A 144,179-nucleotide genomic window follows, 5' to 3' on the forward strand; every position below is an offset into this window, starting at 1 on the left:
ATACTGTAGAGCCAAGGATAATATGTGACTGTGATTAGGACACAGAAGCCTACGCAGCTGCCATGTCTGAGGTTACAGACCTGATAACCATCACACGTGAGCAGCTGCCCAGCCAAGATGAGACACGGCCCCCGGAGCCATTGCAAGGTCCTCAGCAACCACCTCACCATACACGGCACCATCCCAGAAATGGGGAACATCGGCTCCCTGATTCTATGGTCACACAGACTGGCCGCTGCAGTACTGATACTGGCCCGTGTTTCTCTACATACATGGTCACAGCTGATGGCAGAAACACACCCTGATAATGGCAAGGACTCTCCTGCCGCCACTTCCTGTTACCTCCCCCAAGCCGTCCCTTCCTGTCATTCACTCTCCGAGTTCTCACTGCGGCAGCATCACAGAGTTACCTTGGTGCGTGCGCAGTGTTCAACGATAATCGCTTAGCTGTGACCATCGGTATTGCATACATATCGGAATCAGACCCTCTGTTCTGTACTTAGTGATTATCACTCACCTGTGCTGATACCTGTAGGGATTTCCTCCTCCTTACACTGCTGGTCACCCGTCACATTCGTTTCTTCTTCTCCCTCTTTATTTTGTTCTTTAATATTGGTCAGTGCTTCACCCTAATTAAATCACAAAATAAAATACATTAATAATGTCTGAATATTACTGACGGGGGGCTGCTAAGAACATATATTACATGCATCTTCACATCTATGTTTATATGTGCTGGCAGTGTATTTGGGATAGGCAGCAGCACTGTGTATATCAACTGGCCAGCTTGTCCAGCATCAGGAGCCCTGTACCCAGCAGAGGTGTAAGCCAAGGTCTCAGGTGCTGATTACCTGGCTGTTCTTCCCAGCAGGCTGCAAAAGCTGCTTAAAATAGGAAATAAATTCCATAATATTCTGGGATTCGGTATGAAATCCCGACGGTCAAAATCCCGAATGGGTCATAATACCGACAAGGACAAAATCCCGACAAGGACAAAATCCCGACAAGGACAAAATCCCGACAAGGACAAAATCCCGACAAGGACAAAATCCCGACAAGGACAAAATCCCGACAAGGACAAAATCGAGACATGTAGAATGTATAGGTGAAAAAGTCAACATGACTTTCAGTTGACAGGTCGACATGGTTTTTTTTCTTGTTTCTTTTACCCGAATGTCGACACAGTCGACATGGACACAGTTAGAAGTGAACCGCAGCCCCTCGCATCGCTCGCAATGCTTCGGGCACGGTGCCTCGCTGCACTCGGCACACTATTTTATTCTCCCACCATGCCCCAGGGGATGGTAGAGCATGAAATACCGCCTGTCGGCACATGTCGGGTCAAAAAACAGTGAAAAAACCATGTCGACCATGCGACGGAAAGTCATGTTGACTGTTTTACCTGTACATTCTATATGTCGGTATTTTGACCCTGTCGGGATTTTGTCCTTGTCGGTTTTATGACCCATTCGGGATTTTGAACGCATCCCATATTCTGTTATAGTTTATAGTTTTTTGATTTAGTACAATCCATGAATGTATATGTGCTACAGGAGGGGTAGCAACAGGTACTGGAACAGACTGGAACCAGATAGATGACTGAACTGGAACCTTTTAGGTGTGCTGCTGCTGGTTTGTTACTTGTCCAAGTTTTCTGTTCAGGAGTACAGCTGCACTGAGTTTTCTCATTAGCTGATTATCTTTAATTAGGGATTCTGACCAGCTGCTCCCTGCCTATACTTCCTGTTTTGTTCCCCAGTGAGTGACAGAAGAGGCTTCTCACTGTGCAGTCTGTTGGTTAGTGTTCCAGCCTGAGTTCCCAGCCGTGGGTCTGCTGTCCAGACTCCACGTGCTGCTGCCTTGCATTAGTTTGCGGTTGGATTTGCTGTCTGCTGCTAGTCTGTTTCTGAATCCAGTAACAGTCCTGTGTCCTCTGCCCGGCTCTGCGGTACCCAGGAGGTTGAGATAAGTGCACCCCCTTTCCATCATTGTGCCTTACTAGCATTCTGTGAGAGATTCTGTTTAGAGTTATATTGTCTCTGTTCCAGGTCAAGTGTCTTCTAAAACACAGTGTGTCTTTGTACTTGTTAATTATTTTGTGTAACATCTTTATGCATTGTTGCATTTAAAAGCATATACAATATGAGTTACTTTTGTTTAACATCTTCATGCATAGTAGCATTCATTAACACTACTTGTGTGTATGTTGTTATTTCCTATACCTCCATGCAGGGTGGTTTTCTGTATTTTGTACGCAGAGCAGTGGGGTCATTAGTTCTGTGCTTTTACCTACTGACTAGGCCACTTTTGGGGTCATTCCTGGAATAACCCATTGGGAACAATTTTGTCACTGAGATACCCCTTATTCCTTCACACTAGCTGGAAAAATGGCTATGATTGTCCCCAGACCCATCGCATATTGATGCGGCCACTCTTCCTCAGACCCCCCATTTTAACATTGTTGTGTTATATTGATTTAGGTACTTGTGTACTTTCACGGCTCCCATCGCATGCCATCGCATGCCATATGTAGTGGCATGCGATGGGATGCGATTTTTGCCGGTTTTAAGCATTTTTTTTTTAAATCGCATGCGATTTGATCGCATGCAATTTTTAACAGAAATGCATCCAAATGCATTGAAATTAGTATCAAACATGTTCAATGGCCCCCAAATGTCATTTTTCAGGCTGTACCACCCCCACTATCAACACAAACCCGAAGCGTGGCGAGCCCGTGAGGGGCGGCAGTACACGTCCTACGACCTTTTCATACCCCCACTATCCACGTCGTCGTTGAGTTGTGAATAGAGAGTGTGGCGAGCGCAGCGAGCCACCGAGCCCGAAGCGTGGCGAGCGGACACCTGTGAAGCCTGCGAGGGGACACGTATACCTGTGAAGGTATCAGTGTCCCCTCGCCACGCTTCGGGCTCGGTGGCTCGCCACACTTTCTATTCTCAACTCCACGCCGACGTGGATAGTGGGGGTATGAAAAGGTCATAGGACGCGTACCGCTGTGCTCGCCACGCATCAGGTTCGCGTTGATAGTGGGGGTGGTACAGCCTGAAAAATGGCATTTGGGGGCCATTGAACATGTTTGATACTAATTTCAATGCATTTGGATGCATTTCTGTTAAAAATCGCATGCGACCGCATGCGATGCGATTTTTACTATGCGATGGACATCGTGGGAGCCGTGATTGTACACAAGTACCTTGATTTATATGAATTGTCTGTATTTTAAATTAAAAACAAGTGTTTAATTTTATAATTGTCCAGCGCTGCTTTCTATGCTTCTGGGTTTTTCCCATTAGCATATACTTTCTGTGTTTTACCCTGTGAGGACTGACTATCCTCAAATCAAAGCAGCTGCTAATAGTGAAAACACACATCATCAAGCACTCAGAAACATAGCCTTGGTTATTTTTTCTACAATTGTGCCACTGTCTGTTTGCTTGTTCACTGGGTTTTAGTTAGTTTTTCCTCTGGTCTACTTTAGAGGTATTAGGCACCTTGTTCCCTATAAGACCTGGTGGCACCGGCCTGGGGCCGAACCTAATTCGTCCCACAAACATGGCTATTATAGGTGAAGCCTTAGTACTGCAGGTGCCTATAGCCTGTGAGGGGATTAACAATCAGGTGTGGTGCTGTGGTCAGTCTCCTTCCGTATTTGTACACAGGTACTCCGCAGAGTCAAGACAGAACCATGTTCATTACTGGGCTGGAACTGGATGGTAACTAAACAGGAACTGGACTAATGATTGAAATAGAATGGGGATCGGTGAAAAGACTGGAACCGGATGTTTGCTGCTAGGAACAAGTCCCTGAGTATCTACATTGGAACTGAATGCTGAAGCAGAGCACTGATGTGAAGTAACCAGACTGGAACTGGATTGGACGGACTGGAACCGCACTGATACAAAGTACCGAGGAGCTCAGCATGAAGCTGTTACTTCTGCAGAAGCGACATTGTTCTGGCAAATTGGGTTGGTCAGGAAGTTCCCTTTATAGCGCTGAGTGTTCACCCATTGGAAGAGCTGGGTGCAGGGCCCATAGTGGCTGCTGAAAGTCAGGTGACTGATTTCAAAACAGCTGAACCCATACTGGTGTTTTGGAGGGAACTCTAGCATTCAATATACTCAGTATTACAAGCTCACCAAATGTATTATGTTTTACAGTTAGACAAGTATGAAATGTTTAGTATATATCTGCTTATTTCATCTTCTATTTTGCACCTGATAAGTGTTCCTTATCTCTAGCATTCAGCCTGTGTAACAGAATGCTGAGAGGAAGCGGAGCACTTAGGACAGACACACTTTGAATTAACCTCTGGGCACTGACAGCGCTGTGCAGGTGCAGGTACAGCATGATCAGCCTTCACTGCCAGCTGGGAGCAGATCTCAGCGCCAGCCAGGACGGACAACGCAAAGGTAACAATGATAAAACTCCAGAGTGTGACATCAGCTGCCTCACCAGCTCCAACCCCCTCACATCCCCAGTCAGGTCCTGTGTCAGTAATAGAGATAAGAGTGATGTCACTGTGACGCTCACAGAACCTATCACCTCCCCGGTCAGGTCCCTGTGTTAGTAATAGAGATAAGAGTGATGTCACTGTGACGCTCCCAGACCCCATCACCTCCCCAGTCAGGTCCCTGCTCCAACCCCCTCACCTCCCCAGTCAGGTCCCTGTGTCAGTAATAGAGATAAGAGTGACGTCACTGTGACGCTCCGAGACTCCCTCACCTCCCCAGTCAGGTCCCTGTGTCAGTAATAGAGATAAGAGTGACGTCACTGTGACGCTCCCAGACCCCCTCACCTCCCCAGTCAGGTCTCTGTGTCAGTAATAGAGATAAGAGTGACATCACTGTGACGCTCCGAGACTCCCTCACCTCCCCAGTCAGGTCCCTGTGTCAGTAATAGAGATACGAGTTATGTCACTGTGACGCTCCCAGACCCCCTCACCTCCCCAGTCACGTCCCTGTGTCAGTGACAGAGATAAGAGTGATGTCACTGTGATGCTCCCAGACCCCCTCACCTCCCCAGTCAGGTCCCTGTGTCAGTAATAGAGATAAGAGTGACGTCACTATGAAGCTCCCAGACTCCCTCACCTCCCCAGTCAGGTCCCTGTGTCAGTAATAGGGATGATGTCACTGTGACGCTCCCAGACCCCCTCACCTCACCGGTCAGGTCCCTGTGTCAGTAATAGAGATAAGAGTGATGTCACTGTGACGCCCCCAGACCCCCTCACCTCCCCAGTCAGGTCCTGTGTCAGTAATAGAGATAAGAGTAATGTCACTGTGACGCTCCCAGACCCCCTCATCTCCCCAGTGACGTCCCTGTGTTAGTAATAGAGATAAGAGTGATGTCACTGACGCTCCCTGACCCCCTCACCTCCCCAGTCAGGTCCCTGTGTCAGTAATAGAGATAAGAGTGATGTCACTGTGACGCTCCCAGACCCCCTCATCTCCCCAGTCAGGTACCTGTGTCAGTAATAGAGATAAGAGTGATGTCACTGTGACGCTCCCAGACCCCCTCATCTCCCCAGTCAGGTCCCTGTGTCGGTAATAGAGATAAGAGTGATGTCACTGTGACGCTCCCAGACCCCCTCACCTCCCCAGTCAGGTCCCTGTGTCAGTAATAGAGATAAGAGTGATGTCACTGTGATGCTCCCAGACCCCCTCACCTCCCCAGTCAGGTCCCTGTGTCAGTAATAGAGATAAGAGTGATGTCACTGTGACACTCCCAGACCCCCTCACCTCCCCAGTCACATCCCTGTGTCAGTGACAGAGATAAGAGTGATGTCACTGTGACGCTCCCAGACCCCCTCACCTCCCCGGTCAGGTCCCTGTGTCAGTAATAGAGATAAGAGTGATGTCACTGTGATGCTCCCAGACCCTCTCACCTCCCCGGTCAGGTCCCTGTGTCAGTAATAGAGATAAGAGTGATGTCACTGTGACGCTCTCAGACCCCCTCACCTCCCCGGTCAGGTCCCTGTGTCAGTAATAGAGATAAGAGTGACGTCACTGTGACGCTCCCAGACTCCCTCACCTCCCCAGTCAGGTCCCTGTGTCAGTAATAGAGATAAGAGTGATGTCACTGTGACGCTCCCAGACTCCCTCACCTCCCCAGTCAGGTCCCTGTGTCAGTAATAGAGATAAGAGTGATGTCACTGTGACGCTCCCAGACCCCCTCACCTCCCCAGTCACATCCCTGTGTCAGTGACAGAGATAAGAGTGATGTCACTGTGACGCTCCCAGACCCCCTCACCTCCCCGGTCAGGTCCCTGTGTCAGTAATAGAGATAAGAGTGATGTCACTGTGATGCTCCCAGACCCTCTCACCTCCCCGGTCAGGTCCCTGTGTCAGTAATAGAGATAAGAGTGATGTCACTGTGACGCTCTCAGACCCCCTCACCTCCCCGGTCAGGTCCCTGTGTCAGTAATAGAGATAAGAGTGACGTCACTGTGACGCTCCCAGACTCCCTCACCTCCCCAGTCAGGTCCCTGTGTCAGTAATAGAGATAAGAGTGATGTCACTGTGACGCTCCCAGACTCCCTCACCTCCCCAGTCAGGTCCCTGTGTCAGTAATAGAGATAAGAGTGATGTCACTGTGACGCTCCCAGACCCCCTCACCTCCCCAGTCAGGTCCCTGTGTCAGTAATAGAGATGATGTCACTGTGACGCTCCCAGACCCCCTCACCTCCCCAGTCAGGTCCCTGTGTCAGTGATAGAGATGATGTCACTGTGACGCTCCCAGACCTCATCACCTCCCTGGTCAGCTCCCTGTGTCAGTAATAGAGATAATAGTGATGTCACTGTGACGCTCCCAGACCCCCTCACCTCCCCGGTCAGGTCCCTGTGTCAGTAATAGAGATAAGAGTGATGTCACTGTGACGCTCCCAGACCCCTCACCTCCCCAGTCAGGTCCCTGTGCCAGTAATAGAGATATGAGTGATGTCACTGTGATGCTCCCAGACCCCCTCACCTCCCCAGTCAGGTCCCTGTGCCAGTAATAGAGATATGAGTGAGGTCACTGGGGCGCTGCCCGGTTCGGCAGCAGTAAGGGATGCTGTTTGAAGTCAGAGGGTTTTTAAAAGGGGCAATCACAAGCCAAAACCATGCGTTGTAAGTGATTGCCCCTTTGAAAAAAGTCTGAGTTCAGCTGGCATCCCGCCCTGCATTACATTCCGCGCTGTCACCCCTCTATACACCAGATGGATCATCTCTAAAGTGAACTTTAATAAATATTAATTGTTTTATATCTGACCTTGTCCTCGGTTACCGTTTCCATGATGGCGTCTCTACAGTCCTCCGTGCGCGTCTCTCAGATTAATCCCTCTGTGAGAAGAATCACACAGCAAACAGGAGAATAAGGGGAGCAGTCATTGTGATGTGTGTGTGCCCCAGTAAATACACTTGGAGGGTAAATACACTGACCCTGTGCGGAATCTTGGCTTTGGTCTGCACAGTTGTCTGACACTTATCATCAGGTATCAGCCACAATCACATCCTCTTTCCTTCATGAGGAACACAGCCAGGACCAAGCCCGTCATTCCCCCAGATCTGCCTAACGTCATACCTGCATATGTATCATCACACCTAGGCTACTGCAATGTCCTCTACCTTGGGCTCCCAGCAAAAGGACTGCACCGCTTGGAGATGGCACAAATGCCGCTGCCAGGCTGTTCCCCAACCAGCCCCCCATTCCCTACTCCCTTCACTGGCTGCCTGTAAGATGGTGAATTGCTATGGATTGGCTTAATGACTGTCACAGCCCTTCATGACCAGAGCTCAAGGTACATGAAACAGCTACTGATTCCTCACTGAGATCCGCAGATGATGGACTATTACCAGCACCTAGAATCTGCCTGAGCGCATCTGGGGGCGGAGCTTTCTGCTCTGTAGCTCCGACTGAGGGGGGGGGGGAGGAGTCCTTGTGCAGTTCTTTAACTGTGCTGCAAACTATTGGACAGCCACCTGACCCCGGATATGGGATGTCCCACCTCCTGGAGACGCTGAGCTGTCAGTCACAGCCCTTCCCCCCGAGTCTTCTACACAAGAATTACTAGCAACACGCATGTGCAGATACAGAGCAGGAAAAACCATCGGTGGCACCGTTAAGAATATGCATCTGCCATCGATAATCTGGCTAAAATCAGTGGTAACCGCACCGATGACCGTCCCTAGATAACCCAATCCCATCACCTGCCTATATATCACATACACAGCAATCACCATCACACAGATATATAGGGGCACAGACACACAGGTCTATAGGGGCACAAGTACATAGGGGCACAGTCACACGCAGGTCCATAGGGGCACAGTTACACAGAGGTATATAGGGACACAGCCACACACAGGTCTATTGGGGACTATGTAAAAACCGGACCCAGACTAAACTCCGGACCGCCGGACAGGACATCAAAATCTGCAGTCCGGAGCTTGTAGCGTCCGGTCCGGGGGGTGTCTTGTCCGAGGGGGTCCCTGTTATAGCTATCACCAAGGACATGGGGAAGGGGAGATTACAGCCTCCCCGGGTGGTCCGGACTGACCGGTTTTTGCTACATGCCCGGACCATACAGGGAGGCTTTATTCTCCCCCTCCCCCTGGTGAAAGGTGTCACAGGCAGCCCCCCGGACAAGACACCCAGGAAAGGACACCCCCCGGACCGGAGGTTACAAGCTCCAAAATTCAGAGTTTGATGTCTGGTCCGGCGGTTTTGTCCTGGTCCGGTTTTCACCCATACCCGGTCTATTGGGGCATAGTCACTCACAGGTCCATAGGGGCACAGTCACAGAGAGGTATATAGGGACACAGCTACACACAGGTCCATAGGGGCACAGTCACACACAGGTCCATAGGGGCACAGTCACACACAGGTCCATAGGGGCATAGTCACACACAGGTACATAGGGGCACAGTCACACACAGGTTTATTGGGGCACAGTCACACACAGGTTTATTGGGGCACAGCCAGGTGTAACCCTTTCCCCAGCACCGCTCACACCGACACTGCAGCACTTACACCCCGCCGGTCGCCTCTCCCGGAGCTCCGGACACCTCTCTGCGCCGCCGCCCGCTACTTTCCTCCTTTGAAGACTACGCGAAAATGGCCGCCGCGGCCCTGCAGTGGAGACACCGGAAGCGGCCGCATCATGCTCTTCTAGTGACTGTGACGCGTCCAATGGAACCGCCGCCTGCAGCGCCCTCTGCCGCTGGGGAGCTCTCTGTGCACGCCCCCGTCCGTTGCCTGACAGCAGCCAGGGAGGTGACAGTGCCCAGCCGTGCACGGAGCCGCCGTCACTGGGGAGACCCCGGACCCGCTGCTGCCGCCCCCGGACACACTAGCTGGCAGCTGCCTGTATATAGCCCGGCTCACACTGCTGTATACACAGGGAGGGGGCACACAGGGACACTAGGATGGGGGCAGATAGGGATTAGGGGGACAGATATTATCAGCAGGGGTGCCGAGAGAGGGGGGGAGCAGGTACAATTTAGCCGGGCCCGGGCCTGCCAGGGGGGCCCTGGTCTGGACACACAGGGTTTTTTTATTTGGTGGCAAGTACCCCCAACATGACCCATTCCATTAGGTACAAAATGCTCTGTTCCTGGACTTCCCTGCCAGTGGCAGTTACAGAGGTTGGACTCCAGCACAGTCCAAAATTCAAAGAGGGGTGTCACATCAACTGCCAGTGAGTCCAGGACAGTGATGCTTGGGGTGGCAGTATATGTGACCCCCCCTTCTTAAGGTCATGTGTAAATCCTTTGCAAAGAGCATGTAACCCCTGGCAGAGAGCATGTTAACCCCTGGCAGAGCATGTAACCCCTGGCAGAGCATGTAAATCAGGGCAGACAGGTTAATCCCTGGCAGAGAATGCTAACCCCTGGCAGAGCATGTTAACCCCTTAATATGCAATGAGCATTACGGTGTGTGGCATAACGTGTAATGAGCATTATGGCATGTGGTATAATATGTAATGGGTGTGTGACATGTGTAATAGGCATCACAGTATAAATTGTTGTACGTGTATCCACCTTGGAAGCAGTGGTGTAACAACGGGTCCGTAGAGTGTGCGGGAGCTCCGTCCGTGGGGGCCCCAGGAAGTTGTTGTACCGGGGCCCAGGATTTCTCTTGGCGGCCCTGATTATCAGAACACTGTATTAATACCTAACCCGCCCACTGGCTCCCTGGTAGTGTTGGGAGGTCAGGGGGCGGAACGCTGGGAATATCAGTGACCATCAGTTTATCGATTAATTAGAAAAAAAACATCACCTCCATCGTTTCCTGAGCAGGATGATCAGTTCTGTAACAGGGCGCAGATGGCCTTAATGAAAAACACTGGAAACCCTCCACGACATAAGTCTGCCGCTTACACTCCAAATCCGGATAAGAGTGAAGAAATGGGAACCAGATGAGAAAAGATACGACCGATACCATGTTAAGCCTCTTCTCCACGAACCAACATGTTTTGGGCTTGTAGCCCTTTCTCAAGGTGTGGAGATACGTCAGGCCTGGTTAGGTATTTATACCTGCACAGTGACAAATATAACCCGGTCCTGAACCAGAATATAAAACATCCTAAACACTTCCTGCTTCTACCTAATACAACAGATCAAAAGCCTCTCACAATGCCTAGAACAGGCATGTCCAAAGTCAGGCCCGGGGGCCAATTCCGGCCCGTGCTGTAATTTCAAGCGGCCCGCAGCCCCCAGCTGGAAGCTGGCAGAGCATCAGATGTGAGAAGCACAGCACAGGACACTAAAGGTGGGGCCCCGGCGAGCGCACCTTTACCTTGCTGTCTGCTGCAGTGAGGAAGTGCCGGCTGCCACAGTCAGATGTGTGTGGCGTCCTACCCCTGCTGCTGCAATCGTATATCACCCTACTCCACAATCACAGTGACAACAGTGTTTGGGGAGGGGGGCAGCAAGGGGGAAGCTGTAACATGCAGAGCTGAGGAAGGCAGCAGCGGGAGCCCAAGCATCTCCTGTCCTTGCAGTGCCTGCTTTGCCTCTCCTTCCTCTGGCTCACACAAGGGGCTGGGAAACATACAGAGAAGGGAGGGGGCAGAGTGGGGGACATACAGTGAAGGATGGTCAGACTGGGGGACATACAGTGAATGGAGGCAGTGATGGCCATTCAGAGAAGGGGGAGCAGGGGCAGGCTGGGGGACATACAGTGAATGGGGGCAGAGTGGGGTACATAGTGAATGGGGGTAATACAGTGAATGGGAGTCATACAGTAAATTAGGGTCAGGCTTGGGGACATACAATGAATGGAGGCACTGATGGACATTAAGAGAAGGGGGGGCAGGCTGGGGGACAGAGTGAATGGGTGCAGAGTGGGGAACATACAGTGAATGGGGGACATACAGTGAAGGAGGAGCAGGCTGGGGGACATACAGTGAATTGGGACAGGCTGCGGGAAATACAGTGAAGGGGCAGGCTGGGGGACATAGAGTGAATGGGGGCAGAGTGGGGGACCATTCTGATGTGATTAATGATTCAAAGAATGTCAGGCTGAATGGTCGGCCCCCACACATTTACACTTCACCAAATCTGGCCCTCATCGCAAAAAGTTTGGACACCCCTGGCCTAGAATATCCTGTAACTGAATTTCATAGCACATACACATATTTCAAACATGCACCAAAAATTCCATTCCGTATATTACATTTCAAGATCATTCAGCTGCATCTTATTAATCGCCCAATCTGGCTGCAACACCAGAAGCGTCCACGCTGACTTCTGCCCCACGCGTTGCTTCAGTACAGCCTCCGCTTGTTCCCCCCGCCGTGATGCCGAAAGTGCGTCATACGGACTTTCGCTGGTGACGCTTTGCCGTTCACTTCCTTCTATTTGGTCCGCATTGTGGAACGCATCTCCGGGTCCAATTGGGCCTCTGCATGGTGGAACGCATATCCGGATGTAGTTAGGTGTTTCCCCACTTTCTCCATCCTCTACTTTATGCCTCAATATAGAGTTTAACCCGGAAATGTGTCCTTCCCTTAATAACGTTCTTGTTATCGGATGCATTTATTGGCCAATATATAAATGGCTTAGAGATATCATGACATTTTCCAAAATCTCGCCATTGTGACACGGATCACGTGAAGGAAACATAGAAAAACCATATTTAGAATACAATATTGTGAAACCTAGATTTAAAAAAAAAAATCACATTAAAGCGAACAACCGCAGTTAAATAATAATATACAGTGGCAATCAATAAATCATATTAAATAACCACCTATTTAAGGAGACTCAGGCAAGTTGATTTTCAACGTTTTGGTTTTATTTGAAAAACCGTTATCAGGAAGTCAAATTTCAATTTTGATTTTCAAATAAAACCGAAACGTTGAAAATCAACTTAAGCCTGAGTCTCCTTAAATACTTTGTAGACCTTGAGTGCCGCCTATCTACCTCCCTTTATGATCTCTTCTGGGAAGGCCTTTACTTTCATAGCGTCATACAAATACCCATCAGTGAGATAGCTACAGAATAATATGACCCATCTCCCACAGCTCAATACATTCCACCCGAGCGATCTGTTTTTTTTTTCTTTGTGTAATTTTTTTATTGAAAGTTTACAAGTTATAAATGCAAAAGAAACAAACAAAACCAATTACAAAACAGAAAGAAAGACCTGTGTCTCTTAAAAAAAGTACAATAAATAATATGAATATGTCTCAGTGTTGTCATTTTTTATCTAAAAAAAAAATATGAGATTCAGAGTATGATACAGAATACACATTGTTATCTATATATGAAAAAATAACAATAATGAAGTAGCAAATAATATTACACTTGCAACGGGGCATTAGGGGATTGATGCAAATCCCGGCGGTCAAAATCTCGACGCCGAAATCCCAACAAGGGGGGGACGTGGATCCCCCCCCCTTTGCAGGCTTGCTGTGCTCGCCACGTGGTGGGCCCGGTGCCTCGCTACGCTCGGCACACTAATTTATTCTCCCGCTATGGGTGCCATAGAGGGACCAAGTGCCTGGATTTCGGTGGTCGAGATTCTGGCGTCTGGCTTTTGACCGTTGGGATTCCGACCGCCGGGATTTCAACTGCATCCCAATGCAATATATCAGATACTACAGGAAAACATGGGGGGAGGTGGGGGGGGGGGGGAGGAATACGCAGAATAATTATGGCAGCAATTGATCCCAGGCCAATCCTGAGGTATTCCATCTATCCCACTTAGCGTAGTATTGAACGAAAGACAAATCTTTCTAAACCTCGTTTACTAGAGCACGCCAATGGTAAATACTGGGAGAGGAAACAGCAAACCAGTTTCTTGCAATAATAAATGTAGCTAATATTCTCAAGCATATGACATAGTTATAAATCACAGAGGAGGTAAACTCCAGGTCTAAACCAAATCTGTTGCACTGCCTACCTTGTCACTGAGAGGGGCTCAGCTCTTCCTATTGGAGACAGGCTTCGCGGCCCGGTGGCGGCTGGCATCGGGAGGGTCAGAGTATCCCCCTTGCCCTGGAAGCTGTTGGCAAGGACTGAGGCTGGATCAGCCTGACTTCGGTAGTGGGTGAGTGATTGGCAGAAGCGGGCATACCTGGCTCCCGCTGGACCCTGAAATTTTTTGACAGGTGGGAGAGTTATGTAACATTGTTGCCATCGGAAATGAGGATCAAGCTCCAAAACTCGTTAAAACATAGTTCATGCATGTCAAAACTACGGCCCTCCTGCTGTGAAACTACAAGTGCCAGTATGCCTTGCCGCAGAATTACTCATCCTGGGATGTGTAGTTTCACAACAGATGGAGGCCCATAGTTTGGACTTGGCTGCCATATATTCTTTTAGGGCCATTTTATTAGGACACAAAAATGTTTTGGTAATAATAAAGTTTACATTGAAAATTTTAAATTTTTGTGCTTCTATTGTGCCCACAGTATACAATGTGCCCGCAAGACGAAGGCGCCCTAATCGCACAGAGCAGGCAGCAAAGGTGATGACGTCAGTCCTGGCTGAAAGGCTGGAAGCTATGGATGCTGCCATGGCAGCACGGGAGGACGCGCCTAGTAAAGTATTTGCAGGCTCAGCAGGACTTGAATCAGTCCTTTCTGGCCCAATTAAATGAGGACACTATCAATGCTCAATGCAGGAGCGAGGAATTTCAAATGCGTATGTTCAGAGAAATGCAGTCCTTTCAAGTTGCTATGTTTGAGCGATTTCTGCCTGCACCTGATCGCTCACACACAATGGCCCCTATACCAATCACCCAGTATGGCCATCCGTCCTTCCGTGACCAGATCCAGCCTCCTCCATTCCATTCTTATGCGCAATATAGCCATGTGCCACCATCCTACCCTCAACATCATCTACCCCAACCTGAGTGTGTTCCTCCAACACATTACCACCCCCCCCTACCCAACCCCCCCCCCCTCCACATGCTGGTGATCCTACGATGCCTGAGGAACCAAGTTACACTACATTAGGTTAAAAATCTTTCCGTTTCAAACCTATACAGTATTTACCTTTACGTAATGTTTCGTGAATTTGTTTAATGTTTTCCAAGACATGTTTTCTGCTTTATTATATACATTCCTAATTATAAAACAGTGAATGACCAAAAAACGTAACTGCTTTTTATTGAAATATAAAATATACATAACAAACATGGGAAAAAATTATTCAATGGAGCAAAGCGGGAAGGTTAGCCACTATAGCTGACCTCATCTGGTCTGCATTCAACGACCGTTCACCTCTGTAACTTTCAAAATCTGGCGCAGGGTAAATAAGCGTCATAAGACTCAATGCTTATGAGTAATTAATTAATGTGATTAAGGTTTAAATATCAGAGTTAGAGAAGGAGGGGGGAGGCAGTTGAGGAAGAACAAGCAAGCACGGGGGGGCTGGAGGTAACTATGAAGGAGGTTTAATCATGGCTGATCACTGTCCTTGAAAGGTGTCCATTTTGATTTGATTTAGAATTACTGTTTAAGTATTAGCTAATCAATTGTATGTTTCTTGTGTTAGTCTGCATTTACAAATACCTGTCATGAAGCTATTTTTCAAGTAAAGCATTGTCATACATTTTATAACAAGGTTGTGTTGGTGGGCAATCATTTCAGCGTTGCTGTTATATTTAAAGGTAATAAAGTAAATACATACAAGTTTGGGTTATCAATCATATCTAATCGTTATCAAACATATCTATTCGTTATCAACTCATGCTATCAATCGGGAACTTAGTCATAAGCTATATAGCCTCTTGTGCGAAGCATTCCTTTTATGAGTGTCAAAAATCACCAATAGCGGAGAGTGATGGGAAATACAATGTTGGAGATATTGGATTCTAGCACTACAGGGGCCAAGTCAGGAGACACTCATGCTAAATTAGTGTACACTACGGATTCGGCATGAAAAGCCGGCGGTCGGGATCCCGGCGTTCAAAATCCCTACGCTTGAATCCCGAACGCCAAAATCCCGCCACGGAAGGACGTGGATCGCCCCCCCCTTGCGGGCTCGCTGCGCTCGCGACGCAGCAGGCCTGGTGCCTCGCTACGCTCGGCACACTCATTTATTCTCCCTCCGAGGGTGTCGTGGACACCCACGGGGGGAGAAAGTGTCGGGATTTCGGCGTTCGGGATTTTGAACGCCGGGATCCCGACCACCGGGCTTTAAACTGCATCCCTACACTACAAAGTGACGTAATTAAACTGGAAATGTGGAAAATGCAGTTTAATGTTGATAAATGTAAAGTAATTCATTATGGAAACAAAAATGAACAAGCTATTATAGGCTAAATGGAGTTATTATAGGGAATTCTGCTGTAGAGAAGGACTTGGGGGTCATCATAGATGAAAAATTGTATAATAGTGCACTCTGCTCAAGTGCAGCAGCAAAAGCAAACCGGACACTGGCATGCATTAAAGGGGCATGGATTCAAGGGATGCCAATGTGATAGTGCCTCTTACAAGGCATTGGTGAGACCACACTTGGAATACTGTGTTCAGTTCTGAGCACCGCACCTTAGGAAGGGCATAAATGAATTGGAACAGGTACAGAGAAGGGCGACTAAGCTAGTAAAAGGTCTGGAATCACTAGAATACAAAGATAGGTTATACCAGGCTGAATATGTTTTCACTGGAGAAACGGAGTCTAAGAGGTGATATGATTGGTATGTTGAAATACAGGATTGGGAACCGTATGGAACTGGGAGAGGATTGGTCACTAACAGGCCTATACTTAGGACGGGTTGCAGTTAAAATCCCGGCGGTCGGGATCCCGGCGTTCAGAATCCCGACGCCGGAATCCCAACCGCCGAAATGCCGACACATTCTTCCTCCTGGGGTGTCCACGACACCCCTGGAGGGAGAATAAATTAGTGTGCCGAGCGTAGCGAGGCACCGGGCCCGCTGCGTGGCGAGCGCAGCGAGCCCGCAAGGGGGGGCGATCCACGTCCCCCCCCTTGTCGGCATTTCGGCTGTCGGGATTCCGGCGTCGGGATTCTGAACGCCGGGATTCAATACTGAATCCCTTAGGACACGCGGGCATGTACTGAGGCTCGAGGAAAAGAAATTCCGTACTGAAGTAAGAAGAGGATTCTTCACCATTAGAGCAGTACCATTCTGGAACTCATTGCCGGTGGGGTGATTACAGCAAATACTGTTAATGAGTTTAAATCAAAACTGGATACATTTTTGGCCACTAAGAGAATCCTATAGATATGACTTACTCACGTCAGTAGTTACAGGTTAGATAGGATGAACTCGATGGACTAACATCTTTTTTCCAGCCATAATTACCATGTTACTATGTAAATCAATTCTAGAGAATGCCCTAAAACTAGACGAATCCTAATTCAGCAACCAGTGCAGCAAGCGGAGTAGGACAGGGCGTTGGGGCAGAAGTCTTGCTCCATTTATCTAGGGTTCTATCTATATAGACATTGACGTCTCCCATACAGACAACAGGTGGATCTGGAGAGATAGATACATTAAGCACGTCATTACTATAGGTAGGGGGGACATACACGGCAAGGATATGAAGACGTTTAGGATATATATGGGCCCTAATTGCCATAATGGTCAATTTGACTAAATGGAAAGGATCCGATTTCTTCACTGAAATGGACACACCGCTGGCATTGTTAGATAAGGTAGAATGCTACAGAGAACCTACCCGTGGTTTTGTCCTACTACCTGTAAGATGGGTTTCTGAAAGGCAAGCTATACCTGCCTTACATTTACTAACGTGTCAGTATTAGTGCTGGTGTCACATGATCAGACCCCGAACATTCCAGCTGAGTATATGAAGCCCGTCACCCCTCACTGCCATGTCAAAAACATATTCGTATGTAATGCAAGAGGGACACAATGTAACCTGTGTACAGAAAGAATGGAAACCAGCATCTATTATAGAACCCGGATATACAGTATACAGCATTCCCACAACTCTTGTATAACAGCACCGCCAAAAAGAATTGTTAGCAAACGGTAAAACAGACACACATTGCGGAAACCATAGAACCGCTAGAAAAACCCAACCATCCCCCCCCCCCCCCACCCTGCACATCCATCAGAACCAGATACAACATAAAAGAAAAACAAGGGCAACAAGAACCCAGGGGGTGTAGGGATATTAACCCCTAAAACACTATATCCTAGTAATTGCTCCAGGAAAGAGCGGCTGTTTCTGGTGGACATAGGCATATTGCGGGTATTGAAACGTATAATATAATATAAGAACCAGGCGCATATTGTAACCATTTACATTTAGAAGATGGATCAACGTGTTGAACTGAGGAATAAAATACCAATGAAGAATTTCACCAACAACAGAACATTAAATGCTTTCCTCTATCAGACAGGAGCTCGAATTCCTCTGGCCAACCAAGCTTCCGCCTTGTGCGCAGAACTGAAGAAATGAGTGGAGTCCTCGTACACCACTGGCAGACAAGCTGGAGACAGCATGGGGGATTGTATTTGGCGGTCTCTTCGTTTCTTCTTAACCTGAAGAAACGGCCATTCATTTTTTTGTACATCCAGGGCAAAGTCAGGATAAGCGGAAATGCGTCACGGTCCTTGTAATGCAGAAAGCGGGCTATAAAAGCGGGCGGAGGATCACCTGGAATGGGAGCCCTGGATGGCATCCGGTGTACTCTCTCCACAGAGGAGTGGGGACCAAAGGCTGCTCGGCTAACGCTTGAGGAGCAAGGTCTCTAGAAGTTGTTCGGGGTATGACCCCTCCACTTTCTGTGGCCAACCAACCAGACGCACATTATTGCGTCTCAGCCTCCTTCGTTGTCAGATAGCTTTGACTTAACCGCCAGAATCTGTGTAGATCAATCAGCAACTGTATTGTCAGGGGAGTAGTGGTATCCCGTATATCTCATCCAAGTCAGAGGTACGGTGTTCTGCCTCACCAACCCGTTCCTGGATTCTCAATCTGTACCTGGCCAATTTTATCTGTAACGTGCTGCTCTGAGGCCGATATAACCAGTAACATCTGCTGTGTTGTTTGTATAGGGACCTCCAGAGGGGTGGCCTCCGAAGATGAAGGGGAATCACTCCCTTGGAGGGGGGGGGGGGGGGGTCAGAACATTGTGAGCTCTCCAGCCTGGAAGCTGCAGCATGGTGTCCAGATTTCCCCATGACACCAGATAAGATGTATATAAAGAGGTAGGTAGTGGACCACTGGAGAGATCCAGTAAGTAAATGTACCGGGGAGCACATTGGATTAGCAATCAGTCCCGGGCAGAGTACAGGAGAGAGCTATGCAGACCCCACAGCGTGGATGTCTCTGTCCCCACTTACTGATACAGGGCAGTGTAACAGCCGTCTGTAGGACACACTGCCAGATGGAAGAGGGTGCAGGAGGGATTGTCCCACCACTTACTGTAGTTTACAGGAGAGCCACCCCACTAAGAGCCCGGTGACGGGGGATGGTGAGACAGGAGAGCAGCCAGATGGTCTGATCACGCGTCAGGTCCCTCCAAGATGGCGCTCGGTCACAAGCGTGCTGAGGCCCGCGAGACAGCCCAGGGATCCTACCACTGACGCACCAAACGCCTGCTGCAGCCACAGGACACCTCACTACAAACGGGTGAGTATATACAGGTTAGGGGTGCCTATGTCCCCGTTCACAGGATTGTTAAATGGATGTATAACGGAGCGCTCTCACCCTGCAGCCTCCTACATGCTCCAGTGATCTGCTGGAGCCTTATTACACCTTTATTATATTATTACATGTTAAAATATTGTGTCCCCCCCCCCAATAATTCTCCTGTTTTAATATGAGTAGTGCCTGAGGATTGCAGCTAGCCTGTATTATGTCACTCATCTCCCGGATTTTCTCTTGTTCTCTTGTGGATTTTCTGGTGTCTTATAAGATGTGATCTCCGTGTAAAACATTTCCCACACTCCAGACATTGAAACGGTTTCTCCCCTGTGTGAGTTCTCTGATGTCTGACAAGTTCTCCTTTCATCACAAAACATTTTCCACACTCAGAACATGAAAATGGCTTCTCCCCTGTGTGAGTTCTCTGATGTACGACAAGTTTTGTTTTCTGTGTAAAACATTTCCCACATTCGGAGCATGTTAGCAGCTTCTCCCCTGTGTGACGTCTCTGATGTAGCACAAACTCTCCTCTAAAAGCAAAACATTTCTCGCACTCAGAACAGGAAAATGGCTTCTCTCCTGTGTGAATTCTCTGATGTCTGGTAAGTTTTGATTTCTGTGTAAAACATTTACCACATTCAGAGCATGTTAGCAGCTTGTCCCCTGTGTGAATTCTCTGATGTACAACAAGATCTCTTTTCACAGAAAAACATTTCTTGCACTCGGAACAGGAAAATGGCTTCTCCCCCGTGTGATGTCTCTGATGGTTTACAAGATCTCCTTTAACGGCAAAACATTTATCACACTCAGAACATGAAAATGGCTTCTCCCCTGTGTGAGTTCTTTGATGTAGGACAAGACCTGATTTGTATGTAAAACATTTCCCACACTCAGAGCATGCAAATGGCTTCTCACCCGTGTGATTTCTCTGATGTGTAACAAGATGTGCTTTCTGTGCAAAACATTTCCCACATTCAGAGCATGTAAACGGCTTCTCCCCTGTGTGAGTTCTCTGATGTCTGACAAGTTTTGCTTTCTGTATAAAACATTTCCCACATTCAGAGCATGTTAGCAGCCTCTCCCCTGTGTGAAGTCTCTGATGTAGTAAAAAATCTCCTCTAAAAGCAAAAGATTTCTCGCACTCAGAACAGGAAAATGGCTTCTCTCCTGTGTGAGCTTTCTGATGTCTGACAAGTGATGCTTTCGTTGTAAAACATTTCCCACATTCTGAACATGGAAACGGTCTGTGACTTCTCTGATGTTTAACTAACTTTGACTTCCACAGAAAATACTCATTACATTCACAACAGGCAAATATTTTGGGAGATGTACTAGGTGTACCAACATCACTGTCATCAGTGGAACATTCCTCACTATCGGCGGGAGCAGGCGATGTATCTGCACTGCGATGGACTGAATGTATAGTTAGAGGAATGCGATTTTCTCCTGGAGAACTTCCTGTGATGTCATCTTCTATTTTCAAATCTGAAAAACAAAATGGGGTTTATCCATCAGGGCGATTCCTTCTTTGGTGCCCTTGTGCTGGGAATACAATACACGCATGGAAATAGATTTCTTCTTTTTACACCAGGGAACATTTCCGAAGACCCCCTCCCACACTGACAATTGGACGCCCCTGCACTGAAGGGGTTAATCCCTGTGCTGCAGCGCCATCTTTACATGAAAGTGGGTACTACAGCTACCACTGTAGAGGACCTGGTCTGTGTTCAGTGACCAGTTGGTGACAGGGCAGCTGAAAGCCCCAGTAAATAAGGGTGTGTGGCCAGTGGGAGGGGCATGGCCAACTCGAGGGGGCGTGGTTATGCCCCTGTACAAAAACTGAGAGGCTGTGCTGCTGCATCAGCCTGTCATCTCTACTCCCACTGCCCAGCTCCCTGAAGCAGGGAGCGAGACCCAGACGCCACATGGGAGGAGTCTGGTGGTGGCAGCGATATACCCACCGCGCAGTGGGTGGAGTCAGAAACCGGTTCTGTTACTGACGTTAAGAGGGTGTTTGCAAGAAGCAAACCGAAAGACAAATGTGCCTTTTTGGGCGCACTCTTTATTCTGTAAATTTATTTGGTTTGGTTATTTCATTAAAACATAACTTTTAATTGACTTGTTGATCTAAAATATAATGAATGCTCCGTATATTTTAGATCAACAAGTCCATTAAAAGTTATGTTTTAATGAAATAACCAAACCAAGTAAATATACAGAATAAAGAGTGCGCCCAAAAAGGCACATTTGTCTTTCGGTTTGCTTCTTGCAAACACCCCCTTCTACTCAGTTACAAATACTGAATGTGTTGGCGCACCACCAATCCAAGACTACAATAATTTAACAAAGTAGTCCAACATATTGGTCACTCCGATGTTTATCGTAAAATGCAATAAATTCATGTTTTAAGTCTGTGCGGATCCACACCCCCTCTCTTTGTACCACGGAATCTCTTTTTTGCCAGGTCCGGTCAGACCACAATCCGCTATCTGTGGGTCCACCTGATTGCCTGAGAAAACTCGGTCTCCCGGTGTAGGCATCGTGTCAGGGCCCTGCCAGGGAGGGTTATGTAATAACAGCTGCCAGGTGCTGACAAGAGATGGAGGCGTGTCAGGTGGGCGTCGTGCTCTCCCGCCATTGTAATGTAAGGCTCCGGCTGTAAGTCCGGCACTGGGGGCCATTTGTACTGCAGCCGCCGGGTGCTGAGACATTAGTGGTTTATTGCTATTTGTCTGGCAGTGATCGGCTATTTGTGATCTCTTGTAAATGTGCCGGCAGCGTCTGCACCTGAGAAGAGGAAACGCCAAGTCTCTGACTTGTGATAAAGTGTTTTCTAGCTCCCAGGATAATACTTTCTGTGAGGAGTGTGAGGAACAGCCGGCAGCTGTATCTACTCAGCCTCACCTATTGCATGAGATACTGCAGGCCTGGCCAACCTGTGGCTCTCCAGCTGTTGTGACACTACACATCCCAGCATGCCCTCACACAATTCTAACATTCCCTAATAGCGATACTGTGGCAGGGCATGCTGGGAAGTGTAGTTGGAGAGCCACGGGGTAGCTAGGCCTGAGGTATTTGAATGAAGAAATCCTTTGTGTCCCAAGAGAAATGTTTGGAGCTGCAGGGCAATAAGAGGTCTGGTTTTAACTATGAAGGTGCGGTTTCTTCAGATGAATTATTGGAAGATGATTGAGAAGAAATCTCCAGTGATCATTCAGGAGAAATGAAGGAGGATAATAGAATGTGTCATATCAATATGGTTGAAAGTTATAAACCATGAATAATAAATATACGGTGGATCCTTCCGAGTCAAGAACTTTTATTTGCAGATAAAGGCAAAAGAGATGTTTTCCCAGAAAAAGGAGATGTTTTCCTATACATAAAGTGAAGAAGGAGTTACTCTCCAATAACTGGCAACACTTGGGTCAGAGACCAGCAAAATTAGCCACGGTCGAGCATATGTATCCTATTAGGGATGAACATTTCCTGAACTGGTATACTATACCGAAGGTAGGTGCTGCTGTTGCCTAACTAATGCTAAGAACTACTATACCTTTGTCCTGTAATGACACTATGGATAGAAGAATGGAGAATTCTTTCAATAAACGGAACTTGTCTTTTGCTGTGGCCCTTACATTGGGTGTACCTATAGCTTCAGTGTCTAGGGCTCTCAGGCTCTGGAGATCTGATAGGCAGAAGAGGTTCATTTGGAACATTACGACATTCCTTTCAGCAGTCATATAGGAAGAATCCAAGGCAATGACTACAGCAAGTCTCTCCTGGTAGGAGCCTGGCTTGTAGTCTTTGCAGAAGAGTGGGAGAATTCAATTCAAGGCAAGAGGGGTCATTGGAATCATTCCACAAGGCTACAGCATAAAATGTGTACAGTATCTGACAGGAAACAGGGTTGTGGAGTAAAAATGAACAACCAAAGAAGCATATAGGAGGTTTCAGAAATATCCCGGATCTGAGGCACCTGAATAACATTTCTCAGGGTAAGAAAATTTTTGATGAAGTTGTTAAAACCAAACTGTCAGGTCTCAAAAGAAAGGATTTCCTGGCGTCAATAGATCTGAAGGCTGCGTACAACCATATACCAGACAGGAAGTTCCTACGATTCTGTATCCAGGACAGACACTACCAGTTACCGGCCTATCCCCTGTCCTAGGGACATTGCCAAGAGAGCGGCGTATTCCGATGTGGCCATATCTAGATGATATCCTGACGGCAGCCGGCTCAGAAGAGGATAAGAAAGGACCTAAGTTATCTAATACAGTTCCTGCAGCTTCACGGATGGATCATAAACTGGGAAAGTCAGTTACATCCAACACAGAGCATCGATTCCTGGGTTTACAGACAGACACCAACATTTTAAAGGATAGGAAAACCGCTCCTTAGAGGGAAGTCTAATATGAGCAAACTTAGGAAAGGCAGAGGATGTCTGGGGGTAAATAGGTTACTTCAAAGAACAGAACAAAATCTCATCTCAGGGTCTTATCAGACAATGGGCCTTATTCTGGTCGGTGCGGTAATTTCCGCGTGCGTTCGTGCCGCCGATGTTTTGTGTCTGCGCATGTGCAGAGGCGTCTCTGCGCATGTGCGAGCGGGGCGTATGGCCAAATCCCGCATGATATGTGAACACTCCGAAAAGGGGGTGGAGAGGGGCGTGAAGGGCTATTTGGGCTCATTACCATATGCATACGCCCCGCGTTTCATGGGCGTTCCCATGCAAACGCTGGGCGTACGTATGGTAATGCAGTCGTGACGCACGTGTAGGGGGCGGACATATGACATCGCCGGATGTCAGCTGCCCGCCCAGATCCCTGCTTTTACACGGAAAAATGTCCGTGTGGTCTGAGGTTGCGGGAGCTGGTGGACCACTCGGTCCTGCATTTGATGGTCTGCGACCATCGAATGATGGGGGAGGTTCCCTGAGATGGAGGAGGCGTATTCTGTGTAAAATACACGTGCGGTCCGTTCGGCCAGCTTCTTACCGCGTACGGACGGAGTTGGCGATCCGTATGGAAGGCGGGGTTTAGGACGCACGGTCCTGGCCGCATATTCAGATCCGGCCGCACCAATCAGAATAAGGGCCAATGTTACGGTCATAGCATCAAGGGGGAACCAAAAGTAGGCCAATAATGGAGACAGCAGCAAATGTTATGTCCTGGGCAGAGGGAAAACGTGAGGTTCTTAGCAGCAGTTTATGTTCTCGGAGGGAAGAAGACATCGGGAGACTTCCTCAGTAGAAGCAGAGTCCTCCTGGAGAATGGGACTCGAGCTTCAGAGTTTTCTTACGTATAGTAAACAAGTTTGTGCAGCCTCACGTGGATCTGACGGCAACTCATGTCAACACTAATGTAGACATTCAGGCTCTCTCCCTAGAACGTCGGCAGTGGACACCTTTTCAGTTGAATGGAAGCATCACCCAGGGTACGTGTTTCCCACCTTTCTTCTAATGAGTCGCATCCTGAAGAAGATCAGAGAGGATCAAGGGAAAGTAATTGAGGTCCTCACCATTTGGTCACTAATTGGCAGTGCAGGAACCTTGGACATTACCCATCATTCCAGACCTTCTACATCAGGGTCCGGTCTACCATCCAGATCCAGCAGGATTATGGCCCTTATTCTGGTTCACTCGCAAAGGCAAATTCCTTCTCAAATGGACAAAATCATATGCACTGCAGGTGGGGCAGATGTAACATGTGCAGAGAGAATTATATGTGGGCGGAGTTTTACTTCAAAGTGAGATCTATATTGCAGTGTAAAAATAAAGCAGCCAGTATTTACCCTGCACAGAAACAAAATAACTACCCCAAATCTAATTCTCTCTGCACACGTTACATCTGCCCCACCTGCAGTGCACATGGTTTTGTACATTGGAGAAGGAATTTGCCTTTGTGAGTGAACCAGAATAAGGGCCTATGCCTGAAGGCGTTGAAATTGAAGAGAACTTGTTGAGACCAATCGAATTGGCTGGTACTATATCACGCCCCTTATATCACTCACCTGTGCTGATACCTGTAGGGATCTCCTCCTCCTTACACGGCTGATCTCCCCTCACATACGTCTCCTCTTCTCCTTCTAGGTACTCCTCTTTAATATTAGTCAGAGCTTCCTCCTATTACCCCACAATACAATGAGATACAGGAGTAATGGTCAGTAATGCAGAATACACAGAAGTCTATCAGTAAGACGCACACAGCCGCTGTACAGCAGGAAGTCACTGGTGTGTGATGGGAGCTAATCTCTATCTATGTGATACATGTGCAATGCCATGTATGATCTGTGCACATAACACGGGTCTATGTTACACATAATTACTATGTAAAGGCTTTAGTACAGGGGACATTGGTTTGCAGATTGGGGAAGAGATGGTATTTCCCTGTGTCTGGTTATTACTTAGGCCTAGGTCCTACCTGCTGCCACCCTCGGTCCTATCCCAGCTACAGCACTGGGGATCACATGCCTGTGTTCCCCTGTGGTAGGCACCTGCCCCGGGGAGCGCGGTCACCTCGGGGATTATATCCCCCCCGGAGTACGGCCATCGGCGTGGAGGACCTACATGACCACCATATATCCGTCAGGGAGATTCCTTGTAAGGGGACCAGTGGCGGTTTTACTACCGGACCTTCCATCATCCACCACCAACAGACCCCGGGGATCCTGACTCTCTGATATGTGATGTCGGGTGGAGTGGACAACGTGTAGCGTGACCTAGATCTAGTGCGTGACCTCCCAACATCGGACCAGGTTCCAGTGAGCCTTTCAATCAGCCATCTGGGAGGTCTCGTGGGTCCTCTGCTTGCCCCTGCTAACATGTCCCGTAGTGTTATCCTTGTCTCCCTGGTGCCTCCTGTCCCTCCTCATCATACAGCCTTCCCTTTACTTATGTTTTTTGCTTATCTCTAAGTGGGATATTGTATGATCCTTGATGCCGCTTCGGACAATAAAAACGGACTACCGCCACAAAACGGTTGCTGATCCTGAAGGACGCTGTATAGTCTTGGACTCTTAAGGTGTGTACACATGGTGCGATTCACTTTCTATCCCCATCGAATCAGGATATTATCACACGGAGCACTGTGCACCTTCGACTATATACAAAATCTCACCCTGTCTACACACCTTTACGCTAACACCTATGGACAGGATACTTCACCTCAGACCGGGCGAGAGGTTTTATAAGTATTGCTGAAGAGTCCATACAGTGCACCAGGAAAGTATTCACAGCGCTTCACTTTTTCCACATTTTGTTATGTTACAGACTTATTTCAAAATGGAATAAAGTCATTCCCCCCCCCCCCCCCTCAAATTTTACACACAATACCCCATAATGACAAACGTTTTTTGGAGATTTTTTGAAATTAATTTCAAATAAAAAAAAAAAAAAACTATGAAATAAGTGTTCAGAAGTATTCACAACCCTCGCCATGAAGCTCAAGACTGAGATCAGGACCATCCTATTTCCACTGAGATGTTCCTACAGCTTCATGGGAGTCCACCTGCGGTAAATTCAGTTGATTGGACATGATCTGGGAAGGCCCGCACCTGTCTATATAAGGCCCCACACGCAACAGTGCCAATGTCAGAGCACGAACGCAAAGGAACTGTCTGTAGACCTCCGACACAGGATAGCCTGCAGGCACAAATCTGGGGAAGGGTACAGAAAAATATCTTCTGCATTGAAGGTCCCAATGAGCACAGTGGCCTCCATCATCGGTAAATAGAAGAAGTTTGGAACCACCAAGACTCTTCCTCGAGCGATCGGGGGAGAAGGGCCCTAGTCAGGGAGGTGACCAAGCACCTGATGGTCACTCGGTCATAGCTACAGCATTCCTCTGTGGGGAACCTTCCAGAAGGACATCCATCTCTGCAGCAATCCACCAATCAGCCTGTATGGTGGAGCGGCCAGACGGAAGCCACTCATTAGTAAAAAGAACATGGCAGCCGCCTGGAGTTCGCCAAAATGCACCTGATGGACTCTCAGACCATGAGAAACTAAATGGAACTCTATGGTGTGAAAGCAAGGCAAGGCTTCATGTTTGGCGGAAACCAGGCACAGCTCATCACCATCCTTACAGTGAAGCATGGCGGTGGCAGCATCATGCAGTGGGGATGTTTGTCAGCGGCAGGAACTGGGAGACTCGTCAGGATAGAGGGAAAGATGAACGCAGCAATGTACAGAGACATCCTGGATGAAAACCTGCTACAGAGCGCTCCTGACCTCTGACTGGGGCGATGGTTCATCTTTTAGCAGGACAATGACCCTAAGCACACAGCCAAGATATCAGAGGAGTGGCTTCAGGACAACGACCCTAAGCACACAGCCAAGATATCAGAGGAGTGGCTTCAGGACAACGACCCTAAGCACACAGAGCCCAGATTTTTATCCAATTGAGCATCTCTGGAGAGATCTGATAATGGCTGTAAACTAACGCTTCCCATCCAACCTGATGGAGGTTCTGCAAAGAGGAATGGGCGAAACTGCCCAAAGATAGGTGTGCCAACATATTCACAAAGACCTGAGGCTGTAATTGCTGCCAAAGGTGCATCACATTATTGAGAAAAGGCTGTGAATACTTATATACCGTACATGTGATTTCTTAGTTTCTTATTTTTAATATATTTGCAAAAATCTTCCAAATCTTTTTTTCACATTGTCATTATGGGGTATTATGCGTATGAATGTATTCCATTTTAGAATAAGACTAACATAACAAAATGTGGAAAAATTGAAGCGCTGGGAATACTTTCTGGGTGCAGTTTTTCTATTTATGGGGTATTATGCGTATGAATGTATTCCATTTTAGAATAAGACTAACATAACAAAATGTGGAAAAATTGAAGCGCTGGGAATACTTTCTGGGTGCAGTTTTTCTATTGTGTCCTCCATGGGAATGTTGCATCTAATATCTCTACCAAGTCAGATAAGAGTGATGTCACTGTGACGCTCCCAGACACCCTCACCTCCCCAGTCAGGTCCATGTGTCAGTAATAGAGATAAGAGTGACGTCACTGTGACCTCACCTCCCCAGTCAGGTCCCTGTGTCAGTAATAGAGATAAGAGTGATGTCACTGTGATGCTCCCAGACTCCCTTACCTCCCCAGTCAGGTCCCTGTGTCAGTAATAGAGATAAGAGTGATGTCACTGTGACGCTCCCAGACCCCCTTACCTCCCCAGTCAGGTCCCTGTGTTAGTAATAGAGATAAGAGTGATGTCACATGTGACCTCTGACCTTGTATATTACCGTTTCCATGATGGCGTCTCTACAGTCCTCTGTGTAACGTCTCTGTGCGCGTCTCGCAGCGTAATCCCTCTGCCAATAGGGGAGAATAAACACACATGTAACCGGAAGCAAAAGAACAGAGCCGTAGCACAATGTGCATAAAGTGACAATAAGCAGCACAAAGTCCCCTAATACCGGGAACACGACCCCCCCACGCTGCATTCTGTAGTAGGGTAGAGGGAGGAAGATGCCATCAGATCAGCACTCATTAATTAGTAAGAAAAACCCAAAACATCGGTGGTACCATCGATGGTGGATAGTCATACGGTTTACTACCATCGATGGAGCAAGTCATTGGTACCAGGCATCATACCATCGATGATGGAGGGCCAGGCCCTACCTCCCCCCACACACACAGGTGTAACCTGTAATAGGGACTGTGCGGGCTCCTTCTTCCCATCCCCCGCACCCAGAAGTCACCATCCTCATCCTCACACCCCGCCATGCTCACCCCCAGTGCCGCCTCTCCCCCCGCCTCCCGGCAGCCGCTCCCCGGGGCTCTGACTCACACACACTGGGCACCGCCGCCGCTGCTGCCGGAGACTACAGGAGATGTAATGGGCGCCGCTGGTAGCATGGGGGAGGCGCTGTGTAGCTGGAAGTGACAGCGGAATGTTGGTAGCGTTTCAGTTACTAGAATAAAACCCCCCCAACAGTTAATAGTGTCCTCACTTTGGACTAGCGGCGGCCATTTTCCTGTAGTCTCCGGCAAAGGAAAGCAGCAGGCAGCGCCCCGGGGAGCGGCTGCCGGCGGGGGGAGAGGCGGCACTGGGGGTGAGCATGGCGGGGGGTGAGGATGAGGATGGTCTGGGTGCGGTGGATGGGAAGAAGGAGCCCGCACAGCCCCTATTACAGGTTACACCTGTGTGTGTGGGGGGAGGTAGGGCCTGGGCCTCCATCATCGATGGTATAATGCCTGGTGCCAATGACTTGCTCCATCGATGGTGGTGATTGGTGAACCCTTTGAATTTATTTTCCACCAGGGAAATGTAGCTCTAGGGGCCCACTGGAGGGGTGTGGCCAACCACTGGTAGGGGCTGCGGTGAGGTTAGGGTCAGGTGAGGCAGGCACTATTTGGGACATTGACAGCAGGGACAGTGACAGTGAGGGATGGGATGGGAGTGATACCGGGGAGAGTGACAGTGGGGGATGGGAGGGAAGTGATACCAGGGAGAGTGACAGTGGGGGATGGGAGGAGAGTGATACCGGGGAGAGTGACAGTGAGGGATGGGATGGGAGGGATTCAGTATTGAATCCCGGCGGTCGGGATCCCGGCGTTCAGAATCCCGACGCCGGAATCCCGACAGCCGAAATGCCGACAAGGGGGGGACGTGGATCGCCCCCCCTTGCGGGCTCGCTGCGCTCGCCACGCAGCGGGCCCGGTGCCTCGCTACGCTCGGCACACTAATTTATTCTCCCTCCAGGGGTGTCGTGGACACCCCAGGAGGGAGAAAGTGTCGGCATTTCGGCGGTCGGGATTCCGGCGTCGGGATTCTGAACGCCGGGATCCCGACCGCCGGGATCTTAACTGCATCCCGATGGGAGTGATACCGGGGAGAGTGACAGCGGGGGATGGGATGGGAGTGATACCAGGGAGAGTGACAGCGGGGGATGGGAGGGAAGTGATACCGGGGAGAGTGACAGTGGGGGATGGGAGGGGAGTGATACCGGGGAGAGTGACAGTGGGGGATGGGAGGAATGACATTTGGGAAAGTGACAGCAGGCATAAGGTGGTAGAGGGCGACTTACCGGCACCCCACTCTGGTCAACGAAATAACTGAAACCTGATGACACAGTTTTGTGGCAATTAAAATGGTCACAGCTTTATTTCACAAATCCATAATCATAACAGAACAATTTCACAGGGCAAGGGAAAGAAAGGGAAGCGGTGCGCTCTGTTCCTGCTAATGTGGTACCCCTGGGACGTGTCCGTTCCACCGCCGTGGGTAAGCGACCACGCCCCCTACCAACTTGGTACCGCCTGGGCCGTGCCAGCCACTGTCATGTGACTCACGTGAACACGTCCCTTACCATTTTGGGATCAGTTACCATCCGCACCTCACCCTACCTGGCACGCAACACGTATGGCCCTGCTGTATTAATGCTGGAACCAGGCGTGCGGCCACCTAATGGTGATTATGCGAGGCATTCTGTAACTCCCCTACATTTCCTGCCTTGTGCACCGCTCCCTCCCCGCCACACCAGGTACCGAAGCGCCACCCTGCCCTAGCAACACCACCTGCCTCCACAACCTATCACTTCACGGCTCCTTCCTGTGCTGTATGGGACTCTTCCAACCGACTGTGACCGCTCCCCAATGACTGCCCCCAGTGACCTGATGCCACCTGGATTGTGCAAATGAGATTGCTTTGGGCCCGCCCTGCCACTTGCGACAATCTACCCTACCCAACAAGCTTGTTACCTAGGGGTCATCCTGGACTCTGAACTGTCCTGTGTTCCCCATGTTCAAACAGTCTCCAAATCATGTTACCTGCATCTAAAACATATCCAAATTACGACCGTATCTCACACAAGACGCTACTAAATCTCATGTCCATGCACTCATTATATCCGGCATTTATTATCTCCATAGGCTCCTAACTGGTCTTCCCGAGAACAGGCTCTCACCACTGCAATCCATGTTAAATGCTGCTGCGAGGCTGATCTTCCTAGCAAGACGCTCATCGTCTGCTGATCCGCTCTGCCAGTCCCTCCATTGGTTGCCTGTATATTACCGTATTCAATATAAAACACTTCTACTAGCATATAAAGCTATTACCCATACTGCACCAGCTTATATCTCTGCACTTATCACCAAATATCCCCCATCCATCTTGTCCAGTCCGCCCTGAAAACTCAGCTCTCAGGCAAGTCTGTCATGAGGCAATGTATAATATACATATATGTGTGTATTATACAGTGTATAATATATGTATTATATAGCTTCCCTTCTGGACTTGTAACTTGGTGGGACTGCTATGCTATTACTGGTGCCTGTCCTTGTGTTTCCCTCCTATATCCCTATAGATTGTAAGCTTGCAGCAGGGCCCTCCTACCTCCAAGTCTGTCATTACCCAGTTTGTTTTATCACTGTCTACCAATGTAAAGCGCAACGGAATCTTCTGCGCTATATTAGACACTGTAACGGAATCTGCTGCTCTATATAAGACACTGTAACGGAATCTTCTGCGCTATATAAGACGCTGTAACGGAATCTGCTGCGCTATATAAGACACTGTAACGGAATCTGCTGCGCTATATAAGACACTGTAACGGAATCTTCTGCGCTATATAAGACGCTGTAACGGTATCTGCTGCGCTATATTAGACACTGTAACGGAATCTTCTGCGCTATATAAGACGCTGTAACGGTATCTGCTGCGCTATATTAGACGCTGTAACGGAATCTGCTGCGCTATATAAGACGCTGTAACGAAATCTGCTGCGCTATATAAGACGCTGTAACGGAATCTGCTGCGCTATATAAGACGCTGTAACGGAATCTGCTGCGCTATATAAGACGCTGTAACGGAATCTGCTGCGCTATATAAGACGCTGTAACGGAATCTGCTGCGCTATATAAGACGCTGTAACGGAATCTGCTGCGCTATATAAGACGCTGTAACGGAATCTGCTGCGCTATATAAGAAGCTGTAACGGAATCTGCTGCGCTATATAAGACGCTGTAACGGAATCTGCTGCGCTATATAAGACGCTGTAACGGAATCTGCTGCGCTATATAAGAAGCTGTAACGGAATCTGCTGCGCTATATAAGACGCTGTAACGGAATCTGCTGCGCTATATAAGACGCTGTAACGGAATCTGCTGCGCTATATAAGACGCTGTAACGGAATCTGCTGCGCTATATAAGACGCTGTAACGGAATCTGCTGCGCTATATAAGACGCTGTAATGGAATCTGCTGCGCTATATAAGACGCTGTAACGGAATCTGCTGCGCTATATGAGACGCTGTAACGGAATCTGCTGCGCTATATGAGACGCTGTAACGGAATCTGCTGCGCTATATAAGACGCTGTAACAGAATCTGCTGCGCTATATAAGACACTATAACGGAATTTGCTGCGCTATATAAGACGCTGTAACGGAATCTGCTGCGCTATATAAGACACTGTAACGGAATCTGCTGCGCTATATAAGACGCTGTAACGGAATCTGCTGCGCTGTATAAGACACTGTAACGGAATCTGCTGCGCTATATAAGACACTGTAACGGAATCTGCTGCGCTATATAACACGCTATAACGGAATCTCCTGCGCTATATAAGACGCTGTAACGGAACCTGCTGAGCTATATAAGACACTGTAACGGAATCTGCTGCGCTATATAAGACACTGTAACGGAATCTGCTGCGCTATATAAGACATTGTAACGGAATCTGCTGCGCTATATAAGACACTGTAACGGAATCTGCTGCGCTATATAACACGCTATAACGGAATCTGCTGCGCTATATAAGACATTGTAACGGAATCTGCTGCGCTATATAAGACACTGTAACGGAATCTGCTGCGCTATATAAGACGCTGTAAATAAACAAATAAGTAGTGAACAATGTGTAATACTGTTTGCCCCACTGTGACCCGGGTGCCGGACACGGTCCCGAAAGTTGGGATCCCAACAGACATTTACCCAACGTCAGGATCCCGACTGTCAAAACACCGGCCACCCGCTATTTTCCCTCGTGGGGGAGAATAGAATAGGTTGCGAGCCCACAAGGGGCTTTGTTGCACTCACCATGCTGTCTGAGTCCGGGTAGTCGGGATAATGACTGTTGGGATCCCGACTGTCAGAACCCTATACCACACCCTGTGACCCTGTTATCAACATTTGGCTTTTCTGTGTGCCTTCCTGCCATGAAAACCAACCTAATTCAGGTGGGGGAGCAGGCACTGCTCTTAATTGGTATCAATCTAGCAACAAGGGTGGGGGCTGCCCCTGGGGCTTGTGGAACTATCTCTCCCAGCATAGCTGCTGTTTGGGACATTCTAAAAAGGGGGCAAAATGCCATACTTGTGAAGTTTTGTTCCAGGGAAATTTCAACGCGCATCTGCTCGTACTGTATATACCGTGTACGCATGTCCAGTGTAAGCCTGTCTTTACCTTAAGCCCACATGCCGCTGACCATTGTATATACAGTGTAAGCCTGTCCAGTGTAAGCCTGTCTTTACCTTATCCCACATGCCGCTAACCATTGTATATACCGTGTACGCCTGTCCAGTGTAAGCCTGTCTTTACCTTAAGCCCACATGCCGCTGACCATTGTATATACCGTGTAAGCCTGTCCAGTGTAAGCCTGTCTTTACCTTAAGCCCACATGCCGCTAACCATTGTATATACCGTGTAAGCATGTCCAGTGTAAGCATGTCTTTACCTTATCCCACATGCCGCTAACCATTGTATATACAGTGTACGCATGTCCAGAGTAAGCCTGTCTTTACCTTAAGCCCACATGCCGCTAACCATTGTATATACAGTGTACGCATGTCCAGAGTAAGCATGTCTTTACCTTAAGCCCACATGCCGCTGACCATTGTATATACCGTGTAAGCCTGTCCAGTGTAAGCCTGTCTTTACCTTAAGCCCACATGCCGCTAACCATTGTATATACCGTGTAAGCATGTCCAGTGTAAGCATGTCTTTACCTTATCCCACATGCCGCTAACCATTGTATATACAGTGTACGCATGTCCAGAGTAAGCCTGTCTTTACCTTAAGCCCACATGCCGCTAACCATTGTATATACAGTGTACGCATGTCCAGAGTAAGCATGTCTTTACCTTAAGCCCACATGCCGCTGACCATTGTATATACAGTGTAAGCCTGTCCAGTGTAAGCCTGTCTTTACCTTATCCCACATGCCGCTAACCATTGTATATACAGTGTACGCATGTCCAGAGTAAGCCTGTCTTTACCTTAAGCCCACATGCCGCTAACCATTGTATATACAGTGTACGCATGTCCAGAGTAAGCATGTCTTTACCTTATCCCACATGCCGCTGACCATTGTATATACCGTGTACGCCTGTCCAGTGTAAGCATGTCTTTACCTTAAGCCCACATGCCGCTGACCATTGTATATACCGTGTAAGCCTGTCCAGTGTAAGCATGTCTTTACCTTATCCCACATGCCGCTAACCATTGTATATACAGTGTACGCATGTCCAGAGTAAGCATGTCTTTACCTTATCCCACATGCCGCTGACCATTGTATATACCGTGTACGCATGTCCAGTGTAAGCCTGTCTTTACCTTATCCCACATGCCGCTGACCATTGTATATACCGTGTAAGCCTGTCCAGTGTAAGCCTGTCTTTACCTTATCCCACATGCCGCTAACCATTGTATATACCGTGTAAGCCTGTCCAGAGTAAGCCTGTCTTTACCTTATCCCACATGCCGCTGACCATTGTATATACCGTGTACGCATGTCCAGTGTAAGCATGTCTTTACCTTAAGCCCACATGCCGCTGACCATTGTATATACCGTGTAAGCATGTCCAGTGTAAGCATGTCTTTACCTTAAGCCCACATGCCGCTAACCATTGTATATACAGTGTACGCATGTCCAGTGTAAGCCTGTCTTTACCTTAAGCCCACATGCCGCTAACCATTGTATATACCGTGTAAGCATGTCCAGTGTAAGCATGTCTTTACCTTAAGCCCACATGCCGCTAACCATTGTATATACCGTGTACGCATGTCCAGTGTAAGCCTGTCTTTACCTTAAGCCCACATGCCGCTAACAATTGTATATACCGTGTAAGCATGTCCAGTGTAAGCCTGTCTTTACCTTATCCCACATGCCGCTAACCATTGTATATACCGTGTAAGCCTGTCCAGTGTAAGCCTGTCTTTACCTTATCCCACATGCCGCTAACCATTGTATATACAGTGTACGCATGTCCAGTGTAAGCCTGTCTTTACCTTAAGCCCACATGCCGCTAACCATTGTATATACAGTGTACGCCTGTCCAGTGTAAGCCTGTCTTTACCTTATCCCACATGCCGCTAACCATTGTATATACAGTGTAAGCCTGTCCAGTGTAAGCCTGTCTTTACCTTAAGCCCACATGCCGCTGACCATTGTATATACCGTGTAAGCATGTCCAGAGTAAGCCTGTCTTTACCTTAAGCCCACATGCCGCTAACCATTGTATATACCGTGTAAGCCTGTCCAGTGTAAGCCTGTCTTTACCTTAAGCCCACATGCCGCTGACCATTGTATATACCGTGTAAGCCTGTCCAGTGTAAGCCTGTCTTTACCTTATCCCACATGCCGCTAACCATTGTATATACCGTGTAAGCCTGTCCAGTGTAAGCCTGTCTTTACCTTATCCCACATGCCGCTAACCATTGTATATACCGTGTACGCATTTCCAGTGTAAGCCTGTCTTTACCTTAAGCCCACATGCCGCTAACCATTGTATATACCGTGTACGCATGTCCAGTGTAAGCATGTCTTTACCTTATCCCACATGCCGCTGACCATTGTATATACCGTGTAAGCCTGTCCAGTGTAAGCCTGTCTTTACCTTAAGCCCACATGCCGCTGACCATTGTATATACCGTGTAAGCCTGTCCAGTGTAAGCCTGTCTTTACCTTAAGCCCACATGCCGCTGACCATTGTATATACCGTGTAAGCCTGTCCAGTGCAAGCCTGTCTTTACCTTATCCCACATGCCGCTAACCATTGTATATACCGTGTACGCATTTCCAGTGTAAGCCTGTCTTTACCTTAAGCCCACATGCCGCTAACCATTGTATATACCGTGTAAGCCTGTCCAGTGTAAGCCTGTCTTTACCTTATCCCACATGCCGCTAACCATTGTATATACCGTGTACGCCTGTCCAGTGTAAGCCTGTCTTTACCTTAAGCCCACATGCCGCTAACCATTGTATATACCGTGTACGCATTTCCAGTGTAAGCCTGTCTTTACCTTAAGCCCACATGCCGCTAACCATTGTATATATCGTGTACGCCTGTCCAGTGTAAGCCTGTCTTTACCTTATCCCACATGCCGCTAACCATTGTATATACCGTGTAAGCCTGTCCAGAGTAAGCATGTCTTTACCTTAAGCCCACATGCCGCTAACCATTGTATATACCGTGTACGCATGTCCAGTGTAAGCCTGTCTTTACCTTATCCCACATGCCGCTGACCATTGTATATACCGTGTACGCATGTCCAGTGTAAGCCTGTCTTTACCTTATCCCACATGCCGCTGACCATTGTATATACCGTGTAAGCCTGTCCAGTGTAAGCCTGTCTTTACCTTATCCCACATGCCGCTAACCATTGTATATACAGTGTACGCCTGTCCAGTGTAAGCCTGTCTTTACCTTATCCCACATGCCGCTGACCATTGTATATACCGTGTACGCATGTCCAGTGTAAGCATGTCTTTACCTTAAGCCCACATGCCGCTAACCATTGTATATACAGTGTACGCATGTCCAGTGTAAGCCTGTCTTTACCTTAAGCCCACATGCCGCTAACCATTGTATATACCGTGTAAGCCTGTCCAGTGTAAGCCTGTCTTTACCTTATCCCACATGCCGCTGACCATTGTATATACAGTGTAAGCCTGTCCAGTGTAAGCCTGTCTTTACCTTAAGCCCACATGCCGCTGACCATTGTATATACAGTGTAAGCCTGTCCAGTGTAAGCCTGTCTTTACCTTATCCCACATGCCGCTAACCATTGTATATACCGTGTACGCATGTCCAGTGTAAGCCTGTCTTTACCTTAAGCCCACATGCCGCTAACCATTGTATATACCGTGTACGCATGTCCAGTGTAAGCCTGTCTTTACCTTATCCCACATGCCGCTAACCATTGTTTATACAGTGTACGCATGTCCAGTGTAAGCCTGTCTTTACCTTAAGCCCACATGCTGCTAACCATTGTATATACAGTGTACGCATGTCCAGTGTAAGCCTGTCTTTACCTTATCCCACATGCCGCTAACCATTGTATATACCGTGTACGCCTGTCCAGTGTAAGCCTGTCTTTACCTTAAGCCCACATGCCGCTGACCATTGTATATACAGTGTACGCCTGTCCAGTGTAAGCCTGTCTTTACCTTATCCCACATGCCGCTAACCATTGTATATACCGTGTACGCCTGTCCAGTGTAAGCATGTCTTTACCTTAAGCCCACATGCCGCTAACCATTGTATATACCGTGTACGCATGTCCAGTGTAAGCATGTCTTTACCTTATCCCACATGCCACTAACCATTGTATATACCGTGTACGCCTGTCCAGTGTAAGCATGTCTTTACCTTAAGCCCACATGCCGCTAACCATTGTATATACAGTGTAAGCCTGTCCAGTGTAAGCCTGTCTTTACCTTATCCCACATGCCGCTGACCATTGTATATACCGTGTACGCATGTCCAGTGTAAGCCTGTCTTTACCTTATCCCACATGCCGCTGACCATTGTATATACAGTGTAAGCCTGTCCAGTGTAAGCCTGTCTTTACCTTATCCCACATGCCGCTAACCATTGTATATACCGTGTACGCATGTCCAGTGTAAGCCTGTCTTTACCTTATCCCACATGCCGCTGACCATTGTATATACAGTGTACGCCTGTCCAGTGTAAGCCTGTCTTTACCTTATCCCACATGCAGCTGACCATTGTATATACAGTGTAAGCCTGTCCAGTGTAAGCCTGTCTTTACCTTAAGCCCACATGCCGCTAACCATTGTATATACAGTGTACGCCTGTCCAGTGTAAGCATGTCTTTACCTTATCCCACATGCCGCTGACCATTGTATATACCGTGTACGCATGTCCAGTGTAAGCCTGTATTTACCTTAAGCCCACATGCCACTAACCATTGTATATACCGTGTAAGCATGTCCAGTGTAAGCCTGTCTTTACCTTATCCCACATGCCGCTGACCATTGTATATACAGTGTAAGCCTGTCCAGTGTAAGCCTGTCTTTACCTTATCCCACATGCCGCTGACCATTGTATATACCGTGTACGCATGTCCAGTGTAAGCCTGTCTTTACCTTAAGCCCACATGCCGCTAACCATTGTATATACCGTGTAAGCCTGTCTCCAGTGTAAGCCTGTCTTTACCTTAAGCCCACATGCCGCTAACCATTGTATATACCGTGTAAGCCTGTCCAGAGTAAGCATGTCTTTACCTTAAGCCCACATGCCGCTAACCATTGTATATACAGTGTACGCATGTCCAGTGTAAGCCTGTCTTTACCTTAAGCCCACATGCCGCTAACCATTGTATATACAGTGTAAGCCTGTCCAGTGTAAGCCTGTCTTTACCTTAAGCCCACATGCCGCTAACCATTGTATATACCGTGTAAGCATGTCCAGTGTAAGCCTGTCTTTACCTTAAGCCCACATGCCGCTAACCATTGTATATACAGTGTACGCCTGTCCAGTGTAAGCCTGTCTTTACCTTAAGCCCACATGCCGCTAACCATTGTATATACAGTGTAAGCATGTCCAGTGTAAGCCTGTCTTTACCTTAAGCCCACATGCCACTAACCATTGTATATACCGTGTAAGCATGTCCAGTGTAAGCCTGTCTTTACCTTATCCCACATGCCCAGTGGCGTAACTAAAACTTTTGCGCCCCCCCGCCGGGACAATTTCACCGCCCCCCCCCCGGGACAATTTTGCAGCTGCCCCCCCCCCCCCCCCCGTTAAAAGACCCCCCCGGGAGCTGGCAGGGGAGTCCGTGCGGTGCGGAGGTACCTGTATTAAAGGAGAGCCTGGAGGTCCCTGCGCCGCCTAGTATGATGCTGCCGGGGTCCCTGCGCCTGCGGCGCTGAGTATGATGCTGCCGGGGTCCCTGCAGTGAAGTGGAAATAACGCGCTATCTCCAGCGGAGATAGCGCGTTATTTCTACTTCACTGCAGGGACCCCGGCAGCATCATACTCAGCGCCGCAGGCGCAGGGACCTCCAGGCTCTCCCTTAAACAGGTACCTCCGCGCCGCACAGACCCCCCTGCCAGCTCCCGCTGCACCCACATGCAGTGGGGAGCTGGCGGAGATCCACCAGCGCCCGCAGCCCCCCGGCGCGTCCCCGCCACCGCGGGGGCTGCGGCCTAATTGTTACGCCACTGCACATGCCGCTGACCATTGTATATACAGTGTAAGCCTGTCCAGTGTAAGCCTGTCTTTACCTTATCCCACATGCCGCTGACCATTGTATATACCGTGTACGCATGTCCAGAGTAAGCCTGTCTTTACCTTAAGCCCACATGCCGCTAACCATTGTATATACAGTGTAAGCCTGTCCAGTGTAAGCATGTCTTTACCTTATCCCACATGCCGCTGACCATTGTATATACAGTGTACGCATGTCCAGTGTAAGCATGTCTTTACCTTAAGCCCACATGCCGCTGACCATTGTATATACAGTGTACGCATGTCCAGTGTAAGCCTGTCTTTACCTTAAGCCCACATGCCGCTAACCATTGTATATACAGTGTACGCATGTCCAGTGTAAGCCTGTCTTTACCTTATCCCACATGCCGCTAACCATTGTATATACCGTGTAAGCCTGTCCAGAGTAAGCCTGTCTTTACCTTATCCCACATGCCGCTAACCATTGTATATACCGTGTAAGCCTGTCCAGAGTAAGCCTGTCTTTACCTTAAGCCCACATGCCGCTAACCATTGTATATACCGTGTACGCATGTCCAGTGTAAGCCTGTCTTTACCTTAAGCCCACATGCCGCTAACCATTGTATATACCGTGTACGCATGTCCAGTGTAAGCCTGTCTTTACCTTATCCCACATGCCGCTAACCATTGTATATACCGTGTAAGCCTGTCCAGTGTAAGCCTGTCTTTACCTTAAGCCCACATGCCGCTAACCATTGTATATACCGTGTACGCATGTCCAGTGTAAGCCTGTCTTTACCTTAAGCCCACATGCCACTAACCATTGTATATACCGTGTAAGCATGTCCAGTGTAAGCCTGTCTTTACCTTAAGCCCACATGCCGCTAACCATTGTATATACAGTGTAAGCATGTCCAGTGTAAGCATGTCTTTACCTTATCCCACATGCCGCTAACCATTGTATATACAGTGTAAGCCTGTCCAGTGTAAGCCTGTCTTTACCTTAAGCCCACATGCCGCTAACCATTGTATATACCGTGTAAGCCTGTCCAGTGTAAGCCTGTCTTTACCTTAAGCCCACATGCCGCTAACCATTGTATATACAGTGTAAGCCTGTCCAGTGTAAGCCTGTCTTTACCTTAAGCCCACATGCCGCTAACCATTGTATATACAGTGTACGCCTGTCCAGTGTAAGCCTGTCTTTACCTTATCCCACATGCCGCTGACCATTGTATATACCGTGTAAGCCTGTCCAGTGTAAGCCTGTCTTTACCTTAAGCCCACATGCCGCTAACCATTGTATATACAGTGTACGCATGTCCAGTGTAAGCCTGTCTTTACCTTAAGCCCACATGCCGCTAACCATTGTATATACCGTGTACGCATGTCCAGTGTAAGCATGTCTTTACCTTATCCCACATGCCGCTAACCATTGTATATACAGTGTACGCATGTCCAGTGTAAGCCTGTCTTTACCTTAAGCCCACATGCCGCTAACCATTGTATATACCGTGTAAGCATGTCCAGTGTAAGCCTGTCTTTACCTTATCCCACATGCCGCTGACCATTGTATATACCGTGTACGCATGTCCAGTGTAAGCCTGTCTTTACCTTATCCCACGTGCCGCTAACCATTGTATATACCGTGTAAGCCTGTCCAGTGTAAGCCTGTCTTTACCTTAAGCCCACATGCCGCTGACCATTGTATATACCGTGTACGCATGTCCAGTGTAAGCCTGTCTTTACCTTAAGCCCACATGCCGCTAACCATTGTATATACAGTGTAAGCATGTCCAGAGTAAGCCTGTCTTTACCTTAAGCCCACATGCCGCTGACCATTGTATATACCGTGTACGCATGTCCAGTGTAAGCATGTCTTTACCTTATCCCACATGCCGCTAACCATTGTATATACCGTGTAAGCCTGTCCAGTGTAAGCATGTCTTTACCTTATCCCACATGCCGCTGACCATTGTATATACCGTGTACGCATGTCCAGTGTAAGCATGTCTTTACCTTATCCCACATGCCGCTGACCATTGTATATGCAGTGTAAGCCTGTCCAGTGTAAGCATGTCTTTACCTTAAGCCAACATGCCGCTAACCATTGTATATACCGTGTACGCCTATCCAGTGTAAGCCTGTCTTTACCTTATCCCACATGCCGCTAACCATTGTATATACCGTGTACGCATGTCCAGTGTAAGCCTGTCTTTACCTTATCCCACATGCCACTAACCATTGTATATACCGTGTACGCCTGTCCAGTGTAAGCCTGTCTTTACCTTATCCCACATGCCGCTAACCATTGTATATACAGTGTAAGCCTGTCCAGTGTAAGCCTGTCTTTACCTTAAGCCAACATGCCGCTAACCATTGTATATACCGTGTAAGCCTGTCCAGTGTAAGCCTGTCTTTACCTTAAGCCCACATGCCGCTAACCATTGTATATACCGTGTACGCATGTCCAGTGTAAGCCTGTCTTTCCCTTAAACCAACATTTCACCAACAGTCATATATACATTCTCCCTAATCCCAACCCCTTCCAGGTTTGAGCTGCCCACGCTGGGCCAGACGGGCTTCCTTATGGGGATCCTAAAACCCTCCAGAAAGCCCTCCTGTAACAGTTTGCTAGGGTATATGGATGGCCACCCCCAGATCCCCCCTAGCCTCCCTGGGCTAGGTGCTTTTATCAGTGACTGTCGCTCCGGGTGCCTTGTCCCCGTGCTGACCATTCTGCTTATAGCAATCCTTTGCTGGGCGATTCCCGCTGCAGATGGTACATGCGTGGTTACACTTACAGGACTGCCTGGTGCACCCTGCATCATTAAATGAGTAACATTTAAGCTTGTCCTGCTATTGCTGCGCGGCAATGCCCCTGTGCCTGCCGCTAGGCTCTGGCTGCTACCTTCAGCAAAGTCAGACACAGAAACATATTTCACATTGCTACCCTGCAATACTGCATCAATACCTGCATGTACATTACACACATTGCTCATCTCACCGATACCGCGCCTTTCCCATCCGATGCTTCCTTGCACCGCGCTTGTCTGGGCTACGGCCTCGGTCCCCACCCCTTCTGCTGTGCTTGCCATGGTGCACGATTGTGCTGGCGCCCTGCTGGTGGAGGCATGGGTCAAACTGCTTCCGAATGTCTGTGCTGCCACCCTGCTGGTCGCGGCATGGGCCGATGTGTCCCCCGTTGCTCCCTGGCAAGCTCCCCCCAACCCCCCTCTGGCTTGTGTTAAAAGTGCCTGTATCTGCTCCTCATTGGCAAGTCTCTCTGGCCCCTGCGCTCCTGGGGTATCAATCCTCTGTGCCCGCTGCCCGTTAGAAGGGGTAGTGGGACTGCAGTACTCCCTCCGGGGTGGGGAAGCAAAACGAGGGGAGTGGGCGAAATAACCCCGACTTTCGCTCCCCGCCGCTGGCTCCCTGTACTCCTCCCTGCTTCCCCCATGACAGCGCAGGGCTGTTGTAGTTCTGGGTTTCCGCAAGGAAGACCCACTTCCCCCGCACCTCTGGTGAACCTGCTCAGCTCTCCCTGCTGCCTCCCCTCTCCCCCCTGTGTCCCGGCATGTATCCATGAACCCCTGGTGCTTTGGCCCTCCTCCCCTGACTCGTGCCCGTCTGATTCTGTGGCCTCCGGCATCACCTCCTCCCTCAAGCGCTTGCTCTCACCCTGTAGCGACAGTGGCGTAACTACGTTTTGGGCGCCCCCCCGCCGCCGCCCCACCAAGCACCCCCAATCCCCCGCCGCCCATGCAAACCCCCCCTCCCCCCCCCCCAATCCCCTGCAGCCTTACCTATCACGCTGGTCCCGGCGGCTACGTTTTTCTTCTGCTGAGGACCACCACAAAATGGCCGCCCCCATACAGCAGGCAGTTTCAGAGAACTGTGTGCTATATGGGGGTGGCCATTTTGTGGTGGTCCTCAGCAGAAGAACGGAGCCGCCGGGACCAGCTAGATAGGTAAGTCTGCGGGGGTGGGGGGGGGGGGTGTAACTATAGCACCGCAGCCCCCGGCGCTCCCACATGCACAGCGCCCCCGCGGTGGCGGGGGCTGCGGTGCTATAGTTACGCCGCTGTGTAGCGATGCCTCTTCTGGCCTGGCAGGAATTCTCCTTCTGTGTCCCCGTGCTGCTGCTTCTGCTGCTGCTGGCCGGATGCTTGAGCGACCTTGCTGAACAGACTTGATCTGCACTTCCTTCCTCCGACCACCAGATGGCGCCTGCGAGCTGCTCCTCTCTGGTCGATTTGCTGGCTTTTTTCCTGCCTGCATGCTGCTGCTTGTGGTGGCCTGTACTGCTACCATTGCCTGATGGATCTCCATGCCCTCTGACGTTGGCTGCTTGTGTACGGACCTGCCGGGGGTGTCTGTGTGCCCAGCTGCTGGAAGCCTCCTCTCCCTTGGGAACAATCTGCTGTAGCTGCTACTGGCCTCTCCCCTGATCTGCGGTATGTGAGGAATGTGAGGTATGGTGCTGGCGCTGCTGCGGCTCTGTCTCCGTCCTAGCTGGGGGATGAGTGAGCTCATCCCCCCTGCTCTCTGCTTTTAACCCTGCTACTGCTCCCGTCCCCCTCAATTAACCCTGTCTCTTCTCACTGGCCCTCTTCCTGGCTAGGTGACAAGAAGGGGACCGGCCACCCTGGCGCCCCACCCCCTTATCCTGCTCCGGGGGCCATTTTGTCTCCCTAAAGGAGCCCGCAGAATCCCTATTACAGGTTACACCTGTGTGTGGGGGAGGTAGGGCCTGGCTCTCGATCATCGATGATATGATGTCCGGTGCCAGAGACTTGTACCATCGATGGTGGTGAACTGTTTGAATTTCCACCAGGGAAATGTTGCTGCAGGGGCCCACTGGAGGGGTGTGGCCAACCACTGGTAGGTGTGGTCATCCATGTGAGGGGCGTAACCACAAAGTTGCATATTATGTGTTCTCCAATTTAAGTACCATACATACATGCGTGCCCTGCCGCTCCCATTCATACATGCCTGCCCTGCCACTCCCATTCATACATGCCTGCCCTGCCGCTCCCATTCATACATGCCTGCCCCGCCGCTCCCATTCATACATGCATGCCCCGCCGCTCCCATTCATACATGCGTGCCCTGCCGCTCCCATTCATACATGCGTGCCCTGCCACTCCCATTCATACATGCCTGCCCTGCCGCTCTCGTTCGTTCATACATACATGCACTGCCGCTCCCATTCGTACATACATGCCCTGCCGCTCCCATTCATACATACATATACTGCCACTCCCATTTCATATATGCATGCACTGCCGCTCCCATTCATACATACATATACTGCCACTCCCATTTCATACATACATCTACTGCCGCTCCCATTCATACATACATATACTGCCACTCCCATTCATACATGCATGCACTGCTGCTCCCATTCATACATACATATATTGCCACTCCCATGTCATACATGCATACACTGCCGCTCCCATTCATACATACATATACTGCCACTCCCATTCATACATGCATGCACTGCCGCTCCCATTCATACATGCATGTACTGCCGCTCCCATTCATACATACATGCACTGCCGCTCCCATTCATACATACATGCACTGCCGCTCCCATTGGTACATACATGCCCTGACGCTCCCATTCATACATGCATGCACTGCCACTCCCATTTCATACATGCATGCACTGCCACTCCCATTTCATACATGCATGCACTGCCGCTCCCATTCATACATGCATACACTGCCGCTCCCATTCATACATACATATACTGCTGCTCCCATTTCATACATACATATACTGCCACTCCCATTCATACATGCATGCACTGCCGCTCCCATTCATACATGCGTATACTGCCGCTCCCATTCATACATACATATACTGCTGCTCCCATTCATACATACATGTACTGCCACTCCCATTCATACATACATGCACTGCCGTTCCCATTCATACATACATATCCTGCCGCTCCCATTCGTACATACATGCGTGCCGCTCCCATTCATACATACATATACTGCTTCTCCCATTCATACATACATACATGTACTGCCACTCCCATTCATACATGCATGCACTGCCGCTCCCATTCATACATACATGCACTGCCGCTCCCATTCATACATACATGCACTGCCGCTCCCATTCATACATACATACACTGCCGCTCCCATTCATACATACATACACTGCCGCTCCCATTCATACATACATACACTGCCGCTCCCATTTCATACATGCATGCACTGCCGCTCCCATTCATACATACATGCACTGCCGCTCCCATTCATACATACATATACTGCCGCTCCCATTCATACATACATACATACACTGCCGCTCCCATTCATACATACATGCACTGCCGCTCCCATTTCATACATACATACACTGCCACTCCCATTCATACATACATACACTGCCGCTCCCATTCATACATACATACATACACTGCCGCTCCCATTCATACATACATATACTGCCACTCCCATTTCATACATGCATGCACTGCCGCTCCCATTCATACATACATATACTGCCACTCCCATTCATACATACATGCACTGCCGCTCCCATTCATACATACATATACTGCTGCTCCCATTCATACATACATATACTGCCACTCCCATTTCATACATGCATGCACTGCCGCTCCCATTCATACATACATATACTGCCACTCCCATTCATACATACATGCACTGCCGCTCCCATTCATACATACATGTACTGCCGCTCCCATTCATACATACATATACTGCCACTCCCATTTCATACATGCATGCACTGCCGCTCCCATTCATACATACATATACTGCCACTCCCATTCATACATACATGCACTGCCGCTCCCATTCATACATACATATACTGCCGCTCCCATTCATACATGCATGTACTGCCGCTCCCATTCATACATACATGCACTGCCGCTCCCATTCATACATGCATACACTGCCGCTCCCATTCATACATGCATATACTGCCGCTCCCATTCATACATACATATACTGCCGCACCCATTAATACATACATATACTGCCACTCCCATTTCATACATGCATGCACTGCCGCTCCCATTCATACATACATATACTGCCGCTCCCATTCATACATACATATACTGCCGCTCCCATTCATACATGCATGCACTGCCGCTCCCATTCATACATACATATACTGCCACTCCCATTTCATATATGCATGCACTGCCGCTCCCATTCATACATACATATACTGCCACTCCCATGTCATACATGCATGCACTGCTGCTCCCATTCATACATACATATACTGCCACTCCCATTTCATATATGCATGCACTGCCGCTCCCATTCATACATGCATGCACTGCCGCTCCCATTCATACATACATACACTGCCGCTCCCATTTCATACATGCATGCACTGCCGCTCCCATTCATACAGACATGCACTGCCGCTCCCATTCATACATACATATACTGCCACTCCCATTTCATACATGCATGCACTGCCGCTTCCATTCATACAGACATGCACTGCTGCTCCCATTCATACATACATGCACTGCCGCTCCCATTCATACATGCATGCACTGCCGCTCCCATTCATACATACATACACTGCCGCTCCCATTCATACATACATACACTGCCGCTCCCATTCATACATACATACACTGCCGCTCCCATTCATACATGCATGCACTGCCGCTCCCATTCATACATGCATGCACTGCCGCTCCCATTTCATACATACATACATACACTGCCGCTCCCATTCATACATACATGCGTGCCCTGCCACTCCCATACATACATGCATGCACTGCCGCTCCCATTCATACATGCATGCACTGCCGCTCCCATTTCATACATACATACACTGCCGTTCCCATTCATACATACATATACTGCCGCTCCCGTTCGTACATGCATGCACTGCCGCTCCCGTTCATACATACATATACTGCCACTCCCATTCATACATGCATACACTGCCGCTCCCATTTCATACATACATACATATACTGCCGCTCCCATTTCATACATACATATACTGCCGCTCCCGTTCATACATACATACACTGCCGTTCCCATTTCATACATGCATGCACTGCCGCTCCCATTCATACATGCATGCACTGCCGCTCCCATTTCATACATGCATGCACTGCCGCTCCCATTCATACATGCATGCACTGCCGCTCCCATTTCATACATACATACATACACTGCCGCTCCCATTCATACATACATACACTGCCGCTCCCAATCATACATACATACACTGCCGCTCCCATTCATACATACATGCACTGCCGCTCCCATTTCATACATACATACATACACTGCCGCTCCCATTCATACATACATGCGTGCCCTGCCACTCCCATACATACATGCATGCACTGCCGCTCCCATTCATACATGCATGCACTGCCGCTCCCATTTCATACATACATACACTGCCGTTCCCATTCATACATACATATTCTGCCGCTCCCGTTCGTACATGCATGCACTGCCGCTCCCGTTCATACATACATATACTGCCGCTCCCATTTCATACATACATACATATACTGCCGCTCCCATTTCATACATACATATACTGCCGCTCCCGTTCATACATACATACACTGCCGTTCCCATTTCATACATGCATGCACTGCCGCTCCCATTCATACATGCATGCACTGCCGCTCCCATTTCATACATACATACACTGCCGTTCCCATTCATACATACATATACTGCCGCTCCCGTTCGTACATGCATGCACTGCCGCTCCCGTTCATACATACATGCACTGCCGCTCCCATTTCATACATACATACATATACTGCCGCTCCCATTTCATACATACATATACTGCCGCTCCCGTTCATACATACATACACTGCCGTTCCCATTTCATACATGCATGCACTGCCGCTCCCATTCATACAGACATGCACTGCTGCTCCCATTCATACATACATGCACTGCCGCTCCCATTCATACATGCATGCACTGCCGCTCCCATTTCATACATGCATGCACTGCCGCTCCCATTCATACATGCATGCACTGCCGCTTCCATTCATACATGCATGCACTGCCGCTCCCATTTCATACATACATACATACACTGCCGCTCCCATTCATACATACATGCGTGCCCTGCCACTCCCATACATACATGCATGCACTGCCGCTCCCATTCATACATGCATGCACTGCCGCTCCCATTTCATACATACATACACTGCCGTTCCCATTCATACATACATATACTGCCGCTCCCGTTCGTACATGCATGCACTGCCGCTCCCGTTCATACATACATATACTGACGCTCCCATTCATACATACATGCATATACTGCCGCTCCCGTTCATACATACATGCACTGCCGCTCCCATTTCATACATACATATACTGCCGCTCCCGTTCATACATACATACACTGCCGCTCCCATTCATACATACATATACTGCCGCTCCCGTTCGTACATGCATGCACTGCCGCTCCCGTTCATACATACATATACTGACGCTTCCATTCATACATACATGCATATACTGCCGCTCCCGTTCATACATACATACACTGCCGTTCCCATTCATACATACATATACTGCCGCTCCCATTCATACATACATATACTGCCGCTCCCATTCATACATGCCTGCCCTGCCGCTCCCGTTCGTACATGCCACACTGCTCCCTTACATATATACATTCCACCCCACTCCTGAGACCAGGCACACTGAAGGCCACTAGCCAGCTCACCCGATGGCTCCCTCTTCTGTTGCCGGATCATGGAGCTGTTGGTGTGCATGGGCAGCTTGCTGTCGGGGAGGGGGGACAGGTAGGTGATGAATGCTCCATGTTGGTACCCCCAGCTCAGTGCTGTCCTGCTGCAGCAGCTGGTGGGAAGTGAGAGCGTGGTGCAGGGGCTGGTTTGCTGGGCCTGAGGGCCCCTGAAACAGCTTGAAACAGCTGGACCCCACAGCAAGTGCACCATCTATAGTTACACCACTGATGACAAGGTGTCTTACATAATTAGGCCACGCCCCTTTTGGCATTGTACCACAGTTTGCGGGCCTGTGGGGAGGCGGAGCCAAGTTAACTCAATAAAGATTGCATCGTGTCGTGTTTGTCAGCACTTCACAGGCTCGCACTAAAATGCCACAGGAGGCGGAGCTACGATTGCGGGAATGTAACGTGCGCGCTCTCCATACAGGATGCTGGGTCTCTGTGTACAAAACGCGTCAGGATGGCGCCAAACCGCTAATACCAGAACCCCCCGCGCTTCCTAATTCCACCGCAGCGCCCACACCTGGTGCCAGGCTGCTATTGGTCACCACCCCTGCTATCACTATGTATGTGTGTATTATGTATGTAGTTTGTGTACAATAACTTGTTTACATTTATGTCCTGTAATTTGGGGTAATTATTGGTACATACGTTATTAATCCTAATGGGGGTATCTGTGGTATTATTACATCCTCACTGGACGCTAGCGCTGGCCATAGTCCCTCTACCCTACTACAGAATGCAGCGTGGGGGGTCGTGTTCCCGGTATTAGGGGACTTTGTGCTGCTTATTGTCACTTTATGCACATTGTGCTACGGCTCCGTTCTGTTGCTTCCGTTTACATGTGTGTTTATTCTCCCCTATTGGCAGAGGGATTACGCTGCGAGACGCGCACAGAGACGTTATACAGAGGACTGTAGAGACGCCATCATGGAAACGGTAATATACAAGGTCAGAGGTCAAATGTGACATCACTCTTATCTCTATTACTGACACAGGGATCTGACCGGGGAGGTGAGGGGGTCTGGGAGCGTCACAGTGACATCACTCTTATCTCTATTACTGACACAGGGACCTGACCGGGGAGGTGAGGGGGTCTGGGAGCGTCACAGTGACATCACTCTTATCTCTATCACTGACACAGGGACCTGACTGGGGAGGTGAGGGTGTCTGGGAGCGTCACAGTGACATCACTCTTATCTCTATCACTGACACAGGGACATGACCGGGGAGGTGAGGGGGTCTGGGAGCGTCAGTGACATCACTCTTATCTCTATCACTGACACAGGGACCTGACTGGGGAGGTGAGGGGGTCTGGGAGCGTCACAGTGACATCACTCTTATCTCTATCACTGACACAGGGACCTGACTGGGGAGGTGAGGGTGTCTGGGAGCGTCACAGTGACATCACTCTTATCTCTATCACTGACACAGGGACCTGACTGGGGAGGTGAGGGGGTCTGGGAGCGTCACAGTGACATCACTCTTATCTCTATTACTGACACAGGGACCTGACCGGGGAGGTGAGGGTGTCTGGGAGCGTCACAGTGACATCACTCTTATCTCTATCACTGACACAGGGACATGACCGGGGAGGTGAGGGGGTCTGGGAGCGTCAGTGACATCACTCTTATCTCTATCACTGACACAGGGACCTGACTGGGGAGGTGAGGGGGTCTGGGAGCGTCACAGTGACATCACTCTTATCTATTACGAACACAGCCTTGGTTGCCTATAGCAACATCCTATGTAAATTTTAACTCCCATCTTAGTACAGTTCCCTCAGCACTGTACGGCGTCCACCTGCATCACCAACTCTTTTCTGATGTCAGTTTGTGTCCATCATCCAAATTAGCATTAGGGATAATAGAATATTCCCCTTAGAGATGAGTAAAGGGAAGGCTGTATGATGAGGAGGGATAGGAGGCACCGGGGAGACGAGGATAACACTACGGGACATGTTAGCAGGGGCAAGCAGAGGACCCACGAGACCTCCCAGATGGCTGAATCAAAGGCTCACTGGAACCTGGGCCGATGTTGGGAGGTCACGCACTAGATCTAGGTCACGCTACACGTCGTCCACTCCACCCGACATCACATATCAGAGAGTCAGGATCCCCGGGGTCTGTTGGTGGTGGATGATGGAAGGTCCGGTAGTAAAACTGCCACTGATCCCCTTACAAGGAATCACGCTGATGGATATATGGCGGTTATGTAGGTCCTCCTCGCCGATGGCCGTACTCCGGGGGAATATAATCCCTGAGGTGACAGCACTCCCCGGGGCAGGTGTCTATCACAGGGGAACACAGGCATGTGATCCCCGGTGCTGTAGCTGGGATAGGACCGAGGGTGGCAGCAGGTAGGACCTAGGCCTAAGTAATAACCAGACACAGGGAAATACCATCTCTTCCCCAATCTGCAAACCAATGTCCCCTTTACTAAAGCCTGTACATAGTAATTATGTGTAACATAGACCCGTGTTATGTGCACAGATCATACATGACATTGCACATGTATCACATAGATAGAGATTAGCTCCCATCACACACCAGTGACTTCCTGCTGTACAGCGGCTGTGTGCGTCTTACTGATAGACTTCTGTGTATTCTGCATTACTGACCATTACTCCTGTATCTCATTGTATTGTGGGGTAATAGGAGGAAGCTCTGACTAATATTAAAGAGGAGAACCTAGAAGGAGAAGAGGAGACGTATGTGAGGGGAGATCAGCCGTGTAAGGAGGAGGAGATCCCTACAGGTATCAGCACAGGTGAGTAATATAAGGGGCGTGGTATAGTACCAGCCAATCAGCTCCTAGCTGCCATGTTAAGGGCTGTGTTCAAAAATTAGAGGAGCTGATTGGTTGCTCTCCAAGGCTTATGTGGGGTACACACCACGACGACCCGCTCACGATGCACATTGTGAGCGGGTCGTCAGTGTTTCTTCAGACCCACTCACGATGATGCGGGGGGGCACGACCCACTCGCGATGTGCACCGTGAGCGGGTCCGATCCGATGGCGACCCGCACCCGGCTGTATGGTCGTTATTCAGATCCTACCTGGTGCAGGTAGGATCTGAATAACGACCGTCCGACCCTCGGGACCGCGCATCGAATCGGTATCGGTCCACACCAGGACAGAAAAGGGCCCAATCACCACACAATGTACATCCAATTGGTCGGAATTGGATCTAGATTGATGGGATCGGGCCCTAGTCGTCCTTATGTGTACCAGGCATTAGTACATCTGTAGTGTTCCCTCTAGGAATTTTTGGGGGAAAGGCGCCGCTGCACGTGGGCAGCGCAATGGGGGCGGACCAAGCCCGCTGACATCATCGTTGTAGGCGTGCCCGGGCTGCCGCCTCACTAAAGGGGGCCTGCCCGGGCTTCCTCCATCGAAGACCCTGAGCTTCCGGGTAAGCCAAGTGCCGCCAAGATTGTGGTGCCTGAAGCTTCCCCGGGCACACCAGCAAGTCAGGCAGCAGTCTCTTTTAGCGGGGAGCTGCTGGAGGGGCAGGGCGCATTTTGCCCTTTAGAAATCGGGCAGGGCGCAGCCTAGCGGGAACACTACATCTGCCCCTACATATACAAAGAGCTGCATATGTTCAGTCACTGCATCAATCTCTTATCCTGCCCCTCCTCTGTCACTGCCCTAATCTCCTATCCCGCCCCCCTCCTCTGTCACTGCCCTAATCTCCTATCCCGCCCCTTTTCTGTCACTGCCCTAATCTCCTATCCCGCCCCCCTCCTCTGTCACTGCCCTAATCTCCTATCCCGCCCCTCCTCTGTCACTGCCCTAATCTCCTATCCCGCACCCCTCCTCTGTCACTGCCCTAATCTCCTATCCCGCACCCCTCCTCTGTCACTGCCCTAATCTCCTATCCCGCACCCCTCCTCTGTCACTGCCCTAATCTTCTATCCCGCCCCTCCTCTGTCACTGCCCTAATCTCCTATCCCGCCCCTCCTCTGTCACTGCTCTAATCTCTTATCCCGCCCCCTCCTCTGTCACTGCGCTAATCTCTTTTCTCTTTCAATGGTCCTGGTGACACAGCTTCACATTGGGATGTAGGAGGGTCCGCAGGAGCCAGGCACCTATACCAAAGATTTTGAGAGGTAGGCTCCTCCCACTGCATCCCGGAATCCTCAGTTTCGTTTAGGTGCCCACTGGAGTGGGTGCTATACTGAAGAGGCTGCTGCGCAGCCGAAGATTAGAGATAGATAGGTGTTTTTTATTTTATTAATTTTACACTTATTAGGTAGGATACAGTGTGAGGATTCTCACAGAATCCTCACACTGCCAGCGCAGCAGGTACTGACAGAACCTTGTCCTGTCAGAGTTCCTGCGCACAGAGTGGACGCTGTCTGGTCTCTCTGTGCAGCGCTGACAACTTCTTTTTAGAAGTTTCCTGGGCTCCGGAGCATTCCTGAACCGACTTCACGCAGGTGGGGATCATGGGGGACGGGCTCTCCGTGATGGCGGCGGCCATTTTATGCGGAGCTTGCAAGCTGAGCTCCTTATTGAAAAGGACAGCAGCTTGTCACGGGAAGATTCCAAGTGGTCCCCAGGCGAAGGGGAGACACTAGGAATAGGAAATCCAACAGTAGGAGCGGCTGACTGGGGGTAGTTGGCGCCAAAACGCTACAGACCCTACAGCAGCAGGGACAGTTGGTCTCTTCCCTCACTCTGCTTGGCGCCGTTTTGGGAGACGCTGCTGTGGCTGAAACGCTGTTTCTTGCTGAGTGACTGGATTTCCTGGGCATCACTACCCCCTTCTTCTGGAGAATTCCGGAGCTTCAGACAGATAAGTGCTGTTATACATTGACTCTGTATAAAACGCCTGTCATTTTACACTGTGTGAATTTACATGATCATGTCAGAGCAACAGTCTGTAGCTTTGGTGGAGGGAGCCCCACTTGCATTGAGTGTGTGCAGAGGTTGTGCACTTCAAATTTCCCCTGAACAGATGGCCAAGGGGGAATTGTGCCCGGCTTGCACAGTTGTGAGACCCATGGGCAGTGTACCCCAGAGGGTAGAGCAAGCAGAATCTGCGTGGGCTAGTGCCCTGGGCAGGTCGGTGAATGCTTTAGTGCAGTTGTTGGACAGGCAGAGAGATGTTTTGGTGGCTTCCCCTAAACCTATGTCATCCTCTCAGCAGTCCTCAGGCTCCTTGCCTCTGACCCAAGCAGATCCGGGCCTGTTGCAGGTGATGCAGGATACTGCAAAGGGGATTAGCAGGTTTAATGAACTGCTGGATAAGTCTGATAATGATGCTGAGGGGACCTCTAAACGGTCTTACCCGGTACCTGTATTGACTGTGGAGTCAGGAGAGGAAGGAGAATGTGCATTAGACATGCCCTGGGATCAGGGTGATGATTCTGAGGATTCCTCAGCCCCAGGAGTAGAGGATTTGATTGCTGCGGTTAAGCAGGCTTTGAATTTGTCGGAGGGAGACAAAACTCCTGTCAGAGGAGTGTTTAAGAGGCAGCTCAGAGAGGCTGTTACCTTCCCAGCAGATGAAGGTTTAAAGGATATTTTGGAAGGGGCTTGGAAAATGCCCGACAAAAGGCTGCAGATGCCAAAGAGGTTAAGTCTTTATCCTATGCCAGAGGAACATACAGACCTCTGGGAAAAAAGTGCCTGTAGTGGATGCTTTGGTAGCAAGGCTTTCTAAAGCAACTGTGCTACCTGTCCAAGGGGGCGCGGCCTTTAAGGACGCCGTAGACAAGAAGCTTGAAGGAAACCTCAAAGCCATTTGAGGGGGTGGGGTTTACACTCAGGCCCCTTATAACGTCAGCCTGGGTCTCAAAGGCCATGATTGCTTGGGCTAGCGATTTATGCACCATATTGCATGCTGACCCGGGTGTGCTGCTGCTGGCTGAAAGCTGCTGCTGAATATGTACTTGAGGCAGAGGAAGAAGCTTTAAAGATGGCTTCTAAAGTGTCCACTGTTTCCATCAATGCCAGAAGAGTCCTGTGGCTCAAGGCCTGGGAGGCAGATTCTGATTCCAAAAAGGCCATAGAGGTGTTGGCTTTTAAAGGCAAACTGCTGTTTGGGTCTGAACAAGAGGAGATTATTAAGCAGGCCACGGGAGGCAAAAGTACATTTCTGCCTGCTCCCTCGGCTACAAGAAACAATATCTCAAACAATAAAGCGCCAAATAAAAGAATATGCAGCCGGAGTGTTGTAGACAGTGAGGTTGTCAACCGCCACCAAAACAAAAGTACATCCAAGATAAAAAGATCTACACAACCACCAGCGCTTTCTCCTGTCTCATAAATAGTTAATACATAACTTTTCTATTTTAGTAGTCCAAAGTTCCAAACTGTTTCTTCAATTGCAGTTCACACCAGGATAGTCCCACGATCGAATATAAGGAAAGAAAAGACATGCAATTTGGTGCAGTATTTCTAAACGGCCTTCAATTCTTTATTTTAAAGAGATGCTCTCACAAGAAGTAGAAGAAACAAATCGCTCAATCACTCCAACAATGGCAAACTCTGCTGGGCGATCCACTTTCCAGGGTGGGGTACACAAACCACTTCTGCAAACTATATGAACTTCCACACCATACTCCCATACAAAGATTTAATGAAGGGGTTGGTTGGAGGACAAAAAGCAAACAATTGGTGCAGTAATCCAAAACTGACAGAATTTTTAATGAAAAAAACACACTTACAAACAAATGTGAAACAAAGGCATATAAGTCCAATGTGGTAGATACTGCTGCGCTCACATGAACGGTGATTCCTCACCCACAATGTTCCAGGGGAGGTCCAGGGGGTCCAAGTGCCGGCTCAAGGTCCCGGTTCTCCGTTCAGCGGAACAGTTCCCCAATTTTTGCCAAAAGTTGTTTCGGAGTTTCATTTGAATAAGGAGATTGTTCTGCCTGTGTTTCAACCCCCAGAGGGTTCTAAGAAAAGGGACAAATTGAGGAATTTGGATGTGGTTCGCGCGTTGCGCATTTATGTGGACAGAGTAAAAGGTTTTCGTAAGACGGATTCCTTGATAGTCTTGTATGACATACACAAAATTGGTTGGCCTGCATCTAAGCAGACCATTGCTAGGTGGTTGCGCTCTGTTATAGCGTTTGCATACACTAAAGTTGGTAGGCCTGTTCCGGCCAGGATAAATGCGCATACCCCCAGGTCGGTTGCCACCTCTTGGGCGGTTCGACATGGGGCAACAGCTGAGCAGGTTTGCAGGGCTGCCACTTGGTCATCTGTTAATACATTTGCCAAATTCTATAGGTTCCATGAGTTCGCGTCGGAGGACGCATCATTCGGGCGAGCAGTGCTGAGAGCTGCAGACATGAGCGTACCCACCCAAAGGACCGGCTCTGGAACGTCCCAATGTGAAGCTGTGTCACCAGGACCATTAAAAGAGAAAAAGGGATTTTTGTAAGAACTTACCGTTGGAATCCCTTTCTCTGATATGGTCCTGGTGACACAGCGATCCCTCCCTTACGCTCAGTAAGTATGCCAGTGTTCATGATGCATCATGTTGTTATTGGTAAAATTGATGTTTGTGCATATAATATGTTCAGGCGTTTGTACTGAGTTGATGTATTCCAGTGGCTTTGACAAATAAACTGAGGATTCTGGGATGCAGTGGGAGGAGCCTACCTCTCTAAAGCTTTGGTATAGGTGCCTGGCTCCTGCGGACCCTCCTACATCCCAATGTTGAGCTGTGTCACCAGGACCATATCAGAGAAAGGGATTCGAACGGTAAGTTCTTACAAAAATCCCTTTTTTATTCAGCTTTTAAGTTTTGTCTATCACATAAATGGACATCCATGTGTACTATTGATACCACTGGCTTAGCCCATTATTTTAGTTATAAATACATTCTTGTACTAGATTTACAAATCTGCATCACTTTTAATTTTTCAGCTTTTTATTTATATTATTTGTAGCGCTGCTCACTTCTATTGTGTATGTCTGCTCCTGGCTGGGGTGGTAACAAAAACACCATCGGGTGCACATCGGGCACCGCACCTAGGTACTAAGTAACTTTCACCTACACTCTAGCTCAGTCCTGATGTCCCCATTCTGTGTGATCTCCTTCTGTACCCTACTCCTCTGTCCTGCCCCATTCTCCAGCTCAGTCCTGATGTCCCCATTCTGTGTGATCTCCTTCTGTACCCTACTCCTCTGTCCTGCCGCTGCCCCATTCTCCAGCTCAGTCCTGATGCCCCCATTCTGTGTGATCTCCTTCTGTACCCTACTCCTCTGTCCTGCCCCATTCTCCAGCTCAGTCCTGATATCCCCATTCTGTGTGATCTCCTTCTGTACCCTACTCCTCTGTCCTGCCCCATTCTCCAGCTCAGTCCTGATGCCCCCATTCTGTGTAATCTCCTTCTGTACCCTACTCCTCTGTCCTGCCGCTGCCCCATTCTCCAGCTCAGTCCTGATATCCCCATTCTGTGTGATCTCCTTCTGTACCCTACTCCTCTGTCCTGCCCCATTCTCCAGCTCAGTCCTGATGTCCCCATTCTGTGTGATCTCCTTCTGTACCCTACTCCTCTGTCCTGCCGCTGCCCCATTCTCCAGCTCAGTCCTGATGTCCCCATTCTGTGTGATCTCCTTCTGTACCCTACTCCTCTGTCCTGCCCCATTCTCCAGCTCCGTCCTGATGCCCCCATTCTGTGTGATCTCCTTCTGTACCCTACTCCTCTGTCCTGCCGCTGCCCCATTCTCCAGCTCAGTCCTGATGCCCCCATTCTGTGTGATATCCTTCTGTACCCTACTCCTCTGTCCTGCCCCATTCTCCAGCTCAGTCCTGATGTCCCCATTCTGTGTGATCTCCTTCTGTACCCTACTCCTCTGTCCTGCCCCATTCTCCAGCTCAGTCCTGATGCCCCCATTCTGTGTGATCTCCTTCTGTACCCTACTCCTCTGTCCTGCCCCATTCTCCAGCTCAGTCCTGATGTCCCCATTCTGTGTGATCTCCTTCTGTATCCTACTCCTCTGTCCTGCCCCATTCTCCAGCTCAGTCCTGATGTCCCCATTCTGTGTGATCTCCTTCTGTACCCTACTCCTCTGTCCTGCCCCATTCTCCAGCTCAGTCCTGATGCCCCCATTCTGTGTGATCTCCTTCTGTACCCTACTCCTCTGTCCTGCCCCATTCTCCAGCTCACTCCTGATGTCCCCATTCTGTGTGATCTTCTTCTGTACCCTACTCCTCTGTCCTGCCCCATTCTCCAGCTCAGTCCTGATATCCCCATTCTGTGTGATCTCCTTCTGTACCCTACTCCTCTGTCCTGCCGCTGCCCCATTCTCCAGCTCAGTCCTGATGCCCCCATTCTGTGTGATCTCCTTCTGTACCCTACTCCTCTGTCCTGCCCCATTCTCCAGCTCAGTCCTGATGTCCCCATTCTGTGTGATCTCCTTCTGTCCCCTACTCCTCTGTCCTGCCCCATTCTCCAGCTCAGTCCTGATGTCCCCATTCTGTGTGATCTCCTTCTGTATCCTACTCCTCTGTCCTGCCCCATTCTCCAGCTCAGTCCTGATGCCCCCATTCTGTGTGATCTCCTTCTGTGCCCTACTCCTCTGTCCTGCCCCATTCTCCAGCTCAGTCCTGATGCCCCCATTCTGTGTGATCTCCTTCTGTACCCTACTCCTCTGTCCTGCCGCTGCCCCATTCTCCAGCTCAGTCCTGATGTCCCCATTCTGTGTTATCTCCTTCTGTACCCTACTCCTCTGTCCTGCCCCATTCTCCAGCTCAGTCCTGATGTCCTTATTCTGTGTGATCTCCTTCTGTACCCTACTCCTCTGTCCTGCCCCATTCTCCAGCTCAGTCCTGATGTCCCCATTCTGTGTGATCTCCTTCTGTACCCTACTCCTCTGTCCTGCCCCATTCTCCATCTCAGTCCTGATGCCCCCATTCGGTGTGATCTCCTTCTGTACCCTACTCCTCTGTCCTGCCCCATTCTCCAGCTCAGTCCTGATGTCCCCATTCTGTGTTATCTCCTTCTGTACCCTACTCCTCTGTCCTGCCCCATTCTCCAGCTCAGTCCTGATGTCCTTATTCTGTGTGATCTCCTTCTGTACCCTACTCCTCTGTCCTGTCCCATTCTCCAGCTCAGTCCTGATGCCCCCATTCTGTGTGATCTCCTTCTGTACCCTACTCCTCTGTCCTGCCCCATTCTCCAGCTCAGTCCCGATGTCCCCATTCTGTGTGATCTCCTTCTGTACCCTACTCCTCTGTCCTGCCCCATTCTCCAGCTCAGTCCTGATGACCCCATTCTGTGTGATCTCCTTCTGTACCCTACTCCTCTGTCCTGCCCCATTCTCCAGCTCAGTCCTGATGTCCCCATTCTGTGTGATCTCCTTCTGTACCCTACTCCTCTGTCCTGCCCCATTCTCCAGCTCAGTCCTGATGTCCCCATTCTGTGTGATCTCCTTCTGTACCCTACTCCTCTGTCCTGCCGCTGCCCCATTCTCCAGCTCGGTCCTGATGTCCCCATTCTGTGTGATCTCCTTCTGTACCCTACTCCTCTGTCCTGCCCCATTCTCCAGCTCAGTCCCGATGTCCCCATTCTGTGTGATCTCCTTCTGTACCCTACTCCTCTGTCCTGCCCCATTCTCCAGCTCAGTCCTGATGCCCCCATTCTGTGTGATCTCCTTCTGTACCATACTCCTCTGTCCTGCCCCATTCTCCAGCTCAGTCCTGATGCCCCCATTCTGTGTGATCTCCTTCTGTACCCTACTCCTCTGTCCTGCTGCTGCCCCATTCTCCAGCTCAGTCCCGATGTCCCCATTCTGTGTGATCTCCTTCTGTACCCTACTCCTCTGTCCTGCCCCATTCTCCAGCTCAGACCTGATGTCCCCATTCTGTGTGATCTCCTTCTGTACCCTACTCCTCTGTCCTGCCCCATTCTCCAGCTCAGTCCTGATGTCCCCATTCTGTGTGATCTCCTTCTGTACCCTACTCCTCTGTCCTGCCGCTGCCCCATTCTCCAGCTCGGTCCTGATGTCCCCATTCTGTGTGATCTCCTTCTGTACCATACTCCTCTGTCCTGCCCCATTCTCCAGCTCAGTCCTGATGCCCCCATTCTGTGTGATCTCCTTCTGTACCCTACTCCTCTGTCCTGCCCCATTCTCCAGCTCAGACCTGATGTCCCCATTCTGTGTGATCTCCTTCTGTACCCTACTCCTCTGTCCTGCCGCTGCCCCATTCTCCAGCTCAGTCCTGATGTCCCCATTCTGTGTGATCTCCTTCTGTACCCTACTCCTCTGTCCTGCCACTGCCCCATTCTCCAGCTCAGTCCTGATGTCCCCATTCTGTGTGATCTCCTTCTGTATCCTACTCCTCTGTACTGCCCCATTCTCCAGCTCAGTCCTGATGCCCCCATTCTGTGTGATCTCCTTCTGTGCCCTACTCCTCTGTCCTGCCCCATTCTCCAGCTCAGTCCTGATGCCCCCATTCTGTGTGATCTCCTTCTGTACCCTACTCCTCTGTCCTGCCGCTGCCCCATTCTCCAGCTCAGTCCTGATGTCCCCATTCTGTGTGATCTCCTTCTGTACCCTACTCCTCTGTCCTGCCGCTGCCCCCTTCTCCAGCTCAGTCCTGATGCCCCCATTCTGTGTGATCTCCTTCTGTATCCTACTCCTCTGTCCTGCCCCATTCTCCAGCTCAGTCCTGATGCCCCCATTCTGTGTGATCTCCTTCTGTACCCTACTCCTCTGTCCTGCCCCATTCTCCAGCTCAGTCCTGATGCCCCCATTCTGTGTGATCTCCTTCTGTACCCTACTCCTCTGTCCTGCCCCATTCTCCAGCTCAGTCCTGATGTCCCCATTCTGTGTGATCTCCTTCTGTACCCTACTCCTCTGTCCTGCCGCTGCCCCATTCTCCAGCTCAGTCCTGATGTCCCCATTCTGTGTGATCTCCTTCTGTACCCTACTCCTCTGTCCTGCCCCATTCTCCAGCTCAGTCCTGATGCCCCCATTCTGTGTGATCTCCTTCTGTACCCTACTCCTCTGTCCTGCCCCATTCTCCAGCTCAGTCCTGATGCCCCCATTCTGTGTGATCTCCTTCTGTACCCTACTCCTCTGTCCTACCCCATTCTCCAGCTCAGTCCTGATGTCCCCATTCTGTGTGATCTCCTTCTGTGCTCTACTCCTCTGTCCTGCCCCATTCTCCAGCTCAGTCCTGATGCCCCCATTCTGTGTGATCTCCTTCTGTACCCTACTCCTCTGTCCTGCCCCATTCTCCAGCTCACTCCTGATGTCCCCATTCTGTGTGATCTCCTTCTGTACCCTACTCCTCTGTCCTGCCCCATTCTCCAGCTCAGTCCCGATGTCCCCATTCTGTGTGATCTCCTTCTGTACCCTACTCCTCTGTCCTGCCGCTGCCCCATTCTCCAGCTCAGTCCTGATGCCCCCATTCTGTGTGATCTCCTTCTGTACCCTACTCCTCTGTCCTGCTCCATTCTCCAGCTCAGTCCTGATGCCCCCATTCTGTGTGATCTCCTTCTGTACCCTACTCCTCTGTCCTGCCCCATTCTCCAGCTCAGTCCTGATGTCCCCATTCTGTGTGATCTCCTTCTGTACCCTACTCCTCTGTCCTGCTCCATTCTCCAGCTCAGTCCTGATGCCCCCATTCTGTGTGATCTCCTTCTGTACCCTACTCCTCTGTCCTGCTCCATTCTCCAGCTCAGTCCTGATGCCCCCATTCTGTGTGATCTCCTTCTGTACCCTACTCCTCTGTCCTGCCCCATTCTCCAGCTCAGTCCTGATGTCCCCATTCTGTGTGATCTCCTTCTGTACCCTACTCCTCTGTCCTGTCCCATTCTCCAGCTCAGACCTGATGTCCCCATTCTGTGTGATCTCCTTCTGTACCCTACTCCTCTGTCCTGCCCCATTCTCCAGTTCAGTCCTGATGCCCCCATTCTGTGTGATCTCCTTCTGTACCCTACTCCTCTGTCCTGCCCCATTCTCCAGCTCAGTCCTGATGTCCCCATTCTGTGTGATCTCCTTCTGTACCCTACTCCTCTGTCCTGCTCCATTCTCCAGCTCAGTCCTGATGCCCCCATTCTGTGTGATCTCCTTCTGTACCCTACTCCTCTGTCCTGCTCCATTCTCCAGCTCAGTCCTGATGTCCCCATTCTGTGTGATCTCCTTCTGTACCCTACTCCTCTGTCCTGCCCCATTCTCCAGCTCAGTCCTGATGCCCCCATTCTGTGTGATCTCCTTCTGTACCCTACTCCTCTGTCCTGCCCCATTCTCCAGCTCAGTCCTGATGTCCCCATTCTGTGTGATCTCCTTCTGTACCCTACTCCTCTGTCCTGCCCCATTCTCCAGCTCAGTCCTGATGTCCCCATTCTGTGTGATCTCCTTCTGTACCCTACTCCTCTGTCCTGCCCCATTCTCCAGCTCAGACCTGATGTCCCCATTCTGTGTGATCTCCTTCTGTACCCTACTCCTCTGTCCTGCTTCATTCTCCAATGTCGTTCTTCCACCTCTGTCTGTTTTAATTATACAAATAAGATGCACATTTGGGGTGAGAAAGATGCTCTGTGCTGCTGTGGGGCACGGGGCCTGGCACGGCTGAGAGGGGCTATTTGGTGCTGCTGCAGTAAATAAGGACACATCTGTAGAAATGCTCCACGGTGTAACACAAGATCTCTCTTTCCATGCGTGTATTGTATTCCCAGCGCACGGACACCCAAGAAGGAATCACCCTGATGGATAAACCCCATTTTGTTTTCCAGATTTGAAAATAGAAGATGACATCACAGGAAGTTCTCCAGGAGAAAACCGCATTCCTCTAACTATACATTCAGACCATCGCAGTGCAGACACATCGCCTGATCCCGCCGATAGTGAGGAATGTTCCACCGATGGCACCGATAGTGAGGAATGTTCCACTGATGGCACCGATAATGAGGAATGTTCCACTGATGGCACCGATAATGAGGAATGTTCCACTGATGACACCGATAATGAGGAATGTTCCACTGATGACACCGATGTTGGTACACCTAGTACATCTCGCAAAGTATTTGCCTGTTGTGAATGTGATAAGTGTTTTCCATGTAAGTCAAAGTTAGTTGAACATCAGAGAACTCACACAGGGGAGAGGCCGTTTCCATGCTCTGAGTGTGGGAAATGTTTTAAAGTAAAGTCTTATCTTATTGTGCATCAGAGAACTCACACAGGTGAGAGGCCGTTTCCATGCTCTGAGTGTGGGAAATGTTTTAAAGTAAAGTCTTATCTTATAACACATCAGAGAGTTCACACAGGTGAGAAGCCATTTATGTGTTCTGTGTGTGGGAAATGTTATAAAATGAAAGCGCATCTTAATGTGCATCATAGAACCCACACAGGGGAGATGATGTTTCCATGTTCCGAGTGCGAGAAATGTTTTACAACTAAATCAGCTCTTGTTAAACATCAGAGAACTCACACAGGTGAGAAGCCGTTTTCATGTTCCGAGTGCGAGAAAAGTTTTTCTTTGAGAGGAGATCTTGCAAAACATCAGAGAACTCACACAGGGGAGAAGCCGTTTCCATGTTCTGAGTGTGGGAAATGTTTTGCACAAAAAAAAGATCTTGGGAGGCATCAGAGAACTCACACAGGGGAGAAGCCGTATGCATGTTCTGAGTGTGGGAAATGTTTTTCAAATAAATTTGGCCTTAAAAGACATCAGCTAAGCCACACAGGGGAGAAGCCGTTTCCTTGTTCTGAATGTGGAAAATGTTTTATATATAAATCAGAACTTAATATACATCAGCTAAGCCACACAGGGGAGAAGCCGTTTCCATGTTCTGAGTGTGAGAATTTTTTTGCTTGTAAATCACATCTTGTTGAACATCAGAGAACTCACACGGGGGAGAAGCCATTTCCATGTTCCGAGTGTGGGAAATGTTTTGCAGTGAAAGGAGATCTTGTTAAACATCAGAGAATTCACACAGGGGAGAAGTTTTTATGCTGTGAATGTGGGAAATCTTTTACACAAAAACAAACGCTTTGTGCTCATCAGAGAACTCACACAGGGGAGAAGCCTCATGTATGTTCTGAGTGTGGGAAATGTTTTACAGTGAAAGGAAGTCTTGTTGTACATCAGAGAACTCACACAGGGGAGAAGCCGTGTGCATGTTCTGAGTGCGGGAAATGTTTTATAAATAAATATCATTTGGTTAGACACCAGAAAATCCACACACAGGTGTAATGTAATACCCGGAAGATAAGGGAAATGATACAGGCTGGTTACATTACTCTGACACTAAAAAGGAGAAATGTTGGCATAAATATGATGTATTCACTTATACCAAATTGTCAGGCGCTGTTTGATCTTAAATATTCATTATATAACCTTATTATTAATATCGCTCTCTATAGGTTTTTTCGTGTCAGTGCATACACGAGTAGTCTAAGGGGGACATTTACTAAGATGTGTATTCTGCGTCACATGTGATGTTGCTATGGGCAACCAATCAGAATCCACTTCCTGCCTGTCACAGTGTCACGATCGCACTGCGGGGTCCTCCTCAGCGTTCGGCTCAGGTGTCCCTTTGATAGTCAGATATGAGCTGTCCTGGGGAAGCAGGAGGCTGACATCTCAGTGTTTGAATATTGGCTTCTTTCCGGGATTAGTTGTAGATTCAGAGCATTTTCTACTTTGTCTCTCATTCGCCATTCAATGTGTTAAATAAGACGGTGGACAGCAGAAGGCAAATGTGAGGGTGAGAACTAATGCTGCCCATACACTTGTGAGTTATTACATGTAATCATTTGCTTTTGACCACATCTGGCTGATAGATGAAATGATTGTATGCATTTTAATGGGACCATATAAAAGGATGCGTGGGCACGCCTTTGAACGCTGCACCGATAGATCGTATGTGCTGCACATCATTTCTGTTGAATTGCAGGAGCGATCCCATGTAGTTTTTAACCACATGCGATCGCTCAAATGCAATCCACGGGTGGGGGGGGGGGGCAGCGGAGAGAACGCTTTCAGTGGCTTGGGGAGAGGGGGCCGAAGGGACCGCTGGGGGTGTGGGAGACGGCAACATTGTATTGTAGCGCTAGCGGGAGTCAGCGGTGGTGGCAGAATTGTTTAAAACACTGGGCAGCCCTCTGATAGGCTGAGACAGCTTAGCCAATCAGAGGGCTGCCCAGTGTTTTAAACAATTTTGCCACCACTGCTGATGCCCGCTAGCACTACACTACAATGCGGTCCTCTGCCAGCACCTGATGTGCCATCTCAAGATGGCATGGACATCGGGTGCTGAAAAGGGGCACTTTTTTTTACCACAAGATGCAATCGGGTTTGATGGACATCGCACTGCGATGTTGCATCGAATCCGATAGCGTAAGTGTATGGGCAGCATTACTTTTGATATATGTATATATTCCCTATTTTCTTAAGGCTGTCTCATTCTGTGGTGGTGAGTGTCCCTGCAATGCCGATTCTGTATCAGGGGCCATCTGCACCAATGCACAGAAAAGCAGAAGCGTTCTCTTTTCATTTTCACTCCAACTTGCTGATGACCAAATGCTCTCATCTGCGGTGATCATATTACTGCCATACCTCACTGTGTCCCCTAGTCTCCTCCCACCTTAGAGGCTAAGCAGTGATTGGTCTGGTTAGCACCTGATTAGGAGACTACCAGGGAATACCTGGTGCTGTAATCTCTCAGACAGCAGAAGCGCAGGAACTATTCCCAGTGGAGTATTCTATACAGCCAGATCTGTTCTGTTCCTCTGCATCTCTCATCTGTCAGCCTTTAGGACGCTAACTGGTGCTGAGCAATATTATAAATGTATTCACTGGAACCTATGGATACTAAATATTGTATCTATTTCTGAGTACGGAATGTTCTCATTCAGTGTCATGCGTTACAACTGACATTTCCTTGCCGATGTCACTGATCATATTAAATCTTAGCAACCTATTGTAGTGACTCACATCTTATTACCGGTGGTGACAGTTATATAGGAGATAATCCGTAGTGTAACCATTGTATGTGATCACAAAGACCTTTCCTATCATTATAAGGATTTCTGCATTTATTTTTTTTTTTTTAATTCAATTTTTATTTATAGTTTTCATTTTTAAACAAACATACATATACATCACATAAAATCATATAGAGGAGAACATTTTTATTATCGTTAATATTTTTATATTCCGGTCCCCGTCACCGCCTCAATAGCCATCTACCCTGCCTTTCTATATTGTGTTCTTTGGTGTGCTAATATACGGGGTCTTTGTAATAGGCCCTATCAAAGATGCTATACATTGTGTACTTTGCTTCTATATTTTTAACTATTTTAGCTTTAAATGCTACTATCTAAAGTGCTTGTTGCTTTATGAAGTGTTCACAGTGCAAAGAAGGATTTCTGCATTTATATGTATTGATTATGTCTTTCATGTTTGTCTTTATTGCTAAATATATGACGCTATTTTAAACTATCTTCTGAATAAAAGTTATTTTAATTAATTCACCGATCATTTTATCTATATCTTTATAAAGTGTGTCCCAAAACCCTGTTGTTCTTCTTTGGTTTTCTACGACTGACTGTTGTTTTCAGTTATTGCTCTGAACCTACCTTGGGAGCGCCGCCAACCAGATACCACATGGGATTACCGTTAATGTGGTTTTGATGTTGGCAAAATTTGATTATTTACTTATGTTATACTTCAGTGCCTGTGCGAATCCTCCCCCACAGTGTGTATGGTTGCAGACCCATCAAGTTGTTTTAAAAATGTGTCAGATAAAAGGAACAGGGTACATGCCATACAATACTGTCTCCTACACATTATAACACACATTAGTGTTACACATAATGAAACAAACGGTAGTGCCGCTTATACACATACCACACAGTAGTGCCCCTTATACATTATACCATACAGTAGTGTCCCTTACACATTCTGCCACAGTAGTGTTTCTTACACATTATTATTATACTTTATTTATATGGTTACACAGAGGATCCCCAGCACCCAATTGCATAAACTAATCAGCAAAACAGTGACTTAAAATTGAATACAACAGAGGACAAGTACAGAGTACATAAAAATAGCTGCATCAGCAGAGGACACTGGAATAATTATCAGAAAATTGCAGAATTTGGTGCCATCAAAGATGGTTTTTAAGTAATAGAAGGAAAAGCACATACATTAGGGAAAAGGGCCCTGCTCATAAGAGCTTACATTCTAAAGAGGAGGGGCAGACAAATAGGGGGGTGACACAGATGGGGCAAACAGCAAGTGTGGAACAGAGAGTTAAGGTGAGATTTGGTTGGGTTTGGTGAAGAAGATGGTCTTGAGAGCCTGTTTGAGAGGTAGAGAATTCCAGAGGTAGGGAGCAGCATGTGAAAAGTCTTGGAGGTAGGAGTGGGAGGAAGTAATCCCTGGGCAGGAGAGGCTGCGTGCATTAGCAGAGCGAAGAGGGCGGGCAGGAGTGTAAAGGGTGATGAGGTCATAGATGTAAATGGCAAAGGAATGGGTGAGGGAGTGATGGAAGCTTAAATTGGATTCTGAAAGGGAAGGGAAGCCATTGAAAGAAAAAATAATATTCTTGTAACCTTTGTTCTGTAACAATGGGCTTTGAAGTTTGGACCTGGATTAAATATCTAAATCTTAGTCCTGTTTTTTTTGTGTTTTCCAACCCAAGCCCGAGAGGCAGGTTACCATTTTCTTTATGTATTAATATTTTTGTGTGCAGGTAAGAGTCAGTGCTTGAGCGTTGGCCTAAACACGGTACTCTGGCTGGTGGCAGTAACTAATTTGATTTACCACACGCACTGAGGTAATCAGTAAGGTGTCACGGGCAGCAATTCTCAGATTGGCGTACCTGGAGACTTGCCACGCCTAAAATAGTAGAATTTATCACCCTTTCAGACCTGACCTCTGACAGACTGATTAGAAGAGAATTACAACGAATTGAACTTCAAAAATAAAAAATTCCTTAGGGACAGATTCAATATACCACCCAGAGACAAGAAGAAACCAATTAAGACTTTAGAGAAAAAACATTGAAGAGCAGTTCAGTATACAAAAGACCCAACCTAACATACCAGCAGTATATGACATCACTACATACCAGCAGTATATGACATCACTACATACCAGCAGTATATGACATCACTACATACCAGCAGTATACGACATCACTACATACCAGCAGTATACGACATCACTACATACCAGCAGTATATGACATCACTACATACCAGCAGTATACGACATCACTACATACCAGCAGTATACGACATCACTACATACCAGCAGTATACGACATCACTACATACCAGCAGTATACGACATCACTACATACCAGCAGTATATGACATCACTACATACCAGCAGTATACGACATCACTACATACCAGCAGTATACGACATCACTACATACCAAAGCAAGACAAGAAACAGAGACCCCAGCAGAAAACAATATTCTAGCTGATGAGACGACAAATACATCGATATCTGAACAATCGTTTCCAATACATGAAGTAGAAACACCGTTAGAAGAAAACTCACATTACGACCATCTAGCTAGGATTTCACTAGAACAAGGGTGGGAATCAAGCAGAACAGAGGGACATACCATCAGATTCTCAATATAAAAAACAGAATTCACAATACATCAGGGTACACCTGAGAGAGGATCAGAACTAGAATCAAACACTGACCAAAGAACACCTTAACATCAGACCTCACCAAGTGAGACAACAAGCACCCAGACATGTGTAGACATAGCACCTCTTTTTTTTTAGGGGTGAAACACAGCACCTCCATAAATAAAGAAAGCAACGAGATGGAGAAATGTAACAAACAAAATAAGAGGACTAGAAGAGGGTGCAGAGGAGGAGGTGGCAAGAAAGAGTAAGACACAGGAGGGGGAAGTAAGAAAAGGAATATTCATTATAAGCAACCATATCATGACAAAAGAACATACAAAATTACTAGGCAAAGGGCTAAAGTTCACTCCTACCAATCAATTAGACAAGTTCCAGACGTACCTTGATTTACATAATTTTACAGGAAAACTCACATAAAAAGAAGTTTTTTGCAAATACAACGCCAGCACCAATAAAAAACACCGATAATGGGGACCAATACAAACATACACACCAAAAACCAGCATCGACCTTCTACCCCAGCTACATGAAAGGCGCACAGATAGACCATTTCACCAAGATGGTAGAAAAAGATCTAGAAAAACTAGACATACACAATCATGACAAGAAGCTACCCAGAAAAGAAATATCAGCATTACAGGATCTACAAAACAATCACTCAATAATAATAAAACCGGCTGACAAAGGGGGAGGGATTGTAATTCTTAATAAAGCTTATTACCTAGAGCAGTGGTTCTCAATGCCGGTTCTCAGGACCCCCCCCAACAGCGCGTGTTTTCCAGGTCTCCACACAGAATCACAGATGAAATAATTAGCTCCACCTGTGGATCTTTTAAATCTGTCAGTGAATAATGAGTGCACCTGCTGGGTGACATGGAAATCGTGCACTGTTGAGAACGGTTGAGAACCACTGACCTAGAGGAATCACAGAGAATGCTGGGGGATACAAAAACATACTCCCGACTAAAACAAGACCCAACCATTAAATTCAAACAAGAGTTCGACAAACACTTACAGGAAGGACATACAATGGGGATCCTGAACCAAAAAGAATTACAATTCATACAGACGAACCATCCAGTTATACCAGCGTTTTACTATCTCTCAAAAATCCACAAAAACGCTGTAAAACCTGGTAAGCAAATAATTTCTGGGATCAACTCATTAACATCAAACCTCTCACGATACTTGGATACCTTTTTGCAGCCATATGTTGAAAAACAGAGATCATTTCTAAGAGACACCACACATATACTAGACAAACTTCAAAATACCCAATGGGACCAAGACCTCTGGCTGGCCACATCCGATGTTACATCATTATATTCAGTGATAGAACATGAGCAAGGGCTAGAAAGTATTAAATACCATCTCACACAGGATAAAGATTTAGCAACAGAACAAATACAATTCATTATCACAGCATAGATTTCATTCTTAAACACAATTATGTCTGGTTTGAGAATCAGTTTTTCTTGCAGACCACAGGAACAGCAATGGGCACGAGATTTGCCCCCAGTTACGCCAACCTCTTCATGAGTTGGTGGGAGGACCACCACATATGGGGGGAGGGGTGGTGGCTGGAGGCGAATCTCGTGCTACGGACAAAGTACATAGATGATGTGATCTTCATCTGGAGAGGGGATGAGCAGTCATTAAAATAATTCATTTCACACAAACAATAACAAGAACAATCTAATTTTCACAACCACTTATAGCAGAAAAGAAGTAAATTTCCTCAACCTAAACGTTTAAACAGACGAATCTAGGATTCAAACAAAAACATGAAAAAAACGGTAGATGTAAACAGCTACATACTGTCATCCAGTTGGCATCACCCAAACTGGATGAATTCAGTCTCAAAAGCCAGTTTATGAGACTAAGATGAAACTGCTCCAACATTTCATACTACATAAAACAAGGGAATGAACTGGCCAGACAATTCAAAGAAAAACAATATGAAGAAAACAAAATCAGTGAAGCCTTTCAACAAATTCAACAGACCAATAGAGAAGACCTATTGAAATACAGAGATAAAGGAGCAGATAAAGATCCAATCCTTAATGAGGTACCTTTCATCACACAATACTCCAAACAATCAGGACAATTCTAATCAAACACTGGCCAATACTATTAGAAGATAAAGTTCTGGCAGACCATCTCCCACAAATACCAAAACTTATATTCAAAAAAGGCACCTGATTTAAAACAAAAGTTAATAAAAAAAACATATCCCCTAAAACCTGCCATACAAACAACAATAGCTCAGTGCCCCCCTAACAAAAGATTTCTTCTATTGTGGAAACTTTACCGGTTGTAACAACCAAAAACAGAGAAGCACCAGACCCACCACAGACTTTAAATCCTTTGTCAATGACGAAACATTTAAAATAAAGCAAGAAATCACATGCGACAGTAAGGGTGTCATTTATCTCCTGAAATGTGGGTGCAACAAACAATGCATTGGCAGAACTACCAGACAACTAAAAGAGCGTATATAGGAGCACTTAAGGAACATAAAAAGAGGGTACAAGGAACACAATATCTGAAGACACTTCAAACTTCACCATGATAGTGACCCACAATCATTGAAATTTGTGGGCATAGAATTGATACATCCAAACTGGAGGGTGGAAGACTGTACACATAAAATCAACAAAGCAGAATTAAAATGAATGTAAAAACATAAAACATTTGCACCAAGAGGGCTCAACCTACACAATGAGGTTAAATCAATCATTGGCAAAAAAATAGAGCACAAAGAACAAATCTAAACAAAAGTCCTTTCCTCCATCAGAAACCAGTACACAGCATAAGCATTAATATGAGTATAGTTTGAATGTACAATAATATTATCAAATACACTTCTTAATAAAGGGATAATGAATTTAACCCCTTACCGCCGCAGCCTGTTTTTGCCTTCCTGACAGAGCCCTTTTTTTCAAATCTGACGTATCACTTTATGTGGGGATAACTTTTTATTGCTTTTACTTATCCCAGTGATTTTGAGATTGTTTTCTCGTGACACATTGTACTTTAAGTTAGTGGTAAATTTTGGTCGATAGTCTGTGTTTATTTGTGAAAAATACCAAAATGTCGTAAAAAAATGGAAAATTTAGCAATTTGCAAAATGTTACATTTTCTGCTTGTGAGACAAATAATCATACCACTCAAAATAGTTAATCATTAACAAAGACCATATGTCTACTTTATATTGCCATCATTATTTCAACCTCCTTTTAATTTTTTTGGACACTAGGGGGCAGCAGAGACCAAATTATACTCAGAACACAGAAAACGCTGCAATTGGCTGTTCACATTTGAACAGCCAATCGCAGCGATCGCCGATGGGGGGGGCATCGCTGCCCCCCCTGGGCAATGAGGGAAGATGTCTGCTGTCAGGGACAGCAGCCATCGTCCCTCTGTCACCGCGTCTATAGACGCGGTGACAGTTTACAGTCATGACGTACATTTATGCCATGTGTCAGGAAGTACATCCCGACCATGACATAAATGTACGTCAAATGTCGGGAAGGGGTTAAAATAAATTCAACGAACCACAGGCTAAATCAATCATTGGAAGTAAATAATTAATAAATAATTAATCAGACTACAGAACATCAATAGCTCACACACACTTTAAAATATCACTTTTCACAGCAGCTAATTACAACAAACATTTGGACTCTAAATACTTAACACATATACTCTCCGAGAGAAAGATTACATTGATAACAAATGATCTAGTCATATACACAGAGAAAACAATATATCAAAGAAGCATCTTAGGTACACAAGAGATTTTTCCAGACACCGGCAGAAGCATTGACAAAGATTCCGACTTTTAGGTACTAATGGGACTGCGACTAAGGAAGACTGTTAGGTCCTAGTGTAAATAGGGTAGACTGTTAGGTGCTGACAGGGGCACATTCAAGGGGAATGTCATGTCCAATTGAACAAAAAAGAGGGATACTTTGGAAAAAACATATATAAAAACTAATCGCACTGCTAACACAAGAGGATAAAATGGAGGATAAAATGTACAATAATGACAGCAATGCCTAAAACCAAACAGATCTGATATTCTAGAGATACGCAGACAAAATAAATGAAAAAACAATGAAAAGTACACCACTGGAGCCAATCAGAAGGCATTGATGACAGACACTCTGACCGACCAATACAAAATGATTACCGGAACCAACCAGAGAACGGAGAAGGCTTTAAACACACAGACTTTTCCAAAGCACAAACTTCCTTGAAGGCTTACAAGCTGAAACGCGTTGGAGACAGACGAAGATGGGAACGATCCAACCTGCACCCATACGGTGACAGCCGGGAGCACTCTTCTCGCAGCTGAACGGGAGCCAGATGGACTGCAAGGAAAGGGTAAGTAGGAGGCTGCAAGTGACGAGCGAGGCAGGAGGGATCCCGGTCTGAATAACCTAGGCAGTGTCCACGGCAATGCTGTTGACCGGAACATCGCACTCTGCTATTTGAAGTCCCTGAAGCCGCCGGATATCAGCGGCGGTCGGTGCGTGGAGTGTACACATGTGCAACAACTTCACCATCTGGGGCTATCAGTTGAGACGCCGACACCCCTAAGCTGCACCAGTCCCTCTCCTCTGAAAACCTGCAGCAACAAACCAGCGGGCTTTTAAAGGGGTACCCGAAGACATAATTTATCTGATAAGCGGGACGCGGCATTTAGATAACATACTAAACTTTTAAAGAAACTGTGGACAGAGACTTTCATAATAATAGTGTATTTTCACATCTAGGTTTTATTCACCACCTTCAAATATTTAAAATTCCACAAACACACACAGCCATGTCTGTATGTGTGTGTGTGTGTGTGTGTGTGTGTGTGTATTTTTATGTTTTTATTTTTTTTTTCCATACAAAGAAAAAGAAAGTAAATGAAATTACAAACAACGAAGTACATAGTATAATACATTTACATCATTTAGTACATTTCTCCAACAATGGTAATAATTCAATGGAGATAAGCATCGAAAGACCATAGCAGACCTCTTAATTTATGGATATTCTCCCTTAGTAATTTGGTTTCTGTGTGGGATTTCTATGTGAGTCCATTTATACCATATACCGCATAGAACTGATGAGAAAACTCGAATGCGTGTGTTTCTATATATCCTATCTAACTGTGAAGGTCAAAATAACCAAAAAATGGTTCTTTTAAATTTCAACATGTAGTAGTAAGTGTATTTACTGTGTAGTGAAATGTATGAGCAAATTGCCAGACCGTTAAAGCTTGACGAAGCAAAAGTTTAACCGATGATACGCCTGAAAGTAAAAAATTGTAGTGGAGAGAAGAAAAAGTAGGGGAATGGTCCACCTGCTCAGCTAAAAAAATGACCATTGTTGGATCCACCGTTCCCTTCACCCATTCAGACAGATGCGCCAGTTGTGAGGCCACATAATACAGTCGCAGATTGGGGAGTCCCAAACCTCCCGATGACTGGGCCTTATACAGGGTTTTAATAGCAATTCTAGCTGTACTATTATTCCAAATAAAGGATCATTTCTCTTTCAATGGTCCTGGTGACACAGCTTCACATTGGGCTGTAGGAGGGTCCGCAGGAGCCAAGCACCTATCCTAAAGGTTTTAGAAAGGTAGGCTCCTCCCACTGCATCCCAGAATCCTCAGTTCGTATTAGGTGCCCATCGGAGTGGGTGTTATACTGAAGAGGCTGCTGCGCAGCTGAAGATTAGAGATAGATAGGTGTTTTTTATTTTCTAAATTTTGCACTTATAGGTAGGACGCAGTGCTGAGGATTCTCACAGAATCCTCACACTGCCAGCGCTGTATGAGCTGACAGAAGCGCGTCCTGTCAGCTCCCTGCGCACAGAGGAGACACTGTTCTCTCTGTGCGGCGCTGACAGCTTCTATTAAGAAGCTGCCTGGGCTCCGGAGTGCACTGAACCGGCTTCATGCAGGTGAGGTTCATGGGGAGGGGCGCTCCGTTATGGGGGCGGCCATTTTATGCGGAGCTTACAAGCTGAGCTCCTTATTGAAAAAGACAGCAGCTTGTCACAGGACGATTCCAAGTGGCCCCTATGCGAAGGGGAGACACTAGGAATGAGGAGATCCAACAGTGGGAACAGCTACTGGGGGTAGTTTGGCGCCAAAACTCCACAAACCCCGCAGCAGCTGGGACAGTTGGTCTCTTCCCTCACTCTGCTTGGCGCTGCTTTGGGAGACGCTGACTGTGGAGCTGAAGCGCTGTTTTCTGGCTGAGTGGTGGATTTCCTGGGCACCACTACCCCCTTCATCTGGAGGAGAATTCCGGAGCTTCAGACAGATAAGTGCTGTGATATGCATTGACTCTGTATATAACGCCTGTCAGTTTGCACTGTGTGAAAATACTTAATCATGTCAGAGCAAAAGTCTGTAACTTTGGGGGAGGGAGCCCTATTTACATTGTGCACGTGCAGTGTTTGTGCACTTCAAATATCCCCTGAACAGATGGCCAAGGGGGGATTGTGCCTTGCTTGCGTAGCTGTGAGACCGATGGGCAGTGAACCCCAGAGGGTAGAGCAGACAGAGCCTGCGTGGGCTAGTGCCCTGGGCAGGTCAGTGAATGCCTTAGTGCAGTTGTTTGACAAACAGAGATGTTGGGGTATCTTCCCCTAAACCTATGTCATCTTCTCAACAGTCCTCGGGCTCCTTGCCTCTGACTCAAGCAGATCCTGGTCTGTTGCAGGTGATGCAGGACACTGCTAAGGGTATCAGCAGGTTTAATGCTCTGCTGGATAGATTTGACAATGATTCTGAGGGGACTCCTAGACCGTCTTATTCGGTCCCTTTGCTGCCTGTTGATTCAGGGGAGGAAGGAGAGTGCACCACAGATATTCACTGGGAGCAGGGTGATGATTTTGAGGATACCTCAACCCCTGTGGTGGAGGATTTGATTGCTGCTGTTAAGCAGGCCTTGAATTTGTCTGAAGAAGACAAGACTCCTTTTAAAGGGGTGTTTAAGAGGCAACGTAGAGAGGCTGTTACCTTCCCGGCAGATGAAGGTTTACAGGATCTTTAAGAAGGGGCTTGGAAAATGCCTGATAAGAGGCTCCAAAATTTTCGGCCTTTTGGCCCTCCTCTAGAGGAGGTGCGTCCTTTTGAGTCCAGTCTTTTAGGGGTAAGTTCCAGTCCAGTAAAGGAAAAGCCCCAAAATCTTGCTTTGGCTCTTTCCATAAGAAACTGAGCACCAAAGGTGATGAAAAGCCCTCGGCATGACTGCCTGGGGAATCCCCATCTGTCTTCAGAGTAGGGGGTCGTCTTTTAAGGTTTCGGGAAGCTTGGGCCTTGTTGGATCGGGATCCTTGGATGTTAGACATTGTCTCTAAGGGATACGAGATCCCTTTCAGGGGTCTTCCTCCGAGAAGATTCTTACCCACACCACTCCCAAAGGAGTCACGACTCCGAACTGCTCTTTGGGGGGGGGGCTCAGTCGCTTCTAGAAAAAGGAGTGGTGATCCCGGTACCACGGGAGGAATGGAAAAAAGGCTTTTATTCCATTCTGTTTTTAGTGCCCATACCAGATGGAACATTCAGACCCATCCTGAATCTGAAGTCATTAAATCTTCACCTGTGGGGGGATCACTTTAAGATGGAGTCTCTGCGGTCTGTGCTTCTCAGCCTAGACCAGGGAGAATTTTTGGCGTCCATGGACCTCCAGGACGCATATTTACATGTCCCAATTCACCTGAAGCATCAGGCTCTTTTGAGGTTTGCAATCGGGGACCGACATTTCCAATTCCAGGCGCTGCCCTTTGGACTGGCTAAGGCTCCACTACCGACATCAGTCTCAGTCGGAAGACAGACTGAGAGGCCTTCCCCATAAGGATTCAGTCGGACAACGCCACGGCTGTGGCATATCTGAATCATCAGGGCGGCACACGCAGCATGCTGGCTATGAGGGAGGTGTCGCGGATTCTATTGTGGGCGGAGCAGAATGTTCCAGACTTATCGGCAATATTCATACCAGGTGTGAGGAATGTGGAGGCCGATTTCTTGAGCAGGGAAGAGCTGCTAGAAGGGAAATGGACGTTGAATTCACAGATCTTCCAGCAGATTGCATCTCGGTGGGGGCTCCCGGAGGTGGATTTAATGGCGTCCAGGTTCAACCATCAACCAAATTCTTTTCCAGGACTAGGGATCCTCTGGCGTCAGCTGTGGATGCAATGACCATACCCTGGACAGGGAATCTGGCATACATTTTTCCACCATTCCCGATGATTGCCAGGGTTCTGAAGAGGATCAGATACCAAGGGATTCCAGTCATACTGATAGCTCCAGATTGGCCAAGGAGGTCTTGGTACTCGAGTGTTCGGAGACTATCAGTAGAGTCGTGGCGTCTACCTCTAAGGCCAGACCTACTAAGTCAAGGGCCGTTTTTTCATCAGGATTTAGCTCGGCTAACTTTGACGGCTTGGCTATTGAAACCGCCATTTTAAAGAACAAAGGATTTTCTGAAGCGGTTGTGAATACTATGATCAAGGCTAGAAAGACGGTGTCTTCGGCTAACTACTATAGGGTCTGGAAGACATATATTAGATGGTGTGAGCGCCAGAAGTCTCATACGTCCAGAGTCCGGCTATCTAAGTTGCTTGAATTCCTTCAGGATGGATTTTCTTCAGAGCTGAGTCTCCAGTCTCTTAAAGTCCAGATATCGGCACTGTCGATTTTCTTTCAGAAAAGGGTGGCTGTGATTCCGGAGGTGCAAACCTTTCTTCAGGGAGTAACTAGATTAAAACCACCATACAAACAACCGGTGGCACCCTGGGATTTGTCTCTGGTGTTGGAGATACTTCAAAAGCCTCCTTTTGAACCATTAAGGTCGGCTGACCTCAAGTTTCTCACTGGAAGTTAGTGTTTTTGTTGGCTGTTTCCTTTGTAAAGGGGGTTTCGGAGTTGGGAGCATTGTCTTGTAAGCCTCCCTTCTTAATCTTTCATGATGATAAGGCTGTTCTGAGAACAGTACCCCAGTTTTTGCCGAAAGTGGTTTCGGCTTTCCATTTAAATCAGGATATTGTTCTTCCTGTGTTTCAACCCCCAGAGGGTTCCAAGAAAAGGGACAAATTGAGGAATTTGGATGTGGTGCATGCCTTGCGCATTTATATGGACAGTTAAAGTTTTTCAGAAGACAGATACTTTACTGGTTTTATATGATGTACAAGATAGGCTGGCCCGCTTCAAAACAGACCATTGCCAGGTGGTTGAGATCAGTTATTGCGTTTGTATATACTAAGGTTGGTAGGCCTGTACCAGCCAGAATAAAGGCACATACCCCCAGGTCTGTTGCCACCTCTTGGGCGGTTCGCCATGGAACTACGGCTGAGCAGGTATGCAGGGCTGCCACTTGGTCATCTGTTCACACTTTTGCCAAATTCTACAGGTTCCACGAGTTCGCGTTGGAGGACGCATCATTTGGGCGAGCAGTGATGAGAGCTGCAGACCTCCCAATGGACCGTCCCAATGTGAAGCTGTGTCACTAGGACCATTGAAAGAGAATAAGGGATTTTTGTAAGAACTTACCGTTCGAATCCCTTTCTCTGATATGGTCCTGGTGACACAGCGATCCCTCCCTTACGCTCAGTAAGTATTGCCGTTTTCATGATGTATCGTGTTATGATGGTAAAATTGAAGTTTCTGCATATAATATGTTCAGGCGTTTGTACTGAGTTGATGTATTCCAGTGGCTTTGAAAGTTGAACTGAGGGGATGCAGTGGGAGGAGCCTACCTCTCTAAAGCTTTGGTATAGGTGCCTGGCTCCTGTGGACCCTCCTACATCCCAATGTGAAGCTGTGTCACCAGGACCATATCAGAGAAAGGGATTTGAATGGTAAGTTCTTACAAAAATCCCTTTATGGTGTCTCTGACCTATGTAGGGGTTACTTATTTATAAAACTCTACGTTGTTCAGCTGGAGGATCCCTTCCCGTGGAGGACAGTTGTTCCACATTTTGTTTGGTTTCCCATTGTACGGGTTTTAGTTAGCTTTACTCTTGTCTGCTCCAGAGGTGGTGGGCATCTTGTTACCTTGCAAATTCCTGGTGACACCGGGGTTGGGGTGAACCTAATTTACCCCTTCGAATGTGGCTACTATAGGTGAAGTCTTAGCGCTGCTGCCTATAACCTTTGGAGTCAGGTGTGGTGCTGTGGTCCGGTGTGGTGCTGTGGTCAGTCTCATTCTGTATTTGTACACGGGTACACCCCAGAGTACTAACACTAAGGTAGCCAGTACCCCATTCTGGTATCCGGAATAGCTGTCTTAGGTGGTCTACACCCTATCCCGCCACCAGAAATAGCTGCTGAATGTAGACTACACTTTGCCCAGCAGCCACAATGGCCAAGGTGGTCTGCACCCTATTCTGCTACCTTAAGTGGCTGGCTAAGGTGGTCTGCTCCCTATTCTGGTGCCTTGAATGGTTGGCTAAGGTGGTCTGCAAAGCTGGGCAGTTAGACTCCGTGCCCTCACCAAGGAGTTTAGCCAAGTCTCACGGCCAGAGTTTATGCATAGGTCCTACATCCTACCCGCCAAGAGTGCAGCCCGTCCAGGGACCGCTGCCTGTCACTGATCCACAACAACCATCCGGTGTGACATTGGCTAAGGTGGCCTGCTCCCTATTTTGGTACCTTGAATGGTTGGCTAAGGTGGTCTGCTCCCTACTCTGGTACCCTGAATGGTTGGCTAAGGTGGTCAGCGCCCTACTCTGGTACCCTGAATGGTTGGCTAAGGTGGTCTGCTCCCTACTCTGGTAACTAGAATGGTTGGCAAGTCGGACTGAAGAAGAAAGATGACTCTTTGTTGGGACACTTCTTTATAAAATGTATTATTTTTATTGATATACGTTAAAATCTATATTCCTACACTATACTTTTGCGCTTAATTGGCACCCAATAGCAACTATATAATTAATAATTGCACTACTAGATACCTGTTTTAAAGAGTGAAAAGATAATGACATCAAACAATAGTGAATCAAGAATATTTATTGGTACTTGTTTCCTAGCACGGTGCCACCGATTTTAATCAAAGTGCATCTTATCGCATCGCATGCAATATAGCGGCATGCGATGCGATTTTTAATTGTACAAGCACAATGATGGGTGCTTACAATGTTAAATGCACCCCCATTGTCAACGCCCCCCCACTATCAACGCCAACCCTAAGCGCAGTGAGCCCGCGAGGGGCGGCAGTACTCGTCCTCCGACCTTTTCATAACCCCACTATCCACGTCGGAGTGGAGTTGATTTCAGATAGTGTGGCGGGCACAGCGAGCCACCAAGCCCGAAGCGTGGCGAGGGGACATGGATTACTTTCCATGTATTCCACGTCCCCTCGCGGGGCTCGCTACGCTTCGGGCTCGCCACACTATCTAAAATCAACTCCACGCCGACGTGGATAGTGGGGGTATGAAAAGGTCGGAGGGCACGTACCTCCGCCCCTCGTGGGCTCACTGTGCTTGCCACGCTTCAGGTTGGCGTTGATAGTGGGGGTGTCGTTGACAATGGGGGTGCATTTAACATTGTAAGCACCCATCATTGTGCTTGTACAATTAAAAATCGCATCGCATGCCATTTGCTGGCATGCGATGCTATGCGATATTTCATTGTACAAGCACTCCTGTCAATTTAACGGGAATGTCACATCGCATACCATCACATACCACTCAATACGGATGGTATGCGATGGGCGCCCTGTTAGGAAACAAGTACCTATTTATTTGTATCAGCTGTGATAGCCAATGATCTCACTTTGGGAGTTTATCACATCCCTTGAGGCATTAATCTTGTACAGATTTTGGTACTTATGTAGTATCTGGACGTCCGATTTAGAAATCGGATCGCATCGCATGCGACCAAATCGTATGCGATGCGATGGTCCCGATTTTTCCATAGGATTCAATGTTAAAATGGTCTGAGTCCATTTTAACATATACATACAGATAGTGATAGATGCTTAATTAGTTCAGTAGCATTTCCCAGGTGCATGAGGGAGGGGTTAATTACTGGGTAAGTAAAACAAGACATTTTTTCCCTCAGCACACTGAGCAATGCTAGTAACCAATCTAGAACACTACATGATAATAGAATTCAGAGATATTGGTTACATATACCTGCGCAGGTGTATGCTATGCCCCCAAGCCGCGTCAAGGCTTCTCTGTATATTGGGGGTCCCTAGCTGTAGAGTTTTATTTTAGGAATCATATATCTCTCTTAGCCCAATAATAGTTATTGAGATTGAGATATTATTATATAAAATATATTTATTATATCTGGTATTGATATAATAACATATATATTTGACATCTGCAATTATATTCTAATAGACTTTACAATACAATATGCAGAGTACTTGTCATAATTTGATTCCCCAAATATGAGAGTTCATAACTTGTAATTTTAGCTCCAATTGGAGGATTTTATTTATAGGCAAAACAAACCATACAGAATAATTTTAACACAGTAATTGATGTATATGCTATTATATATATATTTATATATACGCCTCCTTGCTTATATTACATTAAACAATTGACAAACTTAGATTGCTACAAAACTAACATAAAATTATACCTATACCCATAAACGAACATTCATAACTACCATATTTACTGTCAGTCTCTCACTCCAGCCCATTGGCTCCGTTCTCTCTCCTGCTCGTGTCTCACATCTCAACCTCCTGACTCACTGAATAGGTTTCTTGCTGACTGTCCGTGTGTCTGTGAGTGTCTGTGAGTGAATGTCTACTCTATCTCTCTCCTTATATCACAAATACATGGGTTGAAGTTCCCTGTTCTCATGACGTTATTGAATTTATGGATGCTAATGGTGACAGGGTCTCCTGCTTGTCTGGACGCTAGTGGTAATCTCCATTGCGAGATCTCCTGTTTCTGGGCTCTCCCTTTGCATTAATCTATTTTACACTCCTGTTGTCAAAATACAATAGTGTCCTGTCTGTCCTGCAATGTAACTTGATGATGTACTAGCAGTCTACATTCTCCAGAAAGGAAACCAGATGGCTGGAGTCTGGCCCATAGTGTATACATTGCTTACTCCTTACAGCACAGACTACCTAAATACAAATATTGCTACATTCTGTAAACGTTTAAATGATATACATATTCAATTTATAGCTACATTACTTTATAGTATCAAAATAATATTCAATTTCTATGCAAACAAAATTATATATGGTAACACTAGCGCTATATCTAGGTGCAGGGTGCGGCACCCCAAAAACCATCATAAGCTGGGAAGCCCAGCGCGGCATGCCAGTGATATACTAAGTGTTAATAATTAGTGGGTACTTGTTTCCTAGAACGGCCACAATCGTGAGTGATCGTGGCTCTTAATTAAGGGACACGATCCTCACGATGTGGCCGATTTTTTACAATTTTTTCACTTTGAATGACAGAAATCGGGTCAATCGGTCGGTCGCGACCAATTAAAATCGGCCGCGATGCGACCGACCGATTGACCCGATTTTTCCATAGACTTCAATGTTAAAAAATCTTTTAACATTGAAATCGGGAGGATCGCGTCGGTCTTGTGCCATTATAATGGCACAAGATGAGATGGACTTGATTAAGTCCATCTCACATAGGGTAAAATGATAAAAAAGGTGAAATGGCCCAATATGACCCATTTCACATTTTTTATGTGGCCGCCATGACCCCACGATAGACGTCAACCCGAAGCGTGGCGAGCGCAGCGAGCCCGCGAGGGGCGGCGGTGCGCGTCCTCCGACCTTTTCATTCCCCTACTATCCACTAGGGCGTGGAGTGAGAATAGAATAGTGTGGCGAGCGCAGCGAGCCACCGAGCCCGAAGCGTGGCGAGCGCAGCGAGCCCCGCGAGGGGACGCGTATACCTGTGAAGTTAGACGCGTCCCCTCGCGGGGCTCGCTGCGCTCGCCACGCTTCGGGCTCGGTGGCTCGCTGCGCTCGCCACACTATTCTATTCTCACTCCACGCCCTAGTGGATAGTAGGGGAATGAAAAGGTCGGAGGACGCGCACCGCCGCCCCTCGCGGGCTCGCTGCGCTCGCCACGCTTCGGGTTGACGTCTATCGTGGGGTCTAGCCCACTTAGTAACATTTGGGGGGGCAATTGAAACAAATCTGGTGAAAAAAAAAAAAAAATCGGGTGAAAAATCGGTCGGTCGGATCGGTCGCATCGTATGCGACCAAATCGCATGCGATGCGATCGATCCGATTTTTTATCTTACGACCACAACGATCTAAATCGTTGTGGCCGTGCTAGGAAACAAGTACCAATTAGTGATAGGAAGCCGAAGCTATATAAAAGGGAGAGATAAATGAATGTAATTAAAATAGGATAGAGATAGTGTTAGTGAGGGAAAAGTGTTAATAGAATGTAAGGGCATGCCGCACTAAAGGCACCCAGCCCATCCAGTCCAGGGGCACCGCACACCACACCACCGTTACCCTAAATTGGGTCTACGATTAACCAGCAAGGAGCCACATGATAATGGCTCCTTACTTGATACAGTATATCCAAACTAAGAGCTACCTACCTTGGAGCAACCCCTGACTACTCCATGTGGCATATCAGGACCCACATCTCCTCCTAATATGGGCTCCCTTCTGCCTCTAACAACATACATACAGGTAGTGGTAGATGCTCAATTAGTTCAGTAGCATTTCCCAGGTGCATGAGGGAGGGGTTAAATACTGGGTAAGTAAAACAAGACATTTTTTCCCTCAGCACACTGAGCAATGCTAGTAACCAATCTTGAACACTACATGATAATAGAATTCAGAGATATTGGTTACATATACCTGCGCAGGATTTTACATGTAAGGAATTTCCTAATTGTTGTGTGGCATCGCTCACCTTGCCTATATCAGCACTAGCTGTGTTCTAATGGGTAACCCGGGGAAGTTTATTGGAGCCCGGTTGTTTAATCTTTTCAGTTAGCAACTGGTTTCTAGGTCCATTTTAACATAGAATTCAATGGGAAAAAGGGGTCCTTTTCCTTTCCCCACTATCCAAGTGGGCATGGAGTTGGATATAAACCTGTGGCGAGCGTAGCGAGCCACCGAGCCCGAAGCGTGGCGAGCGCAGCGAACCCCACGAGGGGATGCGGAATACTTTTTAACAAATCCGCGTCCCCTCACGGGGCTCGCTGCGCTCGCCACAGGTTTATATCCAACTCTATGCCCACTTGGATAGTGGGGAAATGAACAGGACCATTTTAACTTTGAATCCTATTGAAAATCGCATTGCATTGGATCGCATCGCATGCGATGCGATATCGCATCGCATCTGATTGTATGCCTTAAGTTAAGGCATACAATCAAAAAATCGGGCGTCCAGATACTACATAAGTACCCAGATTTTTTATATAAGTGATATATTAACAAACATTGGGGCAGATGTATGAAGGGTCGTTATGGGGGAGAAGGGGTATCAGCGCATGTTATGTGCACTGATACCGCTTCTCCCCCATGTATGAAGCAGTCAGTGTGCAGTACAGGACAGAGGCGCTATGCGCCCCGTCCATATCGGCGCTGCTATCTAAATGATAGCAGGCCGAATGTATGCCCAGTGCAGCCGGCCGGGGGACAGGAGACTGATGCGCTGTCTCCAGGAGGGGACATCGCCGGAGGGGGGGGGGGTTAGCGCTCCCCCGCTTCAGCGATCTTGTCGGTCTCCCCTCCTGCTTCGCCTCGCTAATGAGGCGAAGCAGGAAGTATTATAGCTATAATACATCTGCCCCATTACGTGAAACATCAAATTAAATATAAATGTTAAAAACTGACAAAGATATTATTCTGGGTCTGGGCAACTGTCTCAGGCTGATAGCCACAATGTTAATGGAATACTCATTCAGGAAAATATTGTGTGTGTGTATATATATGTATGTATGTATGTATGTATGTATGTATGTATATATATATATATATATATATATATATATAGACATTGTAGGGGCTCTGCACACACTAAATTAACTGATAATAAATGGTGGAGATTTGGTTCATGAATTGATCAATGCATTTAAGCCTGCAGCCCCCTTCACAGGACCCCACATTTCTGCAGGTCCTAACACTATCGCTCAAAATGGCTACAACACACATAGCTATCACATCAATGTTTGATTCCTGGCATACTATCTGGTCTGAAGCTCACAGCACACTTTGCTTTTATAGGTGAGCACCCTGTTTAACTATTCCATAGCTCATGTTAACCATTTCCCTAGATGATTAGTGACAGGTGTGTTGGTAGCTGCTCACCTATAAAAGCAAAGTCTGCTGTGAGCTTCAGACCAGATCGCATGCCTGGAATCAAACATTGATGTGATAGCTATGTGTGTTGTAGCCATTTTCAGCGATAGTGTTAGGACCTGCAGAACAGTGGGGTCCTGTGAAGGGGGCTGCAGGCTTAAATGCATTGATCCATTCATGAACCAAATCTCCACCATTTATTATCAGTTAATTTAGTGTGTGCAGAGCCCCTACAATGTCTGTTTAAACAATGTGGTCACAAGCCATAGGGCACCCCAAAGCTAGGAAAGGTGAGTGCCGATGTTAAGTGTATGTATGTGTGTATATATATACTGCTCCCTTACGCTTCAAATTGTTCCTGCTCTCCTGCCATGTGTCTCAAGGACAGTGAACGGACTGGATGAGGGCACAATTAAATAGAGGCTTATCAGCGGCAGTAGAAGGAAGATATGGGGATCTGCTGTTGAGGTCCAGTGCCAGGTTTCTAACCAGTTTAGAATAACCCAGTGCAGGGGGTCAAACTAGGACTGGCCAACAATGAGAGTCCCCTAGTGGTGTAAAGTAGATAGCCAAGGTATAGTTTATATAATAAATCCCCTAATGGGGTAAGATAGGCAGTAGATAGCCAAAGTATAATTCCAATAAACAATATGTCTTAATAGATAGTAAGCTATTCAGTTCTATCTTATTCAGATGTACTCTAGCACTCCATGGTGATGTATATCTTATACAGATTCCCTCCCAACTCTTTCCTGTATCCCAAAGTGTGGACATCAGTTTAGGTACTACTGATTAAATGCTCTTATATTTCTCAATGTATAGATAACATTAAATAACATCCTCATATTTCTCTAAATAAATATGCACTGTGTCCATTTAAATACTTGCTCCTCGATGACGGATGTATATAGAAAACCGGGGGTAATGTATACTTAGCTTTCTATCTTTTCCATCTGGTGTAGTCCCCCAGACTCTGGCCACGCGTTTCACCGGTACGAAGGCTTAATTACCAGTGAGGAGGACGTGTTGGGTCTCCTTTATTTGTACGAATCTACAAGCTACCAGGTTAGGTGCTTCGGGTTTCGGCGGCACCTCCCTGCATTATTGTGATACGTCTTACTTTAGGTCGGTCTGGTATCAATGGCAAATCAGGGCTGTGGCAGTTCCTTCCGCTCTGTATGATGAGACAGTAGCGTAACTCTCTCCTAGGGGCTGATGGCTTCATGTCCGCTCCTACATTGACCGAGTGCATCATCTGACCGGTCACCTAGCAATTTTGAAAGTATATGTGATGCTCCGTTTCTCCATAGCAACAGAGAGCGTCATTATTTTCTTGTGTGAATGGGTGCTGTTTTGTCTCCCAGGTTACGTGCGGCGTCTCTTACATTTTTCAAATGTGTGAGACGCACGTCTATAATTCATGCCAGCAAATAGCGCATTTCTTATATATTTATATTTGATACATTTATATTTATTTTAATGGTTGGCTAAGGTGGTCTGCTCCCTATTCTGGTACCTTGAATGGTTGGGTATGGTGGTCTGCTCCCTATTCTGCGCTAAGGTGGTCTGCTCCCTACTCTGGTACCTTGAATGGTTGGCTAAGGTGGTCTGCGCCCTATACTGGTACCTTGAATGGTTGGCTAAGGTGGTCTGCGCCCTACTCTGCGCTAAGGTGGTCTGCACTCTATTCTGGTACCTTGAATGGTTGGTAAGGTGGTCTACTCCCTATTCTGTGCTAAGGTGGTCTACTCCCTATTCTGGTACCTTGAATGGTTGGCTAAGGTGATCTGTGCCCTACTCTGGTACCTTGAATGGTTGGCTAAGGTGGTCTGCTCCCTATTCTGGTACCTTGAATGGTTGGCTAAGGTGGTCTGCGCCCTACTCTGCGCTAAGGTGGTCTGCACTCTATTCTGGTACCTTGAATGGTTGGTAAGGTGGTCTACTCCCTATTCTGTGCTAAGGTGGTCTACTCCCTATTCTGGTACCTTGAATGGTTGGCTAAGGTGATCTGTGCCCTACTCTGGTACCTTGAATGGTTGGCTAAGGTGGTCTGCTCCCTATTCTGGTACCTTGAATGGTTGGCTAAGGTGGTCTGCGCCCTACTCTGCGCTAAGGTGGTCTGCACTCTATTCTGGTACCTTGAATGGTTGGTAAGGTGGTCTACTCCCTATTCTGTGCTAAGGTGGTCTACTCCCTATTCTGGTACCTTGAATGGTTGGCTAAGGTGATCTGTGCCCTACTCTGGTACCTTGAATGGTTGGCTAAGGTGGTCTGCTCCCTATTCTGGTACCTTGAATGGTTGGCTAAGGTGGTCTGCGCCCTACTCTGCGCTAAGGTGGTCTGCACTCTATTCTGGTACCTTGAATGGTTGGTAAGGTGGTCTACTCCCTATTCTGTGCTAAGGTGGTCTACTCCCTATTCTGGTACCTTGAATGGTTGGCTAAGGTGATCTGTGCCCTACTCTGGTACCTTGAATGGTTGGCTAAGGTGGTCTGCTCCCTATTCTGGTACCTTGAATAGTTGGCTAAGGTGGTCTGCTCCCTATTCTGGTACCTTGAATGGTTGGCTAAGGTGGTCTGCTCCCTATTCTGGTACCTTGAATGGTTGGCTAAGGTGGTCTGCGCCCTACTCTGGTACCTTGAATGGTTGGCTTAGGTGGTCTGCGCCCTACTCTGGTACCTTGAATGGTTAGCTAAGGTGGACTGCGCCCTACTTTGTGCTAAGGTGGTCTGCGCCCTATTCTGGTACCTTTAATGGTTGGTAAGGTGGTCTACTCCCTATTCTCGTATCCGGAACACCTGGTGAAGGTGGTTTGCTCATCATTCTAGCATCTGAAACAGCTATGGCGGTCTGCATCCTGTTCCAACACACAGAACAGCTAACTAAGGCAGTCTTTACACCATGTGGCATTTAAATAAATAAGGTCTTGCTCAGGTGGTCTACACCTAAAATGGCTATCTAAGGTGGTCAACATTCGGCACATCTGTCTATGGTGGTGTCTGCCACTAGAAATGGCTAAGGTGGTCTACGCCCCATTCACACATCCAGAACAGTCTTTTATGGTGGTCTGCACCCTGCCCCGGCACCCACAATGGGTATCTAAGGTGCTTTGTACCCTGAGACATCTGGCTGAGTTTGTCTGCTCCAGATCCGGTAACTAAGGCCATCTGCGCCCTGTTCCAGAACTGATCATCCTGCTCAGGAAATGATGGAGGTGATGTTTTTTCTAATTAATCGATAAACTGATTGTCACTGATATTCCCAGCGTTCCGCCCCCTGACCTCCCAACACTACCAGGGAGCCAGCGGGCGTAATATCTGCCCCCTAATCCGGGCTATATACAGGCAGCAGCAGCCAGTGTGTCCGGGGGCGGCAGCAGCGGGTTCGGGGTCTCCCCAGTGACGGCGGCTCCGTGCACGGCTGAGCACTGTCACCTCCCCGGCTGCTGCCCGGCAACGGCACAGAGAGCTCCCCAGCGGCAGAGGGCGCTGCAGGCGGCGGTTCCATTGGACGCGTCACAGTCACTAGTGGAACATGATCACTTTCGGTGTATTCGCTGCCGCGCTGCGGCCATTTTCTCGGAGTCTCCGGAAGAGGGAAGTAGCGGCCGGGCGGCGGCGCAGAGAAGTGTCCGGAGCTCCGGGAGAGGCGGCCAGCGGGGTGTAAGTGCTGCAGTGTCGGTGTGAGCGGTGCTGGGGAAAGGGTTACACCTGACTCCCTGCACCCCTATATACCTGTGTGTGGCTGTGCCCCTATAGACCTGGGTGTGGCTGTGCCCCTATGGACCTGGGTGTGGCTGTGCCCCTATGGACCTGGGTGTGGCTGTGCCCCTATGGACCTGTGTGTGACTGTGCCCCTATAGACCTGCGTGTGACTGTGCCCCTGTAGACCTGTGTGTGACTGTGCCCCTATAGACCTGCGTGTGGCTGTGCCCCCTGTAGACCTGCGTGTGACTGTGCCCCTGTAGACCTGCGTGTGACTGTGCCCCCTATAGACCTGCGAGTGCGTGTGACTGTGCCCCTATATACATGTGTTTGACTGTGCCCCTATGGACCTGCGTGTGGCTGTGCCCCTATGGACCTGCGTGTGGCTGTGCCCCTATGGACCTGCGTGTGGCTGTGCCCCTATGGACCTGCGTGTGGCTGTGCCCCTATGGACCTGCGTGTGGCTGTGCCCCTATGGACCTGCGTGTGGCTGTGCCCCTATGGACCTGCGTGTGGCTGTGCCCCCTATAGACCTGCGTGTGACTGCCCCTATGTACCTGTGTGTGGCTGTGCCCCCTGTAGACCTGCGTGTGACTGTGCCCCTGTAGACCTGCGTGTGACTGTGCCCCTGTAGACCTGCGTGTGACTGTGCCCCTAAAGACCTGCGTGTGGCTGCGCCCCTTTGGACCTGCGTGTGACTGTGCCCCTATAGACCTGCGTGTGACTGTGCCCCTATAGACCTGCGTGTGACTGCGCCCCTTTGGACCTGCGTGTGACTGCGCCCCTTTGGACCTGCGTGTGACTGCGCCCCTTTGGACCTGCGTGTGACTGCGCCCCCTTGGACCTGCGTGTGACTGCGCCCCCATGGACCTGCGTGTGACTGTGCCCCCATAGACCTGCGTGTGACTGTGCCCCCATAGACCTGCGTGTGACTGCGCCCCTATGGACCTCTGTGTGTGACTGCGCCCCTATGGACCTCTGTGTGTGACTACGCCCCTGTGTGTGTGACTGCGCCCCTATGGACCGCCATGTGACTGCGCCCCTATAGACCGGCATGTGAGGGGGTGTGGGAGCGTCACAGTGACATCACTTATCTCTATCACTGACACAGGGACCTGACTGGGGAGGTGAGGGGGTCTGGGAGCGTCACAGTGACATCTCTATTACTGACACAGGACCTGACTGGGGAGGTGAGGGGGTCTGGGAGCGTCACAGTGACATCACACTTATCTCTATTACTGACACAGGGACTTGACTGGGGAGGTGAGGAAGTCTGGGAGCGTCACAGTGACATCACTCTTATCTCTATTACTGACACAGGACCTGACTGGGGAGGTGAGGGGGTCTGGGAGCGTCACAGTGACATCACACTTATCTCTATTACTGACACAGGGACTTGACTGGGGAGGTGAGGGGGTCTGGGAGCGTCACAGTGACATCACTCTTATCTCTATTACTGACACAGGGACCTGACCGGGGAGGGGAGGGGGTCTGGGAGCGTCACAGTGACATCACTCTTATCTCTATTACTGACACAGGCACCTGACCGGGGAGGTGAGGGGGTCTGGGAGTGTCACAGTAACATCACTCTTATCTCTATTACTGACACAGGACCTGGCCGGGGAGGTGAGGGGGTCTGGGAGCGTCACAGTGACATCACTCTTATCTCTATTGCTGACACAGGGACCTGGCCGGGGAGGTGAGGGGGTCTGGGAGCGTCACAGTGACATCACTCTTATCTCTATTACTGACACAGGGACCTGACGGGGGAGGTGAGGGGATCTGGGAGCGTCACAGTGACATCACTCTTATCTCTATTACTGACACAGGGACCTGACCGGGAGGTGAGGGGGTCTGGGAGCGTCACAGTGACATCACTCTTATCTCTATTACTGACACAGGGACCTGACCGGGGAGGTGAGGGGGTCTGGGAGCGTCACAGTGACATCACTCTTATCTCTATTACTGACACAGGGACCTGACCGGGGAGGTGAGGGGGTCTGGGAGCGTCACAGTGACATCACTCTTATCTCTATTACTGACACAGGGACCTGACAGGGGAGGTTTCTTTTCATCTGTACTTAGTGGAACCCATTTTGCATAAGTTATTGAAGTAAAAAATAAAAAAGACGGAGCTGGTAATGTCACACTCCCAGCTGGCAGCGAAGTTTGTTCATGCTGTACCTGCACAGCGCTGTCAGTACCCAGAGCACTTATCAGGCGCAAAAAAAGATGAAATAAGCAGATATATACTAAACATTTTATACTTGTCCAACTGTAAAACATAATACATTTGGTGATCTTGTAATACTGAATATATTGAATGCTAGAGTTCCCTCCTAAACACCATTATGGGTGCAGCCATGTTGAAATCGGTCACCTGACTTTCCTCAGCCATTCAGGGCCCTGTACCCATATCAGCTGTTAGCATCTTCCAATGGGTGAACACCCAGTACTATAAAGGGAACTTCCTGACCAACCAAATTTGCCAGTACAATGTCGCTTCTGCAGAAGTAACAGCTCGGTGCTGAGCTCCCTGGTACTTTGTATCCGCACGGTTCCAGTCCGTCCAATCCAGTTCCAGTCTGGTTACTTCACATCCGTGCTCTGCTCCAGCTTTCAGTTCCAATGTAGATACTCGGGGACTTGTTCCTAGCAGCAAACATCCGGTTCTAGTCTTGTCACCGATCCCCCTTCTGTTTCCGTCATCAATCTGGTTCCTATTTAGTTACTATCCAGTTCCAGCCCAGTAATCAATATGGTTCTGTTATGTCTCTGCGGAATACCCTGTATAAACAAACATTAGTGGCAATGGGCATACACATATATAAACAATGGTGGGCACTGGGCATACATATTTCACGCAAGGAATCCTACATTAATCACAAAGTATGTAAGTAGGCAAGCGCTATAGAGCGACGCATATTACGAGCATGATGTCGCAGAAGAGCGCTCATCAATTAATTAGGAACAAGGCAGTGGGGTAAACTGAATGTCCTGTGGGGTGCCAATTAAGCCTGGCACTCAGAGTAAGAAGCAGAATGGACAAGTTAGGGTAATTGTAAGGACTGTGCTAATTACACGGGTTGTGTGCCTGATGTGTGGTCAGCAGGCTACATGGTCGACATTGTATCAACTGTTTTACAAAAAGCATGTGTAGGACAGTTGTTCATTTAAACCGAGGGGTTGTTCTGTTTGTAGTTTATAGATCCACCTCGCTTCAAGTTGAAGGAGCTGGCGGCCTCTGTCACCTCCTCTGGAGTTCGGGGGTACACAATCAATGATATCGCCAATATATATATATATATATATATATATATATATATTATACATTACTGGCCTGCGCCAGCAATACAGTAATATATATAAACCCCGCCCATTATGTAAATAGCCTTTTCTATGAAAGATTTTCAGCAAAGTCTTTCGCCTCCTGAAAAGCTCTCGCTCTTTGGGGAAAATAGCTCAGTGTGTACGCACTACTTTGGTGAAAGATATATCTATCATAGATTTTGGCAAAGTCTTTTGAAGTGAAATCTTCTAGTGTGTGTGGGCCTTAAGGCTTCACCTATAATAGCCATGTTTGTGTCCAGCCCCAGCCCGGTGCCACCAGGTATTATAGGGAAGAAGGTGCCTAATACCTCTAAACTGGACGAGAGGAAAAACTAACTAAAACCCAGTAAACAAGCAAACAGAAAGTGGCACAATTGTTCCCAATGGGTAATTTGAGGAATGACCCCCAAACGGACTCTAGAGGCGTAAGGGATACGGTCATTAGGTCTACACCAACTGGTTTGACATGGGTCTAGGTCGACAGGTAAGTAGGTCGACACAAGCAATAGGTTGACAGTCAAAAGGTCCACATGGGGTTTTTCACAGTTTTTTGAGCCGACATGTGCCGGCAGGCAGTATTTCATGCACTACCATCCACTAGGGTGTGGTGGGAGAATAAAATAATGTGCCCAAAGCATTGCGAGCAATGCGGGGTTATGCGTTGTACTTCAAACTGTGTCAATGTCGACTGATTTGACATTCGGGTCAAAAAACAGTGTTGACCTCGCCCATGTCGACCCAGTGCTTGTCGACCAAACCTAGTTGGTGTAGACCTAACAACCCAGGCCTAGTCAGAAGGTAAAAGCACAGAACTAATGACCCCTCTGCTCTGTGTACAAAATACGGAAAATCACTCTGCATGCTAGTATAGGAAAATGAGATTTATGTCTTACCTGGTAAATCTCTTTCTTCGAGGACATCAGGGACCACAGCGTTACAGTGGGTAGTAAGGAGATGGGAGAGCACCAGCACCCTAGAGGTTAAACTTGAACTGCCTCCCAGGCAGCCGGGCTCCTCCCCTCCTCTACCCCGCCTCCAGGCCAGGAAGCTCAGTTTTTTTTAACAAGCCAAGGCAGGAGACAAGATAGAAGGAAGAGAAGCACCGCACAGAAACACATTCTGAACATGTTAGTACCCTCAACCGAGGGATAATATAACATGATCACAACTTAACCGTAATGGAAGTAAAGCAGGCGCGGCAGGGAGGGATCCCTGTGGCCCCTGATGTCCTCGAAGAAAGAGATTTACCAGGTAAGACATAAATCTCATTTTCTCCTTCGGGAGACATCAGGGGCCACAGCGTTACAGTGGGACGTCCTAAAGCAGCCACCTATGGGTGGGGACGCGCCTGTGCCGCAGCCAACACACTCTGGCCAAAGGCCGAGTCCTGGGAGGCAAACGTGTCAAAAGCGCAAAAACGCAAGACAGTAATGGCGGATGACCAAGTCGCCGCCCTGCAAATTTGCTCAACTTTAGCACTGCCTCTTACAGCCCAGGACACCTCCACAGACCTAACGGAATGTGCCTGAATCCCCGCCGGAACCGGGAGGGAGGTGTCCAAATATGCCTGCCAGAGCGACTCCAGCGGCAGTAGTTTGCATAGAGGCGGGCCACCCTCTCATCCGAACACGATATAGTACAAAGAGAGAGAGTCTGACTAGTGCAACAGCCTAGAACGGTGCACATAGATGCGCCTCGGCCGGACAACGTCCAAGGAGGACCAAGCCGTAGTAACAACAGACTGTCCAAATGCCGGAACCATAATGTCCTGGTTGACCTGAAAGCTGGACACCACCTAATGTAGGTGAGAAGTAACGGTAGGAAGAACCGCCAGGTTAGAACGAAAGACCAAGAATAAAGGACTTACGGGACAGAGCTGACGTGTCAGAGACTCCCCTGGCCAAATCTATCGCCACAGGAAAATGATCTTCCAGGCGAGTCAACACAGGTCCACCGACCGCAATGGCACAACAGGTGGGCCCTGAAGCCAACAGGATTAGAGAGATCCCCTGGGGCAACCGGGGTAACAAAGGGAGGCTGGATATGGAAGACACCCTGCAGGAATGTGCAGACATCCGTCGACAGGGCAACTCTGTACAAGGCCGAAATCTGAACCTTTAAAGATGAGAAATGCAACCCAGCCTCCAGACCCTTCTGCAAGAAGGGCAGAACCCTAGCCAGGCAGTAAGTCCCGGAATCTGAATCGTAGCATTCGCACCAGGAAAAGTAAGCCCTCCATATGCGATGGTACACCCCCGTCTAGAAAGGTTTCCTCGCCCTGTGCATAGTGGAGGTCACTCTTGAGTGAAACCCACTGGGCCTTTTACCCGGTAGGTCTCAACAGCCATCCCGTCAAAGCCAGGTGCCTCAAAGTCGAGAGAGAGAGGCGGACCCTGAGAGAGCCGGCCTGTGCCCAGGGGTAAGCGAATAGGAGGGGCTACTGACAAGGACTGCTGATCCGAACACCCGATTCGTCTGGGCCAAGGTGGAGCAACCAGACTCATTGTGCCGCCCTCCGGCTTCAGTTTGCGATACATTCGCAAAAGGAGGAAAAGCGGCGGAAAGGCGCCATCAGTGTGTACGGCCACGGAGTGCCAGGGCATCTACCAGGCAAGCCCCCCTCTAAACCCGCACAGTGGTGGTTTGAGGGTATGGCGAGAGGCAATCAAGGCCACCTCGGTTGGGCCCCACCATTGTTCCATCATCTGAAACACCTCCCGATGGAGGGTCAAATCATCGGCATCCAGGGTCTGACGGCCAAGGAAGACCGCCACCCAATTCAGGACTACCAAGATAAGGATTGCTGAAAGAGCAGGGATCATCTCTGAAAGATGCAGGATGCTTCTGCCATAGTGGGCTGACAACGAGTGCCACCCTGGTGGTTAACCTAAGCCACCCTTGTAACAATGTCCGATTGGACCTGCACCGGGCAACCCCCAAGTTAGGGTTCCGCCAGGCAGACTGCCGGAAGATTGTCTTCAGTTTGAGGACGATGATGAAGAGCTGGGCCACCAGAGTGGTCCAGATACCATGGAACGACCTCTGGGAAGTGTCTACTAGTGGATCCAGTAGTGAGGTCCCGTCCCGGCGCCACCAGGAAAAGGGGGGGGGGGGGGCTGCTGGAGACCAGTTGAACTTCTGTGCCCAGATATTGTGATAGGGTCCCAACCCCCTGGAGAGTATCTTCCCCTGTACAGGGCGGGAATGGAACTGGGCCTATTCGGCCAATGCGAAGGCCGATACCAGCAACCCCAGGGCCCCCCTGCAGGCATGCACAGACACCCACCAGGGGGAGAAGAGATGTCTGATCCTGGACTGTAGAGCCAGATGGCAATCCCCCAGAAGGTATATCCTCTGCCGAATAGAATCTAAACCGGCCCTCATATCTGGCTCTGGCCCAAATAAGAAGGAACCCTTAAAGGGACTTTGAGTTTGGGCCTTCCAAAAGCGCAGACACCGGTCTGTGTGTGCAGCTATGGCTGAAGGTGACCCTCTGGAGGTGAGTGGTGTAATTTCCAGAGCCGCCACCCCCAGGTAAAGTGTCACGTGATGCTCAATAGAGGCAGAAGGGTTTTCTCCGACACCCCTTATGCAGCGTCCGCTGTTAGAGAAGTTGCTCACGCAACTAAGGCCTTAGCCACCCAAACAGATGCCTGGGGCAGGAGTGCGTCCACTTTAGGGACAGTCTCCCAGGGGACTATGTCCTCCTGTGGAACGGGGTAAAAGGAAGGGAAACTGCCGATGGCAAGCTAAACTTCCAGTTAGAAATCTCTAAACTAATGACCTTAGTCAAGTTCACTGATTTACGGAATAAACCCAGAATACACCTAGGGAGACTCCCAAAGGTATAGGTGGCTCAGCGGGGTCATTTAAGGTAAGGACCTAGTTGAGAGCCGAGACCAAGGTCGGCACTTCAAGACGAAGTGGGGGATTCACCTTATCACAGGCCCCCCATCTTCCATACCGTCGGCGGCGGTCCCCTCTAGAGAATACTAATCCCAGGTGTCCTCCTTTGTTGCTGACGGAGGAGTGTGGATGACTGGGGTATCCGCGTCTAGCTGCGGGTACGGAGCGCTTCCACTGTGCGGAGAGCTACACCTGCCAAGGTTGGGGACGGCTTTTCTGGGGACCCTGTCCGGAGGCAGATAAGCACTCACCCAAGGGATGATGCCAATCCAAGGCTGCAGGGGCGGTGCAGATAAGAACTTGTCTACTATCTGCACCGGCAACCCCAAGTAGTCTCCTGAGAGGAGGCTGTACCTGTGGGCATCGCCCACGCATTGTAGCAGCCTGTGCATAAGCCGTCCTGTACTAGTCTAATGCGGGCATGTACAAGACGTCGGCGCCGGAGCCCCACGGAGACGTTGCAGTATTATAGCACTGTTAACCGGCAGCTAAAGGCACAGGTCAGACAATGTACTACAAGTATAGAAGGCATACAATGCCATAGGATAGGCGGGTAGCCTATATGGTACCGCTACACAGTATTCTCTGACCAACAGAGATAGTGTTCAAGCTATACACAGTAAGCTGGTACTATGTACACCATGTGGTGGCGTAGACATTTAGCCCATATGTACAGCTAACACAGTTTCATACTTCCGTTTCATATTTTGGATTGTGGGAGGAAACCGGAGTAAACCCACTCAAACACGGGGGGGACACACAAACTCCGCACAGCTAGAGTCATATTTGGGAAATGACCATAGCGCTGTGAAGAAGCAATGCCAACCATCACACCATCCGTGCTGCCCCTACAGTACGCAGTAAGCTAGTACTAGGCACATATAGCAATCAATGCGGTTCTCTGCCTGTGTGGGGCGAGCTCGCTGCGCCTCAGGCAGCCTTTCTGACAGGCAGTGATAGTGTTACACAGTGCACAGCCAGCCTGTGATATACATACAATGCAGTGATATAGACAGTGCAGTGATATACATACAATAGACAGCTGCAGTGATATAGACCGGCAGTCTATACGGTACAGACAATGACGTATGCATCTGAGCCAGCTTGTAATAGACATACAAAGCAGTGATATAGACATACAGTGCAGTTATATATACAGGTGCAGTGGATATACTGGCAGTCTATATGGTACAGACAACGCAGTCTGCATCTGACAGCCAGCTTGTATCCGACAGGCAGATAACTGCACAGTTTGGGTCATGTTGAGAATCGAACCCATGACCTCTGCACTGTGATGTAGCAATGCTAACCATTACACCATCCGCTCTGTCCCCCATGCTTCCGACAGGCAGTGATGGTGTTAATTCACAGGATACAATGTTGCACTTGGCTCTGCTGTGCCCAGAGTTTGAACTCTGTCTGCTCTGTAACCTGACTCCTGGAGGAGATTATTACAGGGTAGCCCAGGCAGTGAAGGAGTGGAACCCCAAACTGGCTTGATAAGCTCTCTGTGTCCCTCCACACATGTTAAGTCAGCATGACATAACCAGCAATACATGACCATATAGTACAGTGTAACACAGATTAAACTGACAGGCAATGCAGCATACAAGGGCAATACAATTAATGGCACAAGGCTCCTCTCAGAGCACAGTACTGTACCGTGTCCCGAAGGAGGGGTACAGGGGGGACATGCCCAAATGACCTGGCAGTGAAGGAGTGGAACTCCGGGTGGCTATGAGCTCCTCCGTGTCCCTCCTCACATGTCGCAGGAAGGGATCTCAGTGGCGGGAACTCTCAGTGTGTTAAACACAGTTCCCTGCCTACTGTCCCCGGGTGGAGAGGCTGGTGTGGGGGGAGCCTTCTCCCCCTGCTGACAAATGGCCCCCAGGGAGGTGTCCACATGCGGCGCCGGTAAAAATGGCAGGGGTCTGGCGCTACCGGGCGGCCCCGCATACCTGACGCCGCTGCCCACAAACCGTTTCCCTGGTGGTCCAGCGGGAGCGGGTGGCGGACCAGCCGTCCGCTTGTCAGCGCAGTCGGCGGTCCCCCCTACCGAACTGCTGCAGCCGCAATGCCCAGCGGGGAGCGCGTTACCTTTTGTCAGGTCCCCGGCGTCCGGTGGCGGCTGTGGCTCCCCAGTCCCCGGGGGCCGCTGCAGGTCCCCACCCTCGAGTGGCGATGCAGCTCCGGACCCGGGTGATGGAGCAGCAGCGCAGGTGTCTGTGCAGACCCCCAGTGCTGCTGCTCTGTCACTGACAGAAGTCAGTGTAAAAATAAAAATGAAAAATAAAATATAAAAATCAAGTTAGGCTGCTAAATAGCAGCCCCTCTATTAGGTGCATCTGGCTCCTGCCAGCACCCGAAAAAACTGAGCTCCCTGGCCTTGAGGCGGGGTAGAGGAGGGGAGGAGCCCGGCTGCCTGGGAGGCAGTTCAAGTTTAACCTCTAGGGTGCTGGTGCTCTCCTATCTCCTTACTACCCACTGTAACACTGTGGCCCCTGATGTCTCCTGAAGGAGAAATAACAACATACACACGAGCAGTGTTAATGAATGCTACTATGCATGAAGATGTTAAACAAAAGTAACTCACAAGTATAATGCTGGTAAATGCAACAATGCATAAAGATGTTACACAAAATAATTAACAAGTACAGTGTTTTAGAAGCCACTTGACCTGGAAGAGAGACAAAAAAAACTCTAAACAGAATCTCTCACAGAATGCTAGTAAGGCACAATGATGGCAAGGGGGTGCACTTATCTCAACCTCCTGGGTTCTGCAGGGCCAGGCAGAGGACACAGGACTCAGAAACAGGGACTAGCGGCAGACAGCAATTCCAACAGCAAACTAAGGCAAGGCAGCAGCACGTGGAGTCTGGACAGCAGACCCACGGCTGGGAACTCAGGCTGGAACACTAACCAACAGACTGCACAGTGAGAAGCCACTGCTGTGGAACAAAACAGGAAATATAACCAGCAGGGAGCAGCTGGTCAGAATCCCTAATGACAGGTAATCCGCTAATGAGAAAAATCAGACCAGGTTGCTTAGCAACAGCTAAATAACAAACCAGCAGCAGCACACCTAACCGGTTCCAGTTCAGTCATCTATCTGGTTCTAGCCTGTCCCATTTCCTGTTGCTACCCCTCCTGTAGCACATATACATTCTTGGATTGTACTAAATCATAAAAGCTATGAACTATAACAGAATGTAATGGACTGTATTTCCTATTTTAAGCCGCTTTTGCAGCCTGCTGGGAACAACAGCCAGGTAATCAGCACCTGAGACCTTGGCTTACACCTCTGCTGGGTACAGGGCTCCTGATGCTGGACAAGCTGGCCAGGAGATATACACAGTGCTGCTGCCTATCCCAAATAGACTGCCAGCACATAAAAACATAGATGTGAAGATGCATGTAATATATGTTCTTAGCAGCCCCCCGTCAGTAATATTCAGACATTAATAATGTATTTTATTTTGTGGTTTAATTAGGGTGAAGCACTGACCAATATTAAAGAACAAAATAAAGAGGGAGAAGAAGAGATGGATGTGATGGGTGACCAGCAGTGTAAGGAGGAGGAAATCCCTGCAGGTATCAGCACAGGTGAGTAATAATCACTAAGTACAGAACAGAGGGTCTGATTCCGATATGTATGCAATACCGATGGTCACAGTTAAGCGATTATCGGCGTACACTGCCCACGTACCAAGGTAACTCTGTGATGCTGCCGCAGTGAGTACTCAGAGTGAATGACAGGAAGGGACGGCTTGGGGGAGGTAACAGGAAGTGGCGGCAGGAGAGTCCTTGCCATTATCAGGGTGTGTTTCTGCCATCAGCTGTGACCATGTATGTAGAGAAACACAGGCCAGTATCAGTACTGCAGCGGCCAGTCTGCGTGACCATAGAATCAGGGAGCCGATGTTCCCCATTTCTGTGATGGTGCCGTGTATGGTGAGGACCTTGCAATGGCTCCGGTGGCCGTGTATAATCTTGGCTGGGCAGCTGCTCACGTGTGATGGTTACCAGGTCTGTAACCTCAGACATGGCAGCTGCGTAGGCTTCTGTGTACTAATCACAGGCACATATTCTCCTTGTCTATACAGTATTATCTTATTTTATACCCTCTTCTGTCAGCTCAGACTAATGAGGGAAGTGTTAATGAGGGAAGTGTATCTGCCCCGTGGGTAACACAGGAGCCAACATCTCCTCTTACACCAATGTTCTCAGCTCTCCCCACAGCCTCCCTGCAGCCTGGTGATGCTCCTACAAGGGACATTGCCGCAGAGATTCCATCATTAGTCAGTGGGAGGAGACCCTGTGACATTAGTAGTAGTAGTTTGTTTATTTATAAGGCGCCACAAAGTGTCCACAGCGCCGTCCATAGCAAACATAAAAACAAATTAAAAGGTAACGTACAGGGTGCGTTGATAAAATACAGCATAAATAGGGGTATAGCTGATAAAACTGAAATCAGCATCAATTCTGAAGTAGATGTCGAAATTGTCGAGGAATCTGAGGATGAAGTAGAGAAAGGGAAGAACAGGACAGGAGCACAGGTGAGGTAAAGAGGTAGGGTGAGTAAATGAGGAAGGAGGGCCCTACTCATAAGAGTTAACATACTAAAAGGAGGTGGGTGGACAAACGAAAAACAATAGGATAAGTAGGAATGGTGGCAGGATAGGAGGTTCAAAAGGGATAGGAGGAGGAGGGATAGGCTAGTCAAAAGAAGTGGGTAAGGGAATCAGAAAGCCTGATGGGTGGCGGGAGGTTGTTCCAGTGCAGGGGGGGGCAGCGCGAGAGAAGTCTTGAACACGGGAGTGGGAGGAGGTGATTAGGTGAGAGGTCAGTCGGAGGTCAGTGGTGGAGCGAAGAGGACGGGAGGGAGTGTGGATAGAGATCAGTGAAGAGAGGTAAGAAGCAGCTGAGGAGGAGAGAGAGCGCCTTGTAGGTGAAGGTGAGGAGTTTAAAGAGAACTCGGAAAGGAATGGGGAGCCAGTGAAGAGATAGCCAGAGGGGGGAGGCGGAGGCAGAGCAGCGGGAGAGGAAGATGAGCCTAGCAGCAGCGTTAAGAACGGATTGGAGAGGTTCGAGGCGGGTGAGAGGTAGCCCAGAGAGAAGGATGTTGCAGTAGTCAAGGTGGGAGATGACAAGATAGTGAATGAGAATTTTGGTTGCGTCAGTGGAGAGGAATGGTCTGATGCGCGAGATGTTGCGGAGGTGAAAGCGGCAAGACTGTGAGAGCAGGAATGTGGGGGTGAAAGAGAGGGAGGAGTCAATGATGACACCGAGGCATCGCGTTTGGTCGGTGGAGGTGATCTCGGTTTCACCAATGCTGATGGAGATAGTGGGAGAAGAGGGGATGTTCGGGGGATGGAAGATTATTGGCTCCTGCGTTACCCACAGGGCAGAAACATGTATCACCTGTCATAGTGCCCGTTATCTCCCTGTGTTAAGGAGCCCATACACGCTGCAATGCAGCGGCTCCGTTTTGTACTTTGAGATGCGCGCTCCCGCGCATCTCATTGTACAGTACAAAAAGTATGTGCTGCATATACTTTTTGTACTAGCTTTTCATTGCATCGCATTGCATGCACAAGGCATGCGATGCGATGTGTACTATTAAAGTACAAAACGTACGCCCACAACGGAGCGTGTATGGGCTCCTATATGGTGTCTTCCATGTCCTAGAGCTTACAGACCCCACCTACCAAGTGCCTCGCCTATAACTGCCACTTTCCCAGATCTGCAGTCATTCACTGGTATTCTGCAGCCACCAGGACTTCAGCTCCAAGTAGTGTAAGCTCGAGATCACATACAGATATATTTACATGGAACAGGACACCTCAGAGATTACTAAAAGTAAACCGCATGCCAGATCTTCAGTATAGCACAGGTAATCCTCACTGAAGAGTATGCTCACCAATTGTCCAAGTAGCACTAATAGATATTGTGCTGGACAATTCTCTCACATACTTCAAGTCTTTTCCAAACAAGAGAAATGATGAAGTAACAGATGTCTGTCAGGTATAGGTAACATGTATTGTATAGAAATATTGCACAATTAGCATACGTCTATTCCAGACATGCTTTACTGGATAATTCGGTACTTGTTTCCCAGCACGGCGCCAGCGATTAAAATTGTATCCATCGGGTCCTAAAAAATTGCGTCGATCGCATGCAACTAAATCGCATGCGATGCGATCGCGATTTTTACATTGGAACCAATGTAAAATGGACCCTGAAACCTGATTTTACATTAGGCCCAATGTTAAATGCCCCCCTGACCCCAATTTTCATTGTATACCCACTCTGATGGGTCAAATGCCCCCCCATTGTTAACACCACCCCACGATGAACGCCAACCCGAAGCGTGGCGGTACACGTCCTCTGACCTTTTCATACCCCCACTATCCACGTCGGCGTGGAGTTGATTTTATATAGTGTGGAAAGCCACCGAGCCCGAAGCGTGGCGAGGGGACGCGCATTACTTCACAGGTATTACGCGTCCCCTCGCCACGCTTCAGGCTCGGTGGCTCGCTGCGCTCGCCACACTATATAAAATCAACTCCACGCCGATGTGGATAGTGGGGGTATGAAAATGTCGGAGGACGCGTACCGCCACGCTTTGGGTTGGCGTTCATCGTGGGGTGGCGTTAAAAATGGGGTGGGGGTGGGGGGGCATTTCACATACAAATTACCCATCAGGGTGGGTATACAATCAAAAATCGGGTCTATTGGGCCATTTAACATTGTTCCCTATGTAAAATCGGATCCATCGCATACAATGGACCCGATTTTACATAGGAATTTAAAATTTTATACAATGCATTCAATGTTAAATCGCGTCGGTCGCATCGCATGCCATTATAATGGCATGCGATGGACCCGATTTTCTAATTGTCGGGGAAAAGGCTAAAAAGTAGCCAAAGATCGCGTCCATCGCATAACTTAACTTAAGGTATGCGATGACCCACGATGGGCGCCGTGCTAGGATTCAAGTACTGATAATTCTCTCTAATAAGAATTTTCCACAATAGAGAATTTATGACTGGTAATTCCCTTACAGAACAATCCTGCACAGTCCTTCCCAGTACCACAAGTATATTCCACAGTAGATGGTTACAGACCACTAATACATTTCCTGAGCAGCACAAATCCTAAGCACTGCAGCAGGATACTGAGTATATCCTCAGAATACACCGGAGTAATTACACCATAATGACCTGCCAGTAGGCACACATCCTAAGCACTGCAGCAGGATACTGAGTATATCCTCAGAATACACCGGAGTAATTACACCATAATGACCTGCCAGTAGCCACACATCCTAAGCACTGCAGCAGGATACTGAGTATATCCTCAGACTACACCGAAGTAATTACACCATAATGACCTGCCAGTAGGCACACATCCTAAGCACTGCAGCAGGATACTGAGTATATCCTCAGACTACACCAGAGTAATTACACCATAATGACCTGCCAGTAGGCACAAATCCTAAGCACTGCAGCAGGATACTGAGTATATCCTCAGACTACACCGGAGTAATTACACCATAATGACCAGGCAGTAGGCACACATCCTAAGCACTGCAGCAGGATACTGAGTATATCCTCAGACTACACCGGAGTAATTACACCATAATGACCAGGCAGTAGGCACACATCCTAAGCACTGCAGCAGGATACTGAGTATATCCTCAGACTACACCGGAGTAATTACACCATAATGACCTGCCAGTAGGCACACATCCTAAGCACTGCAGCAGGATACTGAGTATATCCTCAGACTACACCGGAGTAATTACACCATAATGACCTGCCAGTAGGCACACATCCTAAGCACTGCAGCAGGATACTGAGTATATCTTTAGACTACACCGGAGTAATTACACCATAATGACCTGCCAGTAGGCGCACATCCTAAGCACTGCAGCAGGATACTGAGTATATCCTCAGACTACACCGGAGTAATTACACCATAATGACCTGGCAGTAGGCGCACATCCTAAGCACTGCAGCAGGATACTGAGTATATCCTCAGAATACACCGGAGTAATTACACCATAATGACCTGCCAGTAGGCGCACATGCTAAGCACTGCAGCAGGATACTGAGTATATCCTCAGACTACACCGGAGTAATTACACCATAATGACCTGCCAGTAGGCGCACATCCTAAGCACTGCAGCAGGATACTGAGTATATCCTCAGACTACACCGGAGTAATTACACCATAATGACCTGCCAGTAGGCGCACATCCTAAGCACTGCAGCAGGATACTGAGTATATCCTCAGAATACACCGGAGTAATTACACCATAATGACCTGGCAGTAGGCGCACATCCTAAGCACTGCAGCAGGATACTGAGTATATCCTCAGACTACACCGGAGTAATTACACCATAATGACCTGGCAGTAGGCGCACATCCTAAGCACTGCAGCAGGATACTGAGTATATCCTCAGACTACACCGGAGTAATTACACCATAATGACCTGCCAGTAGGCGCACATCCTAAGCACTGCAGCAGGATACTGAGTATATCCTCAGACTACACCGGAGTAATTACGCCATAATGACCTGGCAGTAGGCGCACATCCTAAGCACTGCAGCAGGATACTGAGTATATCCTCAGACTACACCGGAGTAATTACACCATAATGACCTGGCAGTAGGCGCACATCCTAAGCACTGCAGCAGGATACTGAGTATATCCTCAGACTACACCGGAGTAATTACACCATAATGACCTGCCAGTAGGCACACATCCTAAGCACTGCAGCAGGATACTGAGTATATCCTCAGACTACACCGGAGTAATTACACCATAATGACCTGGCAGTAGGCACACATCCTAAGCACTGCAGCAGGATACTGAGTATATCCTCAGACTACACCGGAGTAATTACACCATAATGACCTGGCAGTAGGCACACATCCTAAGCACTGCAGCAGGATACTGAGTATATCCTCAGACTACACCGGAGTAATTACACCATAATGACCTGGCAGTAGGCACACATCCTAAGCACTGCAGCAGGATACTGAGTATATCCTCAGACTACACCGGAGTAATTACACCATAATGACCTGGCAGTAGGCACACATCCTAAGCACTGCAGCAGGATACTGAGTATATCCTCAGACTACACCGGAGTAATTACACCATAATGACCTGGCAGTAGGCACACATCCTAAGCACTGCAGCAGGATACTGAGTATATCCTCAGACTACACCGGAGTAATTACACCATAATGACCTGGCAGTAGGCACACATCCTAAGCACTGCAGCAGGATACTGAGTATATCCTCAGACTACACCGGAGTAATTACACCATAATGACCTGGCAGTAGGCACACATCCTAAGCACTGCAGCAGGATACTGAGTATATCCTCAGACTACACCGGAGTAATTACACCATAATGACCTGGCAGTAGGCACACATCCTAAGCACTGCAGCAGGATACTGAGTATATCCTCAGACTACACCGGAGTAATTACACCATAATGACCTGGCAGTAGGCGCACATCCTAAGCACTGCAGCAGGATACTGAGTATATCCTCAGACTACACCGGAGTAATTACACCATAATGACCTGCCAGTAGGCGCACATCCTAAGCACTGCAGCAGGATACTGAGTATATCCTCAGACTACACCGGAGTAATTACACCATAATGACCTGCCAGTAGGCGCACATCCTAAGCACTGCAGCAGGATACTGAGTATATCCTCAGACTACACCGGAGTAATTACACCATAATGACCTGCCAGTAGGCGCACATCCTAAGCACTGCAGCAGGATACTGAGTATATCCTCAGACTACACCGGAGTAATTACACCATAATGACCTGCCAGTAGGCGCACATCCTAAGCACTGTAGCAGGATACTGAGTATATCCTCAGACTACACCGGAGTAATTACACCATAATGACCTGCCAGTAGGCGCACATCCTAAGCACTGCAGCAGGATACTGAGTATATCCTCAGACTACACCGGAGTAATTACACCATAATGACCTGCCAGTAGGCACACATCCTAAGCACTGTAGCAGGATACTGAGTATATCCTCAGACTACACCGGAGTAATTACACCATAATGACCTGCCAGTAGGCGCACATCCTAAGCACTGCAGCAGGATACTGAGTATATCCTCAGACTACACCGGAGTAATTACACCATAATGACCTGGCAGTAGGCGCACATCCTAAGCACTGCAGCAGGATACTGAGTATATCCTCAGACTACACCGGAGTAATTACACCATAATGACCTGGCAGTAGGCGCACATCCTAAGCACTGCAGCAGGATACTGAGTATATCCTCAGACTACACCGGAGTAATTACACCATAATGACCTGGCAGTAGGCGCACATCCTAAGCACTGCAGCAGGATACTGAGTATATCCTCAGACTACACCGGAGTAATTACACCATAATGACCTGCCAGTAGGCGCACATCCTAAGCACTGCAGCAGGATACTGAGTATATCCTCAGACTACACCGGAGTAATTACACCATAATGACCTGGCAGTAGGCACACATCCTAAGCACTGCAGCAGGATACTGAGTATATCCTCAGACTACACCGGAGTAATTACACCATAATGACCTGGCAGTAGGCACACATCCTAAGCACTGCAGCAGGATACTGAGTATATCCTCAGACTACACCGGAGTAATTACACCATAATGACCTGGCAGTAGGCACACATCCTAAGCACTGCAGCAGGATACTGAGTATATCCTCAGACTACACCGGAGTAATTACACCATAATGACCGGGCAGTAGGCACACATCCTAAGCACTGCAGCAGGATACTGAGTATATCCTCAGACTACACCGGAGTAATTACACCATAATGACCTGGCAGTAGGCACACATCCTAAGCACTGCAGCAGGATACTGAGTATATCCTCAGACTACACCGGAGTAATTACACCATAATGACCTGGCAGTAGGCACACATCCTAAGCACTGCAGCAGGATACTGAGTATATCCTCAGACTACACCGGAGTAATTACACCATAATGACCTGGCAGTAGGCACACATCCTAAGCACTGCAGCAGGATACTGAGTATATCCTCAGACTACACCGGAGTAATTACACCATAATGACCTGGCAGTAGGCACACATCCTAAGCACTGCAGCAGGATACTGAGTATATCCTCAGACTACACCGGAGTAATTACACCATAATGACCTGCCAGTAGGCGCACATCCTAAGCACTGCAGCAGGATACTGAGTATATCCTCAGACTACACCGGAGTAATTACACCATAATGACCTGCCAGTAGGCGCACATCCTAAGCACTGCAGCAGGATACTGAGTATATCCTCAGACTACACCGGAGTAATTACACCATAATGACCTGGCAGTAGGCGCACATCCTAAGCACTGCAGCAGGATACTGAGTATATCCTCAGACTACACCGGAGTAATTACACCATAATGACCTGGCAGTAGGCGCACATCCTAAGCACTGCAGCAGGATACTGAGTATATCCTCAGACTACACCGGAGTAATTACACCATAATGACCTGGCAGTAGGCGCACATCCTAAGCACTGCAGCAGGATACTGAGTATATCCTCAGACTACACCGGAGTAATTACACCATAATGACCTGCCAGTAGGCGCACATCCTAAGCACTGCAGCAGGATACTGAGTATATCCTCAGACTACACCGGAGTAATTACACCATAATGACCTGCCAGTAGGCGCACATCCTAAGCACTGCAGCAGGATACTGAGTATATCCTCAGAATACACCGGAGTAATTACACCATAATGACCTGCCAGTAGGCGCACATCCTAAGCACTGCAGCAGGATACTGAGTATATCCTCAGACTACACCGGAGTAATTACACCATAATGACCTGCCAGTAGGCGCACATCCTAAGCACTGCAGCAGGATACTGAGTATATCCTCAGACTACACCGGAGTAATTACACCATAATGACCTGCCAGTAGGCGCACATCCTAAGCACTGCAGCAGGATACTGAGTATATCCTCAGACTACACCGGAGTAATTACACCATAATGACCTGCCAGTAGGCGCACATCCTAAGCACTGCAGCAGGATACTGAGTATATCCTCAGACTACACCGGAGTAATTACACCATAATGACCTGCCAGTAGGCGCACATCCTAAGCACTGCAGCAGGATACTGAGTATATCCTCAGACTACACCGGAGTAATTACACCATAATGACCTGGCAGTAGGCGCACATCCTAAGCACTGCAGCAGGATACTGAGTATATCCTCAGACTACACCGGAGTAATTACACCATAATGACCTGGCAGTAGGCGCACATCCTAAGCACTGCAGCAGGATACTGAGTATATCCTCAGACTACACCGGAGTAATTACACCATAATGACCTGGCAGTAGGCGCACATCCTAAGCACTGCAGCAGGATACTGAGTATATCCTCAGACTACACCGGAGTAATTACACCATAATGACCGGGCAGTAGGCACACATCCTAAGCACTGCAGCAGGATACTGAGTATATCCTCAGACTACACCGGAGTAATTACACCATAATGACCGGGCAGTAGGCGCACATCCTAAGCACTGCAGCAGGATACTGAGTATATCCTCAGACTACACCGGAGTAATTACACCATAATGACCTGGCAGTAGGCACACATCCTAAGCACTGCAGCAGGATACTGAGTATATCCTCAGACTACACCGGAGTAATTACACCATAATGACCTGGCAGTAGGCACACATCCTAAGCACTGCAGCAGGATACTGAGTATATCCTCAGACTACACCGGAGTAATTACACCATAATGACCTGGCAGTAGGCACACATCCTAAGCACTGCAGCAGGATACTGAGTATATCCTCAGACTACACCGGAGTAATTACACCATAATGACCTGGCAGTAGGCACACATCCTAAGCACTGCAGCAGGATACTGAGTATATCCTCAGACTACACCGGAGTAATTACACCATAATGACCTGGCAGTAGGCACACATCCTAAGCACTGCAGCAGGATACTGAGTATATCCTCAGACTACACCGGAGTATTCAGGGCTCGACAAATACCAGTCGCCAGGTCGCCATGGCGACCAGATTCTGCTTCCTGGCGACCAGATTTTTTGGGAGAGAGAAAGCAGAATCTGGTCTGGGCAGATCAGTGGCAGCGTTTCCTAGCCCCCACCTGCTGGAGGTCAGCAGAGCGGCCAGGGGGCTTGACCCCCCTCTCCCCATCCTAAGGGACCAGCGGCAGCGTACTGAGCAGCGCCCGCCCCCTGGAAGTCAGCAGCGCGGGCTGGGTACCAGACCCCCCCCCCCTCAGGGACCAGCGGCAGCGCACTGAGCGGCACCCGCCCCCGTCCCCTGGAAGTCAGCAGCGCGGGCTGGGTGCCCGACCCCCCCCCCCCTCAGGGACCAGCGGCAGCTCACTGAGCGGCACCTGCCCCCGTCCCCTGGAAGTCAGCAGAGCAGGCTGGGTGCCCGACCCCCCCCTCAGGGACCAGCGGCAGCGCACTGAGCGGCACCTGCCCCCGTCCCCTGGAAGTCAGCAGAGCGGGCTGGATGCCCGACCCCCCCTCAGGGACCAGCGGCAGCGCACTGAGCGGCACCTGCCCCCGTCCCCTGGAAGTCATCAGAGCGGGCTGGGTGCCCGACCCCCCCTCAGGGACCAGCGGCAGCGCACTGAGCAGTGCCCACCCCTGTCCCCCACCTTCTGGAAGCCAGCAGCGCGGACAGGGTGTCCAACCCTCCCCCCTCCAGGGACCACCAGGAGTCTGCAGGAAGTCAGCAGCGGCCACTGTTGACCCCTTCAGTGCGGCAGCTGCTGCCAAAGAACTCGGCGCCTCCTCTATGGCCCCGTGTAAACACATGTTAACCCCTGCAGAGAATGTTAACCCCTGGCAAAGTATGTAACCCCAAGGGGATAGGGAAGAGGATGGGGATATGGGGGGGGGGGTGGGAATGCACACTACCTCTCCTTGCATTGTGTCATGTTTTGCCCTAACCACCAGCATACATTTGTGTCCCCCCCCCCCCTGTGTGGGCCTGCCCCACCTGTGTAGCCTGCACCCCCCTGCAAGTGCCAGCCCTGTGTGATCCCCCATACTGTCTGCCCATTTGTCCATCTTTGCCCCCAGTCCATGCATATATTCATAGATGCAGCATATGGTGCTCATTCCAACCATTTTCCCCAATCTGTACTGTACCTCTGTTTGTCCATCCTACCTGACTGTCCTGGCAATGTCTCTCCTGCTCACTCTCCTTTTTCTACCCCTATCTCTCCCTGACTCTCTTGCTCTCTGACACTCTCTTTCTCTCCCTCCCTGATGCTGCCTCTCTCTCCCAGACACCCTTTCTTTTAGTTACACCCCTGGCCATGGGCATTACGGCATGTGATATTATATGTAATGGGCATTACACTGTTTGGTTTACCGGGTAATGGGTGTTACGGTGTGTGTGGTATATGTAATGAGCATTATTGTGTGTGGTATAGTATGCAAAAGGTTTTTCGGTGTGTGGCACAATGTGTAATGGGCATTGTGGCATGTGGGTATGTGTAATGGGTATGTGACATGTGTAATAGGCAGTATAGTGTTACTTTTTGGCGCACACTGTCACTATTTTTTTTCTGGCTCCTACATTTTCATCCTGGCTCCTAGATTTTTTAAAAATTTGTCAAGCCCTGAATTACACCATAATGACCTGGCAGTAGGCACACATCCTAAGCACTGCAGCAGGATACTGAGTATATCCTCAGACTACACCGGAGTAATTACACCATAATGACCTGCCAGTAGGCGCACATCCTAAGCACTGCAGCAGGATACTGAGTATATCCTCAGACTACACCGGAGTAATTACACCATAATGACCTGGCAGTAGGCGCACATCCTAAGCACTGCAGCAGGATACTGAGTATATCCTCAGAATACACCGGAGTAATTACACCATAATGACCTGCCAGTAGGCACACATCCTAAGCACTGCAGCAGGATACTGAGTATATCCTCAGACTACACCGGAGTAATTACACCATAATGACCTGCCAGTAGGCACACATCCTAAGCACTGCAGCAGGATACTGAGTATATCCTCAGAATACACCGGAGTAATTACACCATAATGACCTGCCAGTAGGTACACATCCTAAGCACTGCAGCAGGATACTGAGTATATCCTCAGACTACACCGGAGTAATTACACCATAATGACCTGCCAGTAGGTACACATCCTAAGCACTGCAGCAGGATACTGAGTATATCCTCAGACTACACCGGAGTAATTACACCATAATGACCTGCCAGTAGGCACACATCCTAAGCACTGCAGCAGGATACTGAGTATATCCTCAGACTACACCGGAGTAATTACACCATAATGACCTGGCAGTAGGCGCACATCCTAAGCACTGCAGCAGGATACTGAGTATATCCTCAGACTACACCGGAGTAATTACACCATAATGACCGGGCAGTAGGCACACATCCTAAGCACTACAGCAGGATACTGAGTATATCCTCAGACTACACCGGAGTAATTACACCATAATGACCTGCCAGTAGGCACACATCCTAAGCACTGCAGCAGGATACTGAGTATATCTTCAGACTACACCGGAGTAATTACACCATAATGACCGGCCAGTAGGCACACATCCTAAGCACTGCAGCAGGATACTGAGTATATCCTCAGACTACACCGGAGTAATTACACCATAATGACCTGGCAGTAGGCGCACATCCTAAGCACTGCAGCAGGATACTGAGTATATCCTCAGACTACACCGGAGTAATTACACCATAATGACCTGGCAGTAGGCGCACATCCTAAGCACTGCAGCAGGATACTGAGTATATCCTCAGACTACACCGGAGTAATTACACCATAATGACCGGGCAGTAGGCGCACATCCTAAGCACTGCAGCAGGATACTGAGTATATCCTCAGACTACACCGGAGTAATTACACCATAATGACCTGGCAGTAGGCACACATCCTAAGCACTGCAGCAGGATACTGAGTATATCCTCAGACTACACCGGAGTAATTACACCATAATGACCTGGCAGTAGGCACACATCCTAAGCACTGCAGCAGGATACTGAGTATATCCTCAGACTACACCGGAGTAATTACACCATAATGACCTGGCAGTAGGCACACATCCTAAGCACTGCAGCAGGATACTGAGTATATCCTCAGACTACACCGGAGTAATTACACCATAATGACCTGGCAGTAGGCACACATCCTAAGCACTGCAGCAGGATACTGAGTATATCCTCAGACTACACCGGAGTAATTACACCATAATGACCTGGCAGTAGGCACACATCCTAAGCACTGCAGCAGGATACTGAGTATATCCTCAGACTACACCGGAGTAATTACACCATAATGACCGGGCAGTAGGCACACATCCTAAGCACTGCAGCAGGATACTGAGTATATCCTCAGACTACACCGGAGTAATTACACCATAATGACCTGGCAGTAGGCACACATCCTAAGCACTGCAGCAGGACACTGAGTATATCCTCAGACTACACCGGAGTAATTACACCATAATGACCTGCCAGTAGGCACACATCCTAAGCACTGCAGCAGGATACTGAGTATATCCTCAGACTACACCGGAGTAATTACACCATAATGACCGGCCAGTAGGCGCACATCCTAAGCACTGCAGCAGGATACTGAGTATATCCTCAGACTACACCGGAGTAATTACACCATAATGACCTGGCAGTAGGCACACATCCTAAGCACTGCAGCAGGATACTGAGTATATCCTCAGACTACACCGGAGTAATTACACCATAATGACCTGGCAGTAGGCACACATCCTAAGCACTGCAGCAGGATACTGAGTATATCCTCAGACTACACCGGAGTAATTACACCATAATGACCTGGCAGTAGGCACACATCCTAAGCACTGCAGCAGGATACTGAGTATATCCTCAGACTACACCGGAGTAATTACACCATAATGACCTGGCAGTAGGCACACATCCTAAGCACTGCAGCAGGATACTGAGTATATCCTCAGACTACACCGGAGTAATTACACCATAATGACCTGGCAGTAGGCACACATCCTAAGCACTGCAGCAGGATACTGAGTATATCCTCAGACTACACCGGAGTAATTACACCATAATGACCTGCCAGTAGGCACACATCCTAAGCACTGCAGCAGGATACTGAGTATATCCTCAGACTACACCGGAGTAATTACACCATAATGACCTGGCAGTAGGCGCACATCCTAAGCACTGCAGCAGGATACTGAGTATATCCTCAGACTACACCGGAGTAATTACACCATAATGACCTGGCAGTAGGCACACATCCTAAGCACTGCAGCTATACTCTGTACTGCTGTGGGGCACGGGGCCTGGCACGCAGAGGTCTATACGGTGCTTCTGCAGTAATTAAGGACCCATCTGTGGAAATGCTCCACGGTGTAACACAAGATCTCTATTTCCCTGCATGTATGTTATTCCCAAGAAGGAATTACCCTGATGGATAAACCCCATTTTGTTTTTCAGATTTGAAAATAGAAGATGACATCACAGGAAGTTCTCCAGGAGAAAACCACATTCCTCTAACTATACATTCAGTACATCACAGTGCAGATACATCGCCTGCTCCCTCCGATAGTGAGGAATGTGCCACTGATGACACCGATAATGAGGAATGTTCCACTGATGACACCGATAATGAGGAATGTTCCACTGATGCCACCGATAATGAGGAATGTCCCACTGATGACACCGATAATGAGGAATGTACCACTGATGACACAGATAATGAGGAATGTCCCACTGATGACTCCGATGTTGGTATACCTAGTACATCTCGCAAAGTATTTGCCTGTTGTGAATGTGATAAGTGTTTTCCATGTAAGTCAAGGTTAGTAGCACATCAGAGAACTCACACAGGGGAGAGGCCGTTTCCATGCTCTGAATGTGGGAAATGTTTTGCATTTAAAGGAGTTCTCGTTAAGCATCAGAGAATTCACACAGGGGAGAAGCCATTTCCATGCTCTGAATGTGGGAAATGTTTTGCATTTAAAGGAGTTCTCGTTAAGCATCAGAGAATTCACACAGGGGAGAGGCCGTTTCCATGCTCTGAGTGTGGGAAATGTTTTAAAGTAAAGTCTCATCTTATTGTGCATCAGAGAGTTCACACAGGTGAGAAGCCATTTATGTGTTCTGTGTGTGGGAAATGTTATAAAATGAAAGCGCATCTTACTGTGCATCATAGAACCCACACAGGGAAGATGATGTTTCCATGTTCCGAGTGCGAGAAATGTTTTACAACTAAATCAGCTCTTGTCCTACATCAGAGAACTCACACAGGTGAGAAGCCGTTTTCATGTTCCGAGTGCGAGAAATGTTTTGCTTTGAAAGATGATCTTGTTAAACATCAGAGAACTCACACAGGTGAGAAGCCATTTCCATGTTCTGAGTGTGGGAAATATTTTGCACAAAAAAAAGATCTTGGGAGGCATCAGAGAATTCACACAGGGGAGAAGCCGTATGCATGTTCTGAGTGTGAGAAATGTTATACGCAGAGAGGACATCTTGTCCTACATCAGAGAACTCACACAGGGGAGAAGCCGTATGCATGTTCTGAGTGTGGGAAATGTTTTCCACATAAATCAGCTCTTGTTGCACATCAGAGAACTCACACAGGGGAGAAGCTGTTTCCATGTTCTGAGTGTGAGAATTTTTTTGCACGTAAATCACATCTTGTTGAACATCAGAGAACTCACACGGGTGAGAAGCCATTTCCATGTTCCGAGTGCGAGAAATGTTTTGCCCTGAAAGGAGATCTTGTTAAACATCAGAGAACTCACACAGGGGAGAAGTTTTTATGCTCTGAGTGTGGGAAATCTTTTACACAAAAACAAAGGCTTTGTGCTCATCAGAGAACTCACACAAGTGAGAAGCCGTTTTCATGTTCCGAGTGCGAGAAATGTTTTGCTTTGAAAGATGATCTTGTTAAACATCAGAGAACTCACACAGGGGAGAAGCCATTTCCATGTTCTGAGTGTGGGAAATGTTTTGCAGTGAAAAGAAGTCTTGTTGTACATCAGAGAACTCACACAGGTGAGAAGCCGTTTCCATGTTCTGAGTGTGGGAAATGTTTTGCACAAAAAAAAGATCTTGGGAGGCATCAGAGAACTCACATAGGGGAGAAGCCGTATGCATGTTCTGAGTGCGAGAAATGTTTTATAAATAAATATCATTTGGTTAGACACCAGAAAATCCACACACAGGTGTAATGTAATACCCGGGAGATGAGGGACATGGTACAGGCTGGTTACATTACTCTGACAATAAAAGGAGAAATGTTGGCATAAATATCATGTATTCACTTATACCAAATTGTCAGGCGCTGTTTGATCTTAAATATTCATTATATAACCTTATTATTAATATCGGTCTCTATAGGTTTTTTCGTGTCAGTGCATACACAAGTAGTCTAAGGGGGACATTTACTAAGATGTGTATTCTGCTTCACATGTGATGTTGCTATGGGCAACCAATCAGAATCTACTTCCTACCTGCCACAGTGTCACGATCGCGCTGCGGGGTCCTCCTCAGCGTTCGGCTCAGGTGTCCCTTTGATAGTCAGATATGAGCTGTCCCGGGGAAGCAGGAGGCTGACATCTCAGTGTTTGAATATTGGCTTCTTTATCCGGGATTAGTTGTAGATTCAGAGCATTTTCTACTTTGTCTCTCATTCGCCATTCAATGTGTTAAATAAGACGGTGGACAGCAGAAGGCAATTGTGAGGGTGAGAACTAATGCTGCCCATACACTTGTGAGTTATTACATGCAATCATTTGCTTTTGACCACATCTGGCTGATAGATGAAATGTTTGTATGCATTTTAATGGGACCATTTAAAAGGATGCGTGGGCACGCCTTTGAACGTTGCACCGATAGATCGTATGTGCTGCACATCATTTCTGTTGAATTGCAGGAGCGATCGCATGTAGTTTTTAACCACATTCGATCGCTCAAATGCAATCCGCGGGTGGGGGTGGGGGGGGCGGAGAGAACGCTTTCAGTGGTTTGGGGAGAGGGGGCCGAAGGGAGTGCTGGGGATGTGGGAGAGGGCAACATTGCATTGTAGCGCTAGCAGGAGTCAGCGGTGGTGGCAGAATTGTGTAAAACACTGGGCAGCCCTCTGATTGGCTAAGCTGTCTCAGCCTATCAGAGGGCTGCCCAGTGTTTTAAACAATTTTGCCACCACTGCTGACGCCCGCTAGCACTACACTACAATGCGGTCCTCTGCCAGCACCTGATGTGCCATCTCAAGATGGTATGGACATCGGGTGCTGAAAAGGGGCACTTATTACACCACAAGAGGCAATCGGGTTTGATGGACATCGCACTTCGATGTTGCATCGAATCCGATAGCATAAGTGTATAGGCAGCATTACTTTTGAAATGTATGTATATATTCCCTATTTTCTTAAGGCTGTCTCATTCTGTGGTGGTGAGTGTCCCTGCAATGCCCATTATGTATCAGGGACCATCTGCACCAATGCACAGAAAAGCAGAAGCGTTCTCTTTTCATTTTCACTCCAACTTGCTGATGACCAAATGCTCTCATCTGCGGTGATCATATTACTGCCATACCTCACTGTGTCCACTAGTCTCCTCCCACCTTAGAGGCTAAGCAGTGATTGGCCTGGTTAGTTCCTGATTAGGAGACTACCAGGGAATACCTGGTGCTGTAATCTCTCAGACAGCAGAAGCGCAGGAACTATTCCCAGTGGAGTATTCTATACAGCCAGATCTGTTCTGTTCCTCTGCATCTCTCATCTGTCAGCCTTTAGGACGCTAACTGGTGCTGAGCAATATTATAAATGTATTCACTGGAACCTACGGATACTAAATATTGTATCTATTGCTGAGTACGGAATGTTCTCATTCAGTGTCATGCGTTATAACTGACATTTCCTTGCAGATGTCACTGATCATATTAAATCTTAGCCACCTATTGTAGTGACTCGCATCTTATTACCGGTGGTGACAGTTATATAGGAGATAATCCATAGTGTAACCATTGTATGTGATCACAAAGACCTTTCCTATCATTATAAGGATTTCTGCATTTATGTGTATTGATTATGTCTTTCATGTTTGTCGCTATTTTAAACTATCTTCTGAATAAAAGTTATATTTAATTAATTCACCGATCATTTTATCTATATCTTTATAAAGTGTGTCCCAAAACCCCTGTTGTTCTTCTTTGGTTTTCTATGACTGACTGTTGTTTTCAGTTATTGCACTGAACTACCTTGGGAGCACCGCCAACCAGATACCACATGGGATTACCGGTAATGTGGTTTTGATGTTGGTAAAATTTGATTATTTACTTATGTTATACTTCAGTGCCTGTGTGAATCCTCCCCCACAGTGTGTATGGTTGCAGACCCATCAGGTTGTTTTAAAAATGTGTCAGATAAAAGGAACAGGGTACATACAACACAATACTGTCCCTTACACATTATAACACAGTAGTGTTTCTTACACATAATTAAACAAACAGTAGTGCCCCTTATACATTATACCATACAGTAGTGTCCCTTACACATTCTGCCACACAGTAGTGTTTCTTACACATTATTATTATACTTTATTTATATGGTTACACAGAGGATCCCCAGCACCCAATTGCATAAACTAATCAGCAAAACAGTGACTTAAAATTTAATACAACAGAGGACAAGTACAGAGTACATAAAAATAGCTGCATCAGCAGAGGACACTGGAATAATTATCAGAAAATTGCAGAATTTGGTGCCATCAAAGATGGTTTTTAAGTAATAGAAGGAAAAGCACATACATTAGGGAAAAGGGCCCTGCTCATAAGAGCTTACATTCTAAAGATGAGGGGCAGACAAATAGGGGTGACACAGATGGGACAGACAGCAAGCATAGAACAGAGAGGTGAGATTTGGTGAAGAAGTGGGTCCTGAGAGCCTGTATGAGAGGTAGAGAATTCCAGAGGTAGGGAGCAGCATGTGAAAAGTCTTGGAGGTAGGAGTGGGAGGAAGTAATCCCTGGGCAGGAGAGGCTGCGTGCATTAGCAGAGCGAAGAGGGCGGGCAGTAGTGTAAAGGGTGATGAGGTCAGAGATGTTAATGGCAAAGGAATGGGTGAGGGAGTGATGGAAGCTTAAATTGGATTCTGAAAGGGAAGGGAAGCCATTGAAAGAAAAAATAATATTCTTGTAACCTTTGTTCTGTAACAATGGGCTTTGAAGTTTGGACCTGGATTAAATATCTAAATCTTAGTTCTGTTTTTTTTTGTGTTTTCCAACCCAAGCCCGAGAGGCAGGTTACCATTTTCTTTATGTATTAATATTTTTGTGTGCAGGTAAGAGACAGAGCTTGCCCTGAGCGTTGGCCTAAACACGGTACTCTGGCTGGTGGCAGTAACTGATTTGATTTACCCCACGCACTGAGGTAATCAGTAAGGTGTCACGGGCAGCAATTCTCAGATTGGCGTACCTTGAGACTTGCCACACCTACAATAGTAGAATTTATCACCCTTTCAGACCTGACCTCTGACAGACTGATTAGAAGAGAATTACAACGAATTGAACTTCAAAAATAAAAAATTCCTTAGGGACAGATTCAATAAACCACCCAGAGACAAGAAGAAACCAATTAAGACTTTAGAGAAAATAGGAATTTAATACCTACCGGTAATTCCTTTTCACGTAGTCCTTATGGGATACTGGGAATGGTCTTAAGACATTGGGTATTAGAGGGTATCCGCAGGAGACAGGCACATCTATAACTTTGAAGCTGGGTGTACTGGCTCCTCCCCTCTGATTCCCCACCCAGGAACCAGTTAATGGAAAAACTGTGCCCGAAGGAGAATGTACATATGAGAGGAATAACTTATATGTCACCTATGTAAACATAAGTGTGAATTGTGTGGTGAGATTCATGCCAGCACACCCGCATTCATCAAAATAATAAACAACTATAATACCACCAACTGGGTGGATTTTCTTTAACAAGGTCACTGAACTAGACCTTAGAACCAGAAGACCATAAAGTGAACTTCTGAACTTTAACAGCAGAATAAGCTGCAGCCAGACCCCCGCACAGGGCGGGCGCCCAGTATCCCATAAGGACTACGTGAAAAGGAATTACCGGTAGGTATTAAATTCCTATTTACACTAACGTCCTTTATGGGATACTGGGAATGGTCTTAAGACATTGGGGATGTCCCAAAGCTTCCAGAAAGGGAGGGTACGTGCGGAGACTGCTGCAGTACTGCCTGCCCAAACTGGGTATCCTCTTTGGCCAAGGCATCAAACTTGTAAAATTTTACAAAGGTGTGTTGCCCCGACCATGTAGCAGCTCTACAGAGCTGCAGAGCTGACACACCCCGAGCAGCCACCCAGGATGCGCCCACCGATCTGGTGGAATGAGCCTTTAAAACAGGAGGTGTCGGCATGCCTGCCGTCACATAGGCTTGCTGGATTGTAGTCCTAATCCATCTAGCAATGGATTGCTTAGATGCAGGGTGTCCTTTCTTTTGTGCGTCATACAAGATAAATAGACAATCTGTCTTCCTGATTCTTGAAGTCCTTTGGACATACACACGCAAGACACGCACCACATCCAGCGATACCGGAATATCCGGTGAACTAGACGCAGACGGGACTACAATAGGCTGATTAAGGTGAAAGGAAGAAATCACCTTAGGGAGAAATCGCGGGTTTGTTCTCAACTCCGCTCTATCTGTGTGAAAAATTAGATAGGGACTCTTACAGGAAAGGGCTCCCAATTCAGACACTCTCCTAGCCGAGGCAAGGGCCAAAAGGACCACCGCCTTCCAGGTGATATACCGCAGTTCTATCGACTCCAAAGGTTCAAACCAGGAGGATTGAAGGAAGTTTAGGACGACGTCCAAACTCCAAGGAGGCGTAGGAGGAACAAAGGGAGGCTGGATGTGAAGCACTCCCTGAAGGAATGTTTGTACTTCCGGGATGACAGCCAATTTTCTTTGGAAGAATATGGACAGGGCCGAAATCTGGACCTTTAGTGAGCCCAGACGGAGACCCAAATCCAATCCCGCTTGTAGGAAGCACAATAACCTGTTCAGTTTAAACTTTGCTGGAGGGACCTTCTGCTCCTCACACCAACCCACGTACTTTCTCCAGATCTTGTAGTAGTGAGTGTTTGTTACCGGCTTTCTGGCCTGAATCATCGTGGTGATTACTGATGAGTGCAGACCTTTCTGAGCTAAGATTTGCCGCTCAGCCTCCATGCCGACAAACATAGCCGCCCTAAATCTTGGAAGACGCACGGGCCCTGTGTGAGTAGATCTCTCCTTAGAGGAAGAGGCCAAGGATCCTCGATCAGCAGGCTCTGTAGATCCGCGAACCAAGCCCTTCTTGGCCAGTCCGGAGCCACCAGAATGGCTTCCACTCCCTGACTTCGAACCCTTTTTAGCACCCTTGTCAGCAGTGGTATGGGTGGAAACAGGTACACCAAGGGAAACACCCATGGAATTGTCAGGGCGTCTATTGCTAATGCGCAGGGATCCCTGGTCCTTGTGCAGTACCTGGGGACCTTGTGGTTTAACCGGGATGCCATCAGATCTATCGATGGTTGGCCCCAACGGTCCACGATTGCTGCGAAAACCTGTGAATTCAGGCTCCATTCCCCGGGGTGGAGGGCGTGACGGCTCAGAAAGTCCGCCTCCCAATTGTCCACACCCGGGATAAAGATGGCCGACAGAGCCACCACGTACATTTCCGCCCAAGCCAGGATCTTGGAAGCTTCCCTCATGCAAGTCCTGCTTTTCGTGCCTCCCTGGCGATTTATGTAGGCCACAGTTGTGGCGTTGTCGGACTGTATCTGGAGCGCCCGACCTTGGAGATCCTGGGCTTGTAACACTGCATAGTATACAGCTCTGAGCTCCAGGATATTGATGTGAAGTCTCGCTTCCCACCGAGTCCACTGACCTTGAAAGGTTCTGTCCATGGTCACAGCACCCCATCCCTGCAGACTCGCGTCCGTCGTGAGACGCACCCAATCCTGGATGCCAAATCTCCGACCTGCAAGCAGGTTCGACTCGAACCCTTTGCCGAAAAAGATACTTCGCCAATAAAGATATGTCCAGAAACACAGATGCATCACTTCCAATTGTGCTAGATACATCTGACGACCCTGTACTGGTGACTTTACAGGAACTATTACGAGAAAACCAATCTGAATCAGATGATGAATTGCCAATTAAAATTTATGACACCAAATCCAAGGTTTTTAAACGGAAATCAGAATTTTTTCCCATCACTTCCAAGAGTGCCAATATAGAAACTTTTTATAAAGTAACATTGGAAGACTTTAAGAACCTCTGCAGACTGGAATCGGGGAAAGAAAATACCCACAATTCCAATCTGACCAGAGAAGAAAAAAGAGCCTTGAAAGCACTTACTAGGGACACATCAATCATTATAAAGGAGGCAGACAAAGGAGGGGGTCTGGTTGTCCAAGATAGGAAGGACTATGTTCAGGAGGCATTTTCCCAACTCAATAATCAAGACTTTTATAAAACGCTAAAAACAGACCCCACTGATACTTTCCAAATAGAGTTAAAAAATAAATTAGATGAGGCTTTGGCCCAGAATATCATCACCAAAGAAACATGGCAATTTTTGTTTATTACCCACCCCATCACACCCACCTACTACCACCTCCCCAAAATTCACAAATCACTCACTTCACCCCCTGGCCGTCCTATAATTTCGGGTATTGGGTCCCTCACTTCCAATTTGTCACACTATGTGGACTTCTTCTTACAACCTCTTGTTCCTGTGCTCAGGTCGCATCTCAAGGACACTACTCATTTCCTTCAAAAAATTCAAACTATCACCTGGAAGGAGTCCTATGCCTTTATGACCCTGGATGTCAAGGCCTTATACACAAATATACCACACGATCTTGGCATTTTCCATCTTGCCAATAAATTAGAGAGGGATAGCGACCTGACACAGGAACAACAGTCTTTCATTATTTCATCAATTTTTTTCATTCTCACCCACAATTATTTTCTGTTTTCAAACACACATTATCTACAGGTGATGGGGACGGCCATGGGCACCAGGTTTGCGCCGAGCTATGCCAACCTATACATGGGCGAGTTCGAGGACACCCATGTGTGGGGCGGCGAGTTCGGTGCGAACCTGGTGTTCTATGGCCGATATATAGATGATCTCGGTACTTATGTAATATCTGGGCTCCCATTTTTCTTATGAGACCGCGTCCCCTCGCGGGGCTCGCTGCGCTCGCCACGCTTCGGGCACTGTGGCTCGCTGCGCTCGCCACACTATATAAAATCAACTCCATGCGTATTTGGATAGTAGGGGTATGAAAAAATGGTGTGCATTTGACATGGGAGCCCAGATAATACATAAGTACCATGATCTCTTTATAATTTGGGATGGGGACTATCAAACAGCACAACTCTTTGTCACTTCACTCAATCACAACAAATTTAATTTATCTTTTACTTCACACTTTAATCCCACACACATTGAGTTTTTGGATATATCCCTGAGCATAGTCAACTCCATCATCACCACTTCAAACTATACCAAAACTGTAGATACGCATTCATATCTACACTTCAAAAGCTCCCACCATAAACCTTGGAAGACCAATATCCCCAAGGGACAATTAATGCGGATTCGCCGCAACTGTTCAACTATAGACTTGTTCAATGAACAAGCTATAGATATCATCACCTCTTTTAAAGAAAGAGGATACCCAGACCCCCTCCTACAAGAAGCCCTCAACGAGGTCCGTAAAATGAGAAGAGAAGACCTCCTAGTTCCTAGAACCAAAAAACAACAGGATCAACCTTATGAAATGGCATTCATCTGTAAATATAATACGGCACACCATAAAATTAGACAAATAATTAATAAGAACTATGATATATTAAAACATGATAGGATTCTGAAAGACCTTCTGCCAAAGAAACCCACCATTATTTATAAAAAAAACAAGTCTTTAAAAACTATATTGGCTCCCAGCCATCTAAAGACAATAGGTGAGGAAAAAGAAAAAACAGAGAACCCTAGCATTGATTCGTGGCTGATCTCGAGACCTGCGGGGTTCTATAAATGTGGTAAGAATCGCTGCACTACATGTGATTTTTGCGCTAATAGAACCCTACAGGTACCAACTGAAGATGAACCTATCCTAATAAGAAATTTTATCAATTGTGAGACCAAATTTACCATATATTTACTAATTTGCCCATGCAACTTGAAATATGTGGGGCGTACTACACGCCCACTAAAAAACCGCTTTATGGAGCATCGTCGCAATATTATCAAGGGCATAACCAATCACAGTCTCTCTAGACATTTTCTCCAGGCCCATAAAAGTAACCCTAAAGGTTTACAACTCATCGGCCTTGAACATATCCCCCCCTCTTTGAGGGGAGGGGATAGGTACAAGACCCTCTGTCGTCAAGAGGTCTTTTGGACCTTCAAACTAAATAGCCTTCATCCGGATGGCCTCAATGAGGCTCTGGAGTTAAATAGCGTAATATGACCATCATCCAGTCCCTCCACTTCTCGATACTCCTTTCTCTACCCCATTTAATTTATTTTATCATTATTTCTCTTTCTGTAGGATCATATTCCCTCTGAATAAATGAATATTCTGTGCTATATAGGACGATATATACCATCGCATTACTTAGGTTTCTTACCACAACTCAGTTTATTTATGTGCATGATGCTTAAATGCATAGGTCACATACTAAATATATCATTATTGTGGAGAACCACTCGGGATAATCATATCTATATATAAAATATGTATCAATAAACTAATAAGGACACCATATAGCTCTTTGACATATGTCTGTAGATAAATTTATATTGAACTTACTATGTCTCTATATATGTCATACATTATGTATACAAGATTGGTCTCTCATCCTTCATAATGTTCTTTTACCCCTTATATTTTCTTTTTATAAACAAACAAATAAATAAACAAACATTATTAATATTTCTTCTATATGATTATTCATGTATACCCCGGTCTTTTATTGTTATTATTACTATTAATTTTTCCTTTTAATATTTTTACCTTTGCTCTTATTTAATAATATTTTTCTTTCCCCTTTTTTTTAATATAATCGTTATTATTGCTTTGTAATGTATTTATTTGCAAAAAAACATTTAGCTCTCATCCTCTGTTGAATTGTAATGCCAACCAATACACACTATGTACTGGAACTTCCGCCATCCAAAGACGTCATCCTCGACGAACACTGATATAATGCCAACCAATACACATTGTGTACTGGAACTTCCGCCATCCAAAGACGTCATCCCCGGCGAATATTGATGTAAAAACATCGCGTTATAAGACCCGCGATACCCCTGACTCTAAACCAGAGCTATCCGGGCACTTCCGCCAACCATATGTAACTCGGCCAGCCGGAAGTACGGAAGCCAGACACCTCCACTGACCACGGAGGCTGAATCTGACTTCACTCAGGTACTTCCGCCAACCATACGCACTCACGCCAACCGGAAGTACGAGGGTCATATGCCTCTATGAACCACGGAGTGCGGAATATAAACACAATCCATTTGGCAAAACCTGCTCAATGGAAAGTGACCACATCCTTATATATAACGCTATCTATTTTTAAATATAACACTATCTATTTTGCAGTATAACCCAATTAAGAATGAATACCAATATCACCCCTGGGACCATGTGATCAGTCCCGATCATGTGACTATGTCACATGACCATCAGACTGTTTTTTAAATCATCTTTTTTACCTTTGTTGTGTATAATATTAGTTCTTTGCACATTCCTCCTGTGCATTCCTACCACATTGTTTATTCTGAATGTATTTGATGTATGTTTTTAATAGTATTTATTATAACGATTATCCCAGTTCCCACACCTGCAAACATGGGAACAATCAATTCAGGGTATAAATACAAGGTCCCTGGACAAGACCCCACACCCCAGCTCCTGATGAAGACGCGAGACAGCGTCGAAACGCGTTGAGCAGCCTCCAGCACTACTCCACTGCACCTTATTGCTCCTTTGCACCAGACCAGGACTGCACTAAGACCCTGCACTTTATTTCCGGACCAGTTTTTGAATTTATTCCAGGACATCCACTCTCCAGCAGCCATTTGCAACATCATGCTTGGTATATCCATACCATAAGGACTGCCTATTCAATTCTATCTGTCACCTGGATTCCACTGGGCAATTTTATCCGGATTGGGACATATCTCATGCAGTAATTTCACCCAGGAGACCGTCTACATCCTCTTGTCTCCCCCTGGTAACTATTAATGTGCTGGTGCATACACGGTGGAGTTTTATTCTCATCAGAGAGCCTCTGTCTTATCACTGTTTTTATTATATAATTTATTATATATGTTTTTATGAGAGCTCTCATTTCATTATTAGTGTCTTTGTATAATAAATGGTTTAATCATGTACATGTGGTAGTGTACATTCCTTTCAGTAAAACCTAGCGCTGTACATCACTCTTTCTTTTTTGCATATTTATATTGGGAGACTTACACACTCCCTGTACAGCAGCTTTGGCTGTGTCTGTGGTTCCTCTCCTTCTTTTTTTTCTACTTGGTATAGTGTAAATTGAACCCAGAACACAGCCATGAGTGGTTTTTCTGAACGTATGCACAGGAGGAAAATGTATTTTTCACAGTGGGGACAAGATCCACCCACTGAACAAAAATCTGATATAATCGATATGACTAAAGATTTATACCTTTTAGAGGATTTGCTTAAGGATGAATCTAGAAATTGGCTAGATAGCGTTAATCTGCAACATTATATTGATAGGAACATGGTCCCCAGAGGTTTAAGACTCACCAAACCATCAATATTTAATGACAACATGGATTTCCAAAAAGATTGGGATAAACTCTTAGATGATTGCTCCGCTGGGTTACTGAAATTGGTCATAAAATACAGAACCATGCGGACCAATCAACTAGAAAAAGAGATAGAAGCAGTAAAATCCCGACTTGACACCTTTTCCAGTAAAAAAGAGTTTAAAGAAAGGGATATTGCCATTAATGAACGCATAGAAAAATTTGAGAGAGAGCTTTTAGAAAACAAACAAAAGAAATTTAGGAGAGACCTAGAGGACTACCAAAATGACAAAGTAAGATCATATAGAGACAAAAATAGGAACAAAAGACCCAACCCCAGACCATATTCTAGACCCCAATTGAGATACCAAAACAACCAATATGATAGAGAATATGATTCCAGGTATGAATCTTTCCAACAGAAACGCAACCCTTCAAATAACAGAAGAGAAAAACGTTTCAACAGTAACACAGATTCCCCATACAGTTCCCGTTTCCATTCTACTAAAGATCAAGGTGCCAGGCCCAAAGAGAGATCAAATGGGTATAGAGGCCACAATAGATCACCCCAACGGGATTTTCGGGAGGCCCGACCCCGTCCCAATCATTGGGAGACCAGTTACCCCCCATTACAACAGGGGACACCAAAAAGACAGAGAGAAAGAAGTCTAGAGGAACCAGAGGAGGGGCACAATCAAAGAAAGACCACCAGAAAAGATTAGTCAAACAAAATAGAACATCAGATCGTGACAAATCAAAACATAAAAATGTTTTTAACATTTCTTCCAAACATCTCAGTGAGAATGAATTATCGTTATTGGCAAAGGGTTTGAAATACGTTCCATCTAGCAATCCTAACATCTTTGAATTATATGTGGAGCTAAATAGATATATTCGAACCCTTTGCCGAAAAAGATACTTCGCCAATAAAGATATGTCCAGAAACACAGATGCATCACTTCCAATTGTGCTAGATGCATCTGACGACCCCGTACTGGGGACTTTACAGGAACTATTACGAGAAAACCAATCTGAATCAGATGATGAATTGCCAATTAAAATTTATGACACCAAATCCAAGGTTTTTAAACGGAAATCAGAATTTTTTCCCATCACTTCCAAGAGTGCCAATATAGAAACTTTTTATAAAGTAACATTGGAAGACTTTAAGAACCTCTGCAGACTGGAATCGGGGAAAGAAAATACCCACAATTCCAATCTGACCAGAGAAGAAAAAAGAGCCTTGAAAGCACTTACTAGGGACACATCAATCATTATAAAGGAGGCAGACAAAGGAGGGGGTCTGGTTGTCCAAGATAGGAAGGACTATGTTCAGGAGGCATTTTCCCAACTCAATAATCAAGACTTTTATAAAACACTAAAAACAGACCCCACTGATACTTTCCAAATAGAGTTAAAAAATAAATTAGATGAGGCTTTGGCCCAGAATATCATCACCAAAGAAACATGGCAATTTTTGTTTATTACCCACCCCATCACACCCACCTACTACCACCTCCCCAAAATTCACAAATCACTCACTTCACCCCCTGGCCGTCCTATAATTTCGGGTATTGGGTCCCTCACTTCCAATTTGTCACACTATGTGGACTTCTTCTTACAACCTCTTGTTCCTGTGCTCAGGTCGCATCTCAAGGACACTACTCATTTCCTTCAAAAAATTCAAACTATCACCTGGAAGGAGTCCTATGCCTTTATGACCCTGGATGTCAAGGCCTTATACACAAATATACCACACGATCTTGGCATTTTCCATCTTGCCAATAAATTAGAGAGGGATAGCGACCTGACACAGGAACAACAGTCTTTCATTATTTCATCAATTTTTTTCATTCTCACCCACAATTATTTTCTGTTTTCAAACACACATTATCTACAGGTGATGGGGACGGCCATGGGCACCAGGTTTGCGCCGAGCTATGCCAACCTATACATGGGCGAGTTCGAGGACACCCATGTGTGGGGCGGCGAGTTCGGTGCGAACCTGGTGTTCTATGGCCGATATATAGATGATCTCTTTATAATTTGGGATGGGGACTATCAAACAGCACAACTCTTTGTCACTTCACTCAATCACAACAAATTTAATTTATCTTTTACTTCACACTTTAATCCCACACACATTGAGTTTTTGGATATATCCCTGAGCATAGTCAACTCCATCATCACCACTTCAAACTATACCAAAACTGTAGATACGCATTCATATCTACACTTCAAAAGCTCCCACCATAAACCTTGGAAGACCAATATCCCCAAGGGACAATTAATGCGGATTCGCCGCAACTGTTCAACTATAGACTTGTTCAATGAACAAGCTATAGATATCATCACCTCTTTTAAAGAAAGAGGATACCCAGACCCCCTCCTACAAGAAGCCCTCAACGAGGTCCGTAAAATGAGAAGAGAAGACCTCCTAGTTCCTAGAACCAAAAAACAACAGGATCAACCTTATGAAATGGCATTCATCTGTAAATATAATACGGCACACCATAAAATTAGACAAATAATTAATAAGAACTATGATATATTAAAACATGATAGGATTCTGAAAGACCTTCTGCCAAAGAAACCCACCATTATTTATAAAAAAAACAAGTCTTTAAAAACTATATTGGCTCCCAGCCATCTAAAGACAATAGGTGAGGAAAAAGAAAAAACAGAGAACCCTAGCATTGATTCGTGGCTGATCTCGAGACCTGCGGGGTTCTATAAATGTGGTAAGAATCGCTGCACTACATGTGATTTTTGCGCTAATAGAACCCTACAGGTACCAACTGAAGATGAACCTATCCTAATAAGAAATTTTATCAATTGTGAGACCAAATTTATCATATATTTACTAATTTGCCCATGCAACTTGAAATATGTGGGGCGTACTACACGCCCACTAAAAAACCGCTTTATGGAGCATCGTCGCAATATTATCAAGGGCATAACCAATCACAGTCTCTCTAGACATTTTCTCCAGGCCCATAAAAGTAACCCTAAAGGTTTACAACTCATCGGCCTTGAACATATCCCCCCCTCTTTGAGGGGAGGGGATAGGTACAAGACCCTCTGTCGTCAAGAGGTCTTTTGGACCTTCAAACTAAATAGCCTTCATCCGGATGGCCTCAATGAGGCTCTGGAGTTAAATAGCGTAATATGACCATCATCCAGTCCCTCCACTTCTCGATACTCCTTTCTCTACCCCATTTAATTTATTTTATCATTATTTCTCTTTCTGTAGGATCATATTCCCTCTGAATAAATGAATATTCTGTGCTATATAGGACGATATATACCATCGCATTACTTAGGTTTCTTACCACAACTCAGTTTATTTATGTGCATGATGCTTAAATGCATAGGTCACATACTAAATATATCATTATTGTGGAGAACCACTCGGGATAATCATATCTATATATAAAATATGTATCAATAAACTAATAAGGACACCATATAGCTCTTTGACATATGTCTGTAGATAAATTTATATTGAACTTACTATGTCTCTATATATGTCATACATTATGTATACAAGATTGGTCTCTCATCCTTCATAATGTTCTTTTACCCCTTATATTTTCTTTTTATAAACAAACAAATAAATAAACAAACATTATTAATATTTCTTCTATATGATTATTCATGTATACCCCGGTCTTTTATTGTTATTATTACTATTAATTTTTCCTTTTAATATTTTTACCTTTGCTCTTATTTAATAATATTTTTCTTTCTCCTTTTTTTTAATATAATCGTTATTATTGCTTTGTAATGTATTTATTTGCAAAAAAACATTAAGCTCTCATCCTCTGTTGAATTGTAATGCCAACCAATACACACTATGTACTGGAACTTCCGCCATCCAAAGACGTCATCCTCGACGAACACTGATATAATGCCAACCAATACACATTGTGTACTGGAACTTCCGCCATCCAAAGACGTCATCCCCGGCGAATATTGATGTAAAAACATCGCGTTATAAGACCCGCGATACCCCTGACTCTAAACCAGAGCTATCCGGGCACTTCCGCCAACCATATGTAACTCGGCCAGCCGGAAGTACGGAAGCCAGACACCTCCACTGACCACGGAGGCTGAATCTGACTTCACTCAGGTACTTCCGCCAACCATACGCACTCACGCCAACCGGAAGTACGAGGGTCATATGCCTCTATGAACCACGGAGTGCGGAATATAAACACAATCCATTTGGCAAAACCTGCTCAATGGAAAGTGACCACATCCTTATATATAACGCTATCTATTTTTAAATATAACACTATCTATTTTGCAGTATAACCCAATTAAGAATGAATACCAATATCACCCCTGGGACCATGTGATCAGTCCCGATCATGTGACTATGTCACATGACCATCAGACTGTTTTTTAAATCATCTTTTTTACCTTTGTTGTGTATAATATTAGTTCTTTGCACATTCCTCCTGTGCATTCCTACCACATTGTTTATTCTGAATGTATTTGATGTATGTTTTTAATAGTATTTATTATAACGATTATCCCAGTTCCCACACCTGCAAACATGGGAACAATCAATTCAGGGTATAAATACAAGGTCCCTGGACAAGACCCCACACCCCAGCTCCTGATGAAGACGCGAGACAGCGTCGAAACGCGTTGAGCAGCCTCCAGCACTACTCCACTGCACCTTATTGCTCCTTTGCACCAGACCAGGACTGCACTAAGACCCTGCACTTTATTTCCGGACCAGTTTTTGAATTTATTCCAGGACATCCACTCTCCAGCAGCCATTTGCAACATCATGCTTGGTATATCCATACCATAAGGACTGCCTATTCAATTCTATCTGTCACCTGGATTCCACTGGGCAATTTTATCCGGATTGGGACATATCTCATGCAGTAATTTCACCCAGGAGACCGTCTACATCCTCTTGTCTCCCCCTGGTAACTATTAATGTGCTGGTGCATACACGGTGGAGTTTTATTCTCATCAGAGAGCCTCTGTCTTATCACTGTTTTTATTATATAATTTATTATATATGTTTTTATGAGAGCTCTCATTTCATTATTAGTGTCTTTGTATAATAAATGGTTTAATCATGTACATGTGGTAGTGTACATTCCTTTCAGTAAAACCTAGCGCTGTACATCACTCTTTCTTTTTTGCATATTTATATTGGGAGACTTACACACTCCCTGTACAGCAGCTTTGGCTGTGTCTGTGGTTCCTCTCCTTCTTTTTTTTCGACTCCTGAGTCCACCATAGAAGAGACTGCCGGGACTGATGCGACAGAGAAATCCTCTTGTACATCAGGAGATGGGAGCCCGACCATTTTGACAACAGATCCAGTTGGAACACCCTGGTGTGAAAGCGTCCGAACTGAATGGCCTTGAAGGTGGCCACCATCCTGCCCAATAGCTGGATGCATTGGTGAACCGACACCTGAGGTTTTGCCAAAATCACTATCACCAGGGATTGTATGGCTTCCATCTTCTCCCGAGGGAGGAAAATCCTTTTCAACTCTGTGTCCAGGAACATTCCCAGAAAGAGGATACGACGCAACGGCGTCAGGGAGGACTTGGGGATATTTAGGATCCACCCATGCTCGGATAAAACCTGTCTGGTTTTTGCTATATCCTGGAGCAGGACCTGTTCCGACCTTGCTTTGATCAGCAAGTCGTCCAGGTAGGGGATAATGTTGACACCCGACCTCCTGAGCAGTACCATCATTTCTGCCATCACCTTCGTGAACACACGCGGCGCTGATGACAGGCCGAATGGCAGCGCCCTGAATTGAAAGTGCAGGTCTTTCAGTGCAAACCTCAGGAAAGCTTGATGTGGACCCCAAATTGGTATGTGGAGGTAGGCATCCTTCACATCCAACGATGCTAAGAACTCTCCCTCCTCCAGGCTTGCTATTACTGCCCGGAGGGACTCCATCTTGAATTTGTGAACCCTTAAAAAAGGGTTTAGTGACTTTAAATTTAAAATGGGGCGTACCGAGCCGTCCGGCTTCGGCACGAGGAACAGGTTGGAATAGTAACCCCTTCCTTGTTCCTCCAATGGGACAGGTGTGATAACCTGTGACGTCAGCAGGCGTTGTATAGCCTGTTGCAGGTTCACCCGATCTGCCTGTAGGGCCGGCAGACCTGATTTGAAGAACCTGTGAGGGGGAGGTTTTTCGAATTCCAACCTGTAGCCGTTGGTAATAAGATCCCTCACCCAGGAATCCAGGTGAGAGACTGACCATACTTGGCTGAAAGCTGACAGGCGACCCCCCACCTCCCAAGTGACTCCAGGGTCGGAACCCGAGTCATGCTGCAGGCTTAGAGGCGGAGGCCGTAGCGGCACGATCCTGAGATCCTGTGCTGGCGGGCTTTCTGAACCTACCGCGGCCCCCTCTGGCGGCCGAGCTGGAGCCTCTCGCCCTCTGCCTGGGCCTGGAAGGCCGAAAGGACTGAGATGGCTGAAAGGACTGGGACGTGTGGCCCTGAAAGGGACGTTTAGCGTGAGTGGTAGCCGTCGGCAGAAAAGTCGACTTGCCGGCTGTAGCCTTGGATATAAGGTCGTCAAGTTCGCTACCAAATAACTTTTCTCCCTTAAAAGGCAAACTCTCCACACTACGCTTGGACTCTGGATCAGCTACCCATTGTCTTAACCAGAGGGCCCTGCGGCCCGAAACCGCCATTGCGGAAGAGCGAGCATTTATAGCTCCAAGCTCCTTTTGAGTGTCACACAGGATCTTTGCAGTATCCTGGATATGGCGAAGTCTCTCTCCAACCTGCGCCATTGACATATCGGCCAGCATGCCTTCCTGGATTTGAGAAGCCCATGTATAAATGGACTTTGCCATCCAACAACTGGCGAGGACAGGTCTCTGAGCCGCCCCACTCGCTGTGTACATGGACTTAAGGGTAGTATCCAGTTTTTTGTCTGTACTATCCTTTAGTGTTGCAGCCCCTGGAACGGGGAGAACCACCTTCTTGGACAGTCTGGACACTGACGCATCCACAACCGGAGGCTCTTCCCACACCCCTCTAGTGGCGGGATCAAAGGGAAAGTTGGACTTAAACCTTTTAGACATTTGGAAACGCTTTTCAGGTTGTTTCCAAGCCTCCTTAAACGTCTCATCAAGGTCAACTTGTTCAGGATAAACAATTTGCTGTTTCCTTTGCGACCCAAAAAACGGGTCACCTTCCTGCATATCTGCTAAGGGAAGGTCTAAAACTTCTCTTATTGCTATAATAAGAGGTTCTGGGCCCCTAAGAGATGACTGTGAATCAGGGATCAGAGCCCCGTCGTCCACGTTATCATCCGTGTCGTCACCCGCCTGCAGATCATCATCTGAATCAGGCAACATGGCGGTCGCAGCACGCTTCCGTGACAGGCCCGTGGTGGTATTCATATTATCCACCCGTGCGGCTAGAACTGACAAGTCCTGCTGCACCTGTTTGGTCTGCACTGTATTTGCAGCCAATTGTGTTGACACAGCCTGCAGCATGGTTTTAATGCCAGCAGCCCACTCAGGCTCCTGTGAGTCTGATTGAGGAGTACCACTGATCTGGGGTGAAACCCCTGTCTGAGTGGACATGCATTCCTCACAGGTAATCTGTGAGGTGGATTTAGGCACAAACTTGCTGCTGCAAATGAGACAGGTTAACTTCCTCACCATGTTGGAGGAATAAGTAACCCTTCTTCCACAAACACACCACAATCACAATGAAATAAAATATATATATAATCAATGTGCAGTGTATAGCAGCTATATATGTGTGAGCTCTATCACTGGAAGTGTGTAGCTTAACAAGCACGTGGGGGAGCGCTCAGATTATACTGAGGAGACCAGCACACCCTGTACAACCTGAACTCCTATTTAGGAGTTGGTAACACGCATAAACACAGAACAGTGTGATCAATTAAGCGATCTCAGCGCTAAATACACTTGCTGTTTTCTGCAGATTTCCTCTGTCCAACACCTCACCGCTGAGGAGTGATCTGGAGGCAGTAATGGCGCCCAGGGAGAAGCAGGAAGTAGTGTATGCGCGCTCAGAGCTCTGGCCTCGCTCCGCTGAAACCCTGCCCCCTGTGATGGCGCAGGGGCTTCACTGATCTTTATACTGGCGCTGGCTGTCAGTTTTAAATGGCGCCCTTTACACTGACAGCGTTTTATGGTCGGATCTGCCCTGGTAGCCCAGGGACTGTCACCCGCAGCCAGTCTGTGATGGGGGGTCTGCGCAGCCCCTGTGCAGGGTACCGCGTCTGCCGCCGCCGCCATCTTGCCGCACGATGAGCCGGGGAACCCCACTGTGGGGACCCCGGTTTCTACTCACCACAGACGTCTTCGGACTGTGTCAGGAGTGTGCGGCATGCTGGGGGTGCGTATCACTGCAGCGCAATGCCCGTGAGTACAAACACCCTCTCAGGACATTGGTCCTGCAGCTGAACCCTCCTCAACTGACTCCCTCGAAGCAGGGATACTGTGAAGTCCAACACAGTAACCCCAAAATAATAAAAGAAATAAAACTGAAGACAAACTCTCTGGAGCTCCAGCAGTGTGCATCCTCTCCTGAGGGCACATTTTTCTAAACTGGTTCCTGGGTGGGGAATCAGAGGGGAGGAGCCAGTACACCCAGCTTCAAAGTTATAGATGTGCCTGTCTCCTGCGGATACCCTCTAATACCCCAATGTCTTAAGACCATTCCCAGTATCCCATAAAGGACGTTAGTGAAAAAACATTGAAGAGCAGTTCAGTATACAAAAGACCCAACCTAACATACCAGCAGTATATGACATCACACATACCAGCAGTATATGACATCACTACATACCAGCAGTATACGACATCACTACATACCAAAGCAAGACAAGAAACAGAGACCCCAGCAGAAAACAATATTCTAGCTGATGAGACAACGAATACATCGATAGCTGAACAATCGTTTCCAATACATGAAGTAGAAACACCGTTAGAAGAAAACGCACATTACGACCATCTAGCTAGGATTTCACTAGAACAAGGGTGGGAATCAAGCAGAACAGAGGGACATACCATCAGATTCTCAATATAAAAAACAGAATTCACAATACATCGGGGTACACCTGAGAAAGGATCAGAACTAGAATCAAACACTGACCAAAGAACATCTAAACAACATCAGACCTCACCAAGTGAGACAACAAGCACCCAGACGTGTCAACATAGCACCTCTTTTTTTTTAGGGGTGAAACACAGCACCTCCATAAATAAAGAAAGCAACGAGATGGAGAAATGTAACAAACAAAATAAGAGGACTAGAAGAGGGTGCAGAGGAGGAGGTGGCAAGAAAGAGAGTAAGACACAGGAGGGGGAAATAGGAAAAGGAATATTCATTTTAAGCAACCATATCATGACAAAAGAACATACAAAATTACTAGGTAAAGGGCTAAAGTTCACTCCTACCAATCAATGAGACAAGTTCCAGACGTACCTTGATTTACATAATTTTACAGGAAAACTCACATAAAAAGAAGTTTTTTGCAAATACAACGCCAGCACCAATAAGAAACACCGATAATGGGGACCAATACAAACATACACACCAAAAACCAGCATCAACCTTCTACGCCAGCTACATGAAAGGCGCACAGGGAGACCATTTCACCAAGATGGTAGAAAAAGATCTAGAAAAACTAGACATACACAATCATGACAGAAACCTAACTAGAAAAGAAATATCAGCATTACAGGATCTGTTTTACTATCTCCCAAAAATCCACAAAAACGCTGTAAAACCTGGTAAGCCAATAATTTCTGGGATCAACTCATTAACATCAAACCTCTCACGATACTTGGATACCTTTTTGCAGCCATATGTTGAAAAACAGATAATTTCTAAGAGACACCACACATATACTAGACAAACTTCAAAATACCCAATGGGACCAAGACCTCTGGCTGGCCACATCCGATCTTACATCATTATATTCAGTGATAGAACATGAGTAAGGGCTAGAAAGTATTAAATACCATCTCACACAGGATAAAGATTTAGCAACAGAACAGATACAATTCATTATCACCAGCATAGATTTCATTCTTAAAACACAATTATGTCTGGTTTGAGAATCAGTTTTTCATGCAGACCACTGGGACAGCAATGGGCACGAGATTCGCCCCCAGAAATGCCAACCTCTTCATGAGTTGGTGGGAGGACCACCAAATATGGGGGGAGGTGACTAGAGGCGAATCTCGTGCTACGGACAAGGTACATAGATGATGTGCTCTTCATCTGGAGAGGGGATGAGCAGTCATTAAAATAAATTCATTTCACCCAAACAATAACAAGAACAATCTAATTTTCACAACCAAAAAATAAGTAAATTTCCTCGACCTAAACATTTACACAGACAAATCTTGGATTCAAACAAAAACATAATAAAAAAAAACAGTAGATGTAAACAGCTACATACTGTCAACCAGTTGGCATCACCCAAACTGGATGAATTCAGTCCCCAAAAGCCAGTTTATGAGACTAAGATGAAACTGCTCCAACATTTCATACTACATAAAACAAGGGAATGAACTGGCCAGTGAATTCAAAGAAAAACAATATGAAGAAAACAAAATCAGTGAAACCTTTCAACAAATTCAACAGACCAATAGAAAAGACCTATTGAAATACAGAGAAAAAGGAGCAGATAAAGATCCAATCCTTAATGAGGTACCTTTCATCACACAATACTCCAAACAATGAGGACAATTCTAATCAAACACTGGCCAATACTATTAGAAGATGAAGTTCTGGCAGACCATCTCCCACAATTACCAAAACTTATATTCAAAAAGACACCTGATTTAAAACAAAAGTTAATAAAAAAACATATCCCCCAAAACCTGCCATACAAACAACAATAGCTCAGTACCCCCCTAACAAAAGGTTTCTTCTATTGTGGAAACTTTACCGGTTGTAACAACCAAAAACAGAAGCACCAGACCCACCACAGACTTTAAACATTTAAAATAAAGCAAGAAATCACATGCGACAGCAAAGGTGTCATTTATCTCCTGAAATGTGGGTGCAACAAACAATGTGTTGGCAGAACTACCAGACAACTAAAAGAGCGTATATAGGAGCACTTAAGGAACATAAAAAGAGGGTACAAGGAACACAATATCTGAAGACACTTCAAACTTCACCATGATAGTGACCCACAATCATTGAAATTTGTGGGCATAGAATTGATACATCCAAACTGGAGGGTGGAAGACTGTACACATAAAATCAACAAAGCAGAATTAAAATGAATGTAAAAACATAAAACATTTGCACCAAGAGGGCTCAACCTACACAATGAGGTTAAATCAATCATTGGCAAAAAAATAGAGCACAAAGAACAAATCTAAACAAAAGTCCTTTCCTCCATCAGAAACCAGTACACAACATAAGCATTAATATGAGTATAGTTTGAATGTACAATAATATTATCAAATACACTTAATAAAGGGATAATTAATTTAAAATAAATTCAACGAACCACAGGCTAAATCAATCATTGGAAGTAAATAATTAATAAATAATTAATCAGACTACAGAACATCAATAGCTCACACACACTTTAAAATATCACTTTTCACAGCAGCTAATTACAACAAACATTTGGACTCTAAATACTTAACACATATACTCTCCGAGAGAAAGGTTACATTGATAACAAATGATCTAGTCATATACACAGAGGAAACAATATATCAAAGAAGCATCTTAGGTACACAAGAGATTTTTCCAGATACCGGCAGAAGCATTGACAAAGATTCCGACTTTTAGGTACTGATGGGACTGCGACTAAGGAAGACTGTTAGGTCCTAGTGTAAATAGGGTAGACTGTTAGGTGCTGACAGGGGCACATTCTAGGGGAATGTCATGTCCAATTGAACAAAAAAGAGGGATACTTTGGAAAATACATATATAAAAACTAATCGCACTGCTAACACAAGAGGATAAAATGGAGGATAAAATGTACAATAATGACAGCAATGCCTAAAACCAAACAGATCTGATATTCTAGAGATACACAGACAAAATAAATGAAAAAACAATGAAAAGTACACCACTGGAGCCAATCAGAAGGCCTTGATGACAGACACTCTGACCGATCAATAAAAAATGTTTACCAGAACCATCCAGAGAACGGAGAAGGAGCTTTAAACACACAGACTTTTCCAAAGCACAAACTTCCTTGAAGGCTTACAAGCTGAAACGCGTTGGCGACAGACGAAGATGGGAACGATCCAACCTGCACCCATACGGTGACAGCCGGGAGCACTCTTCTCGCAGCTGAACGGGAGCCAGATGGACTGCAAGGAAAGGGTAAGTAGGAGGCTGCAAGTGACGAGCGAGGCAGGAGGGATCCCGGTCTGAATAAGCTAGGCAGTGTCCACGGCAACGCTGTTGACAGGGACATCGCACTCTGCTATTTGAAGTCCCTGAAGCTGCCGGATATCAGCGGCGGTCGGGGCATGGAGTGTATCCCCACACGTGCGACACCTTCACCATCTGGGGGCTATCAGTTGAGACGCCGGCACCCCTAAGCTGCACCAGTCCCTCTCCTCTGAAAACCTGCAGCAACAAACCAGCGGGCTTTTAAAGGGGTACCCGAAGACATAATTTATCTGATAAGCGGGACGCCGCATTTAGATAACATACTTAACTTTTAAAGAAACTGTGGACAGAGATTTATTTCAACTGGGAACAGATTGGACACTGTTCCTAACTTTCGCTCACAGATCGGGAGATCGTTGCCATTAATCTGACACACGCTCTCAGGGCCCGGTGTACAGACCATAGCACGGGACTACAGATCTGTCAGTCTTAAGGACATTCAATTTGTTTATGATACTGAATTGTTGTATGCATTATCTATTACTTATTTTACTTAGTAAAAGCATTTAAAAGTGTACCACTGCGTTAATTCTACCATCATTCATGTACAACATATGTTCCCCCATACCCAACGAAGAACAAAGCGCAATCTACAATTTCTTTACGCCTAAAATAGTGACAAACTGGTCATTTGGCACATAATGTCACACAGTAGTGCCCCTTATCACATGCCCCATGGTAGTGCCCCTTACACATTATGCCACATAGTACTGCCCTTAATACACATTAAACCACATTATAGTACTCCTTACACGTCATACTAGTCCATATACACATGCACAACAGTATTGCCTCTTTCACATTATGCCACACATAGTGCCCCTTATACCACACAGCAGTGCCCCTTACACATTATGCTGCATAGTAGTGTCTCACACATTATTCCACACTGTAGTACCCCTTACACATTATCTCACACACTAGCACTCCTTATAGACATGCCACACAGTAGTGCCCCATATACACATTATACCACACAGCAGTGCCCCTTACACATTATGCTGCATAGTAGTGTCTCTTACACATTACTCCATACTGTAGTACCCCTTACACATTATTACACACACTAGCACTCCACATGCCACACAGTAGTCCCCCTTATACATCATGTGACACTAGTACCCCTTAAACAAATGCCATACAGTAGTAACTGTAGAAGGGAAATTATTTTTAAGCATGACAAGATATTTGTCGCAGATGCAAGCTGCATCTATTAGCATAGCGAACCTCTGGTGCGGTTATGTGCACTTTATCACTTTTAAGAGAGTACAATAGCATATACTGTTGTATTGTGGTCCAACGCACAGATTTAATTAGCAAAGTAAAGATAACAGCAAAGTATGTATAGGACAGCCAACAGATAATTACAGCAAAGAGAGAACCACAACCTACATATACATACATACATACATACATACATACATACATACACACACAAGTGCCCCCTGGATCCAGGATGTTCGTCGTCAAGTAGAAGTCTTCAGAGTGTTACCAAAACTGATCCAAGTGGCAGATATTTATACACTGTCTCCAAAAGCACATAATGCATCAGGTAAAGTCTTCTCTCATTGGTCCAAGGGTCACACCCTCCAAGTATTTGACGCCCATAGGCTAGCTCACATGAGGATGAGGGCTTTGTTTTTCTTCACAAGCATGCAGCCTTGCCTTTGGAATCCCCCTGTTAAAGCCTCTGGCTCTTAACAGAGAGATCTCAACAGCCACCCTGTCAAAGCCAGATGCCGCAAATCCGGGTGTAGACCCGGTCCCTGAGAGAGCATGTCTGTGCGTAGAGGTAGACGGATCAGAGGGGTCACTGACAGGGCCTGAAGATTCGAGAACCAGATTCGTCTGGGCCAATATGGAGCCACTACGATCAAGGTGCCGCCCTCCGCCTTTAAATTGTGAATTACCTGCAGGATGAGGGAAATCGGGGGGAAGGCATACATAAGAGCGAACGTCATGAAGCCGACATTTCGTCCACCGTGCAAGCCCCTGGATCCGTACAGGGTATCCTTGTGGTTGTGGCATGATGCCATCAAGTACACCTCAGGCCTGCCCCAATGGCGCACCAGTAACTGGAACACCTATGGATGGATGGCCCATTCGCCCGCATTCAGGGTCTGATGACTCAGGAAGTCCGCTTCCCAATTGAGGACTCCTGGGATAAAGATCGCTGAGAGAGCAGGAATCTTTTTCTTCGCCCATTGGAAGATGGGGCATGACTCCACCATGAGAGTGCGAGTGCCACCCTGGTGGTTGATATAAGCCACATTCGTTGCATTGACTGACTGAGCCAGGGTTCCGCCAAGCAAAGGGCCCAGAAGATTGCCCTCAGTTTGAGGACATTGATGGAAATCTGGGCCTCCAGCGCGGTCCAAAGGCCCTTAAATGACCTTTGGCAAGTGAGGAGGGTCCACCAGAGGATCCAGAATGGTCTTCACATAGTGATGTGGTGGTCCATGAGCCACCAGGAGAGTGAGAGACATACAGCTGGTTATAAGGCTAGCATCTGCGACCAGATATTGTGGTAGGACCCTGACCACTTGGTGAGTATCTCCCGCTGCAGAGAGTGGGAGTGGAAGTGGGCAAATTCCACCATGACGAAGGTCGATAACATTGACCTCATGACCCTCATACAGGCATACACTGACATATGTCTGAACAAGAGGAGATGCCGGATGCGGGACTCCAGAGTCCGGCGGCAGTCTTCCGGCAGGTAGATTCTCTGATGAGTGGTATACAACCTGGTACCCAGGTGGATCATGGACTTCACAGAATGATACTGAGCGCTGATTACCTATTCAGTGCTGCTGCTGTGCCAATAGGGGGATTACCATAAACCCCTAATTAAAGTCAAGAACCAGAAAAAGAAAAGAAGGTACAACGCTGTACTGAATATATAAGAAATATTTAATAAAAATTATTCACCATAAAATACACTTATACAATTAATACTACATACACGACACACAAACATTGAACATGCAGTCTCCTTTTGGAGTTAGAACTGGTTAGTAGTTGTTAGGTCAGCAATTGCATATATTCTTTGCTCTAACTATGAGCCAGTTAGTAAATATTAGGTATGAGAGAGTTCAAGTCCCCACAGAATGTGCACATTTAATGTGGTTATACTTAATTGTATTCCAGGGGTATTGTGGCTTGTAGTTTCAGCGATGACTTTCTCCGACCGCCCACACTGCGGTCATATCCGAGATAGTTTCAATCTGCTGGGCACAATAGCAGCCTGGTAGTCCCCTCAACGCGTTTCTCCGCCTAAAACGATCAGCGGCTTCCTCAGAAGTAGTGTATATGTTCCTGCTGCGCTTCCGCCTTTTATGCCGGTAATTCTGGTCCTGCGCATGCACCCGCGTCATGCGGGTCACGCCTCTCTTTAGACACACGCTCTGGTATAATTGCGCTTACGTTATGCGCTCCAGGACTCGTTTTAGAATACTGTCTATGTTGGTAAATGGACGTGACTACGTCATGCGGGTCACGTCTCCATTTCAGGCCGCATTTGTTTCTGTATGGTCGTACATTATTATTGAACAGGATGTTTCCTGTTTGCGTGCCAAGCCTCGTTTTGAAGGCTTATATCGGAGATGTACTTTGTGACTTTATTTGAGCAATTAATGATTCGTTATGCAAAGTGATAGTTTCTTTCATGGAATATTTGACCCATACTTGTAGGTAACTACGGATCTTTATTGATTAAAGTCCACAGATTGTGAGTTATTACCAGTTCATTTAGTTACCAGTTCTCAGTTGGTAAATGGACATAGACAACACTGAACACATACACAAATACGAACCCATCGTACTAAACGAGGAAGATACTATTGCATTAGAAATACTGCAATCATTAGAGGAAGAACAAATTAATACAGATAATGTGAATATTTATGATGCAAGAAAAGATAGGAAATTTAAAAATAGATCAGAATTTTACCCCCTCCAATACAAAGGACCCTTCGTCAAATGTTTTTATAAATCTACACTGAACACTGAACACATACACAAATACAATCATATATTAAAATAATATAAAATTAGAGACTTATATATTCTATACAGTAGACCGAGATATTCCTCATGATAGTTTCATGTAACATTAAGACAACATATAATGTAATTCAATATTCATTATCTCAACCTTAATTATTCTTATATTGCATGTCATAAAGGTTTCAAAGTTAATTATGCACATATAGAGAGTTTTATGTAGATGTTCTTCACATGTATTTTAGTAGAGATATTTATTTTTTTATTATAAAAATCATTTTTCTATATATGTACATACATCTAGCTTTCTTCAGATGCATAATTTATTACATCAATTTTTTATATATATATAAATTTACAGGATCACTAGAGATCTTTATGAAATAAATCTTCTGCATATCATATCTATAATAATTCATACATATATATCTACAAAAAATATATGAAATATTCAAAATATTCATGTAGTTGTTTCTCACATGTAGATTCTCCTATATAATAATTTTTCATATAAATATATATATATATATATATATATATATATATATATATCTCAATTCTTTCCAATTCACAATCAATTATATGAATTTTTTTTTATTCGATGACATCATTGCATTTTTGATTTTCCTTTCATCATAGTAATAGTAATAATGGGATATTTTACAAACAACTAATGGAAAGGGGTAAAATTATTGTAGAATCTATAGCAGACAATATAAATAAACAAAATTTTTTGTAAACCAATTAAATCTGTTTCCTCCCCACCCTCCCTATTAGGTCCCTCCCCCCCCCTTTTTCCCTTATAACCCCACCCCTTTCGTCTCTTCCCACCCCACCCTAGGCTCGCAGGTAAAAAGGAAAACAGCAGGAGATCATGTTTTAAATATTATTCAGCTCTATGGTATCATTTAAACCCTTCGGTACCATGGTCCCTAGGCGGAATATCCAATAGGCTTCTCTACTGCAAAGTCTATTGAATCTGTCGCCACCCCTTATCGTATTCTTAATTAGTTCGATGGCCTTGACTTCAATATTTTTTAGGGATGATCCTTGGCATGATGATATGTGTTTTGATAATGGATGACTTCTACTTCCACCCAGGATATTCCGCCTATGTTCCAGATATCGCACATGTAGGCATCTAATGGTGCGGCCTACATATTGTAAACCGCACCCACATTGTATGATATAGACAACATAAGGGGTTTTGCAGTTCAGGAAATCTTTTATCTGAAAGACCTCTTTGTTTGAAAAGGATTCAAATTCTAAGGTTTTTTCTGTTTTGTTCCTATACATGTTAGACATTTTGGGTTTCCACATTTGTGGTAACCAGGAGGTTTTTCAGGCAACCAATTTGTTGGATTTGATACAAGAGAGGATTGACGTTTGGGGTTAAAGTGGCTGTGAACAAGCTGATTTTTAATATTTTGACCTTTTCTGAAAATTACCCCCCCATTCGGTTCAACTATCTTATGTAAAAATTCATCTTCCATCAAAAGTTTAGTATTCTTTTTAATAATATTTTTAATTTCATATGAGCATTCATTATATTGAGTCACAAAGCATGTACTTCTATCTTTGTTTTGTGTTGGTTTTTTCTCTTTTTGTTTTCTAATAAAGTTATTCTTTCAATTTTGTTTACTTCATCAATTTTGTTTGTCTCTGGTATGC

The 144,179-nt window shown here is 47.1% G+C and overlaps 3 protein-coding genes across 7 annotated transcripts in view; 1 reads left to right on the top strand and 2 right to left on the bottom strand.

The window, feature by feature from the left end:
• The window catches only part of LOC146009929 (uncharacterized), a 453,438-nt gene extending 444,273 nt beyond the window's left edge, over nucleotides 1-9,165 (bottom strand). Inside the window, exons 1-3 of one of the 5 annotated variants that reach the window (XM_083150579.1) lie at nucleotides 9,025-9,165; nucleotides 7,264-7,334; nucleotides 518-629 (exon numbers count right to left, since the gene is read on the bottom strand). In XM_083150579.1, coding sequence (XP_083006705.1) covers nucleotides 518-629; nucleotides 7,264-7,287 — 136 coding nt within the window. In that variant the 5' untranslated portion in view covers nucleotides 7,288-7,334; nucleotides 9,025-9,165. Of the gene's footprint in view, nucleotides 1-517; nucleotides 630-7,263; nucleotides 7,335-7,433; nucleotides 8,970-9,024 lie in introns of those variants that run through there. The other 4 variants (XM_083150577.1, XM_083150578.1, XM_083150574.1 and 1 more) reach the window with 4 other exon arrangements.
• Nucleotides 9,166-18,560: 9,395 nt separating this feature from the next.
• On the bottom strand, nucleotides 18,561-27,177 carry LOC146007423 (uncharacterized). The gene is made up of 3 exons (XM_083145773.1): nucleotides 27,061-27,177; nucleotides 25,095-25,206; nucleotides 18,561-20,570 (listed from the first exon to the last, which is right to left on the bottom strand). Exons 1-3 carry the CDS (start codon nucleotides 27,175-27,177, stop codon nucleotides 19,300-19,302), a joined length of 1,500 nt encoding a protein of 499 aa, XP_083001899.1. The 3' UTR covers nucleotides 18,561-19,299.
• Nucleotides 27,178-30,049: 2,872 nt separating this feature from the next.
• Nucleotides 30,050-116,188, top strand: LOC146009991 (uncharacterized). Its single transcript, XM_083150712.1, has 6 exons — nucleotides 30,050-30,321; nucleotides 50,168-50,248; nucleotides 51,955-52,066; nucleotides 63,009-64,435; nucleotides 69,260-69,263; nucleotides 114,061-116,188. The coding sequence occupies exons 1-6, from the start codon at nucleotides 30,283-30,285 to the stop codon at nucleotides 115,428-115,430; spliced, it is 3,033 nt and encodes a 1,010-aa protein (XP_083006838.1). The 5' UTR covers nucleotides 30,050-30,282; the 3' UTR covers nucleotides 115,431-116,188.
• Nucleotides 116,189-144,179: the final 27,991 nt, after the last annotated feature.

This window comes from Crinia signifera, chromosome 6 (genome assembly GCF_055691185.1).
Source record: "Crinia signifera chromosome 6, ASM5569118v1, whole genome shotgun sequence".
NCBI lineage: Eukaryota > Metazoa > Chordata > Amphibia > Anura > Myobatrachidae > Crinia > Crinia signifera.

Coding starts and splice junctions, on each gene's coding strand:
- LOC146009991 (XM_083150712.1), top strand. CDS start 30,283: ATGTGGTACCCCTGGGACGTGTCCGTTCCACCGCCGTGG. Junction 50,249..51,954: donor TGGAAACGGTAATATACAAG/GTCAGAGGTCAA, acceptor GTGGGGTAATAG/GAGGAAGCTCTGACTAATAT. Junction 52,067..63,008: donor CCCTACAGGTATCAGCACAG/GTGAGTAATATA, acceptor TTTGTTTTCCAG/ATTTGAAAATAGAAGATGAC.
- LOC146007423 (XM_083145773.1), bottom strand. CDS start 27,177: ATGCTTCACTGTAAGGATGGTGATGAGCTGTGCCTGGTTTCCGCCAAA. Junction 25,207..27,060: donor ATGGTCTGAGAGTCCATCAG/GTGCATTTTGGC, acceptor GTGGGGTAATAG/GAGGAAGCTCTGACTAATAT. Junction 20,571..25,094: donor CCCTACAGGTATCAGCACAG/GTGAGTGATATA, acceptor TTTGTTTTTCAG/ATTTGAAAATAGAAGATGAC.